Here is a 144,179-nt window from a genome sequence, read left to right on the forward strand (position 1 = left end):
CATAGATTCCAAGTATTGAAAGATGTCTTTGGTGTTCATTTAATAATTAACACAGCTCGTTACCACGTCAGGACGGAAGAAATAGCTAGGCTACCCATGTTAGTAAACCGGTCTATTGACTCGGATACTACACTTATGGGAACAAGCAATTTCAAAAGTAATGCAGGTAGTGGGCGCGCTGTGGCATATAGCGGACATAATGGTGGATACGACTTCCGAATCCCAATCGGAGGACCAGCGTTCAATTCTCGCCCAGACAAGATGTTTTTACCCACGCAGCTCCCCCTCGAACCAGGTGTATAAATACACTGCAAAAAGTCCGGTGTTAAATAGTGAACACCGAGCTGGTGTTAAATTTTCGGTGCTCATTTATGGTGTTAAATTAACACCTACGGGTGTCATTTCCAAATTTGAAACTGTTTTTTGAAGAGTTTCTTAGTAACTGCACTTCTTGTTGATTTTTAATTTAAACAAGACGATCAAGAATTTTACATTAAAATACTAGATTCTTGAAAAAATGTGAAAATAAATTTACACCAAAGTAACACCAGCTGGTGTGGTCCCTTATTGAAGCTGGACGGGTGTTAAACCATTGATATTAACACCAGCAAATATCAAATCAACACCATGTGGTGTCATTTTTGAATTAACACCAGTACAGTGTCAAAATAACACCAGGTACGGTGTCAAATTAACACCACGAAGTATCAGGCGAACACTTTTCAACACCATCACAGTGCATTTTTAACACCTGTGGGTGTGGTCCTTTATTGAAGTTTGATCGGTGTTAGATTTAACACCAGTGGTGTTAAATCTAACACCGCTGTTTTTACAGTGTAGGTTCCTGGTAACGCTAGGGTGATGATAATGGCACAGCCCTCTGGTAGGGCAGTGGCGACACTAAAGAGGCTATCGTTGATAAATAAGACATTATGATGATGATGATGATGATAATAATAATAATAATAATAATAATAATAATAATAATAATAATAATAATAATAATAATAATTAAAGTTATTATTATTATTATTATTATTATTATTATTATTATTATTATTATTATTATTATTATTATTATTATTATCATTCGTATTATTATTATTACTATTGTTATCATCATCATCATCATCAGCATCATCATTATCATTGTAGAATTTAGGTAGCAGCCTTGCGGACGAAGCAGCCAAATTATTTAGGAAAAATTCATCATGTTCAGGAATAATACCGACATCTGCTCAGATTTCGATTTTGTGCCCCGACCATTCTGTGGCGCTCTCATTCTTATGTTTGGAGATAATAACGTCATGCATTGATAATATGCGATGATTGTAGTCAATCCGCCTCAGATATTGGACACATAAAAAAGTGATCACTAATCTTGTTTCCCCACTGCTGCCTCAAAAAAATGAAATTATCGCAACTTGAATCGATTGTTGTTTAATCAACTCACAACAGCTGTTTCACCTATAATAATAGGGAGCTTTAGATTTTAGACGCGCGGACGTTCAAAGGGAAAAAAACATGGTCTGAGCGTGCGCAGTAGCGTGATTACTGCGCACGCTCAGACCATGTTTTTTTCCCTTTGAACGTCCGCGCGTCTAAAATCTAAAGCTCCCTAATACGGCATTGCAGGAGAAAGTCGGCCTATCACAGGGGAAAGTGCATGGGGTAAAGCCATGAGAGATATATGTCTATACATGTACTAGTAAAACGGACCACCTAACTTTAGCTCGTCACAAGCTCTGTAGTTATTTTTAAAAATGCAATAAAATATGCCCGAGATTTTTTCTTCTGGTAAATAAAGGATACCGTATTTGTTGAAACGAAAAAAAAAAGAAGAAATATGCCTTTCGTAGCTTTCTCCAGAATCCCTTATTTTTCCGCTCTATACTTCAGCTCTGCTTATAATTCTCTCTCTCCCTATCTCTCTCTCCTGTCTAATACTTATCGAAACAGCTGCATTGATTTTTTTTTTCAGATGCTTGCCGCAAGAACACTTACTCGTTGCGAACAGCTCAGAATATTGAATACGTCTTTTATTACCCCAATCCGCATTTTCATTTGGTCTGTCTGTCCGTATACGGTGCGTGTGTTTGTGTGCGCGCGCGCGTGTGTGTGTGTGTAGCGCTATTTTTTTTTTCTCTCTCTCTCTTTCGATATGACATGCATTTAACACTACTTGTCGAAAGAGGTGCTGTTTTTTGTTTTCTTTCTACAATGCTTGCCGTTATGATACTGCTTCGTTATGAGCATCTCAGAATATTAAATGTGGTTTTCTTTTTATCACCTACAAACCACCACCACCATCGCTACCACCATCACCACCACCGCCACCATCACCATCACTACCACAATCACCATCACAACCACCATCACCATGACCATCACCACCACCATCACCACCACCACCCCCACCACCATCATCACCACCATCACCTCCATCACCACAATCACCATCACCACCACCACTACCATCACCACCACCATCACCATCTCCACCATCACCACCACCACCACCCACCATCATCACCACCACCACCACCAACACCAACACCACTATCTCATGCAGAGGAAAATGAGACGCCGAGTCCTAAGCAGCAGCTTGAGAGTGCCATTGTAGAGCGCGATTCCCTCATATCCGTGGCGGAGCTCTTCAACCGGAACTGCAGCGAGCGGTACAAGAAATCCAAGAACTCATCGGTAGGTGTGATGTCTGTACAAGAGATATTGAGGGTTTAAAGGGTAAATCCATGCAGAAAATTACCCTCTATGAATAGAAGCAGAAAGATTCGAGAAACAGGACAGTTAATGTTTGACTGAATTCTGATGAAAACTGAAAAAGCATGACTTTTTCTAAATTTTGAGTGATTAATGAAACTCATGATCAATGGAACTCAAGTATATAAATTATTATATTTTCGTTTCATACAACCCCCTGCAATAATAATAATTGCTTTGTCGTCAATGAGGGGGAGGAGAAAGAAAGACAGAGAGAGAGAGAGACATTTCATGCAATTTTATGCATAAAGCAAATTAAAGGTGAGCTCATAAATATGCTCCATTATGTAGCCAACTATTAGTGCTAGATCTTTGTGTAGGGAGTACAACTTTCACAAGTTTCTCTTTCGTTATTTCTCGTCTGCTTAATAGACACTTAAAACAATATATAAGGTTTATTTCAGGTTTCGCCATTCTCTATTCCCTCTGCCATAATGTCCTGTCTGCATCTTTCTTTACAAATGCAACACATGGAAGATATGAATTATATATAATGTTATAATCTTAATGTTGTTGCTATAGTTTACATCAGCGTGTACATTTTGTCATTTATTTACTCAGACCGTCAGTCCATCATGCAACGCGCGCACGCTCTGGAAGCACTGTACGGCGGCCGATTTCAACATCTCGCGCGTGTTGGGGGCGAAGAGACCTCAGCATGGTAAGTTTATAATCGTCACCTTATCATACAATGAATAACGCTTCACTGTCTGTCGAAATGTATTGCCTATTCGTATGTCAGAGTAGTTTTTATTGTTTAATTCATTTGATTATCTCTATTACCAACTTGCTTTCTGTCTTCATTTCCAACAAAGAACTATTAATATTTTATGATCAAATAACAGTTACCGCTGATGACGCAATTTCTTAATTTCTGTCCTTAAATTGTGTTCACTGATCTGTGCAGTGCATTAAACTTAGCATATTATTGATTTTGTCTTAGAACGTAATTACTTTTTTTATTGAAATATTTCAATCGCAGTAGATATGAGCTCTAATAAATTCAGTCTTGTATCGATCACCTTCCTTATGTGGCCAACGCAGACTCCTGTAGAGAGAAGTTAATTGATGTAAACCTTGCCTAGAGCGGTCACCTGTCTTCTTGCGGCCACCTATCAACTATCCTGTACATAATTTAATTGTTCACGGTAGCTTTATTATACACCTGAGTTAAGTGAATGGCGTCCCCCGTTATCTACAGTAGATATCACACAAAGGTTGAGTTTTACCAACGTTTATTGTTACATGGTCTTTCTGACAATACATGGCGCATCGACTGAGCGAATGAATGGCGTTCATAACATCAACAACTGACTATTTGACTTGTCTTACCATTTTTCAGGGTTTTTGACACTTCTGATGCCTCTGCGACCCCGAGACACACATGACTACCTCATGAAAGCAGTGGACTCTATTGTTGACAACTCATCGCCCAGCGATCGCCGTGTCGTCACCGTCGTCGTCTTCCTCGGCGACGATCTCGACGAACGCTCCCGCCGGAGAGTCTTGCGATTTATGACTCAGCGGTACGACCGATATCTCGCCAGCGGATTTCTCCAAGTCGCTCAATCTCCTCTGGCGCAGGAGCTGCTGCAGCGCCCTCAACGGATAGAAACTGTCCACGCCTCATCGCTCCAGAATTCTTCGTTCTTTCAGTTCCGGCAGTTGGTGGATTTCGGCTTCGCGCTGAAATACTGTCAGACACAGGCGAATGAATTTTTCATGTTGCTGTCCGATGATGTTATTCTGGCGGAGAACTACATTCCGGCGATTCAAGAATTCCACAACATAAATAGGAATAGGAAATGGGTCTCTCTTCAGTTCGCCACTCCCGGACTGACTGGGAAATTTATTAGTAAAGCTGTTCTAAGAGAGCTTACGGATTTCTCTCTTTTCTTCACCCCTTACCATTCTGTCGATATTCTGTATCAGTACTACATCGATCTGCGTCTCCAGAGGCTGAATTATATCCGCAAACCTTCCATATTCAACAGAATTTGCAACAGGACTACGCGACCGAACGTCACTCTGGAGCTACACTACTCGAAGACTCCACACAACCCGCCGGTGAAGTTTCACACCAGCCTCGAAGCCGTCGATGGCAAACACCTTCCCGCCGCTGCCTACGGCACAGGACTCGATTTCTTCCACGGGAAGTTTCCGAAAGCCGACGACTTCTTTCTCCTCGTCTTCCGAGAGCCGACGACCATCTCCCGAGTGATCGTCACTACGGGAGTGCGGAAAAATAAGCAGCTGGATCCGAAGGAGTCCATCCGGGATATCCTCCTGGATGGGAGCCTAGAGCTCAGCCACACACGAGCCGAAGACGGGAAGTCAGAGTGCGTGGGATATCAAACGTTAGGATACTTTGTCCTGGGTTCCGTGGACGTGCAGGCGATTGAAGACCGATTCCCGCGCGATGCGCGCTGTCTGCGCATCAAGGTACTGCAGACGCAGATTCAGTGGCTTGTAATCAGCAGCATTTCCATCTGGACTCAACAGCAGAAGGAGCCATCGAGTGCGTAAAAAGAAGCGAGTTTACGGGGAGACTATGGGAAGAGACTACCAAAGGAGTCAGGATTTTCCTTCAACAATTCAAAGCAGGACAACTTACAGGGATAAGGTGCATGTGGTATCATTCGTTTCTCATATTATTGGTATTACAAAAAGGGTAATGTTGCTACAGTTTTTCCTTCCTTTTTTTTTTTGTATGAAGGACTTTGTCGTATTACAGGTTTGAGGGAGGAACAATATTCTTTATATTACCCTGCATAATTCCATTGTACCCTCAGAATCATCTTTGGAAAAGGAATCAGATGTTTCCAAGAAATGAAAAACGATGCAAGTTCGTCCGTTCGTTCGTATTTATGTTGCTTCTCAAATCAAATCAAAATGAATTATAAGACTAGCATGCACTGGCGTAGCCAGGGGGGGGGGGGGGGGGGGGCTAAGATTTGGACCGGGGATTTGCGAGGCCGAAAAAAAAAATGCGTGTATACTGTATGCATGCACATGAAGCCGGTCTCCTTTTCAACCTTTCATCAAATAAGATCATAATTTTTTTGAATATTTCACTCAAAGTGTACACCAGATCGTTGAATTTCAATTCAAATTATGCAGAATCTCTCGTGCTTGGGAGGGGGTATCCCCCTCCCAAACCCTCCCCCTCTGTGCCTCTTTAGATTTACACAAAATTATGAATAATTCTGACTTATCACTTAATGTTCCGAAAACTCAAAGTTCCCTCATGTACAAGGGGAATTTCCCCTTTTAATCGACCCTTTCCTCCCTCAGTTCCCCCCCCCCCACATCAATTCTTTTTTTTTAATGATTTCCCAAATATTCCATCAAATATGCGTATAGGAGATATCTCAATTTCAGCCTTAAAAAGGCAAAAGCTCCATCTTACAGGAAGGGTGGAGATAATACTCGCCCACGCCTTCTTCCTGCTCGTCCGCCCCCCCCCCCCCCATGCATAGAAGTAGACTGTACTGGCTACGCTTTGAACATAAACAGTTTTCCAAATATGACACAAAATGTGTGCACCAAAACCTTTAACTGCAATCAGAAAATTATACAGAATCTCCTTCCACAGGCTTGCTTCACTTCTCTTCTGATTGAAAAATTTCCAGATATTCCAACAAAAGTGTGCGCCAGATTGTTGAATATCAGATCAAAAAGCTTCAGCAAAACTGAAAAAAAGGCTCCCTTGGATATGGGAGAGGTATCTTGCCACCCTTCCATTGCTTGTTACCCACTTTAGACTTAATACATTTTTGGGAATGACAATTTCCGAATTTTCCACAAAAAGTGTGCTCCAGATCGCTTTATTTCAATTCTTAAAACGCAAAAGCTCCGCCGAGCGGGAGGGGGAATCCCCCTTCCCCTAAAGCTCTTCCTCACTAGACTTTGTAAATACACACGATGCACATTCGGAATAAGAGCTAAATTCCGTGATTTTAACACTTCGATGAAAAAGTATTGCACTAAAAATTTGCACCAGATCGCTGAATTTAAGGTCTGAAAATGCAAAATCACCTTCGTGTGGGAGGGGAAATGCTTTCTACACTCTCGTGTGCGTGCTTTTTCTGTTTGATTGCTGAGCAGAAAGCGTTCATGATATTCAGTGTAAGAATACAAGACGTTTATTTGACTAATACCATTTTATAGCCACAATGTTCAATAATGATCGACATGAAAATATTGTATTGCTACCTCAAACAAGTGGGACTGTTTCAAGTCGATAAAACACGCAAAACATGCATCAAATTGCACCATTTGCAACATCAAAATGCAAAAAGTTCTCACCGTGGGAGGCGGGGGGAACATCCCCCGCCCACACCCTCCCCGTCACCCTCGCTCGCTCCGCTCACTCGGGCTCAGTCGCGTTCATGATATTCAGAGTAAGAATTAATACAAAAAGTTTATCTAAATGATACTATTTTATATATATCATAGGCAAATTGTGCAATAATAATCTACACTAGAATATACTGCAACCTTAAACAAGTGGGACTGTTTCAACTCGTTAGATACATGCATCAAAAACATGCATCAAATTGCACTATTTGCAACATCAAAATGCAAAAAGATCTCACCGTGGGAGGGGGACACCACCCTCCCCTCCCCGCTCGCTCGGGCTCAGTCGCGTTCATGATATTCAGTGAAAAGAATTAATACAAGAAGTGTATTTAAATCATACCATTTTATAGGAAAATTGTTCAATAATAATCTACATCAAAATATACTGCTGCCTTACACAAGTGGGACTGTTTCACGTCGATAAAGCGCGCAAAAACATGCATCAAATTGCACCATTTACAACATAAAAATGCAAAAAAGTTCTCACCGTGGGAGGGGGACACCCCCCTCCCACACCCTCCCCCCCCCCCCCTTCCCCCGCTCGCTCCGCTCGCTCGGGTTCAGTCGCGTTCATGATATTCAGTGTAAAAATTAATATTAGACCCCGTTTACAGTGCGGGGCCGGGCTCGGCCGCGGCTCGGCCGTGGCCGAGTCCGGCCTCAATTGCGCGGCCGAGCCTCGGAATTTTGTCCGTTTACACTGCTGGGCTCGGCCGCGCTTTTGATTCAAACCTTTCAATATTTTGTCGTAGTGGCGCTCTGCTTGTAAACAAACGCAATTTGGTATTGTCTGGTGTTCAGACCCTTTGCCAAATTAATTCCGTGGCGACGAAGTCGCCGTTCGGGCAAAGGCCTTTGCCGAAGGAAAAAATCCTTTGCAGGACAAAACCACCTTAAACTATACTAGTTTTCGACGTTGAGGGGGTTGATATCCTGAATAGTGAAAGATACATGCAGAGGGTTTGGAAGCCAGACTAAAGTTGGCCGCGCAATTGGCCGCGCATTTCGCCCAGTTTGCGTTTACACCAAGAAAAGGCCGGGCTCGGCCGCGGCTCGGCCGCGGCCGAGACCACCTCCAGAGCGAGGCCAAATGTGAGGCCAAGTTTGGCCTCGCATTTGGCCTTTTGCGCGTTTACACTGAAGCGGGGCTGGGCTCGGCCGCGGCTCGGCCGCGGCCGAGCCTCGCACTGTAAACGGGGTCTAAGACATTGATTTAAATGATACCATATTTTATAGCAAAATTTTATTGTTCAATGATAATCGACATGAAAATATATTGCTACCTTAAACAAGTGGGACTGTTTCAATTCGATAAAACGCGCAAAACATGCATCAAATTGCACCATTTACAACATCAAAATGCGAAAAGTTCTTACAGTGGGAGGGGGCACAACCCCCTTCCACACCCCCCCCCCCACCCACCCCCTCGCTCGCTCCGCTCGCTCGGGCTCGGTCGCTTCGCTCCCTCGCCGACTAACCGCCCCCCCCCCTAAGATCAAATCCTGGCTACGCCGTTGATTACATGGCCGTTGGGTGTGACAAATTTAAACAAAACATAACCAAATGGCAAAGGAGCAATACAAAAGTACAATTTATTCTACATGCATAACAAAATCTTTGTAAACATTTGTAGTGGCATGTAATACAGAAAAGGCAGTACATTATTTTGATTCAATAAGGAAGCATGAGACCGTCAGCATAAGCATGGCTTGACTGGGCTGATGGCCTCATTGGAAGTATACTGTTATATAGCTCAGGTTTGCCTCTCACAAACAGTAGTTTTCGCAAGATCATATTATCAACAATTGAGCAATAAAGATGCAACAGTCTTTATGCAGCACAACGGGTTTAAAAAAGCATAACAGCAGTATTCTTTAGGCAGCATTTGTGACTAAGGTGAGGAAAATGTTAACAGGGAAACGGGCTTATTTCTGATATATCTAAATAAGACAGATAAATGTGCAAAAATACACTTTAAGAAAGTATTCGTTATATTCAATTCAATTCAATGTGGTTCATTGTGCAAATATATATATATATATATATATATATATATATATATATATATATATAAATGACATAACAATCAAGCAGCTCGAAGACTGATACGGTTGCTTAACATTAGAATCATAAAAAAATAAAATGACACTGATAGTAGAAACATACCTGAAATAAAAAAAAAAAAGATATTATACACATCAGACCTGAGCATCAAAAAATGGGATAGGTGAGAGTACTGCACAACAGGTAAAGAGATACAGTATGTACTTGTATAGAGAATAACAAATATGGCAAGATGGAGAAGAGCGGGCAAGGAAGTAAAAATGTTGAAGTGGGTAAATAATTTCAATGCCCAAAAGTATGAGAACTAAAAATGAAGAATATGATATCGACACAACATCAAACGGAAATACATATAAGTTATCATACCAAATCCGTAAATCATTAAAAGAAAAGGAGGATAGAAAAGGGAAATAAATTCAAATAGTGGAAAAAAAGGAGACAGAATTTTGATATAGAATTAAAGGGGAAACACAAAAATTATTACCGGTTGACATATACAAATTTCAATACCATTCAAAACGTAAGAAAAAATAAATAAACAAAAGATAAGGGAAAGCAATGTATTTCCAACGGTTAATGAAAGGGGACAAAAGCCGATTGAGATGGCACAAAATATGACAGATGACCAGACAAATGCATACAGAATCATATCATAAAACAAAAAAGTAAAACAAAAAATACTTCATATATATCATATCATTCTTACATATATCTTCCCTTGATCATGTTGACTTTAAAAACATCCAACTATTTCAACCCTTCCAAACCTCACTGTTTAAACATTATTATTAATGCAATCATCTCTATAAATTATACATAAAAACAACTCAAAATGTAAAAAACCCTACACTTTAACCCTCTCAAGGTCATCCACAGACAGCGCCACCAACCCCCACCACAAAAATACACATACAATATATTAAAATCATAATTTCCCTCTGAAATTTCATATAATTTCACATATCACTGTCATATTTTGCTATACGTACATTAAGATAAAACAACTCAAGCTCAAAATGATCTCTTCCTCATACTTTCCCTATGGGGGCGCTATTCATTGCAACACACACAAAAATAAAAAAGAAATACCTTCTTAGAGCCATGATATTTGACAAACAAAATGATACCACAGGTAAAACTCCCATAACAATTCAAATTAATACATTTCTTTAAAAGGTTATCTTTTTTTAAAAAACAATTTCTTCGTATAATCATATTTATAATTTAAAACCTGCGTTTGTTGGTTTTGTTTTGTTTTGTTTTGTCTTTTTTTTGGGGGGGGGTTGAAAAAAAAAGAAGCAATGAAAAGAAATCTGAGTCACTCACAAACAAAAGTACTTCATACTGTCCAACAGCAATTTTTTTACAGCCTAAAAGCCCAGTTTCATCTAAAACCATTATACGTGAACTGAAGCCGGGGGAAGAAAAGAAAAGAAGAAAAAGGGAAAAAAACATCTCGGTCATTCCATTAAGAAAAAAAAAAAGGCATCTCGGTCCTTCCATAAGTCAAAAACGAATGAGGGCCAAGCGAGTATTAACACCAGTGATCCACAGCACAGTGAATTACAAATTGTAACACAGTACCTGAAGCACGCCTCGTGTATTGCACATAATTAGCACTTCATGGCCAACATAATCGGTACACTCTTTATACACATTGCTTGGGGTATTATGAATATCCAGTTATCAGCAATCAAGTATAAACATCAAATCCGAGCAGACAGCGATCACGTAATATATATCAAAACAGAGTAAACACTATAAGCTTCTGTTGTAATTAGCCAGAGGTATGAGATATGGAATGATATTGATATCCAACAAAGAAGGTAAGGATCCTTGATAGTTGTTATAATGAGATATTTATACTTTAACTTGCCACTACCAGGACATGTGTTTGCCTCTGTATTGCAATAACGTTGTGACATGAACAATTTTCGTTCAAAATGAAACTTGTGAACACATTTTGACGCTCGATAGTTATGTCTTTTTTTTTTTGTCCTGCGTAATTCTTATTTCTAACGCGCCTCTATCCCTTTCCCTGATTCGACTTTCGAATCAACTGAATGAAAAACCTCTCTTTTCACAAGCAGAGAGATGCGAGAGGCAATTAAATTTTTTTATCTCTATTTTAGTGGTGTTTATGATTATCTTTGATGTGACTTTTCTAAAAACGATCCACTTCTGCAAATGCTTTTCCAGTCATGGTATATGGTTTCCGAAAGTTGGTGACCGTATTCTCAGAGTCATGTTCTGAAATCAAGTGGGCCATCATGCATGTATACATCAAGGAAATATGCGAGGAAACGTTGTCTACTAAGACTTTCCTATTATATTCGTATCATCATATGTTATCGGATTTCTGCGAGGATTATAGATTATTAAAAAAAAACCCACAAATTTAATCATATTTATCGCGTTTGTGAAAGACTTACTCTTAGCTGAAAATAGCAAGTTGTAAAGAAAAAGAGGCTATATAAGGGTATTGATCAAGTAGTGGAAAAGCATTCGACAACTAATATCTATCTATACCTTACATCTATCCATCTATCTATTTTTCTATCTATCTATCTATCTATCTATCTATCTATTTATCTATCCATCTCTTTGTCTATTTTTTTTTTTTGTCTCTCACTGTCCCACACTACATCTGTTTTATGGCGGGATGTTCAATAATTTAAAAGCATTTGATTTCCTGTATAATAATTATTGATGTAAATAAATTTGAAAAACAGTACTGCAAATTGTGTGCTTCCAATATCATTGCATATTTTGGTGTTGACACTGTGTGCCACATTTACTGCTTGAATTTCACATACATTTTCGTTCCAAGCATGCAGGCTTAGTCCATGATTAAGTTTTCCAAAAGGCCGTGATCAGATATTGGTGACTACAATAATGACATGACCCTTGTAATTGTTATTTTATAAATAATGATATGAGCGTTATTATTGTTATTTTACAAATAACGACTGAAATAACAATGGCGATCGATGAATGATCGACATATTGATATTCCTCTAAGAAATCTTACCCTAGCTGAGCAGGAGTGAGCCGTTATTAGACCCACTTGTGGAAAACAAAGGCAATCGTGAGTTTGGGCACAGTTGTATGGTGCAAGTTTATTTCCAGCTTGTAGTACAAGTCATGTTCGTATACTGTCATCATGGTCCTCTTTTACACCGTTGGAAATCGTTCGTTGTTCGTGCCATTCTGTTTTAATCAGTCCTTGCCATTTTTCTTTTGCACAGGACAAGCTAGTCTCAACCATTTATCTTTTATATTTTGACATGTTGCTGAATAAATTTTTCCCAAAACTGAGAGTGGACAGTTTGCTTAAAGTGTGAACCCATGATTGTTATGTATGTCTTCTTATATCTTCATATCTACATATGATTTTACAATTTCACAAGAAAATAAACAGAATTTTATAAATAAAACTATTCAAGAGTGTACTTATGGATTTTATTCTGTGTCTACTTTACGGATAGGCAGTTGGGATGACGCATGTATTTCAACAACGATTCAGAGAATTTTTGATTGTCATCTTTCCATGCACATTAAAAAAAGAGTTGTACAAATTAAAAATCAATCAAGCAAAGACATGATAAAAATACACAACTTACACGTAGCAATGCGACCTCCTGGCAATGAAAAGACATTATAACACTCATACCCTTAACCAATCACAATGAGACGAAATCAGAAGGATCTATATTAAAAGGAAATGGGCACACGACCTCTCGTGGATAATATAACGTAGAAATGTACATATATAACTCATGAATTAATTAACCCTTGATTGTACATGGACATGTTGTACTGTATAGATATATTGAACCTTAAGCAGAAAAAAAAAATATAGACAATAAACGAGAAAATGAAGGCAAGATGAGCTTTATAAGTTTGTTTGTTTATTTATTCAAACTAAAATCACAAAAATAACAATACAACGAGGGGATCGAACATAATTATAAATGAAGATAAACGGATGGATTGCCCAGCTCATTTCGGCCTTTATGGCCATGCTGGTCTTCCGAGGGGTCCAACTTCACATGAAAAAGTACAATAATCGAAACTCCATACAATGAAACTGATTATACACACTTACTTACACATAACAATACGATACGAACAAAATGCGAACATAGAGGAAGAGAAGAATCAGTTTGTAAATATTTCACATTAAGCAGCAACAATAATATTGCCGAGATCCCGTATTGATGATTCTCGGGGGAGACTCTGCATTTTACATGCTCGGGCTGAGAACGGTTAACCAGTAATCGCATAATATAATCAACCTAACTAACAGAAATCAAGACAACAGTTACAGCTCTTACATGAAACATACTTTTATTACCATCTTTTACTGACAAAATGTATAGGCCTACCTAACTCTGAATAACCAGACCTGGCAAGAACAAAATGAATGAATGAATGAATGAATAAATAAATAAATAAATAAATAAATAAATAAATGAATAAATAAATAAATAGTAAATAAATGAATAAATAAATAAATAAATAAATAAATAAAATGACGTGTCAAATCCAAACACCGAATGATAGCTTTTTGTTTTTTCGTTTCTTTGTTTCGTTTGCAAGTAAGAACGATAGTCACTCAAAACACTGCTCGTCATACAGATCCTCTGACAGTATCCGCATTAACTGAAAAAGAATAGAATTCGTCTATGCATAATCATAATACATATCCGCTTTCAATCACACAGAATCTTATCAAAGCAGTGTAAAACAATCGTAGATATTAATCGTAAATATTATCTCTGGGCCCAACAGATCCATTATGTCTTCTTTGTCATCACTGATTGTTGTTTTGTGTTTGTTTGTAGATGCCTTATAAAGTCGGAAGCATTTTGTTCCGGCATTGCCAGCTCTGTGCTTCGAGTGTCAATTGGAACGGAACACCCCACAACATTGTACATACTGTCCAAAGTCCGTGCGTGTATAGAAAAGGTTATAGGAAGACTTCAAATACACCACCTTCAACAAACAAACAAACAAATGAGAGAATCATATTGGAAGTGAAAGCAGATCGAGGGCCGGAAATACATGTAGTCAACTCGTCTTAGTTAACTGTACTGCTATGATAAATATCATATAGGGTAATACATGTGCAGGAATACACACTATATTTATTTATGCAGTATACATTACATCCAACTGATGGACCCCATGAAAGACCAGCTATTGCAGCTAACAAAAGCTGGGCTATCCAGCCATCTTCTTAGATTTAAATAAAACAAACGGACAAAACAAACAAACAAGGGTCATCTTCCTTGGACCCAGTTATGAAGTATAATAAAATGCAGATTATTCTATCAATTTTAAATCATGTTCTCCTTTTCTTTTCTTTTTCAAATCATGTTTTCTTTTTTTTTTGATAGAAATGAATAAACTATTGAATTTAATTGAATTGAACCATACACACAGAAATTAATGATAATGATTATATCTGAAAGAAACAGACAAACGATATCAGACAATAGCAGTCGATATTATCATACTTTGCAGTCGATATCATTATATTTTGCGTAGTGTACTTATGTGTTATCATGACATACGATCATAATAATCAAAAATATATATGTATTTCATTAGACCATTCCATTCGATTTCATCTATTTCAACATGAAATGTTTAAAACAAAATGCGATTTGAACAGTTCAAAACTGCAGGGACCAATCCAAACACATCACGTTCGTTTATAAAAAGAAAGTCAATATGATGCATGATAGTCCCACAATTAAAAGTTCACATCATAATGTAGGATGAGAGAAAAAAAAAAGAGTATAAAAAATAGATAGTGACTTGAGTAGAATTACAGCGACAAATCAAATTTGCGACATTGACTTACTTTCGCTTGCTTGACTACATTGTTTCAACGTTTTGATTTTTTTTAAATATCAGGAATCTATTCCAAATCACAATAGACCTTGACAAAAATATTGTGATTATGAAATTGCTATATAATGAATGCAAACAATTATGCACAGAATTATTACCTGTTTGTAAGCTATACCAGTACTTTGAATGGGTAGTACCGTCATTCATGATAACTGCGTTGCTAATGCTGCCAAGCAATGCTGTGAGTGCGTTATCACACCATGATGCTCTTTTCTTTTGCTAACTATAAAATGCAGTTTAGATTATGCTCAGATGAAAATCCACAGACTGAACAACAACAACTCATCACAATATATGGGTGAGATGAGATCGAAAATGATTCAATAACTTCGGTACATTCACAGGCAAACTTGTGATCTTCTGAGTTTGCTAGTATTTCTTGATACATAGGGTATTGCACATACAATGTAATGAATGTTGACCTATAAAAGACAAGAGGACTAAACATGAAAATCAATAATTTGATAAAGTGCTCTTAAGGTGTCAACATTCAACTTGCAAAGTTTTAGGCCTATTTGGAAGGCAATTAATTATCATAATTATTATACATTTTGCACATGGCATCCTTAATAGGCAGTGTACCCTAAGCCCACAGGGCAGATAACGAAACACAGGAAGTGGCAGCCGAAATTCACATTCTTCAACTTTATTACCTCCCCCCACCCCACCCCCCCCCCCCCAAAAAAAGTACGACGTACGATAAACATTAGATGAAAAGCTGAAATTGGCTGATTCATGCATTTTCGCTTTCAGCACTCCCGTGTTTTTATATCACTTTTGTATAGTATAATGATAAAGAAAGAGGAACGGAAAATAAAGAGGAAATGCAGCCACTCTTTGGAAGTAAACTTCATTAAACATTGTTAGTTGTTACAGGTTCTTACTCGTGCAAGCACTCTCACGTGCGGACAAAATAAACAGCACATGATTTTTGGCTGTAAAGGAATAAGATAGAAATGAAGCATAATAAAGCCTACTATTGTAAGATATTAAAGAAAAGGGGGTTGAATATAATTATGCCACGTCATGACGTTGCTAAAGAAATGCGCAGAAATAGAAGTTGGAACCAACAAAAACGAAAGACTGTGTTGAATTGAACATCATAGGCTGATGTTCAGATGTGACATGCTTTAAAAGGACTGTACAGTACTGGTTGAGGTGTTATTCAGGTTTATGACATTCCTAAGTGAGATAATGAGAAACCTCTTATGATATGAGAAAGAGTATATAATTCTAAGAAGGATTCAACGTTTATTTGATGAAAATTGGTTTTCAAATGGCCGAGATATCAAAAAAAAAAATGTTATAACAATAAAAGGCGACAGGCCATGCCTTTTATTAGGATCTTTTTTGTTTCACCTTGTTTTGGGATATCTCAGCCAGTTCAAAACCGATTTTCATCAAATAAACTTTTGATACCCCTTAGAATTGCATGCTCTTTGACATCTTATAGAGTAGTTTCTGAATATCTCACAAAACATTAAAAGCTTAATCCTCACCTCAACCAGAACTGTACACATTCTTTTAAACAAACGATTTTACTTTTTTCCTAATAAAGGCGTGGCCTGTCGCCTTTTATTATCGTCACTTTTTGGATATCTCAGCCATTTAAAAAACAATTTTCATCAAATAAACGTGGAATCCTTCTTAAAATTACTTGCTCTTTCATATTTCCAAGAGATTTCTCTTTATCTCACTTTTAGGACTGTTCAAAATATGAATCCCCACCTCAACCAGTAATGTACAGTCCCTTTAATCCTCACCTCAACCAGAACTGTCCAGCCCTTTAAAGTAGTGCCACATTATGCTCTCGAGTTAAGACACGTTTGCACTGAATCGTACGGAGCATTTGTATTATTAATATTATAACTTAATAAGCAATTTCATTTGTGGTTCGCAGTGTGGTTCACGTTACACACAGACGGTAAGTATAATTATGTTCAGGCCGTGTGATTGACACGCTCAAAGATGCGAGAAGAGTGGACTTTGAATATGATGGAATGTTGTATATCTTTGCAAGAACGTCGACAATTATTTACCCTTTTGTTATTCATATCTACACATTCCCATTTCTTGATATAAATTAGTTTAGTCTTGTTGATCACGTCCACTCACCCGGTCACAACACAACCAAAATCAGGACCCGCAAAAAAAAAAGGGGGGTGGGGCTAGTCATTTTGGCAATCGGGGAAAGGGGGTCTTTCAAAGGGAGGAACCGAGGAAATTTTTTCTTACAGTGATTGGGTTAAGCGCCGCTGGTTTGGGGGTATTAGGGGTGTTTTTTCACTTATTTCACTAACTGTTGCCCTTCTGAGCAATCTATTACATCTCTTGCTCTGCGCTGTTTCGTGGCAAAGTAGTTGGGCCTCATTTTCGTTTGTGTTTTGGTGACACACCTTTAACGGCTCAGAGTAGCAGCTTGTGCCCTTAAGCTTGTCACAGCTTTGCGAGAAGAAATTCCTGCAGCGAGAAAATCCTTTGTGAGACCAAAGGGTACTACAATTCCATTTTACAGACTGAGGTGTCTGTTTGCTTCTCGAGTAGAGGAGGAGGTCATTTTTGATGCAAAGAATCCGCTTACGTCTTGAATTCTCGTCGTCAGACGGGAAGTCAAAGTTTGCCGAGAGCGGCTGCATAGCAACTCGCGTTAAGATTGCTACCGCCATTGTTGCTATAAGCCCAATCCATTTTTTAATATCTGCATGTTCTTCCAAACAGATGAAAAACACAGTTATAAGAATTACAAACACCAACAATGGGATGTTGGCCATAACCCGTATTAGGAGGAATTTCCTAAAGGGTAGATATTTGTCGACTAGCGCTTGAAGCAGCACACGGGAAACAAACGTGGGTGTATGATTGCCCACTCCTGCATAATACGAATTATCAATAACTGGCGAAAGGCAGTAGTGTAGTATTGCGTTTCTGTTATTCAAGGAATCTACCTCATTAGCCATATCAAAAATGTCCATGAAAAGTTTTGAGTATTCCTCCCTCCATTTTTGTGACCTATTCAAGACGTAAATAAATGCGATTACACCAGCCAGCAAAAAATCATCTCTCTCTTTGTAGATAATGATAAATCCTGCAAAAGATAAGATAAATGTTTCGAGTATCATTATCATCACAGTCCATATTCGCAATACGCAGAGAAAATATACAACGATATACATAATGATTCCCTTCAACATTTTCAAATTACCATTACATCTGATCTTAATTATTAATAGCAGGCAGCCAGCGACATAAAGCACATCAAAGATAATATGAAATGGGAAGTAGAATGACCAAAGTTCGAAACATATCACCAGCAGGAAATGCGCAAATTCTAAAATGACCAGAAGAATCAGCAACTTGTAGTCAGTTGCGGCCTCTGTGGATCCAGAGGATGCGGTGTATAGATCAACTCCGCCAAGAACATCAACAAAATCTTCTGCTTTCAACTCTCCTCTTGGTTCCTTCTGCCCATCGTCCGATGGAGGTGCCAACTGCTCTGCTTCCCCACGCTCCAGCTCGTCAGGAGTTGGTTGTACCTCAGCATCATCCGATGGAGCCAATTGACGGGTGAGATCGGAATGAAATGAATCACCGCCAATTCTTTGTTTTTGTCTAAGGTCCAATTCTCGCTCGCTGATGACCACTTCCACCTGCTCGCACTTTCTTTCTGAAATGTAGAACTGTTTGACGAGAAAGACAAAGAATACCATCGACGGCAGAACAATTCCCATGCTGGCAATGAGTTCGTAAAATATATGTCCCAATTGTTCGACTTCTGCAACTGGATAATCTGAGCTGTAGCAATTGTAAACAGATAACTTTCCGTGAAAGACGAGCATGAGAAAGTTCAGTCCAGGCAAACTATGTATTTCGTTCAATCCCTTAAGTCGGCATAGTTTAAACGTTTCCTCATTCACTCTCTCTTTCGCTACCTCGATTAGAAACTTGGCAGTGCATTCCTCCTTACTCAGAGTATTGTTGTCAAGCTTCCGGGAGAGAGTTTCGTCCAGGGAGGTATCATTTTCTGAGGCCTCTTTCATGTGCAGGTTCGAGGTGAAATTGAAGGGCGGCGGGTTTCTGGGCAAACTATCAAATGATAAAGTATGTCTGTTAGGGGGTGTCTCTAGAAGGAATTTGCCAATTTTACCCTTCGGAAGGAACCACATTGATTGACAAGGGAAGTCTGAAGTACTAGTATTGCAGTCGTTGACAGACATATTAAATATAAACATGTGGACATATCCGTCTTTTTGTTGCCCACTCAAATAATTCTCAAGGCCATCATCTTTAGGTATTTCGAGTTCACAAGTCGCATTTGCAGGTTGACTTGATGTTGATGCTGTCGGAGGAGTCGAGTTCAGTGCTCCCGTTGATGACGAATGAGCGTTGACAGTGACCATAGCTGCAGCGATGACCAGTCCAAAGAGACCGCGGAAGATTTGACACCGGGGACGCGATGCCATTCGATCTGATATCCACATCGTTCCCGTTGCTCACCTGACGTCTCTCCCTGAAGCAGACCTGAGCAGGTTGAGAAATATTAGTGAGTCAACCACGTTGTAATATGGCTGTAAACTTTGTACAATGCATTCCCTTTACATTGAGTACGCTTATAACGAAATTTCGTTAAAGCGAAGTAAAAATTTAGGTTAAAAAACTATTATCAGGAAAGTCTATTTTACTGATCAGATTCGCCTTTTAGCGCACACAGCTAAAGCGAAATTATTTCCCAGAAAGAAAAATAAAAGATATCTGTACCATTATAACGAAATACGGAATGCTAACGAAATACGGAATGCTTGCGAAATACGTATAAGATAATTGTTTTTATTCCGAAGATTCGTCAATCCGAAAAATAGAATAATGTTATTTTGAAGTTTATAAGTTTATCCATACAATGTTAGAAATCTCCATTATTGCGAAGGTCCTTTAATCGGAAAATGAACTAAGAAACCTTAAATATAACAAAACCTTATGTCGTTTTCGGATTAACAAACCTTCGGAATAACGAATCTTTTCTTATTACTATTTTTTTTTCGGACTAACACACCGTCGGATTAACAAATCATTTTTCTTTTTTCGGATTAATAAGCCTTATTTAATTTTCGCATAAACGAACCTTCGGAGTAGCAAATCATATTTCACCATCTGATTTACAAACTTTCGAACTAACGAATCTTTGGAATAGCAAACTTTCGGAATAACAAGTCATTATCCATGTGCAGGCTGATATATATAATATAGACGATCACACATTAGTGCATGTATAAAAGACGCACTTGTCGCATCGTAGAAAATTGTCAACATGCCGATTTCTCAGCACACGTATAAATAAACAGGTAATTTCACATCTTACAGTCTTAAATACTGTAAAACGCAGCCCTTGCTTACGGAGTAACAAGCCCCGAAATGTGGTTACATGTACTTTTGTTTTATTCGTTTCCTTGATGTATGCTTTTTTATATTCATGAATTGCTGAATATAATATGTATGATGATTGGGAGAAGCTGCCCTTTGCTAATCATCATCTTAATTTTCATCACTGTAATTACATCTTAGTCAGTGGTAAATGCTAAAAAGCTACCTCAATGAAGGATATAAACTCGACGCAACTTCTGATAACAACAGACACTAATGATTATTTTAAAATCTCAAATCAAGAGCTTGGGTTTATTTAGGGGAAGGGCGTTCTGAAGAGCATTTTGAGTAATTTTGGTACAGGGGAAACCCAGCCAAAGAACGTTTTGACTCAGCAGCATATTTGTTTTGAAAGGGAAATTTGGCTCAAATGTCAGGAATATTACGGAAAGAAAGCGTAGACCTTCTAATCGAAATGACAGATTCGGAAAAAAAAAACCCGAACAGACATTGCATTGATCGAGTATGTATGCGTGTAATGGGTACATTGAATTTTAGTCATGACTCCCAACATGTTGTGCGGACTTATACTAGTATTTTGGAGGGGAATACAGTTCCATGCACTTCAGAAGGCTCATTTTCGCGTCGTAGTTCGAAGAAAAGAAAAATATTAATCAGAATAAATACAAGAAGCAATAATCATATTTTTTTCGAAGAGTAAATTGTGAAAAATAATTGATGATCTCACTGGATTGAACTGATTAAGATTGATTGCTTCAGAAGGCTCATTTTTGCGTCGTAGTTCGAAAAAAACAAAACAAAAATATTTATTAGAATAAATACAAACACCAATAATCATATTTTTCGCAGAGTTGTGAAAAATGATTGATGATTTCACTGAAAAGAAAAGTACGCAAAGTTGTATCTTTAACAATGTCGTATCACCGTATTTATACCCCGTAGTTTATGTTTTTCATAACTAGGGGATTCCAATTTACTAGTATGAAGAAAAAATAATCAATAGGTTATGATTGAGTCAGATGCATTGCTAAGTGCATCAGTTAATCAATGTTGGGTGTACAGAACCCACCAGTTATGACTGACTTTGATATAGGCCTAGACATAGATGTAAAAAACAACAACAACAAAACAGCACCCAACCCGAATCGGTCCAAATACACTGATGGCGCAAAGTTACTTCTTCACCTTCTCGCTTTACAGTGCATCATACGGGGAGCAAGATAAAATAGCGTCATTTACTTATGATTTTTATTATCTTTGTCAAAAGCTAAAAGCCAACGTTTTAAATATTACATCATGCTGTTCTCGTTAAAGAGGAATGAAACCCAAAAATACCTGTTGATTGAGTGAATGCAGCAATATTAGCAGAATACCTCGGTGAAAGTTTGGCTTACCTCTTGCATAAAGGAGGGGTGATATTACCCTTGACATAATGTCACTACCAAGTCCAGGGAATGTGTACTTTTCATATGAATTCTGCTATTTTTTTTATACCACATCACAGTGTATGCAGGATGTACTGTCTGCATTATCTGTAAGTATAGTCTTCTGATCCAGCCGTCTCGTCACCAAATTTCAAAAAAGTGATACTTCTTCTTTTTTTTTCCCCAAGCAAATTGTCTTATTTTCCTCAAACTTTCACTGACGTATTTTGATAATGATAGCTGCACTCAAGCGTTCCACATGTATATTTTGTAGTAAATTCACGTATTTATTAAACTCTAATTTATGTAAAAAGGAACTTCATAATGAAACCATTTTTTTTTGCCTCCACCTGTCGCTACAACTCACCTCACAAATATTAGACTGGACAATCACTCGGATGAACTTGTAAAGCTGCATGGGGCCGAGAGTCTTTTCTTTGTCGAAAGCTGGTGGGTATACCACGCAAGAGAGAGCGCAGTGGAGTACTTCGTTACGCGACGCTTATATTTATAGAAATTGGAGTCTTGTCATTGGCTCATGAAACTGTCATTGCGCATGTGCAGTAAAGACGTCCATTATTTACGTAACCTATGTGAACTTTTCTTAATGATGTCAATGAATATTGGGGATTTTCTGTCTGTTTATTTAAAAAAGAAAAGTATTCGCGAAAGTTCCAAAATCTGCGTCACGTGAAAGTGTAATTGACGTGGCTCGCGGAGGAAACCGGTATCTAAATCGCGTACATCAAGGTGATTTCACATTTCCATTTTATATCCCTGAATTGATTTGTTGTTGTTGCTGCTGCTGCTGTTACTGTTGTTGTTGTTGTTGATGTTGTTGTATCTTATCTAGATAATCTTGATTTCTCAACTGTATTCTCTTTCCTGTGTTTGACTCATGAGTTCGTATAGGCCTACCTGTACAAAACGGTTGTAGGGGTCAGGCTGAACTTGACTCTAGAATAACTTTCATCTTATTACACAATAGAAAACGGAAATGACATGATATCAAGCATAGTTCAGGGCGTATCTGTCCCGTGCATATTCCATCATACGGGAGACAAACGGTAGCCTTCTCTCCTTAACCCTAAAAAGGCCGTGGGGGGGGGGGGGTTGAATCAACCCCCTCGACATTTTCCACGACTATTTTGCCGCGCGAAATTTCTTGACCGCGCCGTTCGCTGACTTTTTACTTTCAAGTCTCGCACATCTTTTGACATCATTTTCGCGAAAATCGCGCATACCGTTATGACGCTGCACAACCTTTTATACATGCCTGTCAGACCGAAAATGGCTCAAAAACGTGATTTTTGTGTATAAAGTCCATGCATATGAAGTTTTCTCACCTTATTCATAAATATATTAGGATTATTTTCACTTTCATAGGCTGGAATCGATTAGTTTTAGCATAATTATGCTTGAAATAGGTTCTGTCATAAATTTTGCGAAAAAAGATAGAAAAGAAATACATAAGAAATTCAAAAAACAGTTAAATACATAAGAAATTAATTTTGATACCAGATTTTTTCAAGTACATTGTTAGAAATGCTACAAAAGTGCTATCACTAAAAATTAGGATTCTAGGAACTTCACTTCTGATTTAGAGCAAAATGTATGATTTTATGCATAATATCATAGGCGCCCTATTAGCATGATTAATTTATGTAATGAAAATTTCAATTTCTTTTTGTATAGTTTGGTAGATTACGCCACAGGTAATGGATGTGCCAATTTTCATGGCGATTGTGCGATCGACGGCCGAGATCTCGGCGGGGGGTTGAATCAACCCTCCTCCGGCCACAAAACACCCCAAAAAGCCCGGTCTGGTTAGTGTTAATGAAACAGTAAATCAACATTATAAAGAATTCTTCTTTCTCTCTTTAAATATGTTGAATGTTGGATTGACCATTTCTGAAATTGTAGTTCATCATTTTGAGTGTCAAATCTATTATCTTAAGTGTAAGATTTAGCATTTAATAACAGGTTGGGGAGTGATAACATTTCAAATGCTGATTTACCTTTTGATTTTTAGAGTGGAAAACGTACTAATGACCATATTGGTAACAACAATTGTTACAATGACAATTATAATTGTTTTCCGGGCAGCGACACTATACCACCAGGCTGTAATCCCTGGTTGCCGAAGTGACAAGATGAACTTGGAACAAATACCCAAGCTCCGAAACTCCAACATTGTTATGTTTTTTTGTTTGTTTGTTGTTTGTTTGATTTATTTTTCTTCCAACATAATTTCATACATAAATCAAGATTCTTTTCAGTAAGAGCAGATTACAATGTACATGATTCAAAGAAGGAAAATTGACGTGTAGATTAATTCCATTAACAAAATATAACTCGTATTACCAAATTTAAAAATAATTACCTGAGAAATTATGCCATTAACGTAGTCCAAGGAAGACAAGGCATACAGGCAAGTGATTATTGAGCAGAGGGGTGAAGGATATTCAGGTATGAGTTTTCTTTATAATTTTTTTTCCCTTCAATTACGACTTGTCACTGCCAGCAACCAGGGATAGCCTGGTGGCATAGTGTCGCTGCCCGGAAAGCAGTAGATGACAGGTTCGATCTTCTCGTTAGTTCCTTTTTCCGACATGTTTGCAAAAGATCAGCAGTTGCGATCTTACAAATTTCATCACAGAGGGCAGACAAATTGAAGAAAACCCATACCTGATATTTATTGGGTGCACGTCACGAGACCGACACCCACGAGTCATACAGCCCACGAGTCATACAGCTCACGAGTAATACAGCCCATATACAGCTCAAGAGTCATACAGCCCATGAGTTCGACACTATCAACAAGGCCCACGAGACCGACACATTAAGCCCTGTGTTGTGTCTGTCGAACTCATGGGCTTTATTTGCCTAGTGTCGAACTCATGGGCTGTATGACTCGTGGGTGTCGGTCTTTTGGGATGACCCGTTATATTCACCCCTGTGCTCATTAATAATCTCTTGCTTTTTATAGTTAGTTGTTATAATTGTAACGTAATCATAACAATTATGATGAAGATGATAATAGTTATTGTTATGATTATCATTATTATCATTATTGTTATTACTATTATCATTATTATTGTTATCATAATCATCATCATTATTATCATCATAACACTCAAAAAGCCTGTTCTAAGGGGTAGCCTCAAAATAATAATGAAAATAATGATAAAAATAAAAGTAAAAATACTACTACTACTACTACTACTGCTAATAATAATAATACAATGTAATAATACCATGGTAATGAAAATCATTAATGTTGGCAGTCCTCTTTTGTAGGACCTCCTCCTGAGTAAACCTTGCATTGTGCAGCTGTTACATACTCTATGGGTTTGGGTGGGGGATGTTTTGCTCAATTCTGTTTGATGTGTTTGTCTTTTTTTGTTTGTTCCTTTTTTACGTACCGGTATACAATTTTTTTTTTTCACTCGTGATATTGGCAAAGTTGAATTTCTGTTGCTGTAATGAAATTTGTGTTATTTTGTCATGAATTAATTTGTATATTGTTTATGAAAAAGAAAGAAAAATAACAGATTGACAAAACGCAAAATGTAATGTGTGCACGTGTGTGTGTGTGCGTGTGGGCACACGCGTGGGTGTAGGTGTGGGTGTGAGCAGTGACAGTATCAAACGTAGATGGTGACGACCTTTAGGGAATCCCGGAGGCCCATTCTCAGTAAAAGCGTTCAAATACGGAATTTTGGTGTCGCCGACATTCCATGACAGTTTGCGGTTCCCTGAAACCTATTAGATACTATCTAAATGTTTATAATATATAACGAGGATTTGTTAAAAATAAACACGATCAAATGCGGTTGTCTGCCTTTTTGTATAAAATTTTGCTGCTAAACTTCGTTAAGACCCCCAAAACGCAGTGTGACCGGCTATTTTAGAATTATGTTTTATTGCTCCTCTCCATCCACAAACACACTTTCCAAATATCATCTTCATGGACGATGAGCATATCACTATGTGCTAATCACAATACTCGAAAAGTTCCAAAATTTTTATTGACTTCTTTTTTATTGCCTTTTGAAACCTGTCGCCAAGTTCACCGCCAGATACGTTACCAGTTTCTTTAGTGTTACAGCATTGCGAAAATAACAAGACTATGCAATTACCCTGTGTATATGAAACCCTGAGGATATACTTCGTACATTGCAAGTACTTAGATTTTTTGTGCAACAGCTTTTTATTGAGAATACGGTACAATGTTTCAAATATCGGTTTTCTACATTTTTATTTGGACAGATACGTTACATACATTTCACGCCACCCACTGCGACAGATATTGCAATGTCAGACAAATTGTATGTTATACATTACTCCTCGGAATGACGCATCGATTCAACATTAAAGTTTAGTACAAGTGAGAAATATTTGGTAGATATCGCTCTAATAATAACATGATCGACCATATACGTTACCACAAATACGTTACCACAGATACGTGACCGAATTTTGCTCATTGGTCTTGTGCTTTAAGGGGATCAAATCTGGTCAAAATTCATCCCTACACATTACATGCTTCGTTTTGTTGGACCTCAGGATTATATTCTTACACCAAAAGGACAGAGAGGTGAAAAAGAGCAACGCTTCCACATGATTTTTCTTTCTGCGTCAGTGTCTCACAACTTAATGCCAAGTTTTCCGACAGATACGTTACCACATAATCAAAATGCTGAAAAAAAAAATTGTAAATGTTTTGACAAACAAATCGTTGTGTGCTCACAAACTCCAAAATTCTATTCTATAAAACCCAGGCACTTTCATATTCTATGCAACAACTTTGAACGTTTATTTTACAAGACGAAGCTATGATTCAGCATATCAGTTTTTTGCTTTTCAGATTTAGCAGATACGTTACGTATAATTCAGGGCACCCACGGTGACAAATAATGTTATGTAAAACAAAGTGTTCATAAACAGTTCTGCATAGAATGACGTTTCCATAAAAAATTAAAGTTATGTTCAAATGAAGAATATTCAGTAGAAATTGCTCTGTAACTTCACCGACAGATTCATTTACGGGACGCCAGATACGTTACCAAACTTTGAAAGAGTAAAAAGTAGTTTATGAAAAGCTTCCGAGAAAAGTTTCAGTGTTCTGTTGCATATCTATTCTAGTGTTTTTCAACATAACTATGAAGAACTACTCAAGATTCATTGATAAGTTGAACAATTATTTATTCATTTTCATTAAAAGGGGTGAGCCAAATACGTTACCATAGGCCAAACAACTTTTTAGTATATCGAGTTCATAGAGACTGTACCTACTTCCTTCTAAGTGCCTGCAAAAATATATTTTTAAACCTTGTTTGCATTATTCATCAAATCTTAATGAATATTTATAGTCAGATGGATAAATACATTCAGACGTAAGATGAGAATATTCTGTGAATGAAGAACTCAGCTTTCACATTTAGGCCTCTTTTCCACTACATTTCATAGTTTAAATATTACGTACAATGTTTGAAATGGTTAATTTGGGCTTACATCATTCATTTTTACATCAATTCATAAGGTAAATAATTAAACAGGTGATATTTATTAATTCATACACAACTAAAATCATTACTTATATTTTACCAGATACGTTACCAAAGGCGATTCGATGTTTTTCAATAGTTATTTCCCCAGGAAAGCAATAAATATTCATATTTGTTTCCTGTGGAAATTCCAGATCGGATCGTTCCCTTTGCATGATTTGTGGGATTCGAAACTTTATTTGTAAGCGAAATTTGTTTAAAAATACAAAGTGAATCTTAAGGTTATATTTCATTTCAGCAAAAAACATATTTCAACCTTCCACACAGAAATAATTTCTACCAATTAGCAAGGGATGACAACATCTCTACCTCTTGAAAAACCCCAATATCTCTAAGGGGGGACAGATGTCTTTTCCTGAACAGAAATTGGATCAAAACAATAAATTTAATTCAAAGTTAGGAGTCCATTACAACATGTAAATTTGCGGTAACGTATCTGATTGGTGATCAAAAATCATATATGATGCTCTATTTCAATTCATTTTTACTCAATGAATGGCCATCATTTAGTATGTTCCACTTTTTGTTTCGTATTTGACCGGTTTTGAAGTTACTGAAAACACATCTTTGAATGTATTACTTTGTGGTTGATTTTTCGGTTTTACTCACATGGAATTGAACACTTAATCTGAGAATGGCCCCGGAACGTATGGTGACGACCTTTGGGGAATCTCGTGTTTGCCATTGGCCAATTGTTGGCCCTATGATAAACGACCTTTTGTTGAAACGTGTGAAGAGGTTGTGTACAGTGGCGGATCCAGGGGTGGGGCGCACCGGGCGAACTCCTCCCCTTTATCATTATTTTTTTTTTTTTTTTAACAAAAGAAATGAAAAGAAAAACATGGAGGGCGTGCGCCCATTGCATGGTGTAGGCCTACTTGATGACAATGGTTAAAATAATATGGCGTTGGCAATGAATATTAATGAATTTTATTTCTGAAATATATAACGGCCCCTCATCATAGAGGTATGGAAGAAAAGCAAACATCAAATACTGTATAAAACAACAAGGAAACGGCCAATACTTGCAATATATAGCAGGAAAACGTGAAAATATTTACAATGAAATCTCATCAGTTAGAATGATAATGTGTCATTTGAGAATGATAAGGGCGTTAAGTTGCCACGTTGAAAAAGTTTGACAGGGGACTTTCAGACGATTTTTATGTTGTTGTAAGAGTATCATCAAAATCAGTCACACGTTGAAGAGAGTTTCAGAGCGATGTTAATAAAAGTTTCTTATTAGAATGTCCCAAAACGTTACCCACGACTAATTCGGTAGTCATAAGTCGAGGATCCCTTTCAAAAACTTTGGATGAAATTAATAGGCCTATATCACACAAAATATAATTCGGTTTAATGTGCAGTATTAAACATCTTGCACATGCTATGTGTTTGGTCTATCAACAGTATATATAGCACTTTTAAATGACAGTTCTTCATGCGGCCGCAGTCATTAATGAAGGACAATTGAACAGAGAGTAAAATCATCACTAGTTTCTGTGAGACGGGCTTGTGTGACTCACATGGGTTACAAACCACAGAACCATGAGGACCCTGGTACGGAAGGTATCGACCAATTGCAATTAGGCCTACATGTAAATTGTGAACTCCACATCGAGTAGGCCTTCAATGCAAATCAACACTCAATCTGCCAAAATCTAATTTAACCAAAAATGCTTCTCAAACTCACTAACAGTTAAAGGACAAGTCCACCTCCCCTTCATAGACATCTGAACTGAGTGAATGCAGCAGTAGAAGACATCAGTGAGGGTTTGAGGAAAATTGGGCAACCCGTTCAAAAGTTAAGAATTTTTTAAGTTACTGCTCAGTGACTGCTGGATGAGAAGACTGCTAGAGCTTGTGATGTCATGTGTGTAAAACGATATAAAGAAAACATAAAGGAAATTCATCATATTTTCCTCTTTCTCGCATAATGAAAGAACCCATGACTTGCCTCTTTCAGAAGGCAAGGGGAATAATATTACCCTTAACGTACGTCAGCGACAAGTCAAGGAAAAAAAAAATTGTGAAATTCCTTTATCGCTGTACGCAATGTGACATCATACACTTCTCATCCAGCAGTGACTGCGCGGACACTTTAAAAATTCATAACTTAATTGTGAATGGATTATCTGATTATCCCCAAACTTTCACCGATGTGTTACATTTACTCACATTCCACGTGTAGTATATGAAGGTGGACTTGTCCTTTAAATATAGTAATTACTTAGTAATTTGCAGGTCTACTTATTGCTATATAATAGGGAACCGCTATATACCTCAATCATGCGCTGAAACATGGAGGTGATTCATTTCCCTGACTGCAAGGTCATCGGAATTAATTGTTTGTTTGTTTGCTTCTTTGCTTCTTTCACTTTCAATTTTCAGAGATGTTATGTTTAATATGTCATGAATATTATCCAAAATATCTTTTAAACAAGATTTATAAAGCATATTGGAGTCAAGATCTAGAGGCACATTTCTAAACACCGTGTTATATGAAATGATTCCACAGATTTCATTTTTCATTTTCATTTCTATTTTTTGGGGAAAATATATACTGCAGTGGTTACAGTCGTTATGATATAAGGTGTGAAGTGGTTTTAGATTGTGTGTGTGTGTGTGTGTGTGTGTGTCAGGGAAGGGGAGTTAATGTAGGCCTATTGGCGTATCGATGCATGACCCTGTGCATAGTAGACCGCGTGATGTTATATCGTGTATAGGCCCTATGCGTTAATTGTTGTTGTTTTTTCATTTTCTTGTTTTGTTTTGTTTGTGTGGTGGGTTTTTTTTTTGTTTTGTTTTTGTTTTTGTTTTTTGCCGAGTTGAATTTTTGTACGTTGGTGTGGAGTGTGGTAAGGGAATTGGAGGTGGTCTATTGGCTGTAGCAGTGGCGGATCGTGCACCGGCTCCCCCCCCCCCCCCCCACCTTGATTTTTTTTTTTTTTTAACAAAGGAAATAAAAAGAAAAATGTGGAGGGCGCGTGCGCCCCTCTCCCTTTAATTTTGTAGAGGCGCCCCCTCTTTTACGGAATTTCTGGATCCGCCCATGCGGTACCCTGCAATACACTATAGCACAGAGACAACAATGCATGAAAGGAATGAAAACCGACTTTTTTTTTTTAATCTTATAAAATAGTTCATACAAAAAAAAAGAAATACTGTATTCATAATTTTTACAGAGGCTCCTTACCAGTGTTTTATGTTTCAAGCTATTTATACATTGATCAATAAAGCAAATCCATATTTTTTTAAGTTTCCCACACAGTACTCAGTGGCGGATCCAGACGGGGGCGCAAGAGGCGCACGCCCCCCCCCCCCTTTATTTATCATTCAAAACAAAAGAAATATAAAGGAAAAAATGAAATGAAACCCGGAAGTGGCACCAGAAATATTAGTTGCGCCCCCCACTTTACAGAATTCCTGGATCCGCCCCTGGTACTAAGTTTAAGAGTAATAAGCTAGCAGAAGTTGAGGGACCTATTTAGAAGTTGATGGTTTTCATGTAGTAGTTGCCGTATCAGAACAATTAATATTATTTGCTCCAGATTCAAAAACTCAAGAGATGAGTTACATTTTAAGTATTTTCCACGGTTTAAAATATCATGAATATTAAGATCCAATTTTAAAGGCTAGTTTGCTGAATATTCTTTATTATGTTAAAAGAATAACGAAAGAATATTTATCTTTTTTCAAAGCAACCTGAAAGGTCAAGTCCTTTTCATAAACGCTCCGAGTGCATGCATCAATATTTGCAATGCATCAATAATTAGTAAGAGTTTGAGGAAAATCGGACAATCCGTTCAAAAGTTTTTGTGTGTTTTTTTTTTAAGTTTCTGCTCAGTCACTGCTAGATGAGAAGACTACTGCTTGATGTCACAACGTCATGACGTGTAGAACAATTCAATGTATAACAAAGCAACTTTAAGACAATCCAACATACACTTTTCTCGCATAATAAAAGAACGATTGACTTGCCTCTTTCAGAAGGCGGGGGAATAATATCAAATTCAACCAAAACGCCCTTGACAAGTTGAGGAAATGTGCCCTTTTTCACACACAAAAAAAGATTTTGTAAAATTCTCTTTATATTTTCTTTATGTGGTTCTACGCATATGACACTATACACTGCAGTACTTAGTCTTCTCATCCAGCAGTGTCTGGGCATATAGTTTAAAAATTCAAAATTTTTGAACGGATTGTCCCATTTTCCCCAAAACTTTCACTGATGTTCTACTAACATAGCTGCATTCACTTAATTCACATGTAGGCTATAATGTACAAAGGTGGATTTGTCCTTGAACTTTACCAGTTCAGTTTAGTAAGCGTTTCATATCCGATGGCGACATAGCACTGCAAGACAATAATGCGTAAAGGGAATAAAAATCGACATTACTCATTTTGTTTTGTCTTGTCAAAATAAGTGATAAAAAATACAATGTAAAAAAGAGCGTATTCGCCCTTTTCTAGAGGCCTGTTTATAACTATGATGCCACGTTTCAATCTAAGTATATTGATTCATAAAAGACATTGATATTACTCCCGTTACTTTTTATAAGGTGGGAGAATTCAAACTATGGACCTAGCAGTAGGGTCCTTATGTTGGTTGTATCAAAATAAAAATGTGTCCCAGATTCAAGTCTAATGAATTTAGAAAGTGTAATTGTGCACATTTCTTCAAATCTTTACTATGGTTACTTTCCAGTTAGTCCTATAAATGTTTCAAACTTTGAAGCTAAAATATAGAGATTTTCTTTACGTAGCTCGGCGTACCAAATATGCTGAAGATTTAGGTACATTTCACAATAACAGGAACGTTAGAATTCTGAAAGGGCAATGTATGAAACCGTCGATCCATTTTGCCCAAATGGGGAGTGTCGATCATTATGGCCCCAGGGATGGGGCTAGTTGGATCTTTTGCTTTTGTGAAATTCGTTTCGAGTTTCTCTGGAATTCTAAGGTGGTTTTGTCGTTTTGTCGTTGACAAAATAAAATGAATCTCGGCTCGGCTATGTCAAGATGTTATTTTTACTGTTGTTGTGCCGTTGATGTCGTCATAATGTAAGTTCGAAATTAAGTGATATGCCCCCACCTTCCGCTAGGCATTAATACGCACTTTGAATTACCCGCTTTATATACAGAATCTCAGTGGTCAGGTCGTAGACGTCTGTTTGTTGATCAGGAGGTTTTAGGTCCGAATCCTGCCCATGATTTGATCATGGCTTCAATACTTATATAGGCCTACTGATTAATTCGGCGCTGGCCTGTAGTCGATCAGCGCAGGGCAATTTGCCTGCGGTAATTCTTAGACCATATATTCGGCCGGGGGGGGGGGGGGAGGGCTCCGCCCCCCCCCCCATTTTTTTTTTTTTTTTTTTGGCACCATACAAAGGAATTCATAATGTGTCACCATTTTGGGCCCCCACCCCACCTTTTTTTTTACCCCGGAAGTGCGTAAGTGGCTCTAGAATGAAATCATGAAGCCTTGCTTTTTTTTTTTGCTTGTCAGCTGAAGAAACCCGGAAGTGGCACAAGAAGTTGCGCTGGTCAAAGGCTTTTTTTTTTTTTTTTTTTTTGGAAGTGCCCCCCCCCCCCCCCCCCCCATTTGAAAAAGTACTCGGAAGCACGGAGTTTCCTTACACTAAACCCTTCCTATAATTTTCCTCTTTATTGGTAAAATTCGTGGTACTGTTCCGTCTAGGCTACCTACAGTACTAGTATACAGCGTTGGTATGTTGCCAGCGGTGGCTCTGTGATTTCCCCCTAAAAACAATACTGTAAATGGTATGGTGTGTGTCCCCATTCCGCACTCCATAGGTCTTTCGTTTCCTATACCAGTATGGTACGCCAAAACAACGAACAAAAATACAAAATCGTTGATTCAGATCCGGTTCATACAAGCTAACGTTAGGTGTCAAGATATTTTCAACCTCGAAGTAAATCGACGGCTATAATCATCCACAAGCTGAGAGACTCGCTTACAGGAAATGGGACTCCTGTAAACTGTACGTACATGCACCTCCTCGGCCGATGGGGAGAATTCGACCAGACGCATCATAGCATAGCATACAATTGTACTTGTAATAATTATCTTTTTCATCCGATTCTAATCGCACTGCCACTGCACTGTCACTTTATGCACATGTGCATACGAACAACATGGAGGCATCAAATCACCATCATATCATCACCGCATAAAATGAACGTGTGGGCGTGCGTGCTGAGTGTGAACAAGTAAAAATGTGGCAGGCTGGACTGACTGCGATCCGGATTATGCTAAATTTGACGTGCTGGACATCAATTTTACAAGTGTAAACCTTGCTTTACCTTGTCACTGGGACTTGTCCGCAAATTGGTCATCATTTCTTAGCAGCTGTGCAAGTTAAAACGTCTCAACAACTAGCAACTTGTAGCATGCCATAGACCATAGTGTTGACTAACTGAAGTGAACGGTGGAACGCCTATCCTAAATACAATTTACAAATTACAGTTTACATCCAAGTCAACATGGTGGTTCTCGAAGGAAAATCCGCTGATGTGGTCTTTGTTGTCGAGGGGAATGCCTCCCTTGGTGCCTACTTTGACGAGCTGAAAGGAAATTACATCGTCCCAACCTTGGTGTGAGTTCATCATGTTCATCATGTTTTATGCAATTTCATTCAGACCAAACAAGTCGAGTTAGACTCTGACGAGTTTATAGTTTAGTAGATTCTAGTGTAACCTGTTAAGTGTTAGACTGCCGTGTGGAAACTGTTGTTGAATTACAATAGGAGTGTATGTTGAGTAGGTTCTAGTGGTGACATGAACACAAACTTTTAAGTAAAATTTGAATTCATATTGAATTAAAAGTAAAATTAAGTAAAATTTGAATATATACATTGACTGTTACAGTCTGTGTAACCCTAGCCCGACCAGACACTGTTACGCTATGCGAAAACAGCGTCTGACACGCACGGCATGCAGCCTCGAAGTGAGGAACCTCAACACAACTACAAAACTTAGGAACATGTATACTTTTCTCCTTTAAACAGAATACTTTACTCACGTTAAATGCTACAGAAGAATAGTTCGCCACACTGGGTCCATGGAGACCACTTGCGATAAGTCCGTGGAACAAATAAATGACACTTTCTGGCGCAATTCCTGACCGCCGGGCTTCGTCGTTGCAGGATTCAAAATGGCGCCTTGACTTATGCGCATGCGTGACCGGATGTGCTCCAGAGCGAGCGCGTGTGCGTTGAAAGTGTCGAACAAACCTTGGCGTCTGCGACACAATAACCCAGTACAGTTTATAGCTGTATACCTTATACTAGTAACCGTGCGTACGCTGCTTGAAAGGGCATTCACATCACGTGACCACCCGATATCTGAACTTGGCCTGGCGTGAAAGATTGTGTACGGTGTGGACATGCTGGATATGATGATCAATTTCGGTAAGTTTCATTACGTACATTTGAATATATATAGCATCAGATGTAGAGTAAATATTGAAGAGTATACTCGATGAGTTTGAGGTGACAAAAATGATCGTAAGTATCAAAAGTCAAAGCTATCGTGTACGATTACGTCGCCTCTCCTAGTGATTGGTGGTCGCGCGCGTACAGCCCTGTCGCGACGTACCATGTACAGCGACTGGGCTGTGTATAGTTAGTGTAACCCCAGCTGAGGGTGCTCCTTGTAATTTTAATACACAGTAATTCACGTTCGCAGGGCTGCCGGCTCTCATCACTCACTCATTGACAGTGAGACTCACTCATTTTGGTCCTTTCTCACTCTAACTTGTTAGAGTTATAAAACTTTATTTCATTTGCATGCATTTCAGTTGATCTCACTCATTTTGACTCCTAAATTATAGCATTGGCCTATTATGGGAATCTCACTCTCAACTACCTAGTTTCCAATGTTGGCAGCGCTGCGTTCGGTGTCCGGGCTATGTTTCGCAGTTAAGAGTCTGTGACTGTAACTATCTCTATCATTCAATTCCAGCCAAAAGTTGCATTTTTCCAATTTTTTAAATTTCGTTTCTAAGCAATTTTGTTTATACTGCTTATAAGTATACCGGTACAGTTTAAAATTCACAAAATCACACTAATTTTACTATACCCTCATTCATTCATAAAATACACAATGTGCACTCTGTTGCACTTTGGTACTATACGTTAAAGAGAGGTTTCAAAGAAAATATACAACTTTCACTCATCCTTGGCTCTGTGCATGCAAAGCTTAGGGTGCTGATGACAAATTCCACTGCGTCCATGTGACCTCCGAGCAGTAATTTTCCATTAGCTGTATTGTTTTAGATGCTGCAGTGAATTAGTGAGGCGCAGAATACATTTCAATGTGTGTATGTTCGATGTCCCAGACAAGTCACAGTTTTGAGCACTAAGTTTCCCTCTCATGCTGCCATAGACTCCTGCAGACAAGCATTGGACTTTTTTATCTACCATATGCTTGCATCAACAAATCAAGCTGCATCTGCATTGGACTTGAAATAGCTCTACTGGGGGACATACAATTAAGTCCCATAAGTCACAAGTCCCACAAGTCACACATACAGTTCATAAACCCATGTCACCCAAAAGCTGTGCACAATGGCAAAGAGAGAGACGTGAACGCTTAAAAGCTGGAGGACAGTATGCTGACTATAAGAAAAAACAGTCAGAATATCATAGGCAGTGAGAACAAAAAAAAAAACTTGCGATGTCTGCAGCCCAGAAAAAGGAGAAAAGTCAACGCCAACGCAAAGCTGAGTGCAGGTGATCATGAGTTGGTTTGTTTCACCCTAGCTTTTTACTCATTTTTTTAGGGTGTCCAGATCACTCTCTTGGTTTTCTTATCCATCTCCCTTGGAGTATGCACTCACTGTTTTACATGTGAACTTGGTATATACAATGTAGTCCCATGGTAACTAGACCTATTGCAAATGTCCCATCAGTCACAAATGTAGTTGAGCATCAATTCAACTCAATTCAATTCAATTCCGGTTTATTATAAAATCCACTGATCAAAGCAGTCCGAAGACTTAAATATGACAATTTACAAAGTATAAAATCATCAGTTAACAATTATATGTCTAAAATGGTGTACCTATGGTATTGCACATAAAAATATGATACAAGCTGTATGATACAAGCTGTATGAAATACGTAACTAATTATACATTGAAAAAAAAAATTACACAATGTATAATGCAACATTTGAATAACGAATTATTAAATATAAAGGAATTAAACATAGGATAATAAAGAGTTGTTACAGAAATTGTAAAAAAAAAGGGTGGAATAAAGACTTTGGAGACACACACACACATGCACACACACACACATACACACACAAAACAAACGCCAACTGATGGACGAAAAAAAAAAAAACAACACTTGAGCACACAATGACACACACAATGCCCCGACCCGCATGCACACATGCATTCACACATGCATTCACACACTGACACAAACATGAAATACCTGTAAATAAGCATATTAAACAACAACAAAAGAAGATCATCTTACGATCTACTGAAAAATAGATTATCCTTCAGTATTGGAAGCTCAGGACTAAAAACCATGCAGTGATATACGCTCGTATGTACATGTATATCATCAATTGCTTATCAGTTTGGTTATTTGTGGGTCAATTACAATTCCACTCTCCATGTGACCTCCAAGCAGTAATTTTCCATAAATTAGCTGTATTGTTTTAAATTGTATGTTTTGTACATTTGTAAGGCAAAGCTACAAAGTGAGACGGATAGAGAAAAGCAACATTTATTTGTCCCATCTGTCACAAATATGTCCCATCATTATGTCCCATCAGTCACAATGGAAAGTGTGTACATATATACTTTGGTGTATTCTATTCTAATTGTTCATTGTTCATCTGCGTGCTAAATATTTATGATTGTAATTGTTTATTGATTTCTTTGTGCTCATTTGATCACAATTCTTAAAGCCTGTTGACTAGTTACGAAGCTTTAAAGTTAGTTGATGTTCCCTTAATATACATTGTACATGAAGTGCATGAAAAGATGTTTCTGCCTATTGTTGAATTTATTTCTGACACAATAGCATGTATTATTAAAGGTGTCATCTTAGGGAATATTTCTTCATGCTGAAATTTAGTTTTGCCGACTTAAAAAGTCATTTAGGTGAAATGTAAATTCTGTGAAATGAGATAGTGTCCCATCAGTCACATTCACTAGTCCCATAAGTCACACACGATTGCACACAACTACTGAAACAAATGAAATTGATCAAGTCCAATTCAAGTACTGTTAGTGAGCCTATTCACTGGTTAATCTTCAAGCCCAAATCTAAAAACTTTGTCATAAAACTGAGATAGTTATGGCAACATAAGCAAAAGAGCTCGATTTGTGTGGTCCATACATATATGTAGATGTCCCATAAGTCACAATGACTTTTCTGAAAATATGTACTGTAGCACCCTATGCAACCAAGCTGAAAGCATACATTTTTGTATAAAGTAAGTATCAGCATTCTTCTTACAGTTTAATAAAGTAAAACCATATTTGTGCAGCTACTATTCCAGATATGCACTTCAGTTATATGGAAAAAAGTATCAAATGTCCCATAAGTCACAATGGAATTGACCTATCACTACATTTGTATACATCGCCCAGTGCAGTGGCTGTAAAAACGCTATTATTGTTAGAACAGTATCTACAGGACCAGACGCGGTGTGGAGCATAGCATCTGGTCCGGCTAGAGTCTGTGTAAAAAAAGCTCTGCATCGCATCATCGAACGGTCGCGAGAATAGCGCACTCTGATGAGTTCGATGTAGAGTTCTAAGTGATTTCTCTGAGTCCAATGTAAAGCAATCATTCATATCACTATATGACTTTCAGCCTTCGACTAGGCTACAATTGTAGCTGCTGAATTGTAGAACTCGTCGAATGAGTTGTAGGATTGATAGTAAGTAAGAAAAGTTAGAACATTTCTACTTCTACTGTACTTTGATAAGTATTAAAGCACACACAGCAAGGATCTCTGTGTAGTAGTCTGAACAGTAGAAATCTCAAATGAATGTTTCATCTTGTTGCACTCAGTCAATAAAAAAAAAAGAAAATATTTGTGGGTTTTTTTTCAATGCACATAACAGATTACCGGGTAGGCCATATATATTCTTGTTGCATTTTGTAGAAAAAAAGAAGGCATGGACAGCTTGGAGAGAGTGGGGTCAGAAATGCAACCACTCACTGTACAGCAGTGAGTGGTTTCTTTTCTCCAGCACAGTTTGAGATGCTCATCTGAACTTCAAATTAAAAGATTTATTAATAACTAAGATACTTGATGATGATTTATCGAAGGCCTCGTTAATGCAGCTTTGAAACGCTTTACATACTAACCTCATTGTTTTGGATAGTCTGTTGTGTTTTCATGTTTTGACATAGATCTATCTCTCTTTCTCTTTAACAACAGGTATTTCAATGGTGGTCCTTTTGTGGAGTCAGACTTTACAGGAGATGTGAGTATAAATGCCAGCAGTACAGTTGATTCCCCTGTCACCGGGTTGACAAGACCTTGTACACTGTATCTCATTTGACTCAACTGTACAATGTATCAGTAATATCGATTTGAGTCTTGACACGGGACAATTATTAATTTAATTCAAATTCAAGATGCATGAATTTTGCAAAAACAGTTTGTCTCTTTGTTTTCTCAATTGTTGTTTTTTTTTTTTTGTCTTTGCTGCCATGAAAATTTATGATCTTGAAATATGAGCTGTTGTCAATCACCCAAGAGATGTCATACAACATTGTGTGCCTTTCTTGTATTATTCCTGATGCAACAATTAGGAATTATTGCTTGTTAAATGCATGTTATCATCAGCAGCAAAGAAGTCGAGTACCCGGTACCTGTAGTGAGTCTGCAATGTACAAAAAAAACAACAACAACAAACAAACAAACAACAAAAACAAAGAAAAAAAAACATAAGTTGACTTGCATGTTCTGTAATTGTGTTGTTTTTACCTGATGATATACACAAAGGGAGATATGGTGTGCCTGGGAGAAAAGTATTCAATCACAGGAAATGCTTGGGTTCATGCTACATTTCCTGAATTTTTAGTCTACATCGAGAATTGTAGATCACAGCTCATAAATATGTCCAGGTTAATGTCATTTGAAATTATGAATGACTCTGCAGCATGGTACACCAGCATTTCCACACATACCCAGATGATCAAATAAAAGATTTAACAACAAAATGCAATGAATCAGTTAGATACAACCGTGTAAATCACTCTCTTGTGTAACAGTCAATGTGTTTCTCCATCTTTTTCCTCATGTTTTTTTTTTTCTGCAAAGGCATGTTTTTAAGTGTTATCATTATTGCTGTGAATATCATGATTATCATACAATAGTTGATATCATTATTATAATGTTCTTTTACAGTTACAGTATGTATTTATATTATCATTATCATTACCATAGTAGTATTATTATGATGTGGAAAATATCATCTGCTTCATCACGTGTATGGTTTATATGTTCCATTTGCAGTACGGCAAGACGGTGTTCAGTCTTGTTGTCTTTAACAGCGTGGATTGCTTTCCGAGCCCGGCCGTCAACTGCACAGCCCCGACAAGCAATGCACTGGAGTTCAAACGTACCATGGACAAAATACCGTGAGTCAATATCACAGAGACTCCAACCCAAAGCACCTTCTGATCTGGAGATTCTCCCGCCTGAAACCCCTAGCAAACGGGAGACTCCAACTTGATGTGTGCGAAGCGTGAAGTTCCTAGGGTTCTAGATGCTCTCTTGTGCTATCTAAGGCTTATTTTTTCAACATACGATAGAAATAAGTAAGAAAACCCTTCCAACGGGAGACAAAGAGCCAGGGCGGGAGAAATTAGATCTCAAACAGGAGAACGGGAGATTTTGCAAAAATGGGTTTTCGGCGGGAGATCTCCCGTCGAAAACGGGAGAGTTGGAGTCTCTGATATCAATATTCGTTGATATTCTTGTGCTTGTGTTTCGTCATCACAACAAATAACAGCTTTGAATGGATAGTATAGGCACCTTTACTGAAGTCTTCACATTCACAGACAACATTTTCTGTGCGACCTTGTGACGCTGTTCCATTCACCCCTTCCCATGAGAATTGAATCACCGTTCTATACTTGGGAGCCCTGCTTGCTTGTGTGAGTTGTTGCTGTGTAAGGGCTATGTAATAATGTACCAGCCTGGGCCCTGTTACTGTATGAGCTGAAATTTTCGCGGTGGTTTTATTTTTGCGAATTTCGCGAATGGCCTTTGAACCGCAAAAATAACAATGCGCAAATAAGTAAGTTAAGTTAGACCCTCGCAACCGCGAAATTACTATAACAACATGTGAAAGTGTCCTCCAAGTAACAATTTGCGAAAATATCTGTACGTGAAAATTTCAGCTCGTACAGTATGTCATAGTTGAGATCAAAGACGCTTAACTAATAAGACACAAAAGTGCGCGCTAATCCTGTACAAAACAAATGGACAGCGCGCGGTCCTCAAGCGTATAACGCACATCACCCGAGACCTCAGTACCTATAGCACGTCTCAGGTGATGTGCGTCTTTGCCTGAGACGCGCTGTCTTTGAAGTTGTTGTTGTTTATCAAGTGTCTTTAGGGGAGTGTAGCCTGAACTCTATTTTCAGATTATGTTGTTGCCAAATTTTTACCTCCACGAAATAATCCTTATTAATCTAAAATCTCATTCTTCAGAATAATCCCCTTAATCGAAAAAAAATCTATGACTATAATTTGTAAATCTTTTTAAGAAAATAAAAATACCACTACCTTTTGAAATGAGTGATGTTCCTAGGTGTACTGAGTTTGTACTGAGCTCTCTTTTGTATCGTCATGTAGGGTAGCCATTTTGTGTCCATTTTTATCGCGCGCCTTCGTATCTTGTTATCTACTATTTTGCTTACATGCTGTGCTATGTTCGAGTCTCTGACTTATGTTTGATTGCATAATTTTTAAAATGCAACATGTCCCAGTGCAGTTTATTTGTAGTGAGTGTCCGTATGCGGCGACTAGATGTGAGCATTAGGCAACGAAACTTGAGTATGCTTTTGTTGCTTTGTTCATTTTCCTCTGTCTCTGTCTGTCTCTCTCTCTCTCTCTCTCTCTCTCTCTCTTGTCTTCCCTTCTATCTTAATATGAGTACTTCACTCTTTTTCACAACTCTCATTCCGTTTATCTACCATTCTTATGTTTTCCACCTACTGATATCATTCACCTTCCTTATCTTTTGTTTGCCTACATTCCCTCCCTCACCACCTCTCTGACCTCGTCCGTTCCCTTTTCTCTACCATTGCCTGTCTACCTGTCTGTCCCTCAGTATATAAGCCAGTTCACAGTTCCAATCTGAGCATGTGCAGATAAAGGTCATTGCAGACTGTTTCTTGAAATGGATTTACAAAGTAGTATTCAAAACCTAGATAGGGCTTCATGAAAACTGTGTTATTAATGAACCAGATGTGCAATTCCGCGGTTAGTAACGTTACATTTAAACTAATTTATTTTTACTACTAAATCACTATTTTTTCATTCAAGTCAAAATTATGTTAAAAACATGTTCATCCTTCCCAGGTTTATGATATAAAAGAATGAATACAATCCAAGAAATATTGGAATTGCTATGGCAACTATAAGGGCTGGTTAGTAACATTACGAAAAAAGGACATGACAAAAAAATCAATGTCTTGTAACAAAAAGTGTGCAACAATTCAAGTTACTTCAAACAAAGTGTTGCGTTATTTCAATTATTGCATCATGACAAATGTTCATGCAAATATTTTTAGCAGTTCGACTCCTGATAATTTCTTAGCTAGACCCCCCCAAAGCATGGTTAGTAACGTTACAGTTAGTAACGTTACATTTGTCCGGAGTAATTCCGCAGGTCATTTCACCCTTTTGTAATTGACAAAATGTCACATGACTTATGGAGTATTTAAATGTATTCATCTTTTACCCTTTAGCAAAACTTTGAGGAAAGATTTTCAAAGGAACCCACTGTAATTTGCATTTAAGTGAATTTTAGCATCCCCAGTCCCACATGTACATTTTAAACGATGGTTCTAGATCTCACAAAATCAATAAATATGAAAAATAAAATCTACTGAATTTGAAAGACCTTAAAGGGACATTCCAGACGATTTTCATAATTTCACATCATGTAGTACATAAATCGACAACTCCATGTTTAGATTTGTGGAATTTATTGTGGTTCTTGAGCAGAGAAACAATACTCTGAAAAACCTTAAACAAATTACACTGAACAAGGATGATGACATAGGAGGTTCACATATTTCAGAAATGTAGCAGTGTAATTCCATTACAATACCGCTCGCTTGCGAGTTCACCTGTGTATAATCTATGCATGCCTTCTTCTTTTGTTCTGCTTCCTTGCACCTTGAGCCCCAACTCATGCAGTCTTATATGGTGACTCTGCCATGTCATCATCCTTGTTCATTGCAATTTGTTCTAAATTTTGAAAATATTCTTATTTTTCATCCCAATCATCACAAATTCTGAAACTCTGTCCTCTGTATAACTAATTTATACTTGTTCAAATGTAAAAATCTGAAAATTATCCGGAGGTCTCCTTTAATGATTGGTGAACATCCATGGCATTAGTTGATACCTAAATTAAAGAGTAAGATAAAGAGGCACATTTCTTTTATCCATGTCATGTCCACCTAACTGCGGAATTGCCCAGATGCAGATTGGTATTTACAGGTGAATGTGCATTTTTTTTCAGCAACATTAACAAAAGCCATTCATGCAGCACTGACATGTAAATTACCACTTCCTGCACATGTCCTGCATGGCTGTTTTCAACTGCTCTTCTTGAAGACTATTCCATGTTTTGCAAAGTCTGTGGTTGGAGAGGTCATTGCAGACTAGCGCTAACTGTGAACTGACTTATTTATAACTCTTTCCTCAAACGTGTATCAGTCTATATGGTGTGTTTTTGCACCATTGCCTCTTGTAAGAGGTGAAACACTGTGTCCCTCAGATAGGACATGAAATGGATGTTTGTGATATACCGGTAGTCACCACTCACAGATCTTGCATGTAAAAGATCCCCTTGCAATCACTCAGCACAAAGAGCAGGGTGCATAAGTGACCCCACCTCACACCAAATTGGACCCCGTGGAAGACCAGCTATATGTACAAATAATGCGGCTGCCTATTGGCTAGCCAGCCATCTGCTCAGATTGGAAATCAATGAAACAGACATGTCTCCCTTCCACTTTCTTCTGATGCTCGCAGGTTCATCGGGGGAGGGGGAGAGAGTCACAGTCTACTGGCCGAGGGCCTTGGAGCTGCCATGCAGATCTTTGACCACATGAAGGGCAGGAGAGAGCCAGGGTGGGTTTGTCAAGCCAGGTTTTTTGTTTTGTTTTGCTTTGTTTTGCTTTTTGTTTGTTTGTTTGTTTGTTTCGATGTTCATTCGCTCATTGAATTGTTTCTCTATTTTGTCATGTGTACATTCCTTGTTTTTGTTTATTTTTTTAACCCATTGAAGACTAGTCCCGAGTATACAGCTGTACATGTATGTACTTGGGCAGGTGTCTATGGGAAATTCACTTTGTTGTAAAACCAGCTTCTCCTCAATGGGAATTTAGTTATGCTCTGATCAGGTGACCAAGTCAAAATGGGTGACAACATCTAAGGGACCTTACTCAACTCAAAACGAAGAGTACACTGTAGAGTTCAGAAACTTTTAACTTGCATGTTTTGAAGTAAGAGGGATAATGTGCAACTTGATACCAACCTCATCTGATACTGGTGACAACTGGGCAACTGGACTTAGATATGAAAAAAAAAAAAAAAAAAATTGATTAAAGTTTTGCCTTTATATTTTTCCACTTTACAGGTCCAAGGTGGAGAGGATGTGTATTGTGATATCCAACTCTCCGCCATTTTCCATCCCAGCCATGGAGTGTGGTCACTACAGCGGCTACACGGCGGAACAGCTGGCAGTGCTCATGGGCGAGGTATGTTGGGCAAGCTGTGACACCAGGCATATCCGCCTCAATGTTTTGTGTGTTCCTCTCAAAAATTCGTGCTGACTTTAGAATGGGAATGATACCCAGATATACATGTGGATTGAGGGAATGCAACAATATTTGTTGAAGTCATGAGTGAAGTTTTGAGGAAAATCAGATTTAATCTATTCAAAAGTTGCAAAGTTTTGGGTGTCATTTAGGAATGGCTGGATGAGAAGACTACAACAGGTCTTCATGTCACTGCAGGACAACGATGGAGGGAAAATAGTATACATAGAAAATTAAATTAGATCCAGTCTTTGTGAAAGTATGAAGGGACAGGGAACTTTTCAGAGATGTCCTGGAAACATAGCATGTCTCTTTCTATCATCTGTTAACTGTCAAAGTGGACACTTTTGCAGGTATGGATTGTTAGGAAGGAATGCTAGCTTTGGCAAACTATGAGTGTGAATGATCTCCCAGATGAGAGTTGGTACACCAATAGTTGTTATCATAGTTCCTGGTGATAGTATTGTCATAATAATCGTCACCAATATCGTAATTATTACAGGCCTTGAAATAGGATTTTGGAGGGGCAAGGCCATTTAGAAAAGGGCACTTTTTCCAAGAGGCCAGCCATGAAAGGGCACTTAGGTCAGTCAGAGGGCACCAAGGCCACATTGAAAAGGACATGTTGGGTGTTTTTTTAAAGGGTGATTTTTGCGACGTTGCAAGAATTTTATGTTTTTTTTTTTCATATTCTAACAACAACCCCCCCCCCCAATACATAATACAGTCAACCTCGCGTAAGTCGACATAATCGGGACTGAGCAAAACACGTCGACTTACGCGAATGTCGACTTACGCGTAAGTCGACATTTTGTCGACTTATAAATGAAAATTAATTTCCTCTGTACAGAGTATAGATTTGGATCACGATGCGGATCGCTACCCATATATCCTACTCCTTTTGCCGCCAAAACATGCCTACTGACATGAGCAACAATTATGTTTTAGTTCATGCATAAATCTTGCGCGGGTTAGTAACGACAATGCACAATTCCCAAATCTCTAGAGAGATTTTGAGAGAGCGGGATCGGAAACCTATAGGCCCGTTTCTAGACACTTACCGTTTTAAACTTGATTTGAAATATCAAAGGCAAATTCCCCAAAATTGAATTAAACTTTGCGATTTAAATTCAAGTGCGTTGCTGGGAAGATATGCGTGTGATTTCGCATGATTCTGTCGAGATTATTTTTCAGTGCCGACTGAGTTGAAATATGTGTGATTTTCCTTCCCTAAGTCACCATATTTGTTCTGCTTAAATTTGTATTGCCATACTCTGAAAATGAATTGTTCTCGCGCTCCGATTCGCAACATTATAACTACCGCTCTGTACGGCGCGGGCCTGTCTGAAATAAGAAGAAGAAAAGTTTGTTCATCCGAAAACGACATCTTTCGGACTACTATAACAAAAGTAACAAACCTCTTACCATTGTCGGACTAATTTAACTTTGGACTGAGATTTAAAACTTCGGCATAGCGAACTTTAACAATAATTTGTTATCATTTTTTTCATTGACATTTTGTGAAGCAGCATGCGTTTCGGTAGTTTGAAACGTGTAAATGTTGCGATGTCTTTTCTCTGCAAGTGCAGACTAAGTTCAGTCACGGCGAAAGTTCCGTTACGAAATAAAAAATAATGCGAGCCTTTTCAACAATAACGCACTTCCGTACATTTTTATGCGTTTAAACGCAGTTTCTAGTTTCGGACAAGAACCGCAAGTCTTTTCTGCAACGCTCTTGCGTTTTAAAAACAGATTTGCATTTGATTTTTAGAGTTGCGTTTAAACGCAATTGAGTTTAAATTTCATACAATAATTTTCTAGTTTTGAGTTATTATCAAACGCAAGTCTTTTCAGCGTTCCGTGTGATTTGATGGACTTGTATTTGATTTTCAGAATTGCGTTTAATTTTTAATTTTGCTTACGATAAGTCTTTTAAACAATAACACACTTCCGTAGATGTTTAGAGATGCGTTTAAACGCAATTTCTTATATAGTTTCGTACAAAAACCGCAAGTCTTCTCTGCAAAGCTCTTACGTTTGAATACAGCGTTACGTGATTTGATGGACTTGCATTTGATTTTTAGAGTTGCGTTTAAACGCAATTGAGTTAAAAAAAAAAGTTCCCTTCAATTTTCTAGTATCGTGTGATTATCAAACGCAAGTCTTTCAGCGTTCCGTGTGATTTGATGGACTTGCATTTGATTTTTAGTGTTGCGTTTTAACGCAATTGAGTTTAAGTTTCCTACAATTTTCTAGTTTCGTCTGATTATCAAACGCAAGTCTTTTCAGCGTGCCATGTGTTTTGATGGACTTGCATTTGATTTTCAGAGTTGCGTTTAAACGCGAGTTTAAAAAAAAAGTTCCCTACAATTTGCATACCAGTTGCATTTAATTTGTAATTTTGTTTACGAAATAAAAAATAATGCAAGTCTTTTAAATAATAACACACTTCCGTAGATGTTTAGAGATGCGTTTAAACACAGTTTCTTATAGTTTCGTACAAAAACCGCAAGTCTTCTCTGCAACGCACTTGCGTTTGAATATGGCGTTACGTGTGATATGATGGACTCTTTGCATTTGATTTTTAGAGTTGCGTTTAAACGCAATTGAGTTAAAAAAAAAAAAGGTCCCTACAATTTTCTAGTTTCGTATGATTATCAAACGCAAGTCTTTCAGCGTTCCGTGCGATTTGATGGACTTGCATTTGATTTTTAGTGTTGCGTTTAAACGCAATTGACTTTAAGTTTCCTACAATTTTCTAGTTTCGTGTGATTATCAAACGCAAGTCTTTTTAGCGTGCCATGTGTTTTGATGGACTTGCATTTGATTTTCAGAGTTGCGTTTAATTTTTAATTTTGCTTACGAAATGAAAAAAAATAATGCAAGTCTTTTCAACAATAACGCACTTCCGTCATTTCCGTAGATGTATAGAGATTTATTTAAACGCAGTTTCTAGTTTCGTACAAAAACCGCAAGTCTTCTCTGCAACGCTCTTGCGTTTAAATACATCGTTGCGTGTGATTTGATGGACTTGCATTTGATTTTTAGAGTTGCGTTTAAACGCAGTTGAGTTTCAGGTTCGTAACAATTATTTTCTAGTTTCATATGATTATCAAACGCAAGTCTTTTCAGCAATGCAATTGCGTTTAAATGCAAAAGTTGCGTGTGATTTGATATCACCTACATTTGATTTTTTGAGTTCCATCATTAGTTGCACTGTAATAAATCTTTTTAGAAAGGGCCCTGGTTTTAATACCGCTTCGGAATAATCAACGTTAGAATATTCGGATTTACAAAAACAGGGGCAGGGGGCACATACCCCCCCCCCCCCCCCCCCCCCGTACTTTTTGGGGCACCATCAAAATGTGCCCCCTTTTTAGGAGAATGGGACCGATTTTGCACTAGAAAGGGCAACTGAAAGTACAAAAAGGGGCCTGGAAGGAGCACAGGGGCAGCTCTCCGGGGGGGGGGGGGGGGGGGGGGGGGGGGGGGGGCAGGGGTACACATAGCCCCTCCACCCTTTTGGAGGATCAACTAAATGTGCCCTTTTTTCTTTGAAGGTGCCCCTTTTTTCCTGTAAAGGGGGGCACACTTTTTCCTAAGGGGCAGTTTTAAGAACAAAAAGGGCACTTTGAGGAACAAAAAGGGCACTTTGAGGAACGAAAAGGGCACTTTGAGGAACGAAAAGGGCACTTTGAGGAACGAAAAGGGCACTTTGAGGAACGAAAATGGCACTTTAAGGAACAAAAAGGGCACTTTGAGGAACAAAAAGGGCACTTTGAGGAACAAAAGGGCACTTTGAGGAACAAAAAGGGCACTTTGAGGAACACTTTCAACTAACCAGCCAACCCGTGTTCACATACAGTGTTACAGGGGTGGGGGATCTGCACAATTTTTTTACATTTCATTTCACCTTTTTTCGCATGCGTGCCCTCGATCACATTTACTTTGAGCATGCGGGCATGAATGCAGAGCGAAAGAGATGGCATTTCTCATAGCCGTCCGACATGCCTGGCACATGGCTTGCGACCACTTGCTCCAGACGATTGTAATAGCCGAATTCCCCACAGTAACACACGCATGCACATACTGCACCCACCCAACGCGCTCAACTGCTGATTGCGACACTCGACGTACAGACACCATCAATGTACTTCCGTACGTACGCGCGGGCACACTACGAATACACTACCTAGCTAGTAACTCTATGGCCGCTGCGCTGCGGACTTGGAGGCAGTCGGAACGGTCAAAGCCGGTCGGCCGTACCGTACGTACATAAGTACAAGTGTACGTAACGTACACGTTGTCTCGTTGAGTTTGAATCAGATATATTGGGACGCGAGTGAACTGAACAGAAGGTATGATATTTGAGATGAGGAAATTTGTTCAAGCTTATTGAAGTGTAGACTTTTAGAAAGGGCATATTATACGTCATAAACAAGAACTTTCATTCTAAAAGGGCACCACGGCCACAAGAAAAAGGGCACATTTTTTTTTGGCCGTAACTTTGATCACAGAAGAAAGGGCATTGCGGCCAACGAGAGGGGCACCGACGGCCATGGCCGTCGGTGGCCGTCGGTTAATTCGAGGCCTGTATTACTATCATTATTATCATCTGTGTCATCACCGTGAAAGACGAGTTGGTTACTATTGAGCAAAAATAAAAATTGTTTCTTTCCCCACACCTTTCATCTACTTGTGCCTAACAGCGCAACATCAACCTGTCGGTGATCTCGCCGCGGAAACTCGGGGTGCTACAGCGTCTGTATGAGAAATCCTGCAGCGAGCTGCAGGTGGTGCCGACCAAGGACTATGCCAGGGACGAGCGCCACCTCATCCTCCTGAAGGGATACGAGCTCCAAGGTGAGGGAGGGAAGGAATGAGGGAGAGAAGAAATGAAGAAGGAAAAGGATGGAGGGAGGAGGGGGCAGAGATGCTAACTGTTGAATTCTTTGCATGATTCTATACTGTTTGCTTTGTTTTGTTTCTTGCCTCAAATAGTGTGTGTGTTGTGTCTGTTTTTCCCAAATTGTATTACTGCATTGACATGACATTATATTTACTGCTGCGACAATTGCTTCAGTCTTATTTCCTGCAAGCACTAAGGGTTTAATAGGGTTAGGGTTGTGATAGGGTTTTAGGTTAAGTTTGATGGGAGGATTAGGATTAGGATTAGGGTTATGTTTGGCTTAGCATGCAGATATTTCATGGGAGCAATTGTTGCGTGAGCAAATGTAATGGAACTTATTAGTACACATGTATATTTCAGGAAAGGTAAAAATATTGTTTTCCACAAAAACACACTAGTAGGGCAGATATGTAACAAAATTTGGCCGAGATGCTCACATCCGGCGGAAAGTATGAAATTTTACATATAGGGGTATTTTGGAGTGCTGATTTCAAATATTGCCGGATCCAAGAAATCTGACCACGGGGTCGGCCACCATTTTGAATTCCAATATGGCCGCCATCACACAACAAATCTAAAGATCCCTATCTTCAGTTCTGAATGACCTGTGGCACCAGAATTTGGTACACATGAGTGCTTTGACATATTGTATTTGATGACAGATTGATTTGAAGTATCTGACAACCATCGAATGGCCGCCATTTTGAATTCCAATATGGCCGCCTCGACAAAATATTCAAAATCCCTATCTTGATTTCTAAGTGGTGAGTGACGCTGAAATTAGGTGTAAACAAGTATTTTAACATACTGAGTTAAAATATTAACTAATGTGATGTGTCTGACAAACGCAATGCCTGCTATTTTGAATTCCAATGTGGCTACGAAGACAAACACCACAACTAATATTTACGGGCATGTCAAAAAGTGCAGCAAAAAGGAAGCATAATGCACCTTTCACTGACGTCACAATGTAAATACAGCAGTGCGCACTCAATCAGTTACAAACGCGCGTTCGATCAGGTAGCCTAATTTACAAACCCGAGGTAGAGATTTTCAACACTCCAACATGACAACTTTGTATAAAAATTCATATTCGCTGCCATGCAGCTTGTCAGACATTGAAGTCATCATATCACCATGCTTTTATGTATGAAATTCCAATGGCTTATGCCATTCAGAACTGAAGATAGGGATCATTGACGGCGGCCATATTGGAATTCAAAATGGCGGCCGACCCCGTGGCCAGATCTCTTGGATCCGGCAATTTTTGAAATCAGCGCCCCCAAATACCCCTATATGCAAAATTTCATACTTTCCGCCGGATGTGAGCATCTTTTTCACATATCTGCCCCACTACACCTTTTTCAGCCTAAGAATACTGCAGTGCTATTGCAAGGTTGACATCCCTGAGGGAGGGGTGCTGCCAATAACTCACCAGCCTTGGGCCAGGGCAATATTCTTTCTGCTCAGTATTATCTCTGTCAGTTTTCCCCTCTTTGTGAACAAGCAATGATTCCAGGAGAGTATTTGTTTGTTTTGTTTATTTGTTGTGTGCTTAGAGAAAAACAGAGAAATATGAATGGCCTTTTGAAAACTGGGGTGGGGAAGGAGTAGGGATTATGTGGAATATTTTTTCAGTGCGTGCATTATTGTTTGTATTATTGTGTCCCTCAAAGTATCGTGATGATGCAAGTATATGCATGGAGCAAAGTGTCGAACTTGTGTATGTAACCAGACTATGCCTGTGTGCCTCACTCACCTATACTCCAGCTCTTTATTGATTTGTGAAAATCACAAATAAATGCCAGTATTGTGGTTTCCAAATGTGCAACTTGTTTGTTTTGAAGGCATACATTGTGTGCGTATCCGGGTAATTACCCCCGGAGGGCAATTACCCCCCGGCCAAATACTGGTTAGTGGTAAGGTAAGAGTAAAGATTAGGGTTAGGGTTAGGTTTAGGGTTAGGAGTTTGGGTTAGGGTTAGGGTTAGGTTCAGGATTAGGATTAGGGCCAGGGGAAGGGTGCGGGGTAATTGCCCAGGGGGTAATTGCCCTAGACCCATTGTGTGATATGCATCTGTAATGTTGTGAAACTACATTGAGGTTAGTAAGCAAAATTCATACACTTTTCTTCCTTTTTGCTTCCTCTCTCTAAAAAAAAAAAAAAAAAAAATTATCCAATCAGAGCGTACTCCCGACACCAAGGATGCGAAGCCACCGGGAAATGCGTCGCCACGGAGACCAGGGACGGGGATGAAAAGCAGCTCTCTCACGGCAGGCAAGTTCTAGAGAGAAATTAAAAAGTCTGAAACATCCTTGATGTCTTGCTGGTTTTTGTTGAAAACACTATGGCACATTCTGTGCATGGATGATAATGGATATCCCAGGTGTGTACATGGGAAGGTATCTAGTTGTCGCCACTTATAAGTAAACTTGAATTTGTGCGCAATTAATGAGAAACACAAGGAAAACATCAGGTAAAAATAAGAAGGACACATGGATGTTAACACTCACTCATAAATAAGAAGGACACATGTATGTTGACATACATGAGTGTGTGAAAATGTTATGGGTGTGTTTATTGACGGATAGACAGACAGAATATCAAGTTGGATGATAATGTAAACTGAACTTTGTTTGTCAAGCAGCGAAAAAGAGAGATCCTTTAACAGATATCCCTTGTACAGCAAGAGGAGAACATTTTGCGTTGCTATAACTTAATTATTGTAAACGAGTGTCCCAGGAATTGGATTTACTGTACATGTGTACCTTGCTCGACTTTCCACATACAGTTTAATGTATTGATTGCTAACAAATTCAGCTTGTAAGTAGATTGTTTTTTCCCCCTTGTCTCTCATTCTCTTTCCTGTGTGAAGTAATGAGGAGAATGTAATATCCAGGGTTTGATCATCTCATGTAGGAAAAAAAATAAAAAACTCGCAAAAGGGTGAACAACCCGAAGGAATCTTTCGTTTCTGCCTATTTGCCAGGAAATAGATCAACAATATTGATCTCCCGCGGTTCACCACAGGTAACAGGAAGTGGTCTCCAAGTGTGGCAGACCCATCAAAGAGTTCCACATTCAGTATCACACCAAAACAGAAGAATTTTTATCCTGGTGCACTAGGGGAATTGTTGTTCATGTTGTTCCTGATTGTCATGTATGAGAGGGAATTCGATAGGAAAAATACCTCTTTGCTACATGTATCCTTGGTCTTCATGTCTTTTCCTTATACTGTGTGTCAAAAAAAAATACAACGGTCTCCTCAGCAACCATAACTTTAAAAATAGTGAGTCAATCTGAATGCAATTTCAGGGTATTAAACTATAACTTATTACCCACATCTCACAGAAAACCCCATCTGATTTGTTTCCATGCTCAAAGAGAAATGAGCAGATTCATAGAGCATGTCAGGAATCCCTGCCCTCCGAGTTTTGTCCATTGTGTTTGCACATTAATAAGCAGTTCGAAGAGCATCCAAGTGCTAAACTTGAAAGAAAGAGACCCATGACATGCTTTACAACGATCCACACTTTTCTGTGACTACTTGATACCAAATTGAATGGGGTTTTCTGCAAAATGTAGGTAAGATGTTATATTTTAAGGCCATGAAATAGCATTCACATAGTTTAATCACATTGGAAGTTATCAACGTGAAAATCTGATCATATTTTTTTTTTTGGGGGGGGGGTGGGGGACATACTGTATATTAAATGTAGTGATTGATAACTTGAAGTCCAGCTGGGAGAATTGTCCTCTTCCACTGACCACTGACCACTTCTGCTGTCCACTAATGGGAGATTTTGACCTCTATGACTGTTGCTTCTGTCTCCCCTCTTTATTTCTTTTTCTTTTTAATGCCCATGTTTGTTTTGGAATCCAGGTCAGAGCCCAAATTCGAGATTCAAGGTTCCGACACCGCAGCCAATCTCCAGCCAGAGCGCCACGCAGGGTAAGCCTGACGCTTTCTTTCAAACTTGATACAGACTGGCGAAGTAGAATAAAGCTTGACTAGATTGACCCACTTTCACTTACTATATTGCGCTGTCATGTCCCAATTATCGCAATAATTTATACGCCATATATTTAGCAAGTCTAAATTTGTGCGAATTAGAACTTTTCAACCACTTCGCGAGTGGTTAAATTCCTGATTGTGGAGTATAGTACTGAATGAAGAAATGTATATGTTCATTTCACGTTCATATCAGGATCAGAGTCGATATTTTTGCATGTCTTTAAATTTGGGAATAGTACCCGACTCGCAAAAATAAAAGCCTTGCCAAATATTCAGCATATACAGTACATGTAGTTCAGTTGTCTGCACTGGTAGCCGCTGTATGCGTTATTAATTTAGCAAGTGTGATATTTCTCAAATTGCGACTTGTAAGGGGTTAGGATATTTGTCCTGACTTCATTGTGCCACTGCTATGGACTGGCTTCAGCGCAGTTGGTAGTGCCGCTGTGTTTGCAAGATGACCCTTTTTTATGTGGATTTGTTTATATAAACACTGCTCCAAAAGGGATGAATTTTTACAACTTTGCTTCGTGTGCTGCCCCCAAGGTCCGGTTAGTGTCCCAAGCAGTCAGACTGGCGCCGTTCCCAGCCCTGGTCAAGCAGTTTTCTCCTCATCCCAGCCACAACTGACCGCACAGCAGCAGCAGCAGCAACAACAGCAGCAACAGCAACCACAGCAGCAGCAGCAACCACCACAACAGGCGCAGCAGCAGCCACAGCCAACACCTAGCCAGCAACAGAAGTCTGCAGGGCAGGTTAGTTGCTTCAGCTTCTTCTTTTTTTTTTTTGAAGGGGGAGGGGGAGGGTGGGGGACAGGGTGCCAAAAGTGACTGCATACAGTGTGGCTTAGAATTATAAAGCCATGTCATTGTACATCCCTGAATATTCAAATTCATGAAATTCTTTTGATGAGTTCTTTTTATTGCAACTGATTAACAACTTGCCCTACATCGACGTAAATAAGCACTGAATTGATCAGTGTTTTAGTAGTAGCTATGACAAAAGAAATCATGGGCATACATAGGCTACATGTACTCGGGCAGGATTCAAACCTACGTCCGCCTAATCTCCGGACAGGGGTCAATAGTACATCCTTGAAGTTGTTTATTCAGATGAGTGAATTTGTACATCGGTTGTTTTTATTGCAACTGATTGACAAATTGTCCTTCATCAATATGTTATTATAAACATTAATTGTTCAGTGTGTGAGTAGTAGCCATGATGAAAATTCATGGGTCACTCATATGCAAATGGAACCCATAACTCTCAGGTGAAAGCTTTGTAGTCCTGTGGATATGACACCTGTCTAGCAATCAAGAGGTTGTGGGTTCAAATCCAACCTGAGACTGTGTGGCCCTTGATTTTTATTTTGGTTACAACTCAAACACTGATCAGTCCATGTTTATCTTTGTCAGTGAAGTGCAATTATTCAATCAGTTGCAATTTAACCCTATTCTAACTGGGCTATTTGAGACCAAGTTTTTACTGAGGGGGGGTCAATTTGACCCCCCCTTCAGATCTCGGCCGCCGATCGTGCGATCGCCGCAAAATGTGGCCTGAAGATAGAGCTGGATGTCAACTACAAGATAACATGGTCATACAATAGAAAAATATTGCCTTTCTATTTTTAATAAATTAATTATGCAAATTTGTGCATGAAATCATATTTTCACCTATAACTCCATTAACGCGTTGAGGACGAGTCCCGAGTATACTCGGGCAGGTGTCTATGGGAAATGCGTGTTGTAGCAAAATGAGTCCGTCCTCAACGGGTTAAAAAGACTGGAGGATTGCTAAATGTTTGTGTCAGAATTCCTCAAGACACATCAAACAATTTTCTTGTAAAAAATTAGCACAATCAAAATCAATTTCTTTTGTTGTCCCCGCCGAACGAGTTCGAGCAGGGGACTATGAAACGGGCTCCGTACGTGTGTGTGTCCGTCCGTGTGTCCGTGTGTCCGTGTGTGCGTCCGTGTGTGATCAAAATCTTCAATTTGCTACTTCTCTGTCATTTATGAGCCAATTTTGATTCTGTTTGCTTTATATGATAGCACTACATGGGAGCTTTGAAACTTCTACACAGAATTTCAGTTGTGACCTTTGACCTTGACCTTTGACCTATATTGTACATTTTGCTACAAAATGCTACTCCTTCGCCATTTCTAACCCGATTTCGATTCCATTTGCTTTATGTGATGGCACTAGTTGAGGGCTTCAAAACTTCTACACAGAATTTTGACCTTTGACTTCTTTGACCTTTGACCTTGATTTTTTGACCTGTATTGTACATTTTGCTACAAAATGCTACTCCTTCGCCATTTCTAACCCGATTTCGATTCCGTTTGCTTTATGCGATGGCACTAGTTGAGGGCTTCAAAACTTCTACACAGAATTTTGACCTTTGACTTCTTTGACCTTTGACCTTGATTTTTTGACCTGTATTGTACATTTTGCTACAAAATGCTACTCCTTCGCCATTTCTAACCCGATTTCGATTCCGTTTGCTTTATGTGATGGCACTAGGTGAGGGCTTCAAAACTTCTACACAGAATTTTGACCTTTGACTTCTTTGACCTTTGACCTTGATTTTTTACCTATATTGTACAATGGCTACAAAATGCTACTCCTTCGCCATTTCTAACCCGATTTCGATTCCGTTTGCTTTATGTGATGGCAGCAGGTGAGGGCTTCAAAACTTCTACACAGAATTTTGACCTTTGATTTCTTTGACCTTTGACCTTGATTTGTGACCTGTATTGTACATTTTGCTACAAAATTCTACTTCCGGCGGGGGCATATATTACGCACCGCGTAAATTCTACTTTTCCTTGTTTTTTATTGTTTTGTTAATTTCTTATGTATTTTATTGTTTTTTGCCAAAATTTGTTGCAGGCACTTTTTCAGGCTTCTCTACACTAGAATTGAATAATTTCAATGGTTAAAAGTTGAAATAATCTAATTTATATCAATTTAACCAAAAAACACAATTTGCATTGGATTTGCACACGATATCATGAATATGAGCTGTTTTTTGGTTGACATGCATATGCAAAACGTTACATAACTTCAAAATGGTGTACCCGGACGTCGCAAATTTGGTCTCAAAATATGCGGGAGACTTCAATGAAAAAAGTTGTGAAACGACGCGGCAAAATCTTTGCGCGTTGCGAAATCGTGGCGCGAAACGTCGAAGGGGGGTCAATTTGACCCCCCCCCCCCCAGTTAGAATAGGGTTAAGTTGTCTGTGGCACATTGCAACCTCTTTTGACCATTGCTACAGTTTTTTGTGCATATTTAAAGTTACATGGTTAGTAAGTTTCACTACTTGACAACAACAAGCATACCATGCATGATAATTTCATTTGTGTGCAAGTGTGTGTATGTAAATAATGTGTGTAAAACATCTCTAAATTCTGTTCGACATTACTTCTTGTAAGCCTTGCGTGGTCCAAAAGAAAATCATTTTTTTTTAAATATTATTTTATAAAACAGTCTAGTGAATCCATGTGGAGTATTTTCCATAAGTACGCGAACATTATGCACCACTGATAATGAATGAATAGGTGTACATACAATCTCAATCTTGAAGCCACTACAGCCGATGTTAACCTGTTGAAGATGAGTCCCAAGTATACTCAGGCAGGTGTCTATGGGAAATGCGCGTTGTAGCAAAATCAGTCTGTCCTCAGCGGGTTAAAGTTAAAATATAAAGAGAATTATGGCAGCACAAAATTTTGAGGTAATGTTCAGTTTTCTAGCAGCCTAACAGAATTTTATCACTGTTTTTTTTTTCTCTTCATCTTTTGACATGAGTTCTCTTTTTTTTTTATTCCACTTTCATCCTCCTTGTGCATTCAAACAAAGTGTTTTTTAATTGCATAATTCCGTCTTAGAGCGTGGCTATGAAAGCCTAGTTTGTTTGTTTGTTTGTTTTCCATTGGGCACAAGATTTTGTCCTGGTATGGCTTTGTGAAACAAATCTTTTCTGAGGACTGGTTGATCCCAAACTTGTCACCATGATCGGTTGAATTGAACTTATGATTGATTTTAGATCATAGTAAACCAGCTCACCGAGTCCTGTTTCATTAACAGGGGAACTACACATGTACAACGAGCCAAACAGTGAACCCGAAGTTGCTACAGATTCAGATCAGATTTACATACACTGTAGTTGGAAATGATATAGACATTCAAGATGTATCCTAGACGGTTGCAAAGGTGGATGGAAGATATAGTTCCCAAATGGCATAGTGACATGCTTCCTAACTTTTTAGGACTGATTGATCCCAAAATTGTCCCTAGATCAGTTGAATTGAGCAGCCCCTGGTTGCTTATTTCACTACATGGGATTTGTAGCTATAAAACAAGCAACCCAAAGTTGGGACAGATTCAGATCAGGGGCCCGTTGCATAAAAGTTACAATTATGGTAACTTTGCCATCCAATGGTAACTTCCATGGAATTCTTGATTTTGATTGGCTGTTGAGTATTGTTGCCATGGTAGTTACCATTGAAAGGCAAAGTTACCATAATTGTAACTTTTATGCAACGGGCCCCAGATCTAGTTGTTAGGGATGCATGGACGTTCAAGATGTATTCCAAATGGTGCAAGATGGATGCAAGATACAATGTATTGTTCCCAAAGGGCTTAGTGAGACAGTTCGTAGCTTATGAGGACCGATTAATCCCAAACATTGTCCCTTACATCAGTTGAATTAAACTTCAAATTGATTTTAGAGCTTCAGTGAAAAAGCTCCCAGGTTTGTACAAAATGTTGGAGAGAAACATCCATAGAGACTGGCTGATTCAGGGCATAGTGTTGTGCTTGCATCAACAGAAAGAACTAAGGAAGAGTCTCTCTGAAATGATTAACAGGCCCTACCATCAAATAAGGAGCATGATAAATATATTGCCTTCAAAACTCCCTAGCAGTTGTTGGTCTTACACAGAACTACTGTATGCCTCACCACCATAATGAGGAACATGCAACTGACTGGTTTCTTCAACTGCAGACCGATTGTACTTGTGCAATTATGTTTCTGGGAGGGGTTTTCCCCTCCACTCCACTGGCGGGAATGCGGGGATTCCCCTGTCAGTGCTGGTCACATGCTACTGTGAGCCGAGTGTATGGCGGTGCATTCATTCGCATGGCAGGGGAGAGCATCTGGAGTGCTTTATTAGTCACCAAGTAGTGCAACAGGATGTTTGCCTATTTTTCTAGTCTGGAGCCATTCCTGTTTACTTAAAGCGTGAAATATGCAGACCAACTTATAGTGTAGGTTTGGATGTATATGTGTGTGTAACTGTGCCATGTAGTCACGCTAAGATCTGCATACCACTTCTGCATAACTGCCTTAGGTGAGACTTGGTTGTCTCAGTCCCATACCTTTTGTAAACTGTTAGCAAGGTAAGTTGATATCCGAATCATGTATTTACATACTTCATAAGGGGAGTAATATTTAATAGCTAAATGTTAACTGATAATAAAAATGATTGACCATGATGCGATGACTCATTACACAGTCAGTCCTGTCAGGGCATGCTGTAATGAAAGATATGTTGGAAGACTTGTGCTATTTTATACTTCCGCGTAGAGAGATGGGAAGTAAGTGACAAGCTTCCTACAAATTAAAGGCTGGTTAAGTAGTCACGTTTTGGCCACGGTAGACAAAACAAATGATGTTAAGATCGGGTGCTGTTCGTTATTCCGAAGGTTCGTTATTCCGAAGGTTCGTTATTCCGAAGGTTCGTTAATCCGAAACACGCAAATTCCCTATACCTACAGGTTCGTTAATCCGAAAATGAAAAAGGGTTCGTTAATCCGAAAATTTTTGGCATAATTCCGAAGGTTCGTTATTCCGAAGATTGGTTAATCCGTAAATGAAATTCGGAACAATGAACCTTCGGAATAACGAATCCTAGGAATAAAGAGCCTTCGGAATAACGAACCTTCGGAATAACGAGCTGTAACCGTTAAGATCATATGAAAGAAACAATTCAAATCAATGATTCTTGATGTCCGGTTGTTTTCATTGCAACTGATTGACAGATTGCCACGCATCAACGTAAATGATTCATTACACCTTGACAAAAAAAATTTATAATTTGAGTACTTGTTATATATGCAGTACTAGACGTTATAAGGGATCAGAACCGTCACTGTCTGTCCTGCAGAAGTTTGGTAGTCTAGTGGATATGATGCCTATCTAGCAATCAGAAGGTCATTGGTTTGAGTCCAATCCAAATATATACAGTATATATACCCATGATTTTTTAATCAAAACACTGAATACCTGGTATTTATTTATGTGAATGAAGGCCAATATGAACAAAGAAAATATATAATAGCATATATTATTATTATATATGATATATTATATATTCAAAAAGCTGTATAGGTCATTACACTAGGGTCCCGTTTCATAAAACTTGTTATCAGTGACAACTGCCACATTTCTGTGACAAATTTGCTCTTAGCCAATCAGATGCAAGGATTTCTGTAGCTTATAATAACTATGACAACTTGTCACTAATAACAAGTTTTATGAAACGGAGCCCAGATCACAGTAATTATGTATAACCTTAACTCTGCCTTGTTAAAGCAATTCATCACAAAATGAGTAACTCTATTCTTGTTGAGTTGAGGTATTTGTGATTAAAGCTGCTAAAATCAGTGAAAATGAGAAAAAGGGGATATTTTTTATCATAATTTCAAGTCATTCCTTGTTATTTCATGAGTGAGGTATCACTGGTAAGGTTCTATTGTCTAGGCTAGCTGATGATGGGCTTACTTTAAAATGTTTAAAAATAGCGCTTAGATCATTTTGCAATGAAACTCTTCAATAGGCATTTGGCCAATGTTCTCATTTGAGTCATCCTTCCACACAGCTCAGTCTCCTCACCAGTTCTAGTCCAAATGGCTTTTCTTTCATGGTGAAAGCCTCCTTTAATCATAATGTGGGAATTCACTGCACGACCTTTGACCTTCAAACTGACTGCGTCTCCATGAGCCAAACACACTATCGTAACAATCCTCTTTAGCTAGTTACATTTGTGTATATACACATAAATGGATACCTCGTAGGAAGCGAAGCACTGGTATTGATCATTTTAGCAGCTGTATTCTGCAGCCCGGGCAGATCCAGGAATTCCGTAAAGAGGGGGCGCGTTTACAAAATTAAAGGGGGGCGGCATGCACCCCTCCCTCCATTTTTTTCTTTTTATTTCTTTTGTTTCAACAAAAAATAAAGGGGGGCGTGCGTCTGGTGTAGCCCTTCCTGGATCCGCTACTGTTCTGTGAGCAGCTGTATCTGTAAAATGGCGGGGGGGGGGGGGGGGGGGGGGACGCTCATTAGGGGATGGTGTGAATAGACTGCAGCAGGGAGCTGCCATGTCTCAGGACCTCATTCTCAGGGAGCTGCCATGTCTCAGGACCTCATTCTCTCAGAGACTTCCTGAAAACTTTGAATAATTTCTCTCTGTGTCCAGACATGATCAGAATGTACAAAATTCTGAGATGCATGTAATGCACAAGTGTCTCTCTACAAGTTGTAATTGCATGCTGGATCCTGCCTGATTTTATTGTTGGAATGTTGCCAGCCCTAAAATAACTTAATTTGAGTGACTAAGATAATGGCATGTTGTATAGTACCGTGATCAATACAGCATGATGGAGAGGGATAACTCATATCAGGATGGTCTACAACTTGAAATTTGAGCACGCTGCAAGCTCAAAATCTGAGAATACTACAGAAATTGTATGTACACAGAGCGTACATCATGAACACGTAAGTAGGTAGTATAAAGCAATATTTCGCAGCTTATCTCTCTTTATGCTGCTTACATTCGATGTTTTCTTTCATGTTTGCACACAAGTAAATCTATGCCAGGCAGTTTGATGTTTATGTTTTCCACATGTTTTTCACATGTTTGAATACGTTTTATCTTGAGCTTTAAGTTACAAATTCTTGAGGATGGTGCATAGCACGTTGCTGGCTTTTGAGGATGTTGCACAAGAATTTGTGCATGTTGCAGCGACATACTGAAACCCCTCGTGGACCACCCTGGTGTATAACACATAATTGTAACCATTGTGATTATTAGAATTATTATGATTATTTTGATTGAGTCTACTGCTGAATTTTGAGCCCCTGCTCCATCGACAAAAAGTTGTAGTTTTGCGACAAATTCTGTAATGTTAGTGTGTGGGGTAAATCTGATTCAACCATGAATCTTGTTTTTACATCTTATAAAGAATTTTCTTACATAGACTTAACACAAACATATATTATTTTATTATATGCTATTTTTATGTATTTTTTTTTTTTTGGGGGGGGGGGTTATGCTTATCAATTTGTGAGTTTGGTGCTATCAAAAAAATTAACAACATGCTATTAGGTATCAACTCTGATCCCAACATGAATGTGATATACATACATTATACATTTCTTTGTTCATTTCTTTACATACTCCACAATAGAGAATTTAACCAGTCATGAAATCATTGGGAAGTATAAATGTAGTTTGTACAGTATTGTAATCAGACACTTGAAGAATAGGTCTAAACCCCACCAATGGGTATCAGGAAATAAGCAAAGAACATAGAAGAAAATTAGTCTGAAAAAAAACAACAACACAAGAGCTGTTACTTTGAGTGCAGAATTCAAGATCCAATTCTAGCCAAGTTGGTTTCTGTTTCCTGCCTCCCCAGCAGAGCAAGGTAGAAGTGTTTTGCTTTTTGATGGTCCGTTTGTCTGTCCGTCTTTGCCAGATAATGTTTTTTAATGTCAGCTTGATACAAGTGAAGCGTTTGCCAGGGCGTGCAGAAGTACATGCCCAATCTTTCTAGTCAAAGGATCAAATAAAGCTCCATACCATTAGGGAATTCCGTGGTTAGTAACATTACATTTAAACAAATTTAGATGTTTGTTTTTACTACTAAATCACCATTTATTCATTTCAAGTCAAAATCATGTTAAAAACATGTTCATCCTTCCCAGGTTTATGATATAAAAAAGAATGAATACAATCCAATAAATATTGGAATTGCTATGGCAACTTGTAAAAGGGCTGGTTAGTAACGTTACGAAAAAAGGACATGACAAAAAAAAAATCAATATCTTGTAACAAAAAGTGTGCAAAAATGCAAGTTACTTCAAACAAAGTGCTGCATTAATTTCAAGTATTGCATCATGACAAATGTTCACACAAATATTTTTAGCAGTTGGACTGAAAATTTATTAGCTAGACCCCCAAAAGCATGGTTAGTAACTTTACGGTTAGTAACGTTACATTTGTCCGGAATAATTCCGCAGGTTATTTCACGCTTTTGTAATTGACAAAATGTCACATGACTTCTGGAGTATCCAATTGTACTCATCTTTTACCCCTTAGCAAAACTTTGAGGAAAAATTTTCAAAGGAACCCACTGTAATTTGCATTTGAGTGAATTTCAACTTCCCCAGTCCCACATGTACATTTTAAATGATGGTTTTAGATCTCGCAAAACCAATGAATATGAAAAATAAAATCTACTGAATTTGAAAGACCATAATGATTGGCGAACATCCATGGTATAAGTTGATGCCTAAATTAAAGAGTAAGATAAAGAGGCACATTTCTTTTATCCATGTCGTGTCCACCTAACTGCGGAATTGCCAATTAGCATTTTCTCTCTTTTGGTATGTGTTGTATGATTTTTCTTTTGTTTGCACAATTGATGATCATATTTAGTGATAATGGTAGCGAGACTACATAGTGTGTGCAACTTCATCTCACAGAATACGTCAGGCACAGTAACCGTAGATGTTTGTGGTGTATTGAGAGAAGGTGCAGCCAGCTGATGAGGGAAGACCCGGTTGTAAAAAGCAATGCAGACAGGATTCCTGTGGTCATGGAGAACCTGGAAAAGTCATGGAATTTTGGAAATATTTTTCCAGGCCTGGAAAATTCATGAAAGATGCAAAATTATATACATGTACGTGTCGTGGAAAAGTCATGGAAATTTAGAAATTTGTATATTTTTTGCCTTGTAGTGATATTCTCCTTTTTTTTTTGCAATGTAATTTTGTTTTTTAGGAAAACATTTTATCGAATAAAATTGGACTATCTCGTTCGCTACAGGCAGTATTGGGGTGATATGATTGTACACACTGTCACTTATGGACACTACTCTCTAATAGTAGATTCTCATTCATCAGCCACTAACCTCTTTCTTGAAGTTACTGTATGGAAAAGGTCCTGGATTTCGAAAATATAACATGGAAAAGGCATGGAATTTATTTATGTAAAAGGTGCAGGAACCCTGTACAGAGTGCTTAGGTGAGACTAGATTTGCAGATTTTATTTTCAAGTCTCAAAGGGTTTGTATAATTTGAAAAATGGTTTGGAAACATTAAGAAATGCACGGAACTTTAGATTTCATAGTTGTTTGGCAGCGTCCAATCGGGCAATAGATAGGGAAGGTTGATGTGAGCTCATCCATATTACAGCAAATGGATATTTGTGCTACTGAAAATGATGATGATTTGATGATGATGATGATGATTGTGATGGTGATGGTGATGGTGATGGTGATGGTGATGGTGATGGTGATGGTGATGGTGATGATGGTGGTGATGATGGTGGTGATGATGATGATGATGATAGTGGTGATGATGGTGATGATGGTGATAATGTTGATGGTGTTGTTGTTGATGATGATGGTGATGATGATGACTTTGGAGTCACTTTGGTTTCCTTTCCTTCCCATCCTCTACTGGACAGATTCCTGGCAACCTGGACCAGCCTAGCATCCTGGCCAAGTTCACGCCGCAGCAGGTTGAGCGGCTGAGGCAGCTGACGAGGATGAAGCAGCACCAGGCGGCCCATCAGGCCCAGGCCCAGGCCCAAGCCCAGGCACAGGCCCAGCAGCAGCAGCAACAGACTCCGGGGGCAGCACAGCTTAAGCAGATGCAAGCCTCAGGTCTCTTTCAGCAACATCCGCATCAACAACAACAACCACACCAACATCAGCAACAGCAACAACAACAGCAACAGCAACAGCAGCAGGTGAGTGACCTTTAAAGGGAGGGTACAGTATTGGTGGAGCTGAGGATTTGGCTTTTAACTTTTTGCGAGATACCAAGAAACCACTGATGAAATGGTACAGAGCATGCCATTCTAAGAGGAATTCAAAATTTATTTGATGAAAAATCGGTTTTGGAATGGCTGAGACATCCAAAAACAAAGTAAAACAAGGCGATCATAATAAAATGTGGGTCCCACATTTTATTAGTATTGCTCTGTTTGGGTATCTCAGCCATTTCATAACCAATTTTCATCAAAGAAACATTGAATTTCTCTTGGAACTACATGCTCTTTCATATTTCATAGGAGGTTTCTCATTATCTCACCCAAAAATGTTAAAAACCTGAAGTTAGGTCTCATCAAAACTATACGAGCCCTTTAACCCCTTTTGCCCATCTGGCAACTTTTAAAGGGTGTGTACAGTTCTGGTCGAGGAGAGGATTTAGCTTTTAAAGTTTTGCGAGATATTCAGAAACCACTCTATGAGATGTCTAAGAGGATGCAGTTCTAAGGGGTATCAAAAGTTTATTCGATGAAAATCGGTTTTGAAATGGCTGAGATATCCAAAAACAACGTGAAACAAAGAGTTGTGGCATGTTGCCTTTTATTATTAGCACTTTTGGGGATATCTCAGCCATTTGAAAACCAATTTTCATCAAATAAACGTTGAATCCTTCTTAACATTACATGCTTTTTCATATTTCATAAGAGGCTTTTCATTATCTCACTTAGGAATGTTCAAAACATGAATCCCCACCTCAACCAGTACTGTACAGTCCCTTTAAACATGAATATAAGTGCAGTCTTACCTTAACACCAACCGCTAGAAAGCATGATTGACCTAGATAAGTTCGATGCGACAGCCATTGTGACGAATATTTTCAGTGTCAAATATGATTACGTGTACACCACGGTACGTATTATGTTAATAGCCATCTATGTACCACAGTAGTCATTTGTGAGAGAAACCACCTTACCCCAAAGGATCACTGGTTGCCTCAGAAGCTGTTTATGATTTTCAGCAGCATTTTTTTTTTCTGTGGTGCAAATGCCAACAAAGCTACAGAAAGCTGGTTACTCTGTGCCACTAGGTGGTCATTGCATAATCTTTTCTGTCACACTATTTTTCAAAGGCAAGCATAATTTCCATTACTATACTCATTGATGACTGTCAGATAAACCAGCGTTCTGACAGTCATTAATAGCCTTGAAAATCTGTGGTTGTTTGATAACATTTTGTCAGTCCCGGAGTGTTATGGATTTTAAAAAAAAACCTGAAACGGAAGGAGAAGTCATGAAAAATTAATTCACAAAAATGTCCTCAATTATTGCTATCGACATTATTCTCAGTATACTCAATTTTTAATATTGTGTTCATGTTTTATTGCTGGAATCCAAAGTTTGTGAGAAAATGCAGAGGAATGTCAGTATGATCTTTTGTTGTAGCCTCATTAACCCGTTGAGGATGAGTCCCGAGTGTACTCGGGCAGGTGTCTATGGGAAATGCGCGTTGTAGCAAAACCAGTCCGTCCTCAACGGGTTAAGTGGCAGGGAAATGCATTTTTCTAGAAGGTGCCAGAACTACTGTAGGAGCTGAAATTTTAGCGTACAGATATTTTCACAAATTGCTGCTTGTAGGACATTTTCGCGTGTTGTTAATTTTGCGGTTGCGAGGGTCTAACTGAACTTAGATATTTGCGCGTTGTTATTTTCGCGGTTTAAAGGCGATTCGCGAAATTTGCGAAAATAAAACCACCGCGAAAATTTCAGCTCGTACAGTATGACAAGCCCTGCCAAGTTTCAAGGATTGTTAGGAAGATACAGGCCATCCCCAACTGATACAAAGTACTTCTCGCAATGTAAGCCATAGCTTTTGAATTGTCTTGGTTGTAGCAGCAGCAGCAACAACAACAACAGGTGGGGCCCAAGAGCAACATCACGCAGATGCTGCAGGGTGGGGGGGCCGTGGCCTCGCCCATGGGTGGTGCGCACGGCGGGGTCCAGATGGGCCTCAACCAGCTCCAGCCCAACGTCACCATCACCACGTCGCAGCCCCTCTCCCACACCATGACCCAGGTGAGGCGTGGTTCCCCCTACACCCCTCCCGATCCCTGCCACACCCCCCGTCTATCCCCTTCCCCACTCCCTCCCTCATTCTCAACAGACACCCGTACGTCTTTATACAATGCACTCCCATTAAAGAATGTTTGGTTTGGTTTGGTTTATTTGTGCATTTTCTTTCTTCAAATACAATAACAAATGAAAACAAAGTGATACAGAGTATGCAAAAAAGAAATGGAGAGTATAACATACAAATCAATATAAGAAATGTCAATTTCAGAACAACATCAGTCTGTAATAACATTAAATCAAAGCAACATATCAAGGCATACTGTACCTACATATATTATATGAACAAAGGAGAAATCAATACATAGGACTGTCATCATAAACAGAGCTTGTCATGGATGAGGCCCAATCTATACAAATTTATTATAACACCAATAAGAATGCACATAAAACTTTTAATCTTAACATTATATACCAAACACAGGTGACACATAAACACAAATGTGGTTATAACTGAATTTCATTACAATGAAGTAAAAATTCAGGTTCCAAAATAATAATCTATGTACTCATATACTTTATCTTGTTTTGATTGGACAAAATTTTGATAAAAAGAAATTTTGATATAACAAAGGAAAACTGCTGGTCCCAAGGACTTCATTATAACTGGATTGTCCACATCGCTCTCAAGCCTGTGTACAGGTTTTATCCTGCATTCTAGTTCAATGAGTACATCCAAGTGCGTAGAATTCTCTCCACACACCCATCTCTGCCACATCCACTCTTGATGTCAGTCAAATGTGTCAAGGATTGAGATACATTACAACTACTTTAGCCAGTAATTTGTAAAATCTTGAAGGTAACACTGGAATCAACCAAGTCTAGATAAAGCTCAAGGAATGACCCAAGTGATGCCAGCCTACAATTCATTGTGTGCTTGATAAGCTGTTATGCAGCTCAGGATCAATTTTGCAATGAAAGAATGGTCTGATTTTCTCCCTTTTCTTATGCAGTGTACTCCCGTTATAACAAACACGGTTATAACGAAATAAAAATTCAGGCCTCAACATTATCTGCTCTATGTTTTTTATTGTTGATTTTTTTGGTTATAATGAAATTTCAGTATACCGAATGAAAACTGCTGGTCTCGAAGACTTCGTTATAATGGGAGTCCACTGTAGTTGATTGAGTTTGTTTTGTTTTATTTTGTTTTGTTTTTTTTGTTTTTTTTGGGGGGGGTATATGTGCAGAGAAATGCTTGTGATTAATGAAACAATTTGTGTTTTTCGCAAGGGTGAAACTCACTGTTTAAAAGCAGTGCATTGACTCAATTTCTTTTCATTTTTCTTGTTGCCTAGGCGACCACGACATCATCGGGTCCCAGAGCGCCCACTGCTGCCCTGGCCGCGGCTCAAGAGATCCTGAAGGAGGCAGAAAAACACCGAGCACAGCCTCAGGGTATGTTGAATATCTGCATGTGTGAGAGATAGGAGCGACATTTTCATAGTGTAACCCTTTGTTAGCTGGGGTTTGACACCCCCACCCAACCCCCGACATTTCGTGCCACGATTCCGCAATGCGCAAAGTGTGTTGAGAAATTTTGACACAAAAATTTAGCAATCCTTCTGTCTTTTTAATGGAGTTGCAGGTGAAAATATGATTTCATGCATGAATTTGCATAATTTATTTAAAAAAGAAAATCAATATTTTCTTTTATGTGACCTTGTAATCTCGTAGTTGACATCCAGCTCTTATGTTCAGGCAAAATTTTGCGGCGATTGCGCCATCAGCGGCCGAGATCTGAAGGGGGAGTCAAATTGTTGTATCTTCCTTTTGCAAAAAGCATACAATTTTGCGTGGTTAAAGAATAATGGCTCCCAATGTCATGTTTGAAATCTTACAGTAATAAACTTATATTATCCATTCTTTGAAAGGAAATGAGAAATCTATCAAAGTACATGTCACTCAAGAATACATTCCCTTTTTGTATTGAGCATAATGGGGTGTCCGAAAACTTTCCAGGGCTGGAAATCAGATCCTCCTCCATTACAAAGAAGTTTCCAGTTTTATTATTCTGAGGAAAGGTGTGAATCAGCTATCTTCACTGCGTACCATCATCTTTTGAAAGGAATCTAATTTTCAGGGTTGCAAAAGGGACACACAAACTTTAAACCCCCAACATAGTCCTAGTCACAAAAGTATGCATGGAGATAAACAGGCTAAATTTTAGGGGTTGACTTTGTACATTCTGTATCCTTTTGGTAATGTACACAAAGCAATATACAAAATATATATGTAATGACGAGGCTGCTTTCTATTCGTTTCCTGTCTTTCCTTTTTATGTATGTTTTTTCTTCCACTTAATGTAAAAAGATATGGAAATCATGTTCGTTGTTGTTTTTTCTTTAATTTGTTTGTAAACTTTGCATCGTTCACCAATTTGCGCACACGTTGGGAGTGCCTAGTTTTCCTATTGGCATAGGTATATGGGAGCTATTGGGAGTGTATAGAGATTAACTAATCCCCCCTAATCCCTACTACATTACCATAGCCTTCCTGTTGGATTGAGGCTCATTGATGCATTTGAGTGGACTTCTTAAACTTTACAACTACGTTAAGTTTGGGAAAGTTGATTAAATGTTTATGAAAAAAAGCTTGGCAAGAGGAGCTGTGTGACCAGCACATAAAGGGTGAAAGCAAAGGCACCTCAGCAGCAGCAGCAGCAGCAGCAGCAGCAATTACAACAACAACAACAAAAACTGCAGCATCAACAACAACAAGTACAACAACTGCAACAGTAACAGTAACAACAGCAACTACTACTACTACTACGTACTACTACTACTACTTCTACTACTACTACTACTACTACTACTACTACTACTACTACTTCTACTACTACTACTACTACTACTACTACTACTACTGCTACTACTACTACTACCACTGCTGCTTCCACTTCTGCTCTACTGTTGCTACTACTACTTCTACTACTACTGCTGCTGCTGCTACTACTGCCACCACTCCTACTACTACTGCTGCTGCTACTACTACTACTACTACTACTACTACTACTACAAATCAGTTATCATCTTCTTTTTCTCTGTTAATTATCCTCAGTCGGTCAGCACATGCAGTCACAAGGCATGAACCAGTTTCCCCAGCAGCCGGGCTCCGTGGCTCCTCCGGTGAGCAACCCCGCCCAGAAGGGTGGTACCCCAGGGATCCCCACCCCGGTCGGCTTTGGCCCGCAGGGCCCACCTCCGCAGATCCCCCAGCCCGCCGGCATGATGTCCGCTCAGCCTATGCATCCCCAGCAGCAACAGCAACAGCAGCAGCAGCAGCAACAGCAGCAGCAGGGGGTAAGTGCGAAGAGCTCAACTTGGTAGTTATGAAGAAACTAGAAATGTCGCTTTGGCGACTGGTATGCCTCCGCCATAATGCATGATTTTCCCAATAGGTCTAGATAGTACATGTGGACACTGTGTGATTACATTTTCACAAAATTGGTAAAATATTGGAATGACAAGTTTGTCACAAATGTGTTGAATGTTCACCTTCCTTGACGTACGTTTAATTGGATGAATAGGAGAGCATGTATCTAGGGATTTAAGGACTTTAACTTGACTTTGACCCATTCATACATTTAGGCATTGAGTAATTTTCAAGGTACAGGTGTGGAGAAAAAGTGCAATTTCTGAATTGAATAGTAAATTGTTACCATTTTCATCTGGCCCTTGACCCTAAAATTCATAAGATAATTACTTTCAGGTAGAACATGCATAATATGCACTAAGTTTCAAGGTAACTTGAGCCACTTCCGAGATATGGAGGAAAAAGTTAGTTCAGCACTTTCACTTGATCTTTGACCTTTTGACCTTTGAGGCAAAAAGAGAAAAAAAAAAACTTTCCAGAGAATTTCTATTAGGTTACACACGCATACACCAAGTGTAAAAAAATAACCCTGCTGGCATTGCATAAATATGAGGGTAATAGTAAAATTTTGAAGTCTTGCACTTGACCTTTGACCCCATGAACCCTACATTCTCTAGATAATCACTTCCAGTCAGTACATGTATATACTATGTTCCATGAAGATACCTTGAACAATTTTCCAAGGTACGGAGAAAAAAAAGAAGTTTTAATATTTTTACTTTACCTTTTGACCTTTGACCTCATGACTCAAACTTTCACCAGAGAATCTTAATTGGGTAATACATGTATACACTAAGTTTCAAGAAAATCTCTTCAGGCATTCAATAGATAAATGGTGGAAACAGTGACATTTTACGTATTTGACCCTGACCTTTTGACCTTTGACCTTTGACCTCATGACCCAAACTTTCACCAGAGAATCTTAATTGGGTAATACATGTATACACTAAGTTTCAAGAAAATATCTTCAGGCATTCACTAGATATGGTGGAAATAGTGAAATTTTATATATTTGACCTTGACCTTTTGACCTTTGACCTTGAGCATGTGCACCCAAAAGTTGATAGGCACAACTTCACCCCCTAATACACATACATGCCAAGTTTCATTAGGATACCTCAACAGGTTTCGATAGTTACCTTGTCCACAAAATTCATTACGGACGGACGGACGGACGGAAGGACGGACGGACGGACAACCCGAAAACATAATGCCTCCGGCACCACTTCGTGGCGGAGGCATAAAAAAAAAAGTTTATAGAGTACCACCCAAATTAGGTCCAGTACTGAAGTGTTACCGAAATGGTAGTGTGGGGCGCTTGGACATTATTCTCAATTACTTGTGCTAACTGGAAATTAGGTAATCGCATGCGAGATGTAAATTTAGTTTCCATCTTTAAGTGTCCAAGATATAAAACAAATTTTATAGGGATAAAAAGATGGTATTCATTTCATTACCAAATATATTTGTATTACGTAACAGACTGGCCCAAGCACCGGAGGTAATTCTGAATGATGCCTTTTTACCCTTTTGTGAAACTCCAAGATACCTTTGTAGTATTAGGTAGTAGAACCACCCCAAGTTTGCTGGCTGTAATGCATGTGCCATGCATTTTACGTATGTTATGTCGTGCAAGCTGGGACTTGTAAGACAAGGTTGCGAGTGGTTAGATTCCAAATCAAGAACCACCTTGGTGGAGCAGGATTGTGAAAAACATGTCATCCCTCTATGAGAGAAAAATCAAATTGGAAATGATATCAAATATGTGTTTTAGGAGGCAATATTTTTGCAAGTTGTTGATTTTGCGAAATAGCATCGAAAAAAAAAAACCAAGAAAAAACACTTTGAAATATGTTGTGTATACAGAATGCTACATTCAATTGAAACCCTTTGTATGCTTTGAGTGCAAATTGACGTAGAATACCCAATAGCTTTGTTCACATTGTTCAAATTTGTTGATGCAGAAATATTCAAAGATGTTGATTGAATGATTGCCTTTACAGGGAGCAAATATAGGCGTTGCCACCAGAATACCCCAGCCAGCCCAGTTGGCTGGACAGCCGCCCCAGATGGCTGGACAACCACCCCAGATGGCTGGACAACCACCCGCCCAGGTCCAGCCCCCTACCCAGCAGATCATCTGGACTGGCTCCCTGGAGTGGCACGATGTGAGATGCTTTCAAGATTTCTTCTCATCTCCCTCCAAAGAGCTTCTCTTTTAGTCCATGTTCATCTGCTTGTTACCTCAGCCTATGGGGGAGGTTATGTTTTTATTACGGTTTGTTTGTTTGTCCGTGTGCAAAATAACTCAAAAAGTTGTGCATTGATTAGGATGAAACTTGCAGGAGAGGTTGAGAATGACACAAGGAACAGATGATCAAATTTTGGTAGTGATCCAGAAATTTTTATGGATTTTATGAAGGATTTTTGATATTTTGGCAAGTAGGGTCATTGAACTTGGGAGTTCAAGCTGCGCATTTTTGAGGTTTTCATATGCGCACTGAAGTGTGTACTCCGAGTTTCTGCTCAGGTGAGGCACGCCGCGTAGCTGAGGGTTTATGACGTAACAAAGGCTTCTATATTGAGAAATCGGGCAATTTTTCAGTATGCATGCGTATGGGTGGAAATCACTGATCTCTATGGAAAAGCAAGATCATCGGTGGAAAGTAGCTGCTTGGCAGAGGTCTACACTCTCAGAGTGCTTTTCTAGTTGTTGATTTTTTTTCTTGTTCTTGTTTAAGTTTAGATTTTAGATCAAGTTACATTAATATGTGCTAGCATCTCTCTCCAGTGGATAGTAATTTCGGCCTGTAATTGCTCTACGTAAATCAGACTATTGACCAAAATGTATTGCATGAAGTGCTTTTTTTTTCAAATTTTTAATTCCTCTTGCATTTGATTGAGCAAGAGGCATCAAAGTCAAGTTAGGGTGGTCCAAGCATCCTTTTGCAGGTGATAATTTCTTGTTACCACAGTGGTTTGCCATAATTTATGTTGCAATGATTACTGTGAGACCATACTGTATATGACAAATCTTTGTCACAGGAGGCAGTATTTTTGAAAGTTGCTAATTTTGAAAAATCTTGTGGATTTGTAGAAGTTGCAAACACAAAAATAGTCCAAACTGTATGTACTATGTACTGTAAAAGTGGAACTTATTGCAGTGTGGAACTATTTGTGCATTTTGTGGGACATGGAACGAGCACTAATGTAAAAGCATGCAAATTTTTTGCTTGTTATATGTAATACTACTTTGTTTTGATTGTGCAGAATTGAAAATGTGAAATTTATAAAACGGATGGAGGGTGAAAAATTGAATGAACAAAAATTTCCACTTTTAGTGTATACAATATGAATGAGTGATTTCCATTAGCCTAGTCTAGTAAGTTTTGTCCAGATGTTTGTAATGATAGAAGATATTACCTTCTGTCTTTGACTCACCCATTCTCTTGCTCTTTTTACCTGCAATACTCTATCAGCGGTCAAGGACAGTGCCAAATGACCAGAAACTGACCAGGTCCGTCAACTGCCACATCCTCTCCCAGCCGGACGCCAACCTCAAGACGGACAGCTGGCCCAAGCAGCTCATCATGCAGGTCATCCCGCACAAGTTTCTGGTGAGCAGCAATGCATAAGGGATGGTTTAGGGAGGAGGAAGAGGGCATGAAGCTCATTGCTATGACAGCAACGATGATGATGATGGTGATAATGATGATCATGGTGATGATGAAGGTGATGGTGATCATTATGATTGTGGTGGTGATGATGATGTTGGTGGTGATGGTGTTGATGGTGATGATGATGTTGATGATGATGGTAATGATGGTGATGATTATAATGATGATGGTGATGATGATGGGGATAATGGTGATGATGGTGATGATGAAGGTGGTGATGGTGATGATGCTAATGGTAGTGATGACGATGATGATGGTAGTAATGGTGATGATGATGATGATCTTGGTAAGATGGGGATGATGGTGATGATTATGATGATGGTGATGTTGGTGGTGATGATGATGATAGTGGTGATGATGATGGTGATGATGATGTTGAAGGTGATTATGGTCACCATGATGATGGTGATGATGAAGGTGGTGATGATGGTGATGTTGTTAATGATGGTGATGATGGTAATGACGCTGATCTTGATAATGGTGATGTTGGTAATGATGATGGTGAAGATGATGATGAGGTGGAGTAGGAGGAGGGGAAGAGGAGTGTTATAAATGTCATAGTTGATGTGCTGGAAGCAGTAATAACTGACGATAATGATAAGGTGTGATGATAAGGATGGTAGTAGGCGATGCGAGGATGACAGGAATGATTGTAAGGGGAAGTTGTTATTTATTATTTGAGCGTGGAGTTGAGATGTTATCCACTCTTCTCCTTCTTCAGCAACAACTCGGCGCCCTCGTCAAGAATAACAAGACCGTGTTCTTCCAGTTTCCCGACAAGGACAACGATTTGCTGTCATACAGGGCACTCATCAAGTCAACACAGAAACCATTTGTAAGTTGGCTAATTCATTGCCTTCCCTCTTTAATGCCCCAACCCCCCATTTACAAGTAACAGATCTTTCTATATCTTTTCAGATGTTTTCCTCTTTCATTCTCTCACATTTTTTTTTTTTTTTTTTTTTTTTTTTTTGTCTCCGGAACGCTTACCACATGTAGGTAAATGAGTAGTAGAGAGACCCCTGGTTAGAATTCCTTGTTGTCTGGCATTAGGTCTACATGTCAGATGTAGATGAGTAGTAGAACCAAGGTAACCCTGTGGGGGATCAGAGAGACCACTGTTGGTGTTCCCTGCTGACTGGCATGAGGTTGACATAGTACGTTTCCTTGGAAACCATTGGATGCATGTTTCTTCTCGAGAGAGGCAGGCAGATTTTTTTATGAGCACATGTGTGTGCGTACTCGCACCAAAGATATTATAGTGCAAGGCCCCGTTTTATCAAAAGATCAATCAATTGTAAATTCCCTTACCACACAGGCTGCCATGGACTTATGATAGAAATCAACTAACGATGTAATCAATAAGTCTTCATGAAACAGGGCCCTGGTCACTGAAAGTTTGTGTCGTGTTTACCCTACAACCATTTAGAATTCCGTTGTCTGGGATAAGCACAGCCGAACTTACGGAGGTTACCTCAGACTTGTGCTAGGCTTTCTGGCATGACATTTACCCGAGACTCACTCGAGACACGTGATGTGTCCCAGGCATCTGAGGTATAACAAGGCATGACCTCCAGAGGTTGTACTGTGTCGTGGGGGACTCTAAATGGGGTATTTGTCTGTGTCTATATCATTCCCTTGACTACTCCTACACGTCTCTAAACTACAGCCACAACTACAATGTACCACCCTTTTTCTTCTTCTTCTTCTAGTTCTACATCGCCATCTTCTATCTGCTTTTTCCTTTTATTTCTTTGCACTACCATAGACAATTTGAGTTAACCAAATGGAAGTTTTTGTTCTTTTTTCATTATGAAGCAGATGTAATCAAGCTTAAAGGGATCGTATCAATCATGGTTTCCTCATGTTTATTTAGCACTATTAAATAGTCTTGAAATAGGCCTGTGCATCATTTGTCTTATAAAATGGGCCCGTATATTCATGAAATACGACCGTTTTCCCCATCATGCGTCTGGTACACCTACGACACTATACAAGACTTGAGCCATGCGTTCAGATTTTACCAGACGCATGGCTCAGTGTGAATCAGTAAAAATCAATGCATGACAGTTGACCAATCAGATTGCAGAGATTCTAAAGCCCATTTTATAAGTATGTTTGTCTTATCTCTCTGTCTTTGTGTTTTCATTTTACTGTCGGACAATCCCCCCACCCCCCCCCCCAAAAAAAAAAATCACCCGTCAAACCAGGCTGGCTGCGTGCACTTCCCCACCGAGGGTCCCTCAAGCATCCGTGTGCTGATCTTGCTGTACTCCCAGCAGAAACACCAGTTTGTGGGACTGATACCCAACGACCAGGCCTCCTTCGTCAACACGTTCAGGGCCCTCGTCACCAAGCACAAGAAGAACCAAGAGCAGGTGGGGCCTCCTGCTGACTCTTCAGCAATCTGATATCATATGTGACCCTACATCACAAAACCAACAAAAAGTCACACCCTTTAATTTTATGTGAGGACTCAAGAAGGGTGATACGGGTCAACCGAGTCAATTTTGAATTTTCCATATTTTCTGAAAGAGCTATTCTTCTTCGACATTATTCTTGTGTTTAGGATCACAAGTTGAATGGGAAAGTGGGTTTTCAGCAATTTTTCTACAACCCCCTTAGTTGGTAGAGTAGTGTGATCAGGTTTTTCTTAAGAGGTCCCTTTTCATTTCTTTAAAATCCTTTGCACACTCTTTAATTTCAGCTCTAATGAATTTTGAAAGGATGCTGCTATTGTTTGGAAGTTGCCATTAATCATGGATGGAATCTGCTTATAGAACATGCTCAAATTCAGCTTAAAGGTCCAGTTTACCTTTGGGAGCAGTGATTTCAAAAATGTTCAAGATATCACATTTGATGCATATGTGTAGGTCTGCTGTATCATAAAACATCCTACCGTATGAAATATTTGCAATGAAACCTAAAATATAAGGAGATATCAGGGTTTTTCTTCAGAAACCGTAACTGTATACGGTTTAGTCTGGAAACATCTTTATTATAACTATTGTTCACATATTGTGTATTAAACAACACTTAACATCGATTATACGGATTCAAATTTTGACAGTGGTTGTTTCTATCCCTAACTCACATTTTAGAACTATTTTAAAGCACTAATGCTGGGTTTTTGTTTCATCTGCAAATGGTAAATTTATGCCTTTAATCTGATTATCTCTTCATTGTTGTTGCTTCAATGGTTGTCATCATGTTTTTTGCCCCATTCATGACACAGCACAGCTTAGTAAAGATTAAGTGCTTGAATAGACCCTGTGCTTCAGAGCCTCTTTTCTCAGTTCACACTTTCCATAGTGTGTGCTTTCTTACCGATATTTAGATTTTAGGTTTAGATTTTTAGGTTAGGAGAGTCCACTTGATTTGAGTTATACATCATTTTAAAGCTTAAAGTCTGCCCTTTCAGAATATGCTCTTAACTAAAAATCCATGTCTGGCAACTTTTTGTTGGTCTTGTGATGCAGGGTCACATACATGATACAGCTAGTGTGTCCCTGAAACTCTACACTGTAGCCCTAAATGTGCCAAGCTTTTTCAGCAGCATTGAGTAAGCCATCCAAACATGACCTAGCCATAAAATTAACCAGGCCCACTCATCAGGTGTAGAAGCGTGCCTCAGTCCAGTGGGCAGTCCATGAAAGCGCAGTGGGGATTAGGAGGGCTGGATGATCTGAATTTATTAGTGATTAATTTCCCTAACATCAGTGTCAATCGGCAAAGAAAAGCAATCCAGCATGTTTGCCAATCGGCCTACAAAGCACATTAAAGGGTGTGTACAGTTCTGGTTGAGGTGAGGATTTAGCTTTTAACGTTTTGTAAGATATTCAGAAACCACTCTATGAGATGTCAAAGAGCATGTAATTTTAAGAAGGATTCAATGTTTATTTGATGAAAATTGGTTTTGAAATGGCTGAGATATCCAAAACAAGGTGAAACAAAGAGATCCTAATAAAAGGCGTGGCCTGTCGCCTTTTATCATCATCACTGTTTTGGATATCTCAGCCATTTGAAAACCGATTTTCATCAAATAAACATTGAATCCTTCTTAAAATTACATGCTCTTTCATATTTCATAAGGGGTTTCTCATCATCTCACTTAGGAATGTTCAAAACATGAATTCCCACCTTAACCAGAACTGTACAGTCCCTTTAACCCATTGAAGACTAGTCCCGAGTATACTCAGGCAGGTGTCTATGGGAAATGCATGTTTTAGGAAAATCAGCTCGTCCTCAACGGATTAATTGTTCAAAAGAGGGATCAATAGATATTAGGAAATTAGGAAAATATTTAGTGCAAGCAGAGCTGCCGAGTTGCCCTCATTCTGCAGGAGGGTCTCTGAGAACTCCTGAGAATGGAGTTCGAAAGGCTCCTTGTTTCAGATATTATTCTAGCCTATTTTTGAGTTTCATGTTTTACACAAGTACTTATCTTCTTGATTTGTTCATCGGGATTGACCTGATTTTGATGTGGGCATCCCTGGTTCATTCATATTCTCGGAATTTTCATTTTAGAACCAGCAACAACAGCAGCAGCAGCAACAGCAGCAGCAGCAGCAGCAGCAGCAGACACCCCAGCAGCAAAGCCAGGCCCAGACGGCCGCAGCGGCTGCTGCTTCGGCAGCTGCGGCTGCCGCAGCTGCAGCGGCGGCAGCCCGACAGAAGGCGGCCCAGGCCCAGAACCAGCAGTCGCAGGCACAGGCCAGTCCGGCTCAGCAGACCACCACCAGCTACGCAGGGGTGTCTACTGGGGCAGGGCAGGCCCAGCAAGTGCAGGTAAGAGCCATTAATTTTACCTTGTAGGGTCTCGACATCAAATGACGCTAAATATTGTCACGATTTGATCCCTGAATACCCTTTTTATTCTAATAATGACAGTAGTAAGTATAGTGATGATGGTGATACTACTGAGAATAGCCATATGAACATGAATTTAATCAATGGTTACTCCATTTATTAAAGGTCCTGTTTAACTTTGGGGACAGTGATTTAAAAAAATTTTCAAGATGTGACATTTAATGCTCATATGTAGGTGTGTTGTACCACAAAACATCCTATCACGTTCAATTTTCGCGATTAAGCCTAAAATATAAGGAGATACCTGATTTTTCTCAATAAACCGTAACTGTAGACGGTTTAGTCCGCAAACATTTTTATTATAACTGTTGTTCCCATTTTGTATATTTAACAATACTTAACATCGAATTTACCAATTCAAATTTTTACAGTCACGTTTCTATCCCCAACTCTCATTTTAGAACTATTTTAAAGCACTAATGCTGGGTTTTTATTTCATCTGCAAATAGTGAATTATGCCTGTAAGTTTCTCCGCACAAATTACATTTGTAACATACATCTACAGATCAATGAATTGTAACACATGTTTGAAAATTCAGTCATTACATAACTCAGGATGATAAGGACCATGTGGATCATATTCCCTTGGAGATGAAGTGTCTGGCGGATACTAAGGATTTAGTGGCATTAACACTACCATCGCTGCAGCGTCACTTGTCTTGTGTCTTGTGTGTGTGCTCTACCAGCCACATTTCACGGCAGATGTCGTTTCATTTCGCTGTGGAGGTGTATCATGCGACAGTCTGGATGCCTACTTTTGGCAGTAGTGCCCTCAGTGTTCAAACTTTTGTAGGCGAAGAGGTGAACTTTGGAGGGTCCACTTCTGTTCGCTCTGCAAGTCGTATACGTGGTGAGATTTCCTTCACTGTTTGGGTACAGATGTATTATGGCAAGGAGAAGAGGCCTTTAGGTTTTGGTGTTGCTGCCCCCATTGACCTGTCTTGTACAGGGTCAAAGGTCCTCCTGATCAGATGAGCATTTCGCTAGGCTTATGAATGTAATATCCTCAATCTAACTCGGTGGATTTCATCAAAGCGTTGTATGGAGGTGGTAGGCTGGTCAGTGGATGGTAGCATTGGCGTGAACTGGCACCAAAGTTGAAGGTATCATCCCAGATACAGGGGTCATAGATATTATTTGAGTTGAAAGTCAACAACCACGTCACTCTTTTATTGCACACTTTGGACACGGGGAATACCGACTGTGTGTCCAGTGCCGTGAGAACTCTGTGCAAAAGAGGATCAGTGATAAGAAGTTGGTGCCTACTGCTGCTGTTTCCCAATTCCTTTCCCCTGTATTAAAAGATAAACTCAAACAAACAAACAACAAAAAAGAAACAGACAAATTGCCCCTCCCCCCCCCCCCCAAAAAAAAAAAAAAAATCTATCTCCACTGTCCCTGTTTTTGGAAATTTTCCTCCTCCCCCACATCAGAAAGAAGCTCATTTTGTGTGTGTGTTTGGAAGGATGTGTGCAGTGCCATGCCCCATGCCCACCCCCCCCCCCCATCATTCAGCTATAAAATCTGACTCATGAATAACAGTTTCACACAAGCTCACCTTCATGAATTTTCAAAAAATACTAGCTGCAAGCTAGACTGATGTCAGTCGCATATTCAGTGCATTGGAAAAAGAGTGGCACATTCTGCATTATGCTTGCATTTTATTGCTGAATGCTGTGAATGATTACCTTAGTTTTTTAGCGCCGTTAATATTCTTTCGCTGATCGATGGACTTGAAAGGGTGCTGAACAGATCTGAACTTAGATTATTGTGATAAGGAAAATAATAGTTACAGGTATCTTGTGTGAGTAATTTTTGTATTAGATGTACACAGGTGATGCACCCCTTTAGATTTATGAAATGTTTGTTTTCTTAAAGTAACCTATTTGAAAAATTATGCTGTGATTTCTCAAAGATATACACTAAAAGAAAAGAAAAGAAAAGAAAGACCATGTATGCAGTGCATTGCAAGCGTAAACCTGCTCCGTTTTCCAGACCAGCAGCTTGTTTACTGTCATTCTTACATCTCTTTTGCTGTCAGGCAAATATTATCCATTAAGCAGCTAGCTTCATACCACAGCGTAAAAGTCGCTCACATAAAAAACCTTGCACTTTGGCCTGCTTGAGAAAATTCTTTGGGGCTGACATCTCTTTTGCTGTCAAGCAAATATTATCCATCAAGCAGCTAGCTTCATACCACTGCGTAAAAGTCGCTCACATAAAAAACCTTGCACTTTGGCCTGCTTGAGAACATTCTTTGGGGCTGACATCTCTTTTGCTGTCAAGCAAATATTATCCATCAAGCAGCTAGCTACATACCACAGCGTAAAAGTCGCTCACATAAAAAACCTTGCACTTTGGCCTGCTTGAGAACATTCTTTGGGGCTGACGCGCAAGTTTTGAATCTTGTTAACAGAACTTGCTTGCCCACTCGCACTTCAATCTGTAACATTTGTAGAATGGGTCAAACCTCACATTGGATCTGTGTTACGGAAAACCTATATTTTGATATGTACTGTAAATAATATGTCATATATCACGTAATTTCTCTGTGGAAATTGCATGAAGGTTTCACTCACGCACATCATCTGTTAAACTTATAACTGGCTGGCATCGACGGGAAAATAATAATCTAATTCCACACCATCATTGTGAAGGGTTGGACATTACATACTTTAGTTATTGCTTTCAACTCTTCCCTTACCTACCAACTACATGTATTTCTTTGGAATAGAAACCTTCTCCTTTTTTTGTCCCCAGAAAGAAGAAGATTTATTCATCCTTGTGTTGTATTTTTAGAGGTTTTTATTCAAGGGTTGGCAGATGTGGTGTCCCACATTAACTATTTTTGTGCCAGGAACTTTGGACAGTGTGTACAATGCTATGGGGTTTTCTCTGCCAATCAACACTCAGAACACACAAAGGGTTAATGGGTGAACTTGAAGTGCCTGGCAGAACTGAACTCTTGTTTAACATTGTTTGCTGTTATAATCATGGGTAACCATTGCCTATACATCCTCTGTTTAGCTTTCTCTGATCATAATTGCCATTTACTGTAAAAGGTGGATATTTTCGCGCAAGTAATTTTTCGTGCTGGGCTGGGTAAGATGAATTTTGCCTGCTATTAATTCCGACGAATCAGGACATTCAATAGTGGTACGTGTACATCATGGCAAGCAAAAATATTTTTCGTGCTAGTTTCTAGTTGCATAAAATGCCTGAAAATTTCACTTTTACAGTATGTGGGAAGTTTTCGTCTATAGAGTGTAAACACCTAAACTTCATCAGAGGTTATTTTCTGACTTAGTTTCACCTTTTCTACCTAACGCTCTAAAATCTGGACTTCTCCTACATTCTGTGTTTAACGTGTACCCAAGAATATGTATGTAGCTCCACAAATGCATGTCACTGTTTTAATTTCACGTAAGGCTAATAGAGTTTATAAGATAAGATCTTCAAAATGCTTTCCTGTATTTAAGATAAAGAAAATTAAATAAATGCTTCTGAAACAGTAATCCAGCTAATCATACACGGGCATGTCATAAATAAACAAGCACTTGCTGTTGAAGAAAGAATATAATTGTCTCTGATGAATGCTAAGCTTTCAGAGAAAAAACAAATGGAAAAGATGCCAAAAGAGAAAGTATACGTCAGGCATTTTTATGCCTCTGCCATGAAGTGTTGCCCAAGGCATTTTTCTTTAAAGGACAAGTTCACCTTCATTAACATAAGGATTGAGAGAATGTAGCAATATTAGTAGAACACATCATTAAAAGTTTGAGGAAAAATGGACAATCCGTTCAAAAGTTATGAATTTTTGAAGTTTTTATGCAGTCGCCGCTGGATGAGAAGACTACTGCAGTGTATGATGTCACATGTGTACAACAATATAAGGAAAATATAAAGAGAATTTCACAAAATTTCATCTTTTGAAAAAGTACACATTCCCTTGACTCGTTACTGACATATGTTATGGGTAATATTATTCCCATTGCCTTTAGAAAGAGGCAAGTCAAGTGCTCTTTTATTATGCGAAAAAAGTGAAAATATGTTGAATTTTCTTTACATTTTCTTTATACTGTTGTACTCATATGACATCGCGAGCCTTAGTAGTCTCCTCATCCAGCAGTTCCAACACAAAAGTTTTATAAATTCATAACTTTTGCATCGATTTTCCAATTTTCCTCAAACTTTCACTGATGTGTTCGACTAATATTGCTGCATTTTCTCAATCCTTGTGTTAATGAAGGTGAACTTGTCCTTTAAGCTTGAATTTCCTGAAATAATTAATTGCTAATTTATTCTCCCACTCTTTGATATTTAGAATCTAAGCTCTTAAATAGTGTCAATAGGAGTAAAAAGATAAACTCCACCCCATATTTTAATTTGAGTTCACCATCATAAGATCTAACAAATCAGACAGTAAAAATGTGATTATAATCACTCCTTAAAGGAAAATCAAAGAATCTTTGTTTCTCAGGTTCTCGGGTATGGCTGTTTCATAGAGACTTGTGAATTTTTTATATTTTTTTTTATCCTATTCACTGAAGCTTTCTACAATTGTGCATTTCTCTGAATGCACTGAATGTATCAAAGTCACCTTTTCGTAGGATGTGACCTCAGTAGATTGCTAAATTTGATATTCTAAAAACTAAGTGCAAAAGGTAAACACACTTATGCCATTTGTGGTGTCCTCATTTCATTAACATTTTTTCCTTTTTTTTTTCTTGCTCATTATTTCTGATCCCTTTCCTCGCTCTGCCCAAATTTCTGCAACTTTTCTTTCTTTATACTTACTATTCATCTGTCCCTCTCTCTCTTCAACTATCCTTCTCTTTGTATGTTATATGATTCTGCTGTCTCCCTTCTACTTGAGTGGTGTTTTTGTTTTGTTTTAAACTAATATGTTTATGTTATTGTGGTCCTGCTCCCATCCATTGTCATGCCTTCCATGGAATATCGCTCTATTTCTGTCTGTTATGTCTTTCTGTCAATCTTATCTCTTTCTTGCTTCTTCTTTCTTTCTTTCTCTCTTTCTTTGTTACGTCATGATATGTTTTGTCACATTTCCCCTCTCTTTGTGTTTTCCTCTATACATTCCAAAAATGTTCGTAATTTTTCTATCATCTCTTCCCCAAACTCCCTCCATCTTCACACATCACTGTCATCTCATTCATGCCCAATTATTTATCTTCCACTTCATCTCCTCTACTCACCTGTGTGTCCATCTCATCTAATAACTCCCAAACTCAACGGACCCCACGCCTCATCCTTCTCTCCTTCTCCTTCCTCCTCCTTTGTCTCCTTCCTCTTCCTCCTCTTTCTCCTCTTCCTCTTTTCCTTCTCCTCTTCTTCTCCTCTTTCCTCTTCTCCAACTTCTCTTCTTCCTCGTCCTGTCTCTTCTTCTCTCTCCTCCTTCCTCTTCCTCCTCTTTCTCTTTCTCTTTCTTTGTCTCTTCTTCTCCATCCTCTGCTTCTTCCTCTTCCTCCCTCATCTCCATCCTCTTCCTCTTCTCCTCTTCCTCTTCCTTTTCTTCCACCTTCTCCTCCTGCTCTTCTCCTCCCTCCTCCTCTTCCTTTTCTCCTTCCTCTGGTTCCTCTTTTTCTTCCTTCTCTTCCACCTCTTCCTCCTCTTCCTTGCTTCCATCTTCTCCTCCTCCTCCTCTTCCTCTTCATTTTCCTCTTGCTTTTATTCCTCCTCCCCCTCCTCTTTCTCTTTCTCTTCTTTTTCTCTTTCTTCTTCCTCTTCCTCCTTTTCTTCCTCCTTTTCATTTCCTTCCCTCTCCTCTTCCTCTTTCTCTTCCTCATCATATCTCCTCTTCCTCTTCCTCGCCTCCTTCCTCCTCTTCTTCTCATCCTCTTCCTCTTCCTTTTCCTCCTCGTCCTCTTCCTCATCTTTCTCCTGCTCTTCCTCCCCTTTCTCCTCTTCCTCCTCCTCTTCCTCCTCTTCCTCCTCCTCTTCCTCTTCCTCCTCATCCCCCTTCCTCTTCTTCCTACTTCCTCCTCCTCTTTATCTTCCTCCGCTCCCTCCTCCTTTTCCCCTTCCATTACCTGGTCTCTACCACTGTCCCCCTCTCCCTCTCCCCACCACCAACGAGCAGCACCAGCAACAAGCTCCGCCCCAGCAGCCGCCTCCCACTTCCAGAAAAGGTTCCTTCTCCAAGAAGCAGATAGATCAGGAGAGGCAGGCCAATCGCGTAAGTTTCCCCCTCGTCTTGAGCACGGTCCGTATCCGAAGCAGTCTTCTGAATTCTGTGGTTCATGAAACATGAGGAGCATGGGGGGATGTTGCCCTGCGAAATCTTTATTTAGTTCTTTCTGTTTTTTTAATGCCCCTTAATCACCTCTAAGTCACCCTCTGCCCTATTTGGCCCCACCCGTTTGCCCAAGAAGGCATCTTGTGCAATACTCACCAACACTTTGTAATTACACCTTTGCCCTTGAGGTTGTTTTCATTAACCCTAGGAGTAGTTTGTTGGGATACCAACAGTAAACACGCATTAACACTAATTGACTAGTCGAGTAAATGTCATTTCTAAAACAGATCTGCTCACTGAAAATATTGATGAAATAATTATAGGAATATTGCTTTGTGGTATGCGACTGCTTTTACAGGGTTGCATAGAACCACCGATGTGCCTGTGAGAACGATTTCTTTCTTTTCCTGTCAGTGAGTTGTTACGGCAGCAGCTTGTGCCCTCAGGTTACAAGTCATCAAAGTTGCTTGCCGTGTGTAGTCTCGCGCGACAGGTGTTTCCAACCAGGGCTAGGTGCATCAGAATTTGGCTCCTTATTATTACACCACTGTGAATTACAGAAAGGTGTAGTGGCCACCACATTACCCATTTAGAATCGGATGGTAACCTTATTCAAGTTTGTCTTAGGGTGACGTCAAAGATCATATGGTGGAGCTTTCATCAGAGTTCCAGATTTAAATAAGAAAGTCGTGGGACGTTAAAGTTTCACAGGTTTTCAGAGTCTAGCTGATCTTGGTCAAATCCTCTCTTGCATATCAAAATAAGCCAATGGCTTAAAGGACAGGTCCACCTTCATATACATGTTGATTGAGTGAATGCAGCGATATTTGTAGAACACAGTGAAGTTTGGGGAAAATCAGACAATTCGTTCAAAAGTTATGAATTTTTAAAGTATCTGCACAGTCACCGCTGGATGTCAAGACTACTAGAGTGTATGATGCACATGTGTACAATGATGTAAGGAAAATATAAAGAGAATTTCACAAAAATTTTGCTTTTTGAAAAAAGTGCATATTTCCTCAACTCGTCACTGACGTATATTAAGGGTAATATTATTCCCCCTTGCCTTGTGAAAGAGGAAGTCAAGTGTTCTTTTATTATGCGAGAAAAGTGAAAATATCTTAAATTTTCCTTATACTTTCATTATATCATTGTACACATCACAAGCTGTAGTAGTCTTCTCATCCAGCAGCGACTAAGCAGAAACTTCAAAAATTTGTCGTAGAGGGCGCAGTATTCCAGGAGCGCGAGAGTATCACAGCGATTCAGAGAAAAGCTGGGAACACTAATAACCATAATATGTGCATGTACTCATGAAATATTAATATCTACCACCAATGCGTCAATCGTAATCAAACCATTCTGACACATTGTCTTGGTCTCACTTGTCATTCTATTACACCAGTTTTCCATCGTCTCCATGGCAACTCATTGCACTGTAGCAATGCACCCATTCATTTCAAACGCACTCCTATCTCATCGATTTCCATGCTCACAACATACACATACATTAATAGGTTGGTTTATCAGTCTGTCCGTCCATTCATCCATCTGGCCATATGTTTATCCGAGTGTCTGTCTGTCTGTCTCCAGTTTGCTGTGATGGCGATTTTTCTATATAGGTCATCAGCCAGTTTCTTCCGACTCTTTTTCCGTGGCGTTTTTTTATCAGCTGAAATGCATATCTCGACATTGGCTTGGCGAACAATTTCGTCATATACTGATGGGAGTTTGGGAGGCGTGAGGTAATCTCTGCTGACGCCAAACTGTCGTCTTTGATCTGATTTTTGTTTTTTCTTGATCCCTCGAAGTGATTGGTGCCCCTTGGCCCATCCTCATTCTTAGATATCATAACTGCAATGAACCTGTTAAATTATGGGTGAATTAAAATCATGAGCGAGTCCAAACACCACTTTGGAAGACACATAACAAATATCATGATTTTATGGTAGTGAGCTTTTATCACTGCAAAATACCAAACTTTGTGTGGAGTTAGGAAAAATCACATTGTGGGTCTGCAATTTTCTGGCGATATTTCTGATGACGTTTTCTGTAGGTTACCCACCAACTTTGGCCCAGGTGTTTTGTGATAATTCACTGTCTGTGGGTTTGGCCTCTTCTCTCTTTTTCCAAAGACAAACTTCCAAATATTGGTGATATTTTTGATTGTCGGAGGAGAAGGGAGAGATAAAGTTGGAAGGAGGGGGCTCTGCAGGACTAGCACACCTGCCGATCACTCGCTGCAGACATGGCTGTGATTATGAAGCGGCCTCTCCAAAAGAATTGCGCTGGGACATCTCCATCTTCTTCAAGGGATGCCCGGCGTGTGATGATTTTTGGCTGTGAAAATATGTTGTTTCTACTGGCATCAAGTCTACATTGTATGTTCGTCAAAGTTTGTGACGTTTCCGTTGGTACAAATGCAAGTTGGTGGAATATTGCCCCAGTAGAGTACCCAAGTGTGATGTCATAGCGATTTGTCGCCATGGAAACTGATTCGAAACAACCTCACCTCCATAGCCCAAGTGTTTATGCTCGCTCCTGGTTCCACCCCGTGCTGTAACAAAAGACTGTGACCTCATCACTTTGTTGCTCTACAGAACAGTACAGACATTTGCTTTATGGCGCCCTCTATTGTGCATTGAAAGAGAAGAGTTATAATCCAAAGGGTTCAACACAATATCAATACACATTTGAAGATATATGGTGAAAGGAATGTCAGAAAAGTGTAGTGAAAAATGTGAGGGTGACTTTGGATGGCAGCTCAGGTTCCTCACAAACAGGGTACAAAATAAAAAGAAATATAAAGAATTGGGACTTGCAAATTCACTTCATTATAAAGACGGCTTCTTGTATCCGACCTCTTTAAAGCAAAGTTCATCTATACTTCTGAACTCTTGTGAATTCCCAAGCCTACTGACATGACCTGGGGCCTGTTGCACAAAACTTTTTACATGAGAAAACTCAGGTTTTTAACAGAGTTTTGTCCTGTGTTAAAAGTCAATGGCCAAATCATATGTGAGTTTCAGTCCCTCCTGAGTTTTTCTCAGGTAAAAAAAAATTGATGCGACAGGCCCCTGAAGGTCAGTGGAGATATGACAAAGGCATGGTGGTATCAAACTGTTCTCTTTCTACTGTCTTTAATCTTCACTCCCAGGCCATGATCAACAAACTGACACAGCAGCTTCAGGCCGCCAAGCAGCTCGAGGTCCAACTCAACCAGGCCAAGTTTAGCCAGGCGGGAGCCCCGGGGGCAGCGGCAGGGGGTGCGCCGGGCATGGCCACCGCAGCAGGAATGGCGGCGGCTGGCGGTGCCCCCGGCGCCGGTGCCGGCGGTGGCCTGCAGCCCCGCATGCCCCACATGGGCCAGCCCAGGGGACAGCAAGGCATGGGGGCCGGGGCGGGCCGACACCCGACTCCTGCCCAGAGCCAGCAGCTGGCTAGCAACAACCCGCAGCTCAGACATATTGTGAGTGTTTAGTAGCTTAACAGTTCTTATATGACACACAGGACATTGATCAGGACTTCATAATTTGTGGTAGAATTTACAGTGAAAGTACCGGTATTATTTTAATCTATAGCTTGAAGACAAGGATTTGATTTCTTCAGAAATGCTATTTACACAAATAATTTGAAATCTTTCAAAATTGGGAATGCCATTAAGCTGCTATAGCACTAAAAAGAAAAGGAAAAAGCTCTGTGGTGTGATGTATTGTACCTGGGAGTACAAATTCTAGTGTAGTCATAGGGACTTAAAATCATGCAGGAGAGATATGCCATAATTATCTCTTTATCAGATGCCTGCCATTGTGTGAGGCTGCATCAAAATCATGTGACTTTGTGCATTATTCTGTAATTATTATTGTTGTTACTGTTCGGTTACTATTACACTGGGAAGAAAAGTTACTTTGTTTCCTGTCAATGTTTTAATTATTCTTTTTTTTTTTTCCCAGGGGCCACCAGGTCAGCAGCAACCTATGCAGTGGCAGCAACAGGGCCACCCTCAGCAGCAGCAGCAACAAACTCAACAACAACAGCAGCAACAGATGATGATGATGCAGCAGAGCGGGGCCATGGTCCGCCCCCAGGGCACCCTGGGCCAGCCCGGCCAGGCGGCAGGCGGGGCCGGCGGGATGATGTCGGAGGACCTCAGCCTGGTGGACTTGCTCAGCTCGAGGGACGGCTCCAACACCCCCCACATGTGAGGTGGGTGGGGCCCCAGGCGACGGAAGGTGGCGGCTGTTTTATGGGGGCAGCGACGGGGGATAGAGAGAGGTGGGGTAGAGAGATGACCAAACGAGATCGAAAACGGGAACGTCATGGGACCGTTCATCCTTCGTTTTTGTCTGCTTATTTGTTTTCATACGAACGCCTGGAACGGTCTCTATGAAAATCTGTTAAACTGTTTCTCTCGAACACTGGCTGCTAGTCTGAAGCTTTCAGACTCTTTCGTCTATGTGCCGTATCCTTGAAATTGCAGAGGCTTGCCAGGTGACTGCAGGTTAAACCAGTTCAAGAAACCCCTCGCCTTCCTTCTCCTTACTGCTGCCGACAGGACTGGGTCGAAAAAAATGGACCAAGCGAATCTCTGCGACCCTGCGACCTGGCGTGGGTGCATCTTTTATACTCGTTTTACAGAAAAGAAAAAAAAAATCCTCTAGTTGTGGAAATTGCTGATTTCTTTTGTATAAAATTGTGACGTTAAATTTTTATATAAGTACAGTATGAGGATGACTTGATGATGATTTACAGAAAGTGTAACGATGTCTGCCACATCAGCTGTGGCAGTGAAACCAGACAATAGATTGTAGAACTGAGCAGAGAAGCATACATTCGAGACAGTGCAAAAAGAAAGCGAAGGCTTTCGTCAAAAAGGGAGAGCGAGAGGAAGGAGTTCAGAGTAGTATTGAGTGAGAGACAGAGAGAGATTAGCACAGAGCAAAAGAAAAACAAAATGAAAAAGATTAGAATAATTTGTAGAGGGAGACAAAGTGAAGAAACTCAAACCTGAATCTTTACCCCTCTGAATAATATCTTTCTTTCATTTAATATAATATGCCTTGTCCGCCTTGCACTACTTAACATAACGATGTCGGAATTTCAGAGCTTGGGTATTTGTTTCTTGTTCATCTTGTCACTGCCGGCAACCAGGGACAGCCTGGTGGTAGTGTCGCTGCACGGAAAGCAGTAGATGACATGTGGTTCGAGTCCCACTGGTTCCTTTTTTTCCGACATGTTTGTTAATTTACAGAACAGCAAATTTCATTTGTAGAGGGAGACAAAGTGAAGAAACTCGCACCTCTTTCGCATTGTTTGATTCAATGCATGGAGCAGGCTGAGTTCATGTCAGAAAAAGCTTTTATGCAGGGACTTACAATGAGAGTAACCAAACAATCCATGTGTATGCTATAGTATCACCTACCCTTTTGATATAGGCGGGAGTTATGTCATGGAGAAATTTTGACAGTGTACCTGTGAGCGACAATCTTTTGCCGTTTAATTTGATCCTGATCAGGGCAGTCAAAACGCCACTTAAATGTGTGAACATTATTGACTTCCACTTGAGTGGCAGCTCAGTGTAAGCCCCTACTTCCCTACAGAATCAAGGGATGAACAGTGAACAGGGTGCATTGAAAAGTGACAGATTTGTCCAATAATCTACCACCCAATTTTTTTTTTTTTTCAGATGAAAATTTTGCATGGAAGAAACTTCCAGTCGTGAATTTTAATACCAATATATGGTCATGTCTTTGCCCTGATAAAGATCAGGAAGAAGAAGAAGAAGAAGAAAAGGCCAAAAATGCAATGTCACAATTTGAAATATTAATGAGAAAGAGAGAGAGAGAGAAGAGAAGATGGTTAAGAGTGAGATGAAGTATTGAAATCAATCTTCCAGGGATTATACACTGGAGGACCCAGTGAGAGGCTTGAATGTGTAGAAAAGAGTGGATTAAGAAGTGGAGAAGGATTCAGAAAATATTGTCCTGAAATAATGTCGCATTTACAGAGAACTGAATTTATTCATTTAAATGCATATATTGCAATGTACTGTTATCTGCTGGAAGAGAACCAAGTCATTAGTCTTTTAGTGTCATAGGGAGAAAAAAAAAATATGGATAGTCGAAGGCGTGTTACATTATTGGCAGCTTTGCCTTGATTTCACGAGTGTAACTCGACATGCTTACCGGTCAATGTTGGGTTCTCAGTTGTGTATTGTGGAGAGTTTTTGACAATGCTATGCATTTTTGTTACTGATATATGGAATAAGAGTACTTCTTTTATGGCCAGGCCTCTGAATGTCGCAAAGATATGGAAAATACTACGAGCTAATGGTAGTTGAGGATATTGTTCGATTGGCAAGACTGAGAAGCAGTCAACACTGCTCTGGGACTCGAATTAAGATGTAGTTTGATAAACTCTGCAAGAAGACTGACTGATAATTACACATGGGATTCTTTCAAAAGTTCACTGTCAAAGATGAAATTATCCAATGTTATCTATTTTTGCCCCCAATATACATTGTATTTCATTTATGTATGACAAAGAAATTCTGAAATCAAATCAAAATCAAATCAAAATCAAATCAAAATATATGACACGTCTTTGATTTGGGACACCAATCGCAAGGATCAATTCCATGTACCCAGATCATTCTTGCCGATGATAGTCATTTGACACAGACTAACCTATGATTTTCTCAATGCGAGGAACATTCATCATCAACTATTCCTTATTTTGAGTTGGCATGCTCTCATCTGAACCACAAACTTGTCAAAGGTATGAATTGAGAGCAGTGCTAGGCAGAATTTCGTTGTTAACTTGTGATGGACGACAAAATAGGATTTCCACCCGAGGTAGTTTGCTCTAAGCAACCATTTGTGTGAGTAAGTTTTGGAATTAGAAAAGAACTAAAGTTGTCATGGTTGTTACAGTCAAGATAGTCATGATGATGATTATACATTTTTTATTTATCATTGTCATCATTACTATTCATCATTCATTATCATGTCTTTAGGGTGACTTAGTCATTTCTGCCAACTCTAGGTCAAACATATGGGACTGTGGACCCTCGTTTCCCAAGGGTTGAGTGGCGATTTGTACAGCAGCGTGATAGATCATGGTACACTGAATTCCTTGTGCCGTATCTCATCAAATCTGGGCTTTAAAGTGTTTTGACATTTTAACTCGGGTCCTCTTTATTTGGAGAAAAGGAGTATGCCCTTGTCTCCTCTGATGCTAGACTGTTTTTTATTTTTGTTTGCCTACTAGAGTTAAGATTGATGGACTCTTGTGCTTTGAACTTTGCACTGGAAACTGTAAACATAGACTTTGACCAGTGCTATTCTGAGAATACAAATCCACACAACCTTTATCACTATAAAGGTCAAATTTTATGCCAACACATACTTTAGGACAAATGTACCAGGACCCCTCATATATTAGAAGGAAGAAAGAAAAAAAAATCAGGAAGAAAGAAAGAAAAAAATCAGGAAGAAAAATCTGTGCAAAAATATGAAGCACTTTCGGTTTCATATGTTAGCATTTAACGTGCAAGCACATGATGGATGCTGGTACTAATCTGACTCTGAACATTTATGCTGTATATTTTTTCTTAGCCACTCTTGTAAAACAAAGAGGATGACCAAAGTACCCACCTCCACCTTTTGCAAAACTTATTGCAGTAGCGCCCTTATCGTTTAAACATGAAACGATGGAAACTGTCATAGTCTTCTTGGGCAAGAAGCGAGAATGAAACCCTGATATGCGGATTGAGTGTATGCAGATACATTAGCACGACACATCGGGTGAAGTTTGAGGAAAATTGGACATTCCATTCAAAAGCTATGAATTCTTCAAGCTTCACTACCACTGTTACTGGAATATAAGATTAGAACAATTTTAGATATCATAGTTCTTTAGATGCGTAGATAGAATGCAAAAATTCTTGTGAAACGTGATTTGCATCCTTTTGACACTGAGGGGCAGAACATGTAACATTGCTTTAATACAGGTGGCGCTTTCGATAGTCATACATGTAAACCAAACCACAAGTATACCAATATTGAAACACCTGAAAACTATTGACTCTTGTACAAAGGAAATTAACTTCGGTTCTACTGGAAATGAAAAAAGAAAAGAAAAAAAAAAAAAGAGAAAATGTATTTAGAAAGATAACTTTGAACAGAATAGTTGAGCAAGGTTTGGTGAGGGTTTTGTCATCATAATGTTCTTCATAATGAACTACCTGTGCAGAGATTCAAATATGAAAGATGGAAAATATGAACATACAAGTTGTTGATTGTGGCCCGTCTCCAAAGTTATTACTTGTACATGCATGAAATGCAGTAGCTCTAAACATTTAGGCTTTGTATCTAATTTGATGCCTCTCCATAATTGGAGTGATTAACAGTATATGAGTACGGAAACTCCTGTGCCTCGCAATTCATACTCTGAATATGCCTTGATTTTATACTATAAGACATGGAGGAAGAAATGTTACTGTCCAGTCACTGATAAAAGCATGATCTGATTGATCAAATTTTCTTTGCGTTCGTATGTGCTACAAACGTATGTTATTTTTCTTTTTTTTTACCGAGGACTGGTAGTTTGGATAGTATCTGGTCAAATTTCACCAGAGAAGCAAGAATGATGTAGTAGAATTTAAAGCATGTACTTAAACTGAGAGAGAAAACTTCATGGAGTGAAATGAACCACCAAGTCCCACTTTCATTCACAAGCATAGACAAATTAGAGTCAAAAGTGGCCTGAGCTTTTGATCCTAGCAGAATCTTCGTCAGAGGCAAAATGACAAATGGGCATGGACAGCAATCACATAAAAGGACTCCACCAACAGGAACAGTCAGGGACTGGCTAGGGACACAGAACAAGGAAAACAAAAGGGGAGGTTTGGAGGTCATGGGCAAGGAGCCCAACAGGTAAAGGGAGGGGGATTAAAGGAGGATGGACAGACAAAAGGCAGAGGAGGGTCAGTGATGATCCAGAGGACCATGGGGGGGGGGGGGGGGCAACCTATGAAGGAAAAGGATGAATAGGGAGGCAACATGAAACCAGATGAGGAACAACAGAGGGATAAAGAAAGGAAAAGAGTTGAATAGCAACAGCAAGAGTGAGGGAAGCTTAGGCAGACACACACAACGACTTTGGCATAGATTTCGTGTGCACTATTAAAAGGTAATATCCTGGCTACTATCAGAGGTACTTGCCTATCTTCATTGGCCCCTCTTCTAAATGCACACGTACATTGCAAGCCATCAGAACTGATGAAGTCACTCAAAATAAAGCTTTTGCCTTTGACAAAACACAGACAGTTATTTTATTATCATGATGACATTTGTTTCATCTTTGAATGATGGTCAAATGTTATTCCATGCCCAAATTCATTTCAATTGCTACATACGGTGTATCATTGATTAAAGATTAAAGTTGTTGTAATTACACTTGCCTGTGTGTTGACATCGGACAGTGCTCTGCCAGCAAATCCTATAGCGAGTGTTATATAGTCCCAGACATTTCTTTTTGTGTGGTGTAGAGTCTGCATCTTTCCATCAAAATAATGATACCCTTGATGCAACACAAAAAGAGGCTGTATTGTGCTTAGAGGCTAGAGTATTGACATGAGACACACAAAATTTAAACCAAGGGTCATACATGATTTAAAAAAATGTTTGAATCGATCTGTGTCTACTTGGTTCTTTTTTTTTTGGGGGGGGGGGTTAAAAAGTGCTTGAATCGATCTGTGTCTACTTGGTTCTTTTTTCGGGGGGGGGGGGGGTTGGGTTAGGGGTCTTTTTTGAAAAGCCCTCGAAACATGCCTATTTTTCTCGAAAATCAATATAAAATTAATGTGTGAATGAATGCAAGGAGCGTTGATAAAGAATGATATTCTCCGATCACTTTTTTCATACAACTCTTATGCTCCGAACACTACTAGAATGTTTCAATTTTCTCTTTAAAGAAAGAGTCTTGACCTCGTAAATAAAATTGGTCCTTTACAAAGTACGGTAATTGAGTAGTCCTTGAATTTCAATGTTTTTCATGCTTTTACAGTTAATTTGTGCATAAAGGCCACACAGAGATATGTCAATGAAAACACATTGCGAGATCATAAATTGTGAATTCTCGTAATTAAGTCAGTTTGGTCATGCAGTTAATACAGTCAACCTTGCCTAAGTCGAATCTATTTGTACTGAAGAAATAGCTTCGACTTAGAGAAAATTTGACTTATGAGGGATTAAAATCAATAGAATACAAAGAGAAGAGGACCTGAAAAGATCCTCAACCTAGGCGATTATTCGACTTAATGTGAGGTCGACATATAAGCAAGGTTGACTGCACTTGCAAAGCCTTAACATGCTGCTTGAGATGTAGGGAGGAAACCATTGATAGAATAAAGCTGCAAAAATGGAGATTTGGGACTCAAACAATAATTGTTATCACACTGTCATAGGAGAAACAGAGTTTTATTTGACATTGAGAAGGACGATTATGCAACTATTTGTGTTACAGTGGAAACTTGATCTAAAAATTTCTGATATATACCATAATACCTGATATAACAAACTAATTTCTGTGGTCATGATGAATATATTTCCTCTTTGTTTTGTATTGTTTATTGACTACTGAGATTATGAAATATCCGATATGAAGAATAAATTGTCTTGGTCCCAGAATCTCGTTCTACTGAGTTTCCACTGTATTGACCTTTCAATCTTCCAACATACAACTTCATATTCAATAGAAATTAGCTATGCGTGCGTCTGTATTTTTACCCGAAGAATCGACAGGATGGCACTGCAGAACATAGGGCTTGGTTTCACCAAATTCACACTACATTTTTTGTAAGTAAACACAAGATGTCAATGAGAGACAAATTAAAATGAAACAAATGGCAACATGAACAGCTCATACTTCAAACTTTGCAATGAAAATGATATCTGAGTTTCTTGTCTGTACAACGTGTATTTGACAAAATTGCATAAATAATGATGTACAATGTACTCTCAAACATTCACCTTTTGAAGGGGCTTAGTCGAGTCTCACATCGAGGTGCAAAGAGGGAAATGTTTTTTGTTTTTGTTTTTGTAAATGGAACAATGTTTACATGGCTCTCATTATTGTCTTTTTGTAATGGCTAGATGTCACGTTGTCGTTGTTCTTTCTTGTGTGTGTGTGTGTGTGTGTGTGTGTGTGTGTGTGCGTCTTCTATCATGGTGATAACCTTTGAGCCAGGATGCCATGCTGTTTTTGATATGACAAAGTCGTTTATTTACGTGACCTAATCTTGTAAGTATTGCCAATAAATTAATTATGTAATACGAACAGTGATTCTACACTGGTCTTATTTTAGCAGTGGTGTGTTGGAGAGTGGCTTAAAGCAGCATGAAAGGTGACAAATACATTCAAGAGCAATTCCGGACTACTAGTGGTTGAAATGAGAAAGAAAGAGTAAATTTTTGTAGTGAAGCAGTAAAAAAAAAAAAAAAAAAAAAAAAAAAAAAAAAAATAGCAAATAAAAATCGGTAACAAAAGTTATGCCAGTGTAAAGTTTTGCTAATAATCGTGTAAAACAGTTCTTTTGTAAACAGTTACTGTAAAATGAATGTACATATGAGTGAGTTGATGGTCGCCTATAGAGTTTGCAGGACCTACACGAGTCTTGACATGAATTTTTTATGCAACTATGTAACAGTCTCAAATCCTAATGTTGAATATGTATTATCATTATTTCTAAGTTATTCAGCGAGGATATAACATTGCTTTACTTTTTTTTTAAGCAGAAAAAATAAATTTTCGTTTAAATTGTTTTTTTTTTCTTCCAAACAAAATAATCATGAGGTGATGGCATCACCAGCTCACTCATTTGCATATTCATATCAGCTGTTTGAGAAATGTTTGGCACAAATTGGCAAAACTTCACAATTTCATAACTTTCCTAATCTTTATCTGAGTTTGATCAAATTCTTGTTGTTGTGCTCATAAAAGATTTACTCTTTCGTTGTGATTGCTCCAAAATTGCCCTTTAACAGCACATGAGAATGTGATCTCGAGCTTCTGGCTTAAAAAACCCAACAGGATCTATCCCCTGTAGGCCTTCAATATAACCCTACACAAGACAGTGCTTTATACTTCGGAATATAGCAGTGTATAGTGGCTCAGAAGTTTCTGATTGGTTGGCTGCTGGTCACTGCTGGTGAAAAACAGTAATGGCGTCACAATCAAACTCGACTGTTCTTTGTCATTCTCTTCTTTTTCCTTTTTTTTTCTGTCAAAACGACGCGTTTATTGTTAAGCTAAGTGCCGAATCTGAATTAATATGTCAAATGAAGCATTATGATCTATCATACATGCGCTTTTACCCTTTCCTTTGATCTAATTCAGTCTGAAACCTCGTGCGTTTCCATGTTTCCAGTCATTTGCATGGATATCAAAAATGATGTCACATTTTGTCATGACGACAATTTTGTGGCATCAACGCCACGATTTGTTGCAGCCTTTCCGACTAAACTAATCTGTCTCTTGCATGTCTAAATGTCTTGTAAACTAACCTCAACATTCAAGGCAACTGGCTATCGGGGCTTTAATTCCTGTTGAGAATACCGTGACGCATGAAATTCGTTGACAATCTGGGAAAATTCCATTGAAATCCATCATACAGACGCTCGGATCTTCTGGTATTTTGCCGATTTATTGCTGATACAAGTCTATAAATTCGGGCATTTTCACGTTCATAGTTCGTTGCACGAAAATACCGTGTGCAGGGCAGCTGTCGTCATAAAGTGAAATTCGCGGCATATGGCGGCAATTTCAGGTTAGCCTCGCGCAGACGGTCGATAGCGCTCCCAATCGCCCGATCGATGGCCGATTTCTGCTCCGCGCTGTACGGGTCGAAGTCGAGTTTCGCGCCTTTCCTCTTGAACTTACCCTCTGGGTGATCGAGGGTGCAGCGGAGCCTTTCTTTCACGGTAGCTTCGTCAATGCCCAAGAAATTCACGATTTCTGGGAGCTGCATGTCTAGGTCGGATACCAGATCCTCAAAGTGAACAACCAGAATGTTAGGGCCGAAGACTTGAAGCGCATCCTCCAAGATTTTGCTCCACAGTCTGATGTGCCCAGAGCAGAACTTTTTCCAGTCTGTGTAGAGAATGAAGCAACCAAGGAATAAGCACAGGAGGCTCTTTTATTCAACATTGTCAGCTGTATGTATGAGAGATACCGCAACAACCGTTAAAGCACTCAGAGTTGATTGGTTCACTGGTTGTTTCGCGGTTTCTGCTACAGGAGCTGTAATTTTGTTGCAACTTTTTTCTTCTTCTTCATAATTCTCCGTCGTCTCCTACTTTTAAATCTTCTCAATAATTATGTCTTAATAACTGTCCGAATATAAAGTACAGTCACAGTGGGGGCTATGGCATAGTGGATAATACTCCCGACTCCCCATCAAAGAACCCGAGTTTGATTCCCGCCCAGTGCTTACGTCCTATGGGCAAGATATTTTGCCCACCATGTCCCTCGCCACCCAGGTGTATTTATAAATGGGTAACTGGCAATGCTAGGGTAATAATAACTACAGGGCCCTCTGGTAGAGCAGTGGCAACACTGAAGAGGCTACCCTGAGTAAGGAAGACCTTGTTATAATTTCTAGCATGTTTTTTTTCCCCCAATTGTGCAATGTTACTTTCAGGAGGACAGACCTTCGTAGTTCTGCTTTATATCTGCCTAAAAATATATCATGCATCTAGATATGAGATACAAGTTTTCCTGATAATACAGTAGGGCCTACACAATAATCACTGATTCTTGATAATGATGATGATGACGATGATGATGATGATGAAACAGCATTTATATAGCGCCATTTATCTGTTAAAACATTCAAAGGCGCTGTATAAGACTTCGGAATTCAGAATCGGTGCTAAACTGAGTGAGTGGTGTTTTGCACTCTTGTGAAAAAAAAAATGGACCAGTCAAATGGACCAGTCAAAAAAGGACCAGTCAAAAAGGGGGGGGGGGGGAACCACTCAAATAATGGACCAGTCAAAAAAGAGACTCGAACAATGAAACCTATTGTACGAGAATAAACGCTTTTCTTTTTCATTTATTTTTCTTTTTTCATTTTCTATATAGTGAAGGGGCTGTAAAAACGTCACTCACCAGAACCCCAAAATGTCGTTCTGGGGGCGTGCTTTACATGTCCGCGTCCCTTCAGGCGGTTGTACTCTGCTATGAGGGCGTCGTAAGGGTTTCTCATCAACAATATTCCCCGTTGCCATGGATACGCTTTGAATCTCCCGTCGATGTGGTGAATCTTCACCACCACCGTGCAGCCACAGGTGGCCCGTTTGCACTCCCCAACGAAACCTGCTCGCGGAGATATTGAACATCACATTTAGGCCCTACTTTCTGTCATGCTTAGAAGTATATGTTGCAACACATGGACACAGTCACCCACCTCGACAATAATAGAGCATTATTTTTACATCTTCTAAGAAGGAAGTTTCATATACATGTATATACTACAGTAGACTTGCTAAGGGGGTAAACGCTGCATTTTTTAGTACAAAATATCCTACTTGTCACAGATGTTCCCTAGGGCAATTGAAAAAATTTTCATCTAAAGAGACACTCTGTATCTATGCAAATAAGCCGTAATTTGCATAATTTATGCAGAAATACATATAAAAATTATTTAAATATATACGTGCAACCAACAGAAATACCTAATTTGGTAGAAGTATTCTTTGGAGTAAGTGGAAACAAATCCTGCAAATATTGATTTCATACCTATGTAAAATTTGCATAATTATGCAAGTTATTGTGCAAAAATCTGCATTTTTGAAAAATTTCCAATCTATTAAGCACTGGATCTTGTAGTACAAAGTTTGAATCTGGGATGGATGCTCCTTGGGTCAAAAGCAAATGATTCATCTAAAGAGACAAACTGTCTCTTTGCAAACAACCTGTTATTTGCATAATATGCGTATCAATACCTACACATAGATAATCAGAACATACAAAAAGCAATAATGTGACAATGTGTAAAATCGTTTGAACTTACGTATCCAAAAAGCAAATAGAATAAGACAATATTCTCACAACAACACTTTTCAGTTGCCTAAATTGTTTCCATATCATTTGATTAACTTAGGCATTTTATGCATAAATTATGTAAATAAGTATACAAGACGTGAAATTTCGAAACATATTGATCTTTGAAATAATTTCTGCTATCAATTATCCCTCATTGCATAAATGCTTCGCAGAGTGGGAAAAATAGCAATTGATAGTGACACTCTTTAAATATGATTATGCAAATATAACAGTAGGGCCTACATACTAACAGATGCAAATCGGAACAATATTGCTTACAAAAGGATTGTTTTTTCCCTTGCAAACAGTACACAACTGAGGTCATGGTTAGAAAATCATTATAAAAAACACTTCCATAGTGAAAGTGTGAGTTCTGATTTTCATTGTATTTTGTAGGCAACCAAGCGAATAACAGGCTTTTTACATCAATCTGATTATAAACTTGGGCGAATTATGTGGATGCAAGGGTATCTGCACACATTAAGAACTTAAAAGCTTGAGTTAGAAACAAAAAAAAAATCCCTCAGTATACTTTGAGCTGCTATGGCATGGAAACTATGCTCGGAAATTTATACACAATAACATTTTGATAAGGCAATAATTTATGCAAAAATTGTCATGTGAACAATATAGGAGATGTTATACTTTAAGTCAAATAATCTAAGACCCTGACTTAAAATCAGTCAATTTCAACAATAAATCAAAGCAGAAATAATATGTTTATAGCCATAAAAGAGTATATTAGATGGCCTTTACAATTACTAGGATGTGATTTGTCAACAGATCGTCACATGCTACTGTTTACGAGGATCGTAAATGTCATATTCTCCCTGGTTGTGATTGTTTTTCCCTTGGGATAATGTAACTCCCTGCCGGTCCAAAGAATGTTATATTCCACCACATACCAGCTAATACCTGTATAGATGATCGTGACCTATATGATCTTGAAGCTTTTTCCAAAAAAAAATGATAATAATAATAATTATGTTAACTGGTTTTGTGTAAAGATGTCAGAGGTTAAAATTAAATATAATAATATACACAGGTAAAAATGTAAAAGGTAAGAATGTCAGAGGTTATACATGTGTGCATCAAAATTAACTTTCATGCGACCCATACATTAAATGCAATGACTGTGATGACTATACCATGTCACTGAATTCCATGTCCTTTCCTACCTATCAAGAGGAAACAAAAGCACTTGAGAGGGGAGGGCTTAACATTTTTTCGATAATCAACAAGGGTATCATTGTCAGGTAGAACATGCACAAAATGTACTAAGTTTCATGATACCTTGATTCACATTCAAGATATGGAAGAAAAAGTGAATTATAGCACTTTCATCAGAGCTTTGACCTTTTGGCAGGAAATTTCCCAGAGAATCTCCAATAGGTAATACATGTATATGTTAAGTTTCAAGAAAAATCGTATAAGCAATGCAAAAATATGAGGGAAATAGAGAAATTTTGAGGGCCCAATTGACCTTGATCTTTGACCCCTGACCTTTGACAAATGACCCATAAATTCCCTAGAAAATCCCTGCCAGTACCAAGTTCCATCATGGACCTTCGTTGTAGGTCCATGGTTCCATGAAGACACCTTGAAACCAGGGAGGTGCTAGAGAAGGAGAGACAACTACTGCTCTCCTTTGAAGTCATGCGCGGCGCCGCCGAGAAGTTATGCGTTCAACTACAGGTGTTACCCATGTGCTTTGACAAAAGAGAGCATCAATAATCGGGACTAGCCGCGCTCTCACATCTAGAAATCCTTGCCCTTACTGCAATTCGCTCTCTTTCAATGTGATGGCAACAATGAATTTGTGTAACTTGAATTGGAGCAGCGAACCGAAATGCAGTGTAAAACTAACAATCTTAACAGCAAATAGTTTAAAAGCACGCTGGAATACGCTTTAGCGGAGTACTGTATTTGAAAGATCAAAATATCCCAGATTAAAAGATTAAAAAACTAACATGCACAAATATGCGCATTATAGAAAAATATTAGGTTTTTAAGAGGGCCTAATTTTCATTTCATTTTGATTTGCGCATTACGAAGAAACTAGAAATACATGTTTATAATATTGAATTCTTTCCTAAACTATTCTAAATCAATTCGAGTAGACATTTCTATTTCATTTAAAATTTTACGGTGAAATAGAACTTGTAATTCAACGAAAGGTGAAATGCGTTCTTCGTCTCCCAACTTCGTCTTGCAAACCAGAGCGGCGCTGAGCATGACTTCAAACTAAGCGTAATGGAATGCTAGACATCCCATTGTAACGCCTTGAACCCAAACATGTGTTTGCATGAATTACGAAGAGTTGCCACTCCATCTCTGTAACACCTCCCTGTTGAAACAATTGCGAGATACAGAGAAAAAAAAGTGACATTTTAACATTTTCACCGAACTTTGACCTTTGACCACTTGACCTGAAACCCTCTGGAGAATCTTATTTTGGTAGTACATGGTATTGTATGCAGTCACTATAAGTTAAAAAAAAATACCTTCAGGCATTGCATAGATATGGGGGAAATCATGAAATTTTAGTATTGACCTTAAACTTTTTAACCTTTGACCTCTTGCCGATTTTACTTAAAAACTGCTTAATTAATTGCCCCATCATACGTCATCCTTGGACCAAGTTTGGTGAAATTTGCTTAATGACCCAGTCTTGAGTCTTCGCGTAAACTGATACAATTTCTTAAGTCGACCTTGACCGTTGACTTCTGGTACATTCGGGTATTAATATGCACAATATGCTAATTAGGTGGTATTTGCATAGAGAAACAGTGTTTTGATAACAAACCATATCCTTTTGACTAAAGGATAGGCATCCTACTTTGGTAGATTTTATCATAAAACGCAGTTCTTAGACTGTAAGAAAAACTTTGAAAATAATGTTTTACTTTATTTCATTTTGTAATTATGTAAATTAGCTGGTAATGATTGTTCAATAGAAGTTCTTTTCTCATTTTGTTTCATAGAGTGTTTCCAACGGGTTATATCTATCTAGGATGAGATTTAAGGGGGGTTTCAATGTTTACAAATCAATTTGCATAATCATTCGCTTAATTATGCACATTTTACGTTTATTTACATAGGTATGAAATCAATTTTTTGCAGGAATTGTTTCCACATACTCTATAGAACACTTCTACCAAATTAGGTATTTCTGCTGGATGCACATATATTTTTTTATAATCTTTATATTTATTTTTGTATGAATTATGCAAATTAAGGCTTGCATAGATACAGATTGTCTCTTTAGATGAAAAAATTCCAATTGTACCGAGGAACATGTGTGCCAAATAGGACATCATTTTGTACTATAAAATGCAGCGTTCACCCCTATTTTCGCTCTTAGCAAGCCTACTACAAGGGGAATTACACTTGCGGGCATGCCGCATAACCGATGCTTTGAACCTCTGCGTCACAATCCGGTACGTTGTTGCTGCCAAAAGCTGAATTCACAAATTGATTTGCTCCGGGGGAAATGTATAGATTACCATTCACAGTATAAGAAAAAAAGAAATCATACGTATTCATTATTCTAGATTGAATAATAATTCTATAGCTATATCAATTAGCTGTTTCTATGAAAACTATCTCTTTATTAACCTATAGGCCCCTAATTATGTTCAGCGTTTTGTAGAACCGAATGTATTCGAATGTATTAGGAAACAAAAAGGGGGTAAGGTTATGGAATTCAGATATCACTTGCCTAATGCCCCCTTGCCACAGTATGGGGTTACATTTTTCTTTTTGATACTTGCCTCCCTTTTTCAGGGCCTTGTCGCAGTAGATGCTCCCAGTGGAAATGCCGGTAGCCCGTTCGATGAGGTACCGAAGCCAGGTGTTCCCCGAGCCCGGGTAGCTGTTGAGGGCAGCCAATGGGAGGGTGTTATGCGGTCGCACTGAGGCGCGCTTGCACTTTGTAAACGGAACCGGCCTCCCTATTTTAGCATTTTGTTATAAAGTGTAAAAAGAAGTAATCGAATATAAATTAAACTGATAGTAATATTGTCGATAACAACCTATATTGCAAACACTGATGATTAGCAACGTCGTATAAATCATTCATAACTGTCATTGCTAACATCCACATTACTCTTACCATAAAGATCATATTTTTGACAGTTATAAGCCCTACATAGGGTAGCCTATATCACACATACATACGTATTATATTCAATTTTGCATTTTATATATTATATAATTGCATAGTTATAATCATATGATTATGTGTATTTAGGTGTGTGTAGTGTATGTCTTATGTGATCACGTTCAGAAAATACTGTGTCGCATTATATCCACACAAGCGACGATATGCATGTTCTCTTTAACAACTTTTTCGAAATTTGATCTATCGAATATTTATCATTAATGAATACATATCAAACCAACAAATACAATACAACTGAATACTCTTAACTGAGCCTATATCAATACAATGGACAACATGGTAAGTGGACAACCTAGGCTTGTGTTGAATGAAGAGACAATCAAAAGAAAAACGGTCAAAATTAATGATGGAAATTATCATACTGAAAATCGACTCACGCGTTTCCCTTCCCCTTTGTCTTGGTGGGATGTGGATGCGATGAATCGACGAGTTTCTCCCTGATTTGGGCGTGGCACCCCGTGGGGCAGTTTCCATGGGCTCAGGAGGAATTTGGGGGCATCCCCTCAACCGATACTCGCCGCAGCTCCACGAGGACGCCGACTTACAGTAGAGAAATGACGTGGATGCGAGAACGAGAAGACACGACAGGGCTATCATCAGAACCACTACCAAGGGTTTTCTGCTCCCCATGACTCCGATTCCGATTTGAATATTATATCACATTATTTTGCTTTGTGAAATTAGAAAGGAGAGGGGATTGGGGTCGGCTTTACTCCAGTGAATACAGACGCGATTAAGGACGAATGTTGTTGCTTCATCTTTCTCATCTTTGCCATCCTTAGATTATTGTAGGCTGGTAGAATGTAATGAGATTAGTTCGTTCCGAATTCATTAATATTTATTTCGACTTCTTCACCTTAATTTTGCTTAGTTTTCAAAGGAGGAATTGCGGGTTTGAGTGAATATGTGCGGGAGAGGTATCTAGAAAGTAGAGAGAGCATAGTTTGAGAGATGGAAAAGATATATATATTTGAGAAAAGAAAGTCAAGTGATTGAATTTAAAATATGGAGTACATCCAGAGATCAATGGGCATTATAATGGACTCGAAATACGGATTTAAGGAGATAAATAGCAACAGAGTGAGTATACGAACACATCAGTCATGAACTATATCCGAAACACTTCTTAAGATAATGTTGTAAGTCCATCTCTGATCTGGTGGATCACGCGCACACGTCATATCCATTGATATCTTTCCAGATCGAATCAGAAAACGGTCCCAGACTTCTTAGACAATGTCTTAGGCCTACTGATCCGATGCTCATGGCAATGATAAATCCACAAAGCAATCCAACTTGGTCAAGAAATATACCGCGTTAGTAGCTGTATACCACAGGCAAAGGAAGAGTTCAATTAAATTGTAAACTGCCGCGTGATCGGGTGAAATTCAAGTCTGCATTCTCTCGACACTCGACTCACGCTTGAACCCGATTAGACCCTGGACGTCTGAAAACGCCGAAGCAGCCATGGAGACGCTCCACAAATCCCTCTCATGCCTTCCACATTTTGAAGAAAAATGCACAATGTTTTCGGAGGCAAAATAACAGTTCTCCTCTCATAGTTCCATACAATATATCCGCGCCTTGGCTGGTTTGTACAATCAGATTTCAGAAAATGGCATTGGTGTCATTGGCTACACATCTCTGCTCAACATTAAATGCGATGACGACGTTGGGTCCACGCACTTTCCCTTTTCGCCGACATTCTGGCGAAGTGTCGATGGTAAAAACAATAGACTCTTTTCGCTACTTCACACACATATTGAAAATTCCTATTAACCTCTCGCGAACTGGAGGAACACAGCGCGCAAACACAATATTAAAGGTTTGAGGGAAAGCGCGGCGACAGTACAGTTTGCAACAATGCATGGCCTCATACATACGCTTTGGTCTTGACTAGTACAGTGACATGGGCATGCAAAGTGCTACAAGGATCTAGGGTTGGAGAATGACAAAGGTTAAGTGATGCCCGATCACATATGGGAGTTTGGAATCCTCCAATCGCCTCACAGAACCCATCAAGAGCTCAATGACGTAGTTAAAGTGCAAGTGCACACTTATGGTTATGCAGGCTGCAGCTTGCCTTTAACAAAACAAAGACAAAAGCAAAGCAAACACAAATTGTGAAGAGGTTTCAGCACATCGGACTCCAAAAGAGATGTAAACTAATTTCACAGCTTGAGATTTTTTTAATCAGTGAGATATCAGGTAATCACATCTGCAAGTTATAGATTCGATTGTCAAAATGAAATAAATTTATGCGATCATAGCAAATTGTTATCATTGTTGATCTTCTTTAGCAGGGGTAAAGAAGATGAAAGGAAGCGCAATAAAATGATGTTGTACCGTTGAATAAAATGAAATGAAATGAAATGAAATGAAATGAAATGAAATGAAATGAAATGAAATGAAATGTAATATAATTTAATGTAATGTAATGTAATGTAATGTAATGTAATGTAATGTAATGAAATGAAATGAAATGAAACGGCAATGAATTCAGATAAAAACTTATATGAAATTAAAGAGTAAAACAAAATTAAAGAAGATGCAACTAACATGGAAATATTTAGTTAAAGATGTTTAACCTAGTGCATATGCCATTTCTCTAGGTGAACCATTCAAAATCGAAAAAAAAAATGTCCATCGTAACAAATTGGCATCCATGTCTTCGACTTTCGCTGTGATGTGGAAAGAAAAGATTTAGATAAGTATACTGCAGTGTAAAGTTAATGAAATGAATTAAACCAGTGGACGTTTATGAAGTCAAGTAAATTAAGGGGACGGCATAAGATGATAGTGAAATAGTTCCCGGCCGGGGTTATATAGGTTGTAAAGTTACTGGTTGTATTTGGGCGTCAGGACGCATGGGCAAAACGGTGATGAAGGACAACAGTTAACCATTCGCAGGACTAATACAATGTGTAGAGTATACGTGTAATATTGAGGAAAATACAACAAAAGAGACAAGAATTGCTAACATTGCTAACATTGCTAACATTAGCAATTTATCGTTTTGAATTAATCATTAGCTGAATTAATTCAGTCGTTCTTGTCTTCGTTATTGACGAATGGAGAAAGATTATCTTGAAAAATAAAGGTGTACTAAACAATGAAACTCCCTGACTACTGAAATAACGGGTAAAGTTCAAACAGTCTTAAATCATTCTATTTATGTGAGTAGTGGGTGGTTCCTCGTATCAAATCACACTTGGGAAAATATGCTTTCTTAATATTTCCTCGAATCAATTGCAGCATCTTTAATGCGGAGCTGCGATAGAACTAAGAAATATCTATGTCATGGCTATAAAATGCGACTTGCTGAACATCAAAATCGCTCATAATCAATAGGCGCATGATCTGATGATGGAAGGATTCTGATGATATAGTCAGGGAGATATAGCTGGCTCCCGCCAAGAATCTGTGTCGGCGAGAGCAAATTTCTGAGGCGATTACCGAGCTGTGACGTAACGTATCGGCTGAACCCTTCAATGTCAGGGACTTTGGACAGTGCGTCCCAGTACTATGGGGTTTTTTGTGCCAATCAGCACTCAATCAAATTATCTGTAAGTGCACGTCTGATTGCAGTGGCGGATCCAGGAGGGGCGCACCGCCCCCCCCCCCCTTTTTTTATTTTTTATTTTAGCCGATGAAACCCGGAAGTGGCACGAGAAACGACACGGGAGGCCCCCTCCCCATTTTTATTTCTTTGTTGCTTGTCATCTGATTAAACCCGGAAGTAGCACCAGAGATATTTTTGCTCCCCCCCCCCCCCCCCACGGAATTCCTGGATCCGCCGCTGTGATTGTGACCGATGATACTACATGTGTGTGTGAAAACACGTGAAACTCATTCAATCCGGATCTCTCTCTCTTCTTCTTCTTCTTCTTCTTCTTCTTCTTCTTCTTCTTCTTCTTCTTCTTCTTCTTCTTCTTTTAACCAATTCTAATGGAACTCTCGTTGTTTTGTTTCTTTGTCTCGGCTTTCCCGATCAACTCGATCACTAGTCTTTTCTGGAGTCGAGAGGCCCTTTTTCAAAGGGAGGCAGTGCGAACTATTATGTTTATGTACCATTCGTCGGTTTTACTGCTACCGTATAACGTTAAAGATAATGTAATTGAAGAGCTCAAACTCCTTATCGACTTAAAACAGCAATGACGATTAGGATTGACCGTTAACCAATGTATTGAATTTGATGCCTTATTCTATCCGAAAAGTTATATGCCTGAAATGCATGTCCTATAAAGTGATTTCAAAGAATTGAAATGTGTGTGGTAGGACAGGCTAACCTGATGAGGCGTGGAAGATTATGACCACTGCGAAAAAAAAAATACCCGTTGATGTGAGAACATAGTAAAATTAAATTATAAACATAAGTATCATTGTGACTGATGTATGCAATGTGCTGTTATGTCTTGGTATTCTTGTACAAACATTGTACGTTACGAGTTCAACATCCACGAGTCATACAGCCTACGATTCACATGTACACGAGACACATATTATCCACGAGTCACACAGTCCACGAGTCAAACTACAGCCCATCACGAGTCATACAGCTCGGGAGTTCCGAGTAATACAGTCAACAAGCTATGGACACTAAGTGAACAAAGCCAACGAGCTATACAGTCCATGAGCTATAGACACTAGGCAAATGATGCCCACGAGTTCGCACACGAACTCGACATTTAATTATTATACATTAAGCCAACGGCGCGGGCATAGTGCCGAGGTTATGGACCTTCTCTTTTTTTTCTTTTTCTTTTTTTTACCTAGCGTCGAGCTCGTGGTCCTTGTTACAGTGTCAAGCTCGACAGCTTATTGTGTCTATAGCTCTTGACCCTGTCTTATTCAATCACTAGCTCATGGATCTGTTTTCCTTGGTGTCTAGCTCATCTAGGCTGTATGACTTGTGGGATGTATGGCTCGTGGGTGTATGATTCATCGACATGTTTTTTTCAAATGTCTTGCTCGTGGGCCCTATGGCTCGTGGGTGTCGAGCTCGTGGGCCGTGTCTATGGCTCGTGGATGTCGAGCTCGTGGGCCGTGTCTATGGCTCGTGGATGTCTATAGCTCGTGGGCAGTGCCTATGGCTCGTGGATCCATGTCTAGCTCGTGGAATGACCCCATTAAGATACGGTGCAGGGATCGCCCGTGTAATTTGAAGCTGCATTAAATTGATTAAAAGATTTAAAGTCTCTTGTTCCTGTCAGGAACAAGATCATCGTAGAGGGCGCGCGGCAAATGGATTGAACAATTACTTTTAGTTTTCCCCATCATCATTCCTATGAGATCGTTCTATTTTCCTTGAGTCACAAACCGTGAACCATCTATAGGGCATCATTGTTTTATAAATTGGAGAACAAACACAGAATGATCTGGGGGCATTTCATGAAGCGCTTTGTCAGACAAATTTGTTCTCAGCTAATCAGATGGAAGGATTCCAGTAGCTTATAAAATATCTGACACGAGCGAGCGTCATGAAATGCCCCAATGGGGTCGTGCCCGGCCACTATAAAACATGAAAGTGCAAATTAGCAAGGGCCTCTTGAACCTTGAACCTTGAAATGATTATCCCTGTAGCAGCTCGTCGAAGCTAAACACCTCCAGACAGTACTTCTTTCTTCACGCGATCAGAATGGCTGAAGTTTTTACAAGCATAATTATTATTATACAGGCCAACAGCCTGCCAACTGCTCAATTTAAACCACTTATCCCCCCCCCCCTCCCCCCACCGAAAAAAAAAAAAAAAATGCGCGTTAGCCTGATCCATGAGGGCGAGTTCGTCTCCCTGGTACCCCCACCCCCACCCCCGAATAACCCGACGGGTTCTATTCACATGAACTTTTTCCAGAAGAAAGTACTATATGGGTGTACATGATGGAAATATTTTTTAAAAACCGACAAAATATTATCTGGTCGAGAAAGGGGTTGCCAGACCGCCCTTGCGCCCCCCTCCCCCCCCCCCCCTTAACTTTTGCATCGATTGTCCGATTTTCCTCAAACTTTCACTGATGTGTTCTATTAATGTTGCTGCTTTCACTCAATCCAAATTTCTCATCGGGTTTGGGTTTCGGGCCTATATCCCAGCCAAACGTTGTGTGAGACCACCCCACCGGGAACCCCCGAAAACCTCCTATGCGAGTTCCCAATGGATAGCATGCGTACAGCTGTATAGGATTCTGTCTTCCCAATGCTGTGAATTGGGTATTATTGTCACGCATCAGTAACCCTTGGTTATCACGTAGAGTGTCCATAAAATCAGCTCTGAGACCGCAAACACGCTCACTTTATTTGTCGTTTTGTGACCTCCGTACAAATGATATAACGTCCTCAGAAGGGATAACTGTGCTGCATAATATAAACTAGGTCTCCGACCGCGCTGACTGCTGATTCAGCAGAAAATGGTGGATTCGTCGAGTATTGTGCCGCAAGCGTTCGAGGACGAGTCCGTGCTCCATGCCTCCTGGCCTGATCGCGACGACCATGACAACGCCGGGAAAACATCGACATCCATTACGCGAGTGGTCGCCAGGTCGATAACGATCGCACGGAGCCTGACTGTGTTCTGGGACGAAGGCCTCGGCGGCGCCTGTCAGGACTACCCGTATGTTTGGCTGCGTGACCACTGCAGGTGTCCGAAGTGCTTTCACGCGGGATTCCAAACAAGGCTTTCGGAGTTTAAGGTGAAGTATGGTTAGTCCTGTCATGGAGCTTTAAATCAAAACTTCCCTGTGTCTTTGTTTTAATGAACCTCGGAGGTATACGAAGCTTTCATTGTATAATTCCAAATTTGTTTTCTCTTTCCTTTCGCCCAATTTTACTTGTTTGTTTGTTATTTTGTGTGTGTGCTTGTTGCATTAGTAATCACAGCATAGACTGGCCACAAAGCCATACTCCATTGAGAGCTGACAGGGCCTTTCCTATAATCGTTGTTTCATTTTTTCCAGAGTCCAACTTCATTTTCACACTTCTCCTATTCACTTCCCTTCTAGCTGTTTCTTCTATTTTCATAGCTATATTATATATATATATATATATATATATATATATATATATATATATATATATATACATATATAAAATATGTGCAATCTTAAATCTCCATCTATTCTTATATTTTTCTTCCTGGAAACATAGTTTCTTTAATAAACTGATGAGGACAACTGCGTTGAAAGCTTGTTTTGATGCCATTTTATTGAATGTAGGTATAAATGTATTTTTAAGAGGTCTGTTTTTTCTGCGTTACAAGGCAAGGCGTATAAATACTGCCAATGTTTTAGTATGAGGAATCGTCTTCCAGAACTATGGATCCAATGGTGGTCTCAATGAAGAAACTACAAACAGACAGACAGAAACAGACAGAGAAGGATATTTTTTTCTTCACGTTGTAATACACATGGCGCTTGAATATAAAGCTGGTATTTCACTGAACGGCGAACGTTTGCGAATGTAGCGAATTTGAGATACGCCAACTTTTCTGACGAATGTTTGCGAAAAATCAAGGTTCGCTGCTGCCATTAGCGACAGTTAGCGACTTTTAGCGATGTTTAGCGACAATTAGCAACACTTGAGCGAATTTGCAACTGATTGACAAATTGCCCTACATCGACGTAAATAAGCACTGAATTGATCAGTGTTTTAGTAGTAGCCATGATAAAAAAAAAAAAAAAAAAATCATGGGCGTACATACTCGAGCAGGATTCGAACCTACGACCTCCTGATCACCGGACAGGCGTCATCTCCACTAGAATACCGAGCTTTCGCCCGACAGCAAGTGTTGGTTCTAGTCCCTATAGCATGCAGCGGGTACTGCTAAAACACTGATCAATTCAGTGCTTATTTACGTCGATGTAGGGCAATTTGTCAATCAGTTGCAATGAAAACATCTCGACGGAAGAATTTCATGAATTTGAATAACAAAGCAGTACCCGCTGCATGCTATAAGGACTAGAACCAACACTTGCTGTCGGGCGAAAACTCGGTGGTCTAGTGGAGATGACGCCTGTCCGGTGATCAGGAGGTCGTAGGTTCGAATCCTGCTCGAGTATGTACGCCCATGATTTTTTTTTTTTTTATCATGGCTACTACTAAAACACTGATCAATTCAGTGCTTATTTACGTCGATGTAGGGCAATTTGCCAATCAGTTGCAATGAAAACATCTCGACGGAAGAATTTCATGAATTTGAATAACAAAGCAGTACCCGCTGCATGCTATAAGGACTAGAACCAACACTTGCTGTCGGGCGAAAGCTCTGTGGTCTAGTGGAGATGACGCCTGTCCGGTGATCAGGAGGTCGTAGGTTCGAATCCTGCTCGAGTATGTACGCCCATGATTTTTTTTTATCATGGCTACTACTAAAACACTGATTAATTCAGTGCTTATTTACGTCGATGTAGGGCAATTTGTCAATCAGTTGCAATGAAAATATCTCGACGGAAGAATTTCATGAATTTGAATAACTTGAGCGAATGTTTGCGAAAGTGTTTGCGAAACACAGGCGACGACTATTAGCGACTGTTAGCAAATGTTAGCGACAGTTTTGCAAATATTAGCAACTGTTTGCAAATCCCTTGCGACAATTTGCGAATGTTTTGGGACCTGGAAAAGTACCAGGCGATTATGTATAGTCAGACCCATAAAACGAACGTACAACCTTCCACTGCATTCAGATCTCTTGTGGCCACCTTTCAACATGGATTTCCAGAATAGGGAAATTAATTTCTGCCAAGAAGAGGCTCAACGTGCTGCTAATAGCCTTGAAGAGCTGCTTTTCTGGCTGCTGTTACAGCTTTCGTGCAGCTTAAGAGAAAGAAGATGAAGAAAAACATCAAAGGAAGAAGAAAAGAAAGACTGAGTGGTTGTTGCAGAGGACAGACTTTGGTCCATATGAAAAGCTTTTGCAGCAATTACAGTCATGATGGAGATGTCAAGAGCTTCAAGATCTTTCTTAGAGTGGAACCTTGCCTGTTTCAGAAGCTTTTATATAGGATCCATATGGTTACTTGTTCGCTAGCAGTGGCGAATCAAATAAAAATGTTAGCGACACCGTGTTACGACCGTTAGCGAATTCTTACGAGTGCTTTGCGAATGTTTGCAACTGTTAGCGAAAATACAAATTCGCAAAGAAATTTTGAACATGTTCAAAATTTCTTTGCGACAATAAAAACCGTTTGCGAACTATCTTGCAACTGTTGACGAACATTTTGCAACCATTTACCGAACCCTGGCAAAATCCCAAATTCGCTACGTTCGCAAACGTTCGCCGCTCAGTGAGAGACCCCCTTTAAATAATACACCTAGCTTACAAACCCGTGTCCAACAGATAACGGACGTTAGTAACTATACATGTATCTCAATTTCTGTAAACGCGCGCATATGTGTTTCTGTATATAAGGTATAACGAACTAGTAGAGTTTGATGTGCAAAGTCTTCTCCTTTATGACGTAATGACCGCTATTAGTCCCTTGTTATCAGATAAAAGGAGACACGGTAGAGTGCAGGTCAAGTATGTGCTATCGTTGAGGTTGGACCCCCCCCCCCCCCAAAAAAAAAAAAAAAAAAAAAAAAAATAGGCCTGTAAGAAAGAAAGGAAGAAAACTCCATCAGGTCAAGTAGGCCCTACTTCATATTTGGTTTGGTTTTGTTCTGTTTGTTTTGGGTTTATTTTTTTGTATTTCTTTTGTTGTTTTTTATTTCTTTTTGTCCAACCAGGGTTGCACTGCGTATTTAAGTGCCAGTCTCGCGTCGGTCATTAAAATGATCGTGTGATGATAAACCAAATTGTTCAATCCCTCTAATTGGGCAGAAAATATTTGGATATTCTCCCATTAGCAATGGAAAACATTTACCTGTTAAAAAAAAAAGATAGGCCTACTATACGACAGAACGATATTACATTACGACAAACGTAGTAAACCAATAATTCACATGACAGAGAGCGATAGTATGAATATTCACTCGGCAGTAACTTTGGCAAGTTTGGAACAGTCGGAAACGCAGAAGGCGAAGCCGGGTGTGTTTTGGACTGTTGAAAAGTTACATATTGTGGGAATGATAGGTTTACTCATGCGGCGTTCCCACTATCACGATTGACGCCACGATTGAAATCGTGGTCTTAATCGTTGAGCAATCGTGGCGATCTTATCAGTTTGTATATCAGATCATAATGAAATCTTGCCGAGGTCAATCGTGGCAATCGCTTTAATCGTAGAAAAGTTTGAGACGGTTCAAATATTTTCTACGATTTAAACACGATTAATTTATGATCGTGATTATCACATCAGATCATCTTGGATCGTAACAAAATGCAGCGAATCTCATCTAATCGTGCTTCTTATTCGTGTCGATCGGGATCAACTTTTTTTTTTGCTTCCCCCCCCCCCCTCCGCTTATTTCTTTTTTCACATTTGCTCTTATTGTACATGCAGACTATATTTTTGTATTATGCAAGGTGGTAGCCTGCATCTTTAGATCATTTCCAATATTTCATAATCATTATTTTTTATGATTTCATGAGATTAATGTTGTACGGTGTATCATAAATTCAAATACCCTCCCCCATGAGAGTTTCGAATAAAAAGGCATATGATACATTATGCGAATAATGAAATCAAACACACAAGCAATACTATCAATTCGGCCAACTTCTCCATATTGAGGGAATTCATCATTTTCTACATGTATTTCAGAGGAGGCGCAAACATTACTTTTTGTCTTGACTTTTTTTTTCCTGGGGAAGAGGGGTAATGATCTAATCTGTTTGGGGTACTTTTTTTTGGGGGGGGGGGGGAGAGTGAGCATGTCAAGGATTGGATAATCTATTAATTTCTTTAGGTTGATTCGGAGGAGGGATTATCTGAAGTTGTGTCGGGTATGGGTGCTGCTTGCCTTCTTCTTCTCTGCTGTTAATAATGAATAATACGTAATAATGACGTATATTTAGTCGTTTGCAGTACTGCAAATGTCACGATGTCATCATCCTCAATCTGTCAAACCTTGCCATCATCAATGGTTGTAGATTGCAATTACTCTGCTAAAGTTAAGGAAGCAATGAAGTACGTTGTCAGCCGGGCTATATTTCCGTTTGGGTCCAATATGTAGCTAAAATGGTGGTCGCTTTCGATCCCGATCGTGAAAGATATCGTATCCTATATCTCAACAGACTGCATTGGTTCACAGTATATAGTCGCATGCTTTGGAACGTATCACAACGTAGCTGCACGTACCACATCGGGGATCCCGATCGTAGTGATAGTGTTAGATCGGTACCAATTGTGGACTCAATCGAGACAATCCTTTCTTGTCGTATTTGAAGGGGAAACCAAATCGTGACAGATCGTATTGCCTGAAATAGACCAATATAGTGACTGTATCGCATCCAAGCGTGCCTACGCGTATCGACTCGTAAACGTGAAATTTCAGATGAGTTGAACAAAACTTCCACGATCAGTTACGAATGGCTAATTGTGGTGTTCGTAACATGACGCACGACAGTGGGAACGCCGCTAAAGGCCCGACCAAGTAATGTGCATTATTTGTTTTATGAAATGGTGAAATGCTTTGAATTCCGCGGCAGCTATTTGTGGAGGATTCCCAGCTGGCCAGAACCAGCTCCAAGCTAACTGAACCGCCAACAGAATTACAATGCGTTATAGATTTTGTAATAACATCAGGCGATGTATAGCTGAGCGTGTGACAAGTGAGCGTATGGTATCGGCCATCAGTACACTAACGACCGGGCACCATCAAAAAAAAAAAAAACGAAAAAAAAAAGGAATGATAAGAAGTAAATATATAAATAATGGGTTGCCATTGTAAACTGTAAGAGTATCTATTACACAGTATTATTGACAAAGCGCAAAGAACGTCGGTGCCATTTGGAATGGAACGACTCACTATGAAAGGGTACATTTTTGTAGACACAGTGGCATGAATGTTGCCTATTTATACACCATCTCTCTCTCTCTCTCTCTCTCTCTTCCTCCCTCTATCTCTCCCTCACTCTCTCTCTCTCCCTCCCTCTCTCTCTCTCTCTCTCTCATCATATTTGTGATCACACTAAAAGTGATGAAATCCCCGATGATAAAACCAATGAAAACGTGGCTTTCTATGAACGTAAATGCACAGAAGTATTACATTACTCTTCAGTGATAATGACGACTGGTAAAACGAACGCGGTGAATAAGCCAGTTCGTATAGCTCATGGGCACGTTGGTACAAATGACCTTTCTTTTTTCTCAGTTGGTTAGGCACTTCAATCGTTTTCAAAGAGACATGGGTACCGGTAAGCTTGCCCGACGTAATAATTCATGGAATTCGTGTTCAAACAATGAATGAACTTGCATAGACCAGGTGACCAGAATGGTCCGTCAATCAACCGTCGGGGAAGCATCCATTTCATTGTTTTGCACTGAATACATTAAAAAACTGTTTTATTCATATTGCCAAATACCAGGTTTGCTGTCAGGTGGATGTACTGGCAACCAGCATGTACAAGGATTGCATGAATAATCATTGTATGACAGATGCTTATCTCAGTGAATTTAAAAACCAACTTGCCTCTTGGTACAAATGACCTTTTTCTGCTCATGCGCAAAGTGGAACTACGAACTGGCTTATACCATGATTATGATGATCAAGCAGTAAAGATGACTATACGGATGGAGCCCTAATCATGAAATATCAGAAACAGCAGTATACTTTGGGAATGCAAATCGATGTTTCATCTTTTGACGCATTAATCTGGGTCTAGGGCAATTACCCCCTGGGCAATTACCCCGGACCCTTCCCCTGTCCCTAATCCTAATCCTAATCCTGAAACTAATCCTAACCATAACCCAAACTCCTAACACTAAACCCAACCCTAACCCTAATCTTAACTCTAACCTTACCACTAATCAGTATTTAGCCGGGGGGGGGGGGGGTAACTGCCCTCGGGGGGTAATTGCCCGGATACGCATTAATCTATTCATGCATGTGAATGAACAATGGGACTGTAGATGAATATATCATACGCCTATAAATCATTTTAGTATGCATATTCATTATACATAATGTGTGTACGGTGTATGTATTTCATAGATGAATTATGAGTGTGTTTTGTAATTGGCCTATAGTTATGCATGTCTGTGTCCTGCGTAGATGTATGTAACAATCCGTACTGTAAAGGCCGCTCTGTTCAACCTTTATTCAACCGAGGCCCACTTTGGCTTCGACAAATGGTTATTTCCGAGGCCCAATATTTGCATCGAATGTGAATTATGTTGGTTTCATCTTTTGAGCAACATCTGCACAAGCTGTACAGACCACCGGTTGAAAAAGCGAGGTTTTAGGTGTACTCCTATAGTTTATACACTATATATCCCCGTATAAACTGCAAGAATATATTATGCAATATCTTTTATTACTTCATTCTTTTTGCGTCTTTTAACGCGATTGTAAATGTATAAAAGTCAAACTATTAATGAGCCATTCTTGACTATTGCAGGACTTTGACATCGATATCGATATCAAGGATGCGGTCATCGGCGATGATGGTCGATCACTATCGATTTGGTGGAGCGACGATCACCGCAGTCAGTACTCCAGCAAATGGCTGTTCTGCAATCGTTTCGACCAATCCGAAGGAGAACCGGTCCGATCCATCGAACCGGAATTGTGGGAGGCAGAAAGTATGCGCATGCGCACATTTAACTACTCTGGTGAGTACAGGCCTAATAGCTATTAGATAGATATAAACACGGTAGATTATATTAAAAAAAAAAAAAAGTAGGTTGAACACCGAAGCGTCTGTCCACGACCAATATTCACGGAATTAAGTCCACAAAACCACATCTCTTCCCACTTCGAAGTTGAACTTTAGAAGGCCCATTTTACACACAAGAGCGCGGGAAAACTGAATTTTGGGCAGGGATTTACAAAAGAAATGTTCATGGTGGTTATTCAAATTAAATCGGTACTAAGCTGATCATGTTGCGTGACATCACGTCCACCTTATTGGAAAAGGAAGAATTACAGAAGAAAAGCAAACACGGAAATAAGGAGGAGGAAGACAGACAGACACAAGATGCCAACATGACACGTGACAGCATTATCTTATTGTCATGAATGTTTTTTTTATTTTTTGTTTTTTTGGTAGAACAAGCAGTAGCGCTTGTTGCAGTAATAACTACAATGATGTTGATTTCAGTTGTGATCGTGATCTCTACACTCACCGCATTGATAGACGAAGAAGGGAAAATGTTGAGAGGAATTGGAAAAGAAAAACAGGAAAAAAAATAGAATGGAGAAAGAAAGCACGAATGAAGGTGAAGTTTGGAGCTACAGATTGTATGAAATTGTTATTAAAAAATTGTTAAAAAAAAAAATATAATAGATTCGTGGAATTAGCCATTTCTGCTTCTCATATTTTGATCTCATTAGATATTGTCGAGTCCGACAAGAATCTATATGACATGTTGGTCCAGCTGAAAACAGTGGGCGTGGCAGTCATCAGTGGGACGCCGCCCGAGAAGGGACACGTCAGCAAACTCAGTGAGAGGATTGGATACCTCACTGTTACATCGTATGGGTGAGGCCTCCCCATCCTTTCCAACCACTCCTTCTCCCTCCCTTAACCCTTCTCCTCGTAATCCTCCTTTGCCTCCATTCCCCATCACTTCATTCACTCCTCCTCTTCATCCTCCTCTCCCTCCTCCTCTTATTCAATTGTCCTTGATCCTCTGTCTCCTCCTCCATCTTTTCCTCCTCCTCTTCCTCCTCCTCCTTGGTCCCTGTCATCCTCCCCCTCCTCTTCCTCCTCTTCCTCCTCCCGTTCCTTGTCCTCCTCGTCCCTATCCTCTTCTTTCTCCTCCCAATCTTCATCCTCCTCATCCCCCTCCTCCTCTCCTCCTCCCCCTTCCTTTGTCCTCGTCGTCCTTCTCCTCTTCTTACTCCTCCCAATCTTCATCCTCTTCATCCCCGTCCTCCCCATCCTCCTCTTCTTCTTCCTCCTCCTCCTCTTCCTCCCCTTCCTTGTCCTCCTCGTCCTTCTCCTCTTCTTACTCCTCCTCTTCCTCCTCTTCCTCCTCCCCTTTCTTTGTCCTCCTCGACCTTCTCTTCTTCTTTTTCCTCCCAATCTTCATCCTCCTCATTCCCTGCCTCCTCCTCCTCCTCCTCCTCTTCCTCTTCCTCTTTCTCTTCCTCCTGCTCATCATCCTCCTCCTCCTCTGCCTTCTCCTTTTCACCTTCCTTCATCTCCTCCTCCTCTTCCTCTAAACTCCGCTTCATCTTTCTCCCCTCTTCCTGGCCCTCTTTCTTATTCCCTCCTCCGATCGCCACTTCCTTCTTTGATCTCGTCTTCCACCACCTGTCCAACACCCTGTCACTTTTCTATTAATAGCCAAGAATTTATTTAAAGTAACTGAATTGCCTATCCATACCTGTTCCATATGCAGGTATATGCAGTCAGTACTAGATGAAATTAGTTACCCATATTATAATTCAGGTGAAAGTCAACCTTGTCTCAAAACCTCGAAAATCATTTAAATCACGTGTTAATTTCGGCTTACACATTACAGGATTACCACATGTTTATAGCCATGATAGCCATCCGGATTGTCTCGAAAGCCTATTCGTTTGAGATTTGGGTGTGATGTGCGTGTTTTTTTCTGAAGATGGCCCCCATCTTCCGAAAATGACTTTCTCTTCGTCACTTTAATTAATAGAACTACGTCGAATATCTATGGGAAACAGGAATGGGCTTTCGGCCATCCGTCGTACGGCCTGGAATATCGGCCCCTACACACCGACTACAGCTTTTGTCAAGACCCTCCAGGCGTAAGAAACTAGTGAATACAACAAACAAGTCTTTGACAAGTTGAATAGAAAAAAAGACAGATGGACAGGAAGTATAGAAACATACATAAGAAACAAAAACAGTTGAATGAAAAAGAAATATTGAATGAATTAAGCAGTGGACCAATAAAGATAAATTAATTAATCAGTGAACGGAAAGACACAAAAAACAACTAAAGTCTTAGAATGATAATAGATAGAGAAAGAGAGATGAAAATGGAGAGATAAGTAGATGATTACCTTTAGAAATAAATGATAAACGAATGAGATAGTACAAGTAAACAAGACGCTGACTATAAATGCAAGCCCACAGACACTCTGATGCAGGCACTTTTCTATCGTCACACTCTGAAATAGCAGGAACAAATATTATACTTACATGAACTGGGCTTGATACAATCTCCTTTTTCTCTCTCTCTCTCTAATTTGGATATTTTGTGGTCTGAAATCAAAGGAAATACAGGGATGTATAACAATTAATTTTGAATCTTAGTTGCCCGATCGGGCCAGCCACTGAAAGATAACTATTTTCATGTGGAAAATTTGGTGGCTCGACATTATTTCTTTTAATGGCCCCGCGGGGCTCCGCCTATTTCAACTATTTCAACTATTATGATCCAAAGCATTAATGTGTCTTTGTTTGTCGATAGCCCCAAGAGACGAATATAAACACGAGATGTAAAATTTGTTCCTATAATCTGTTTGCCAGATCTTTCTGCTCCACTGTATCGATCAAGTCAAGGGCAACGGGGGCGAATACTTCTTCGTCGACGGATTCAAGGCAGCCCTTGACCTCAAGCAACTCGACCCCGACGCCTTCGATCGGCTCACCGTTCCATGCTGGGAATCGCGGGTCAAGGGATGGGTGGTCAACGATCGACACTACCACTACTCGCGCCACGCCCCGATCACGTGAGGGCGCGTTCGTAACCTTGTCTTATACCCCGTTTTGTTGAAAATGTATAGGGGTTCAACGTTATACATGTAAAATAAATTGATGTAATACTTGAATTACGTTTCCTATAACATCTTACTTCTGACATCAATCACCTGTGACATTGTTACATTTATAGACATCTTTTTACCTCTGTCACTCTGTGGCATCTTAACGTCTGTCATAATAACCTGTGCCATTTGCCCGGCACCGACCATGTAGACAGGTAACATAGTCCATGGGCCAAGAGCCGAAAAATGGGTTGTTGGTACCACCCGAGGTGGCAAAACCTTTTTGGTGTTATTTTGTTTGTCGGACATAGATACGCTTATCAAGCTTATATGATAGCATTTCCAAATGAGTAGCTTAGTCATAATAAATAAATTTTTAACCAATTTGGTCTCGTTTTTATATCCCTATACTTCTGAATCGAAACTAACCGCTATGTGCACAAGCACTGCCTTCTGTATGTCCACAGGTGTTCTGTTGTAAACGCGGTGCGCTTAGTCTTCATTAAAGGCAGCGAAGGGAATATCCAAAGGTTTATGATGTCTACAGCTGTCACGCGGTGCGCTTAGTCTTTATCTAGAACAATGTACCGTTATCATAAAGTTCCTAATAAAAGGGATTATCTATACTGTTTTTATACCACCCTCTCAACAAATACATCAGTTTTAAACAAAAATCACTCTGTTCATTTACAACATTATTAATTATAATGTATTGTAGTGTACCGGTACATTGTTTTTGCATAATCTTTCATTGTTGGATGGAAATAAAGCGACATTGGCGTGGTATTAGCGTTTTCAACCCAGCGTTTTCACCGGAAAAATGATAAATAATTGAAAAAGACGCTAAAATTCACGAGAAATTGCTTTGTTGTTGTTGTTGTTGTTTTTAGATAAAGGGATATACACTGTATCATAAGCTTTGGATATTCCCTTCGCCGTCTTGAATATTAGACTAAGCGCTGTGGACATCATAACCCTTGGATATTCCCTTCGCTGCCTTGAATAAAGACTAAGCGCACCGCGTTTACAACAGAATACCTGTGAACATACAGAAGACAGTGCTCTTCTTTGTATAGCGGTTGGTCTCGATTCAGAAGTACAGGGATATACCAACGAAACCAAATTGGTTTAAAATTCATTTACTATGACTAAGCTACTCATTTGGAAATGCTATCATAGCTTGATAAGCATATCTATGCCCGACAAACAAAATGAAACCAAAAAGGTTTTGCCACCTCAGATGGTACCAATATCTGGCCTGGCCCATGGACTAACATACTTATGATGGTAACCGCAAATCTTAAGTAGTTTCCGTTTTGCAGAAGGGAACGCATAAGATTATGTATTCTCAGCAATAAACTTATTATCGTATTAACGTCACAACAAGTACTTTTTTTTTATTCACTTCACTTGATAATCAACTTGAAAACATTTTATTCTCTGGAGTTCAAACAAATGAGAGAGGTGTGCTACAATAAAATAATACCTCATGTCATTCACGCAAAATGTCATTCTACCCGACACCGTCGAAAATAATGAATACATACGAGTATACAAAAACTGAGTAAAAGTGATAGTCTTTAGTCCGATTTCTATGAAATATTCCAGTGTTCTTTTTCTTGTCTGTACCGTGTTCGTTTTAAATCCATCAAAACGTTAGGTAGAGTCTCCCCTCAATAGCAAAGCAATAACGGAGGGTGAAATGTGAGGCTTTATGTAATTGATATCAGATTGAACCAGGACAGGTCGTTGGCAAAAATCATCTGCTGTGACTTTTGGAAGACGTCCGTGATGCGGCTACCGGTCGGGGAAGTAGACGCCACCTATCGGGCTATGAAGTCCTTCCACAATCTGATGTACGAAGAGAAACGGGCCTGTAGACACATACTTCGACCAGGTAACCTAAAGGACCATAATATAGTTATGCAATGCAAAGGTGGTATAATGCATGAAACGGGAGCAGGAAAATTTATTGCGCAATTTTGTTTATTTCTGTATCGACTCACCCCCCCCCCCAAAAAAAAAAAAGAAAAAAGAAGAAGAGTGATGGAGCAATGCCATAGACCAGCCGACTGTATAAGTTAGACATCTGGAAAGAGATTTTGTGCACAGTAATTTGAAAGGTGGAGTTTTTAAATTTTCATTAAAAAAAGACACACAAAGTCATATTCGTCAAAATCAAATGTATGCTGTTTCCTTAATAATGCTTCATACAAGAAAATTGGGAAGGTGGCCAGAACATTTCGGTCCCTCATCACGTTGATTACATAACTATAATAAAGGACTACACGCATTATTTGCAAGGTGAAAACTGCAGTTAGAAAGTGTCATCGCGATAAGGTGATCGTGCAAAGTTTATGGCTGCGTCCATTGGATAGAACTGATCATAAGAAATAACGGTTTGTGTGTTTTTCACTTAAAACTACGTGACGTGACGAAGTTGTCGGACCCCCTGCACTGAGCCGTCTGTCGTCATTCTCAGCTCGTAGAAGCGGCAATGACTTTCGTTAGGGGAAACGCGGTTTATTTTTCCTTGTCAATGTTGTTTCTGCGCAATTTGTATCGGCAACAGTCGTAAATGTTGTGTCTTTGTCAGGCAGTTCCCAAAGGAATATCTGGGACGACGTAAACTAAAGCATGAACGAGATTTGCTGATATCTAATGGTTCATTTTTCCTTCCTCGTATCCTTCTCTCCCAGAACTGGGAAGCGTCAGATAACGGACACACTGGTGTAATAAATTTAGAACATGTTCACTGCTGATGAACACAGCAGTAATTGCCACCCTTATTGTGTATTTTGATCTTACGCTTCCCAGTCAGTTCATATTGGACTGTATGGCCAATTACTAATAACAGGACATTGAACTGGAGCAGGACAAGTCGTTGACCTTCTCTCTCCGCCCCCCCCCCCCCCCCTGTTTCGGGTGCTGTTCGTTATTCCGAAGGTTCGATATTCCGAAGGTTCGTTATTCCGAAGGTTCGTCCGAAACACACAAATTCCCTATACCTAGAGGTTCGTTAATCCGAAAATGACAACGGGTTCGTTAATCCGAACATTTGTGGCGTTATTCCGAAGGTTCGTTATTCCGAAGATTTGTTAATCCAAAAATGAAATTCGGAAAAACGAACCTTCGGAATAACGAATCTTCGGACTGAAGAGCCTTCGGAATAATGAACCTTCGGTATAACGAGCTGTAACCTTTGTTTCTCCCTCCCTCGCTCTATCTCTGTTACTGTACTCCTCTCTCTCTCCTTCCCGCGCCCGCTCCGGACCAGGCGATGTTCTCATCTTCGACAACAGCCGCATCCTGCACGGGCGAGAGGCCTACAGGGACACAGCGCCCTCGCAGGTTCATCTGGAAACATGTTACTTTGGCTGGGATAGCGTCGACTCGCGCCTGAGAAAACTGAAGATGACTTTGGCCAAGTAGAACTTAGTAACACTGTCTGTGATGTGGTCATGTATACTATTAGAGAGAAAAAAAAATCGTCTGTCCCGAGGAGTTTGTTTTCTTTTTTTTGTTTTCTTTTTTGTTTTTTGTTTTTTACTTTTGAGGTTCTCCTCCGATTCCGTGAAGCCAGACGTAGTCTCCGCGGAACATAATATTATCCCAAACGATAAAATACAGACTGATCTTAAGGTCAAGTATACTTGAGGCAGGGCTCGACGCTATAAACTTTTTTTCTCTCTCTCTTGTGGTCTATTCGAAATTCTTTAATGTGAAATTTTGGTGGCCTGAAAAAGAAAGATATTGACCGAAATAAAACAGACACATACAAATCCATTTTGAATCTTGTTGCCCGATCGGACTACCAAAAAATAACTTTTTCGAAATTTGGTGGCCAATCTTCAGTGGCCCCTGGCCATTGCTAATGGCATGCCGTACTTCAGGTATTGACATGCATAGTTTACTAAAATTGCTTGCTTATATGTATTACCGTATTATCATTCTGTCTATTGTTTCATCAATGTATACGCTTCCAAACGCACAACTATTTAGCATACTCTACTTTTTCAGGGAAGAGTCAGTAAAAATTCAAAAGAAAAACTGACAAAAAGTTACTTGAAATGATTCGTCAATCGATGTTGTGTCATTAATGTGACGTCATTATTGTGTACAGGCTGCATGATTGTCCAAACGCACAAAATGCCAAATCTAGTGCTGTTGATATTGAAACAAAGAGTGGAAATTCACTGAAATTGTTGCTGTCACTTTCTACAAGAATCTTTATCGTTTGTTTGTTTTTCTAGTATGGAAATGTTTCAATTAAACAGTGAGGGGAAAAGAACTGCAAAACGGACCACGTTTAATTCATGTGCAATGTGATAATTCAAGACATAATCTCCGACATTATCAATGCAATTATGAATATGTAGAAACGTACGATGAGCAAACCAGTGGATAATTGGTCAGTTACCACCATTTATTTTGGTGCGTGTAAGAAAAAGTTGATTTTTGTACAATATTGCATGACATGTACACCCAACACCATTGTATTATGTCGCTTTAAGAGGGCATGGATGACGCTAAGTATCCTATCAAGGGTAGAAATGAAATAGGCCGAATGCAAAATCTGTGTCTCATGACGTTTGGAAATACGGTGTCCTTTGAAAGATTTATATGAAAGCATAATATTTCAGAGCAAAAAGGGCATTAACTCGCTTTGGGGAAGGAGGCAAGGTATTGAGTCAGTGGTGTCACATTGTAAAATCAGTTTTGAACATTTACTCCTGATTCTTAGTTATGTAGGTTCCCACCGCACACAATTTTATTCATCCATCATGAATGTAATGTATTTCAGATTGATTTCAATTGAATTTGCGTCCTGTAATGTTACAATGTATTATAGTCTTTATTTACTGAGCGTATAACATATGTGTGACGTTACATTGTCATGGATGGATGTTGCTAATACAAGTGACTGTATAATATGTGTGGAAACTTAATAAACGAAATGAAATGAAATAAAATGAAAACAAATCAAATGCTGTGGTGCCTCTTTCTGTGGAAATTTTACCGAAATCGGATAGGTGCTAAGAGCCGTAGCCACTATCGTGATACTAGTAAGACTAATATGATTGTTTAAAAAAAAAGACAGATGTACAATAAAAGTATACTCAGTGAAAAAAATAACAAAAACAACAAGGCATGTAGCAACCTAGAAAGGGTGGAGTATCATAGAGAGTTATGCCGACTTTAAATTGAAATTTTAGTTTGACAGCTCGACCTCTAATTACAACTTTATTTTCATTCATTTGGAAACATGCTCAAACATTCTCTGCCCGTCCTACTTTTTAGAAATTCTAAAATCACCCTCCATGGGCAAGGAAGAATTCATGAACTTAACGAAATAAAGCAAATTATTATACTACTGTAGTATAAATATTATCAAAATTGGAAATACAATTAGAAAAAAAAAAGTTTAGGAATTTAAACTTTCACGCATTTTCACGAAACACCGAGTCAGACGTAAGTCGCAAACCAAACGCAAATAACTGTTTAACGTGATGGCGGCCATTGCCTCACAATTTCTTCATTGACCTGCAATACGAATGTTCTCCGAGTTTCATCTTGTAGGGATGGTACAGTTTTGCTTGAGATGAATGGGGATTCAGGTTGTAACTTTTTGTGAGATACTTAGAAACCTCTTGTATGAAATAGTAAATAGGATACAAAGAGGAATTAAAAGTTTATTTGATGAAAATTGATTTTGAAATGGCTGAAATACCTGTAGTATACAAAGCAAAACAAAGTGGTCCTAATAAAAGGTGGGTCCCACCTTTTATTAGGACTTCATTGTTTTACCTTTTTTTTCGGATATCTCAGCCATTTAAAACCCGATTTTTCATCAAATAAACTTTCAATTCCCTTTAATTATTGTAAGCTCTTTAACAGTTCATGTTCATAGAGTGATTTCTAAATATCTTGCAAAATGTTAAAAGCTGAATCCTCACCTCAACCAATACTATACCATCCCTTTAAATCTGGTGAATTTACTGAAGTTAACTTGAACTCTGACATGTGTCTGAGTTGTGTTAAGTACCAGTGCAAGGAGAATCACGTGGATGTAGGCAGCCTTTTGATTATTCATAGATTATTTACTAAGCGTGTTACAGTGACATCTACAAATAAATATGCTAAAATGAATATCTTTTCCCAAAGTGATGAATACCTTTTCCCAAAGTGATGAATACAGTGTATTTTCTGTCTTCACTGGCATGCTACAGGATGCCTAGGATAAACACACACACACACACACACACACACACACACATTCAAAACCTGTATACTATGTAAATACTTCTAGCCTCATACCTCCTACAGTGTTCAAATACTGTATACACAACACACCCACTGACAAACATGCTTGCCTTGCAAATCAAAATCCGCTATTCGATCATCATACATCACATTCTTCAAATACAAAGAAACACACCCCATTCACGCCCATTCAACTACCAACAAATACAGTTTTCAGTGAATATGGCTAGTGGCCATAAATCCATTCCGCCCGACATAACTACTTAGAATGTACTAAAGAATGAAGCCAACTCAGTAACATAATATAAAAAGCAATATTTAATGGAAGCATTGTGATAAACATGATTAGTACAGAAATAGCACGTTCGAAAATCAGATTATGACCAGTTTACTTTACATCACATTAGTAACACAGCCACCTTCATAAAATGAGAGAAAAATATTCATCATACACAGAAGCTTCAATTGGTTTCGAGTTCTTCAAACTGGCTGAAGTGATGACAAAAATTATCCGAAACTAGCTTCTGATGAATTGCAAGCAGTGATGATAAACCAATTTGCATGGAATATAATTCCCTTCAAAAATCTGTCAAATGAGTTAAGACAAAAACATTGCACAAACGTTTGGCAGCACTATAGAGTTCACAGGTCATCAAAAAACATGACTCAAACTGACAAGAAAAAAAAAAAAGAATAAATATGAATATCTACTTGCAGATAGCAAATTATTCCTGGGTGATCAAACATTTTGTTTGCCTGCTCGTGCAAGAGAAGCAAATCATCTCTACCATACCATCTCTAATATACGATATGAATGATTATATACGAATGGGCGGGGGGGGGGGGGGGGAGGTATATTAAAAGTACTTCAGCAGACAATTGCAAAGAATAATTGCTGTTTAGTAAACAGATTGAAAAATGTGCCAAAATCGTCCATCCCCGCTGGCTAGGTCTGTCCATTATGTAGCAGCGTGGCGATGATGGCAAAAAAGATGAGAGTGGTGGTGGTGGTGTAGACAGTGGTGATGGTGGTGGTGGTGATGGTGATGGCGATGGTGGCGGTGATGATGATAGTGATGGTGGTGACGGTGGTGGTGATGAGACAGTGGTGGAGGTGATGGGGGTTGTGACGATGATAGTGATGGTGGTGGTGGTGGTGATGGTGGTGGTGGTGATGGTGGTGGTGGTGATGGTGATGGTGGTGGTGGTGGTGGTGGTGATGGTGGTGGTGGTGGTGGTGACTGTGGTGGTGGTGACGGTGGTGGTGGTGGTGACGGTGGTGGCGGTGGTGGTGGCGGTGGTGGTGGTGATGGTGGTGGTGATGGTGGTGGTGGTGGTGGTGGTCGTGGTGATGGTGGTGGTGATGGTGGTGGTGGTGGTGGTGGTGATGGTGGTGATGGTGGTGATGACAGTGATAGTGATGGTGAAGATGGTGGTGGTAGTGGTGATGATGATGGTGTTGATGGTGGCGGTGATAGTTGTGGTGACAGTGACGGTGGTGATAGTGGTGATGATTCAGATTGTGGTGGTGGTAGCAGTGGTAGCAATTGTGGTCATCATGGTGGTCACTGTTGTATAAATGTTGTGTGTGCTAGTGCATGTGGATTAATGCCTCAATTTGCCTAAGAGAACATTTGTGGTTCAGGTTAGATCTGTTTTTAATCTTCCAGCTTACCGTTTGCCAGCACATGTTTTGAATTTCCTCCAATTTTCACAAAATATAACCAAAAGAGACTTTGGTTTTCAACAACATTAATCAATTCACATTCTTACTTTCTCAAAACAAGGTACTGACAAGTGAAATCATCATTTTGCATCTCCTTTGTGTCCTTTAAATTCTATAAGCTGTCATCTGCTCACCTTTGTAACGTTCAAGTCCATTTTGTCTGGGCAAGGTTACATTACAATGATTATGCCTTGAAGGTGACAAGATTATAGATATTATTAACCTGTTGAGGACGGTTTGATTTTGCTACAACACGCATTTCCCATAGACGCTTGTCCGTGTATACGTGGGACTCGTCCTCAATGGGTTAAGAGTTCACAAAGGACCAAATTTGTGACCCGCTACAACAAAATGATCCTAAAGTCGGGCGAGGTCGATTATTTGAAAATTGCATGATATAATCCTCTAATCTTTCTGCTTTAAATTGATATACCTGTATAACACATTTTATAAAAATAATCGGCTGCGGAGATATCAATGTTTAAAAGAGAGCATGTCGAGACGTCTGGAAAAGCACTGTTTCGAGAAAAGCGCCCTAAAAGTCTTCCTTTCGATGCAATCACGATCAAGGGACACGCAAGTCAGTTTTCACCTCTGGACAATAAGGTAAGCCCTAGCAACTCCCGAAGAGTTCATTCAAGCACATCAGCGTCGGCGGTCTCCTCACCAACCAATCAGTGACCAGGATGTGAGAAGCGGCTGAGCATAGCGCACCCCGCCCGCACGTGCACCAGTCGACTGGGCAGTGTGCGAGTTTCACGCTTCAGTTAGCAGCAAGCAGCAAACTGACCAATGAGATCACTCTGGTCGTTGTTAGGGGCGGAACCTATCTGTGACGCTCAATCCAAATTTTCGAACCAGTTTCTGCTTCGTTGAAACGTCAAAAAACATGGCTCAGAAAAATGCTATTTATTTATCTTTCCTTTGATCATTTTGCTTCAAAATTTTGACAGATGATAGAAGACATGTTAGACTCCAATAATATATCAAAATCAGAAAATCGTAAGTTTTGACCAATTTTAATGCTCTGACTTCAAACTCGATTTTCACGGCTTCGACAGTGCGCGACTTTAGGACCTTTTTGTTATAGCGGGTCACATTTGACCTTCCATGAACAATACTTTTCAAATTAGGGATAAATCTCCTAAACGGTGACACGGCATTTGCTCCTGCAATAGTTGCTCTGGTCTCATTTTCTCCAAGGACTTAGGGCTAGGGTTAGGGTTGTGACAGGGTTCGAGGTTTGGTTTGATATGAGGATAAGGATTAGGGTTAGGGTTATGTTTGTGGGTATGATTTATGTTTGGCTTAGCATGCAGATATTTCATGGGAGAAATTGTCGCAGGAGCAAATATCATGGAACCCTCCTAAACATATTCTAAAAATATCGAAGATATATTCACTATGCTAAATTAGAAAGAGAAGTTTTATTTGGCATAGGCTATTACAATAGACTGATTTATAGATACTGTATCTGTCTGGATATACCTCTGGTAATACTGAATGAAAACGACAACAACAACACACATACAAAGGGACAGTATCGGTGGGACCCTTGTTAAAAATGAAATAACACATAGAAAATTAAACAGAAACCTAATATGACATATCACTAAAGTGTTCTCTGTCTTGTTATGAAAATATATTGAACCCATCAAGTCTCAAAAACCCACATTTCTGTGGTTTGTTGCTGCGTCATTTTATTATGAGTTCTACCTATTATTTCATACGGTTGAGTAAAAAAAAAAAAAAAAAAAAGCTCTTTGTTGCTCATATGTAATAGTAAGTTATAGTGGAAGAATTTTCAAAAGCACCTTGGTTGCTGAATTAAAAAAAAAAAAAAACTCTTAAAATTGGCAACACTTTTTTGAATTTCACGTTTTGTTTCTCTTTCATATTTGAAAACATTTGCACATTTTTTTTCTGATTTTTTTTTCTTGCCTATGTAATGAATTTAACCAGTTCCACCTAATTTTTGTCCTAAATAACAAAATCAGAGGATTTCACAGTTGCCAGTGTACTGAGGGCAAGATGAACATTATTTATTATTCATTATTAACAAAATTCCCCTACAACTTAACGGTTTAAAAAACCTAAAAATTAAAACCTAATAATACTTGACATACATGCATCTTTACACTTCTACAAATCTCTTTGTAAAAAGTAATCCTTACATCAAATGCTGGCTTTTCCATAATAACAAAATTTTCGAGTAAGGTACAGCTACACCACACCTGAAACAATCTGATGCCTATTTTACATAGAATACAGACATACAAACATAATAATCACAAGTACATGTACACATGTACAACACAACCCAGCATAACATATTCCATCACATAAAGCACTACTACTACAGTACCTTCCAACAACTACAACTACCATAAAGCAATTCAAATGGCAACTTGTTGCTGTAGTTACATCTAGTGTAATGCTGTGACGGTTCTGTAATCTCCATAGGCCTATGTACATGGTAATCTATCCCTGAAATGTGCACTACCTGTGGGGCTGGATGTTACATGTTGTCCCAATAGGTAGCGTAATGATGTCTGTTGCACTATTAGCAATACAGAAAGTCATTAACACTAACAGTATCCCTTTTAGTAATGATGTTGTGCATAAATAGCATCAGTCAAATATTTTTACAAAACAGCACACAGAACATGGTAGCCTCTCTTGTGCATGTCTTTATGTATGCATGTGTGTGTGTGTGTGGGGGGGGGGGGGTAGATGGTCATATGTACAGACTGCAAACAATTACATCAATATGAAATGTTAAGAACTGTCAATATACATACCCTCAACACACATCACTTCTTCCAACACATTAGATAAACTTAAACTGATGGAGGGCAAGAGAGCGTTCTTTGTTGCAGAAAAGGAAGAGCAAACATTTCTAGAAGAATAATCACCTTAGAGTAAAGAGCGCAAGAAAGGGCAGTAGATGACATTGAGTTGAAAAAGAAAATGCAAGTTTGATTTTACCTCTGAAAAGAAAAGGAAAATGGAGGCAGAAACTGAGCATCAAACTACCGTTAAGTGTTCAGTACGTACAGAGTTGGGAGAAACGGAAAGGAAGCTGCACCCAACAGAGAAGAACAGAAAAACCCTGAGATAACAGAACAGCGCCACCCGTAGGCACAGTGTGCACAATCTTAGATTTCTACAACCACAAAAAGGAAGAGAGAGAGAGAGAGAAAGAGGGGGAGAGAGAGAGAGAGAGAGAAGAGAGCTTGGAATCAATGATAATGATTGAAATGCAATCATATGTCTTGTTGAATAGCTGTTCCGCATCGCTGAATAATTTTCATGATTCCAATTGTTCAAGAGTTCAATACAAGAGAATAAGAAAAAAAAAAAAAAGATTTATAAAGGAATCTGGTATAAGGAGAGTAAACATACATGCCAAGTAAAAATGAGTGGCTTACTAGCATTCTTGCTAACTGCAAGTATACGTATGCAATACAGGATGGTCCCAAGAACCAGAAAGCTTGCTCTGGACTCAACCAGGACTTGCCCAAGGCCTTACCTAGGAGAGCAGCAAATAGTGCACAGAAATTAGATTGGATATCAACCTGCATTCTGCAGGAACAAGTGAATTGAATTGTTCATTGCTACACTATGTCTGGGCTAAGCAGAACATCTCCATTTTCAATGTACTTTGGTGGCTTTGAAGGTCACCTTACCCAACTTGACGGTAAACTTGCTTTCACTAAGAGTCACCTCATTTGTTGGCGAAGTCACACAGTATCCATCTCGAGGCCAAGAATGCTTCGCCTCATTCTCCGATTCCGATCTCCTCCTCGGACTTACTTTTCAGCATCATTCCCTCAAAGAGTGCGTACGCATCTCCCTCGCTCTTGGTGCCGGGCGCTCCCTCCGCATCACCTCGATCGGTCTTTGACGACCGCTTGACCTTCTGCTTGGTCTTGACCGGTGGCGACATGGTCAAGGTGTCCTTGTTGAAGGTCAGGGGTACAATGCCGAGGTCACCATCGAAACGATTCTTGACCACCTATTTCAGGAAAGAATCAATGTAGTGTATATCATCATTATCATCATTTACATATGTGACCCGCGACAACGGTTTCAGGCAAAAGTCGCAAGAGCAAATTCTCTCCTAGGCGGGGTACAAAGATTTTGACCATTATTTTTGTCGATTTAGGTTTTTTGCAGAAATCGAATCTTTGATATGTTTTCTACATCTTCACTAAATTTTATTGCATAAGACTAAGTTTTTCCTATCGAAGATGGAATTTTAAGCACCCTATGTTGGATCGCACTCGTCAGTTTCGAGCTTCTTTCGAACGCCGCGCCAATATCCCCAGCGTTGCTACGGCGCAGGGTCTCGCACGCGATTGGCTGGTGCGTCGCACACATTTACATAATTCGGCTTTCGGAGACACCAGTTGCAGCGTTTGGGGAATGCTTTGTCCACGCGTGCACGATTACATGCTCCATTGTTCTTGCTATAGTGGTTTATATACGCTCGCTCTGTATAGGGCGTGCTCTTCGTTTGGCTTTCTATCCAAACTATTCTACCGCAATGTTCGACAACGGAAGTGAAACAAAAATCATGTAGCATAACATAATCTTGTGAAAAGAAAACTACAGTGTAAATATTCTCAAATTTGTCTACCTGTACATGTAGTATAAATTATGACAGCAGACTGACTCAATGGAAGGTAGATGAGAGGAAAGGAGGGGTCACATGTGACCAATTATATTCAAATACTACACGTCAAGTTCGCACCAAACTTACGAGTCGTGTTTGTTTGTTTGTTTGTTTGTTTTAATTCAATTAGCACCACCGAGCAAAGCAACATTATTATATATATGCATGTCTTGTAAAAGCAAAACAAACAGGAAGCGTGACCCTTGTCAGCACTAGCAATTTTCTGCCTTCAAAAGGGTCGCCAATGATAGAGACAAATCAACCACAATGAAAACGCGATTTGTAAATGTGTGGATTCGCCACAGCTCCTTTTACATGCACACGGTCATGGCGTGTGGATGCCACTGCGTAATGCGTGCACCATACACATGTACATGTACACCATACGTGTAATTATCGTATTCGCCATCTTGAAAGACGTACTGGTAAACAAACCCGAGCGAAACGCATTGTTTTTCGGCTCCATACGCTGAGCTCCGAGGAAGGTGCCCGGGAAATTTGACTCTCTCAGTGAGCCAATCAGAAGGCGATGTGGTTGCTAGAGGCGGAGCTTAACATCAATTGGCACCATCGTACGGATGGGTGATTCTCCCCTCGCATCGCCGCTCGGACATTGTCTTTGAGAAAGAGGTGAATCTTCAAAGCCTGTTTTCTCGCAATTTTGTCAGGCTAACAACTTAAAAAGTGTATTTTATTTCTCTTTCTATGCCCACTTATGGTGCCGAAGAATACAAGTGTTTTATATCAATGCAAAGCTTAGGAAATGGGCAATGTGATTCAGTGAAAAAATGAATTTTCAAAATTCGCGACTTTTGCCTGAAACCGTCGTCGCCGGTCACATATTACTACTGTACCACAATACTGTATAAGTGGTTTCTTTCGCGGTGGTTTTACTTTCGCGCCTTTCGCGCAAATTTAACATCACACGAAAATGTTTAGAAAAGTCGCGCGAAATTAACCACGCAAGGAAATGTTTTGAACTCGCCGCTTGTTACAACGGTATTGCACACACAAAGATTTGCATTGAGTGTATTGATGGTCAACACACACACACAGCGATACCGCGCAATATAGGTACAAGCATGTTATAAAGTACTCGAGAGATGGGATTTCAGGTAAGCCTGCATTTACTTTTAATTTCTATTCAATAAATAAAAGAATAATTGGATTATAGTTTGGGTTTTCATGTGCAAAATAAAACAGTTTTTGCCGACTGTGAATTCACAGATTTTGCCGACCGCGAATTTAAACACACGGAAAAAGTCGGCACCGACGGAAACCGTGAAAGCATCTGTACGCGAAAGAAACCACTTTTACAGTAAGTCTGTTCCGCTATTCTAAGCAAACAGATATTTCTGCAGCTGTGTCTTCTCCATCTCATCAACTATTTCTATCAAAACTAACTTTTGATTGTTACTTTGTTTTCCTGTTGTTATTAGTTTGTTTTAACTCCCTGTATGAAGCAATGTTTGAATGATAATGAAATGTTTCATCACACGATCAATATTTATCTCTGCTTTTGATGTTCATATTTGTTTGTTTGCTGCTGTCTTTTTTAACCCTTAGAAGACAGATTGATTTTCCTACAACATGCATATCCCACTTAACACAGCCTGAGAATACTCACAAATGACTAGTTTTCAATAGGTTAAGGAGGTTCAACTCAGTCATTTGGTTATCACGGTTTATTTAAAAAGAAACAAACAAACAAAAAACATGTAACAAAAAGTCAGCTACAACATGAAGTTGCATTTTATGACATTCAAGCAAAGTAGTTACCAACTCAGCTTGCTGCTTAAACGTTTTATTGGAATTCATATAAAGTGTTGGGATTTGAACTGAAGATCTCACTGTTACAAGCTCCTGCCCAACTACCTACTAAGCCAACATTATACTGTACAGGTATAGCATACCTGCCAACATTTCAAGATGAAATATCTTACTCGTGGATTGCAAAAATCTTATTTTATATGCAAACTAAAGTTAAAAATCTTACTTTCGGTCAAATCTTCAGAAAATACACATGAAAGGTATATCTAAATATTTTTAAAAAATCTGATTTCTCTGACAGAAAATCTGATTTTGCTAGTTTTAACGTAAAAAATCTTACTGAATCTGATAAAATCTTACTAGTTGGCAAGTATGGTATAGCCTTATTAGAAGTGCAATATAACATTTAACTTCCTCACAGGAGCTACATTTTCCACCCAAGATTATATTTTCCCTAGCCCCGCAGCACTAAGGGAAAATATTGTACTGAAGGGAAAATATAACTCCCAAGGGACTGTCAAGTATTATATCACAACAACAAACGATGTTGACATGAAGTTACTGCTCGCCATTATAACAATTTCTATCTTCGCTATATTAGTCACATGGATTACATTATGACCAATTACCAAACAGTTTTAATGGAGACCATATAATACGGTATATTGCCTGGCTCGATTATAACAATTATAACAATTATAACAATTTCTATCTTCGCTATATTAGTCACATGGATTACATTATGACCAATTACCAAACAGTTTTAATGGAGACCATATAATACGGTATATTGCCTGGCTCGACTTCCTCTTGGCCCACCTGTATATACTTGCGCCCCTTGAGCGTCGTAAGACGCCTGTCCTGGAGAATCAAGACGTTGTCAGCCTCCTGACTGGCCTTGGCGCTGCCAAAGATGGACGCCGTCTGGAGCTCATCCGACTCTTTCTCCTGAAAACCAGATGAAACAATGAAACAATAATAATGCTAATACAGGGCATTTAGATTTGTATATTGTGTTGCTACTATAATAACAAAATGTACTGCATATTACAAAATAGTAGTCATGGCATGCATAATTGAAACCTTAGTAGCGTTTGCAGAAGGTGAGTTTTTAGCCTGGTCTTAAACTCACTGTAGCTGCTTGCCTTACCAACAGAGGGAGATTATTTCTTAATTTCAGAGCAGCATACGCTGTTCATGAATGCACAGTCACCAAGGGTAGCTTTTGATTTCCCTGAAAGATATACAAATAGTGTTTGATCCTTACTACTTTTGAGATGGTAGAATGTTTGAAATGATGGATTTCATATGAACAAGTTCCTGTATGTGCACGGGTGCTGTACAATGAATAGCTCTGTATACTATTAGCAATACTAATACAATTGATAAGAACAAATAATCCTGTTTCAAAAAATTATAACCTCCTATCTACAGAACATACAGAAGGAAAACAAACCACCTCAAAATTCTATTCATGTCTACAGCCTCATAAATCAATTAGTTTTTAATTCAGTACTCGAAAGTCTCGTCCTCTTTTGTATTCTCAAATCTTCCAGTAAACTCCAACAAGACAAACAATTATTTCTTTTCAGTCATCACATTTGCCTTTTGATGGATTTGCTTGATCAAAATGAATCCTGATATTTTAGTCTACACACTAAAGAGAATAAAAGAATGGGAGATATTACTGCTGATAAGATACCCTTTCCCTCAAATTGGTAACATACCTTCCTTGGATGAATCACCACCGTCACGTGACAGTTATTGTACGTGGCAAACTTTCTGAAGGCGGCGATGATGTTGTCGTAGATGGCAAAGCGGTCCATGCTTGCCTGGCGGTCAGAGAAGCCGACCATGAACTGCAGGTTGTCCAGGATGACGTGCTCGATGTCGTGGACGTAGACCGAGTGCGACATCGCCTTCCAACGACAAAAGCACATGGCAGGTTAGCACAGCTGACCTTCTCGCCAAGATATTTAACAGGGGATCTTGTGGGCTGTACTTTGATGTACCATTCTGACTTATTAAAATCCTTCAAGACTAGATTTTAAGGTGGATTCTGGCTGATGAATTATATGAACAGTAACAATTCATAACGTCATAAAGCATCCAGACATCTATCTATTGGTACTTGTATAAATAAAATTCTGGAAGAATGGACTTTATTTGTGAGCAAAGAAAGCCACTCACTTAACAGCCAGTCTGAAAACTAAATCATCAGTAACAGCGAAAACTGGTGTTGAATGGGACTTGGGAGATGTGGAAATAAAATCTTGTAGCAAACTGGATATTGATAGAGGTGAAATAAGAGCTTTGTTCCTGTAAATGTCAAAAGTCTTGAAGTTTTTAGGAATCAGATCTCAGTAACTATTTGACAGAAAGAATATTTCTTACAATGCAACCTTCTTATAACGCAACATGTGAATATTTGGGACACACTCAAATTACAGTGTGACTAGGGCTCAACATGGTAATGGATCATCACTTTAAAACACACAACAGTGAATGTAACTATGTGCATAAATTGAAGGTGCCTGTCAGCAACATGGTATTCCATTACCTCCAACACTATTTATCTACTACCTGAGTAACATGCCATCAAGAAAATTCAAACTCACGTCGATGACAGTTTTCAGGTTCTGCTGTCCATGGAACGTCATGAAATAGAGCGGGAGCAGCTCAAACTTGTCCGCCCAGCGGTCAAACTTGTCGATGTTCTTTTCCAAGCTGCACCTGGATGGAGCACAGGGACAGAAGTATAGGATTCTTTTTCATTTGTTTCTAAAGTTAGACTTTGATGATCATTGAACACAAGCTGACCTTAATTCCCATGAATTAGGACTATTTTGCCAATAATATTTGCTAAAATAGGTGTTTTCATCAATATCCCACACAACTGTACTTGACTATCAAATGATGTTCATGAAAATTGGAACCCTGAAGTGAATTTACAGTGTAAGACATTACATCTATGTTTGTATACTGGAAAACAGGACTGCCCCTTTAAGTAAGAACATTTGGCAGGTCAATGATTGAACAAACATGATAGCAATGGTCTTATTATCTCAAAATATATAGATTTATAGACATGGACTATTCATGGGCATACTGAAAAGTGACATAATTTTGAATGTGAGGGACTAAGCGACATGCAGTGACTTAGCACCTAGGCCCAGTGGGGTTGGTGTATTGCTGAAGATGTTGTGAGAAGTTATATGTGTATCATCGATGTCTTCACTGTCATGTGTCAATTACTGACACACAAAAGAGACGGAACAGGTTCACATCATATTTTCTTGGAATCAAGATAACAAGGTCAATGTCTAGGACAGGTTGCCCTTAAACATGCTTACCAATATTATTATTATATATATATATATATATATATATATATGACCCCGTTTAGTGCGGGGCTGGGCTGCGGCTTGGCCACGGCCGAGCCCTCCTTCTTTTCAGTGTAAACTCGCAAAAGGCCAAATGCGGGGCCAAAATTGGGCACACATTTGGCCACGCTCTGGAAGTAGTCTCAGCCGCAGCCGAGCCGCGGCTGAGCCCGGCCTTTTCTCAGTGTAAACGCAAACTGGGCCAAATGCGTGGCCAATTTTAATCTGGCTTCTAGACCCTCTGCCCGTACTATTTCGCTATTCAGGATATTAACCCCCTCAACATCGAAAACTAGTACAGTTTAAGGTGGTTTTGTCCGGCAAAGGATTTTTCCTTCAGCAAAGGCCTTTGCCCAAATGGCAACTTCGTCGCCAGGGAATCCAGTTGGCAAAGGGTCTGAAAACCAGACTATACCAAATTGCGTTTGTTTACAAGCAAAGCGCCACTACGACAAAATATTGAAAGGTTTGAATTAAAAGCGCAGCTGAGCCCGGCAGTGTAAATGGACAAAACTGCGGGGCTCGGCCCCGCAATTGAGGCTGGGCTCGGCCGCGGCTCGGCCCAGCCCCGCACTGTAAACGGGGTCTATGAATTTTGCCATAATATGAAACAATGAAATTTGGACAGCACTTAAGGAGGCAATGCTGCATTACAAGTTGAGTGTTTAAAGGAATCATATAGTTTTGGTTTAGACCTAACTTCAGGTTTCTACCACTTTAGGGTGAGAAAATGAGAAATCTCCAAAGCGATATGAAAGATCATGTACTTGCAAGAAGAATTTAACATTTATTTGATGAAAATTGTTTTTGAAATGGCTGAGATACACAAAACAGAGTAATCCTAATAAAAGGTGGGACCCACCTTTTATTACGATCACTTTGTTTTACTTTGTTTTTTTATGTCTCAGCCATTCCAAAACCGATTTTCATCAAATAAACTTTGTCTTAGAATGATATGCTTGTGTACTATTTCTAATTGGTTTCTTGGTATCTCCCAAAAAGTTAATCCTCCCCTCCACCAATACTGTTCCATCCCTTTAACCCATTGAGGACGAGTCCCAAGTATACTCAGGCAGGTGTCTGTTGGAAATGCATGTTGTAGCAAAATCAAACCATCCTCAATGGGTTAAGATTTGAAGGATGGAATTTCTACTTACTGGGAAAACTGTGTCAGCATGATCTTCGCCAGACGTACATTTTGTATCTCAAAGCTGCCCCATAGAGTATTAACCTGTAGGAGGGAGAAAAATGTGTAACATATATAAATAAACCATCATCATTATCATCATCATCATCATCACTATCATCATCAGCAGCAGCACAATCATTACCATCATTATCTTCTTTTTCATCATCATCGTCATCGTCATCATCATCATCATCACAATCATCACCATCGTTAACTTCTTCTTCATCATCGTATTCATAATCGTTACCATCATCACCATCACAATAAACATTGTTATCATCATAATCATCGTCACCACTATCATCATCATCTTCTTCATCATCATTATTCCTCAATGACTACGATTCGTTTACAAATATCCACATTAGTCAACATCTTAATTTCAATATCATTCTGAGTCAACATAATCATCATCAAAACTGGTCAGGGGACTCCCTTCTCCGAGGAGTCTAAATACTCATTTCGATGAAGGTCAAGATTTCACTAAGAACCGTATAAAAAGATACTGTTTTGTCTTGAGATTTATAGAGTAACTCACTCACCCCCTGCATGCAAAGGTCCAGGGAGTATTCCGACATGAAGGTGGTCTTTCCCGACCCCGTAGGACCAGTGAAGACGGTCAGCTCACCCCTCCGGTGACCCTTCATGTGTTTGCTTAGCATCGGGAAGCGCTTCCACTGAAAATGAATTAATGACAAATCACTAGTGATGCTTTCTACAAACAACTGTAAGTCGTAAGAGCAGCAAACAATTCTGAGGGGGAAATAGCAATCACAGTATTGGTTTGTTGAGGTGAGGATTCAGCTTATAATGTTTTACAAGATACTTAGAAACCACTCCATGACATGATAGAGAGCATACAATTCTGAGGGGAATTGAAAGTCTATTTGATGAAAATTGGTTTTGAAATGATTGAGATATCCAAACAGAAGGTAAAAAAGAGAGATCCTAATAAAAGTTGTGGCCTGTCACATTATATTAGGATCCTTTTTTGATATCTCAGTCATTACAAGATCAGTTTTCATCAAATAAACTCTGGATTCCTCTTCGAATTACACGTTCTTTTATATTTCATAAGAGGTTTCTCATTATCTCACAAACACACACACGAAAGGGATGGAAACCTGCAGCCCCATGTAAACCAAAATTGCACCATCCCTTAAAAATGAGGACCTTTTTGATGGTGCTGGTCGTTTGTTGACAGAAAGCATTTGCTAGATTCCAGCAATATACCAAAGTGAGTCTCAAGTTGACAAGCTTTGATACATGTGTGAAAAATTCCCCAATTTATTTCCAAATGTTTGAAGCGGATTCATAATCAGAGAGATGCAATATTGACATGCATATTAGGTCAGGAGAGAAAAATGCTCTGGACCGTAGGGCAGATGATTAACTCTCTTATTATCTGTAGCTGACTGCCACAGATGTGGATGGTACAGTACACTCCCGATATAACGAACACAGTTAAAATGAAACTCTCAATACGACGCAGTACAAATCCAGCTCATAAAATCATTTTCTATGTATCTTCATATGCTTGATTGTTCAGCTATAACCATAATTTCCCCAAAGTGAAAAAAAACCCAAAACTGACTGTCCAGAGGACTTTGTTTTGGTGGGAGTCATCTCTACTTTAATATGGTGGTGGTAGTGGTGGTGGTGGTACCCATAGGGTTAATGCCCACCTTGACTCCAGCCACCTGCTCAGCGTGTGTCAGCTCCCCAAACACCTCATCCCTGAGGGCGCGGAAGGAGACGATGGACTTGTGACTCATGGGCGTGGCCTGGCGGAGGATATTCTTCAGGCTCCGTCCCTCATTGAGGGCACGGAGAGGACTCGGCTGGGAGTCTAAGGGTCTGTCCGGATGAAATGGGTGAGACAAATTTTGTGAGTTTATGGGTTTGTATTGTAGCACAGAAATTATGTGTTTTTAGTTTGATTTTGCAGGGATGTCATCTTTTCGTTTTATGTTATCATAGTTATGGAGTACCAAAGTGTGATGTCATAGCAATTCATTGCCATGGAAACTGGTTCTAAACAACCTCACCTAGCCAAAATATCTGTAAACACTTTGGTTGCTTACCACGCTTGCACCTGGGTTCTACCCCACTTCCCACTGTCCAAGGGTGTTTTGTGTGGAACCAGCACTAAGCTGCAACAAAAGACTGCCATCATCACTTCGGTATTCTGTTGAAGCACAACACAACTTTGGTGCTAAAGATACAATTTTTTTTTTCCATTTCATAACATATTACAAAAGGAAATTTAGTGAAGACTTAAACTTGTATATCTGGGTTAATATAAGGATTATGTGGGTGTGCATTATTGCCTTAACTAAAAAAAATATGTGTGGTTGCTACTGATATTATTGAATTTTGAAATCATGTGGCACTTTATAATCCTATCTGTGTAGCTTTCTCATTCTAGGTAGACCCTTGATGAAACCTAGACTACAATGCCTGGACATTTGACGTTAGGGCCTACTCTATTCATGCCATGACATGAAAATGCACATTGATTATGTCCACTCTACCTCACGAAGTAGCATCGCTTGGGATTGAGTTTCCTGGCAAAGCTCTTGGCTGCTTCCCACGATCTCATGTCATTCCCAAACCACAGCACAATCTTCTGAAACTGCTCAAGAAGCGGCAAAACCTGTTGTAGGAAACAGAAAATCACAGAAGAGAGATTGTGTCAGATCTAGGCAGCATTACAGTATGAGCTAAAAAACATACTGTATATCATTCCCTATGTTTTAATCAGCATTTGTTTGCTTGTTTGTTTGTTCGTTTTTTCCATGTGCAAAATAACTCAGAAAGTTGTGAAAGGATTTGGATGAAACTTATAGGAAAGGTTGAGAATTACACAAGGAACAGATGATTAAATTATGGTAGTGACCCAGGAATTCTTATGGATTTTATTAAGGATTTTTGATATTTTGGCACGTAGGGCCAATGATCTTGGGAGTTGAAGCTGCACATTTTTTTAGGTTTTCATACGCGCACTAAAGTGCATGCTCTAGTTTCTGTAAGGGCGAGGCGCTCCACACAGCTGGAAGTTGATGACATAACTAAAGGCTTCTATGTTGGGAAATTGTGCGATTTTCAGCATGCATACGTATGGGTGAAAATCACTGATCTCTATGGGAGAACGAGATCAGTGGTGGAAATGAGCTGCTTGGTGGAGGTCTGCGCTCTCAGAGTGCTTCTCTAGTTCATTTATGCTACAACCAGTACTAAAGCTCCTTTCATAAACTCTTTGGCTTTGGCACTGCTGCAAATAATGTTATAATCATCTCATTTACCCAGGGTAGCCTCTTCACTGTTGCGATTATCTATTCTGGATGATTTGCAATGGGGTAAAAGGGGACATTGTGGGTAAAACATCTTGTCAGAGAATCTGAGCTTTAATCATCATTCTGTTTCATGAGCTTCTGTTTGATAGTGGTTATGATAATGATGATGATTATAATGGTTATCGCAATGGTATGGGTAATGGTAATGGTAATGGCAATGGCAATGGCAATGGTAATTGTAATGGTAATGGTAATGGCAATGGTAATGGTAATGGTAATGGTAATGGTAATGGTAATGGTAATGGCAATGGTAATGATAACGGTAACGGCAACGGCAACGGCAATGGCAATGGTAATTGTAATGGTATTGGCAATGGTAATGGCAATGGTAATGGTAATGGCAATGGTAATGATAACGGCAATGGTAATGGTAATGGTAATGGTAATGGTCATGGTCATGGTCATGGTCATGGTCATGGTAATTGGTAATGGTTATTGTAATGAAAATGATAATGATGATGCTTATGACAATTAAAATAATACTGGTGGTAATCATTATGATTATGAAAATGATGATGATGATGATGACGATAATACTAGTGGTGATAACGGGGACTATGCAAATGATATCAGTTTACCTCTTGGGGTAGGTAAGATATCCCTCTGGGCAGTGCTATTGCCGTCTGACCAGTCACCTCATTAACGGTCATGGCATCCAGCTCACTGGACGTTATGATGACTTCAGAAAAATGTGGCTGGATGAGGTGGTAGCCGAAGAGACCGGGAGAGAAGTCTCTGTATCATGGGCAGAATGGAAGCAGAGATGAGTCCAGCATGAAGTCTTTTCAAAATCATGTCTACTTTTCATACCCATCAATTTTTATAAAACAACAGCGACTTACTTCAAAATGGAAAACATGAATCTC

At 39.3% G+C, this 144,179-nt stretch overlaps 5 protein-coding genes across 5 annotated transcripts in view; 3 read left to right on the forward strand and 2 right to left on the reverse strand.

The window, feature by feature from the left end:
• LOC140236147 (alpha-1,3-mannosyl-glycoprotein 4-beta-N-acetylglucosaminyltransferase C-like) overlaps nucleotides 1-5,457 on the forward strand; it is a 15,309-nt gene extending 9,852 nt beyond the window's left edge. The window contains exons 2-4 of the mRNA XM_072316117.1: nucleotides 2,573-2,703; nucleotides 3,343-3,442; nucleotides 4,124-5,457. Coding sequence (XP_072172218.1) covers nucleotides 2,573-2,703; nucleotides 3,343-3,442; nucleotides 4,124-5,307 — 1,415 coding nt within the window. The 3' untranslated portion in view covers nucleotides 5,308-5,457. The remainder of the gene's footprint in view (nucleotides 1-2,572; nucleotides 2,704-3,342; nucleotides 3,443-4,123) is intronic.
• Nucleotides 5,458-34,009: 28,552 nt separating this feature from the next.
• On the forward strand, nucleotides 34,010-89,524 carry LOC140235765 (mediator of RNA polymerase II transcription subunit 25-like). The gene is made up of 21 exons (XM_072315774.1): nucleotides 34,010-34,122; nucleotides 38,942-38,987; nucleotides 40,025-40,149; nucleotides 43,787-43,885; nucleotides 44,394-44,514; nucleotides 49,284-49,437; nucleotides 51,668-51,746; nucleotides 53,362-53,435; nucleotides 54,045-54,253; nucleotides 64,262-64,453; nucleotides 64,517-64,546; nucleotides 66,461-66,640; nucleotides 67,993-68,092; nucleotides 69,755-69,996; nucleotides 72,073-72,237; nucleotides 73,549-73,686; nucleotides 74,468-74,581; nucleotides 75,957-76,136; nucleotides 78,274-78,534; nucleotides 88,029-88,340; nucleotides 88,825-89,524. The coding sequence occupies exons 1-21, from the start codon at nucleotides 34,010-34,012 to the stop codon at nucleotides 89,074-89,076; spliced, it is 3,186 nt and encodes a 1,061-aa protein (XP_072171875.1). The 3' UTR covers nucleotides 89,077-89,524.
• An 8,137-nt stretch (nucleotides 89,525-97,661) lies between these two features.
• Nucleotides 97,662-104,792, reverse strand: LOC140236177 (sialate:O-sulfotransferase 2-like). Its single transcript, XM_072316143.1, has 4 exons — nucleotides 104,540-104,792; nucleotides 103,753-103,932; nucleotides 99,044-99,250; nucleotides 97,662-98,023 (listed from the first exon to the last, which is right to left on the reverse strand). The coding sequence occupies exons 1-4, from the start codon at nucleotides 104,790-104,792 to the stop codon at nucleotides 97,662-97,664; spliced, it is 1,002 nt and encodes a 333-aa protein (XP_072172244.1).
• Nucleotides 104,793-110,566: 5,774 nt separating this feature from the next.
• Nucleotides 110,567-124,379, forward strand: LOC140235766 (gamma-butyrobetaine dioxygenase-like). Its single transcript, XM_072315775.1, has 7 exons — nucleotides 110,567-110,848; nucleotides 117,655-117,868; nucleotides 118,590-118,737; nucleotides 119,873-119,984; nucleotides 120,712-120,914; nucleotides 122,678-122,844; nucleotides 124,225-124,379. The coding sequence occupies exons 1-7, from the start codon at nucleotides 110,567-110,569 to the stop codon at nucleotides 124,377-124,379; spliced, it is 1,281 nt and encodes a 426-aa protein (XP_072171876.1).
• Nucleotides 124,380-132,424: 8,045 nt separating this feature from the next.
• LOC140236006 (twinkle mtDNA helicase-like) overlaps nucleotides 132,425-144,179 on the reverse strand; it is a 15,693-nt gene continuing 3,938 nt past the window's right edge. The window contains exons 4-12 of the mRNA XM_072315991.1: nucleotides 143,892-144,048; nucleotides 142,492-142,613; nucleotides 141,643-141,814; nucleotides 140,500-140,634; nucleotides 139,926-139,999; nucleotides 138,004-138,118; nucleotides 137,113-137,304; nucleotides 136,205-136,333; nucleotides 132,425-132,955 (exon numbers count right to left, since the gene is read on the reverse strand). Coding sequence (XP_072172092.1) covers nucleotides 132,719-132,955; nucleotides 136,205-136,333; nucleotides 137,113-137,304; nucleotides 138,004-138,118; nucleotides 139,926-139,999; nucleotides 140,500-140,634; nucleotides 141,643-141,814; nucleotides 142,492-142,613; nucleotides 143,892-144,048 — 1,333 coding nt within the window. The 3' untranslated portion in view covers nucleotides 132,425-132,718. The remainder of the gene's footprint in view (nucleotides 132,956-136,204; nucleotides 136,334-137,112; nucleotides 137,305-138,003; nucleotides 138,119-139,925; nucleotides 140,000-140,499; nucleotides 140,635-141,642; nucleotides 141,815-142,491; nucleotides 142,614-143,891; nucleotides 144,049-144,179) is intronic.

The sequence above is a fragment of the Diadema setosum genome, chromosome 12, assembly GCF_964275005.1.
Source record: "Diadema setosum chromosome 12, eeDiaSeto1, whole genome shotgun sequence".
Lineage (NCBI taxonomy): Eukaryota > Metazoa > Echinodermata > Echinoidea > Diadematoida > Diadematidae > Diadema > Diadema setosum.

What these genes read in the sequence shown, in the direction of transcription:
- LOC140235766 (XM_072315775.1), top strand. Translation starts at nt 110,567, where the DNA reads ATGGTGGATTCGTCGAGTATTGTGCCGCAAGCGTTCGAGGACGAGTCC. An exon ending in GCGCACATTTAACTACTCTG is followed by an intron (nt 117,869 to 118,589) that starts GTGAGTACAGGC and finishes TGATCTCATTAG; the next exon opens with ATATTGTCGAGTCCGACAAG. An exon ending in TAGACACATACTTCGACCAG is followed by an intron (nt 122,845 to 124,224) that starts GTAACCTAAAGG and finishes GCTCCGGACCAG; the next exon opens with GCGATGTTCTCATCTTCGAC.
- LOC140235765 (XM_072315774.1), top strand. Translation starts at nt 34,010, where the DNA reads ATGGTGGTTCTCGAAGGAAAATCCGCTGATGTGGTCTTTGTTGTCGAG. An exon ending in CAGCCAGAGCGCCACGCAGG is followed by an intron (nt 53,436 to 54,044) that starts GTAAGCCTGACG and finishes GCTGCCCCCAAG; the next exon opens with GTCCGGTTAGTGTCCCAAGC. An exon ending in AGCAACAGCAGCAGCAGGGG is followed by an intron (nt 69,997 to 72,072) that starts GTAAGTGCGAAG and finishes TTGCCTTTACAG; the next exon opens with GGAGCAAATATAGGCGTTGC.
- LOC140236177 (XM_072316143.1), bottom strand. Translation starts at nt 104,792, where the DNA reads ATGGGGAGCAGAAAACCCTTGGTAGTGGTTCTGATGATAGCCCTGTCG. An exon ending in ACAAAGGGGAAGGGAAACGC is followed by an intron (nt 103,933 to 104,539) that starts GTGAGTCGATTT and finishes ATGCTAAAATAG; the next exon opens with GGAGGCCGGTTCCGTTTACA. An exon ending in CAAGGCCCTGAAAAAGGGAG is followed by an intron (nt 99,251 to 103,752) that starts GCAAGTATCAAA and finishes CTCCGCGAGCAG; the next exon opens with GTTTCGTTGGGGAGTGCAAA.